The 144,179-nt window shown below is 38.6% G+C and overlaps 1 protein-coding gene across 1 annotated transcript; it reads right to left on the minus strand.

The window, feature by feature from the left end:
- Positions 1-4,576: 4,576 nt before the first annotated feature.
- On the minus strand, positions 4,577-100,495 carry ntsr1 (neurotensin receptor 1 (high affinity)). Its single transcript, XM_059333508.1, has 4 exons — positions 98,874-100,495; positions 47,102-47,303; positions 21,134-21,218; positions 4,577-6,264 (listed from the first exon to the last, which is right to left on the minus strand). The coding sequence occupies exons 1-4, from the start codon at positions 99,540-99,542 to the stop codon at positions 6,009-6,011; spliced, it is 1,212 nt and encodes a 403-aa protein (XP_059189491.1). The 5' UTR covers positions 99,543-100,495; the 3' UTR covers positions 4,577-6,008.
- Between the last annotated feature and the right edge of the window lie 43,684 nt (positions 100,496-144,179).

The raw sequence follows: 144,179 nt of genomic DNA on the forward strand, positions 1-144,179 counted from the left end.
TTTAACCTGTTTTTATTAACCTGGTAAATATTAGTTGATAATCATTTTGTTACCTGTCATCATTGGAATTTGTGTGTATAATCAAATTATCACCAGGAAAAAATATTATATTATATATAATATCAATGTTTTTTTTTAGGTCCATTGCTAATATTTTCAGAATTCTGAGGTCATGGCACGTAAACTGTGGTTGAGGTCTGGTTCTTTTTAAGGCTTTTTAACTCCACCTTCGACAAATAGTTGTAACTTTCTGGACAAACTGCCTTACACATATGCCCACTTCACACAGCACTGGGACAGGTGTGCAGAGGTTAGAACTTCTCTCTCAAGATAACTTTTTTTAAAATTCTTTACACATTTACTTGTCTGTGTCTGAGTAATTCTATGCCTTAACCCTTTATCGGGCGAAGAACTATATTTGGTAACTTCAGTGGATATCTAAATGGGGTCCCCATGTCTGTCTGTTTGGTCATAGAACCACATGGACTTGTACGAGGAGAACTTGACTATGACGGCATATTAAGGCCAAGTATGAATAAAAATAAAAATACAAACCGGAAACTGCAAATTTACTAGATTAAAGTGCCAAATCTACAAGAAAAAAATGTGCAGATTAAGGAAATTTAAAGTGGCAAATCTGCTCGAAAAAAGTTGCAGATTTACGAGACAAAAGTGGGGAAAAAAAGAACTTTTTTCTTGCAGATTCACCACTTTAAATCTCATAAATCATAAAAAAGGATGGGTTAAATGCAAAGGTTGAATTTCCCCATTGTGGGATTAATAAAGTAATCTTCATCTTCTTCTAAATCTGTAATTTTTTTCTTGTAGATTTCACACCTTAATCTCGTAAACTTTTTTTTCCTCAAAATATAACCCTCCTCCCCCGGGTCCGTATGTTTTTTTTACACATTCTGGGTGTATGTAATATCCTCCAATATTCTCTAGGGTTGGAATTTCGGAATTTGCAAGTATTTCAATGAGTGCCCTATTAAGGGTTAAAGGAAAGATGGCCCAGAGGTCTGCTACTCTCAGTTGAACAAGTATTGTGTCGGAAGTGTTCAGGTGACACAAAGTGCACAATACTGCAGACGTTAGCCAGGTGCTGGATAAAACCTTTTGGATGGGAAAAACAAACAAACAGTCCATTGGACTGGATGGCAATAACAAGGAGCATGACAGTTTGTTGCAATAGTTGTTGTTTTGCTCTGTTGTTTTTGTATTTGTATTCCTATTTATACTGTTATACATGCAGTTGAGCATGAAATAAGTTAAGTTACTGCATTGTTAACATATTTAAAATTGCAGTTTCATCATATCTGGTTATGTGTATGGTCCTATATGTGGCCCTGTGGTAGTGTCGATGAAAAATTGTGGCCCCTCCAGCATTTAAGTTGCCCATCCCTGCCATAGAGCTACCGCACAGGCCTGCCACATATTTATCTTTAACAATCCACAAGTGTTAAGATAACCTTTCAAAAGAGGAAAAACAAAGTTATATACATATGCTGTTTATACGAACTGCAAGTCTTAGGCACGTGTGATCCATACACAGTACCCACTGTGGTATTTCAATCACTAAAGTTGAAGTAGAGACAACTTTTCAACTAGCTAGTGTGCTAACTGTTTATCAACTCATAACAGAACTTGATCATAACAGAATATAATAACGTTCACCACTTTTCATTTTCAAAGGCCACGACAAGAAAATGTGTTTTGTTTATGTTAATGTGTGTCTCAACTGATTCCCAATAGGCCTTGTCAATAAAGCCATAAATTAAGCTCATAACGTTATATCATGTGGAAAATCCCTTATAATCCATCCCAATCCATCCCTAAAGCCTGATTTCCACCGGGCGCGGAACGGCTGCGCCGCGGTCACCGTTGCTGATCGATGCCACTCTAATCAATGAGAAATGATGCATCAGCAAAGCAAAGACTAATTAGCAACATAACTTTGGTTACTACGCTCAAGCTAGCCATAGCTAGCATCTCTATAGTCAAACAAGCCCCTGCTAAAGTTAGAGACAGACACAGGAAGAGCAAAAGAAAGTCTTCATGAGCAGAGCAGACAATTTCTGGAAATGCAATGAGCTGGTTTGACCATGGAAATGTGTTGTTTCTCTTCGGACAACAACTATCTGACATTATGGCTAACAGTGCGCTAAAAGCTGAGCTATCACTGGTGAACATTTGAAGGCAGCTTTGTTTTACACTCCGGTGGGCTGTGAGGTCACATAGAAACTACTGTATGAATTGTTAAGGTGAGGAAAGCTCATGGTAATGATAACTAAACCATGTTTAAGGCCGGTACACCCTTGCTTCCCGCCATGCAACATGAAGGGCACATAATTCAAACATTGGCAGTAAACGCTGTTGCTGGACATAAATGCTGAGGGGCAGAATCTCCCTATATGGATATAATTGCAAAGGATACTGGGCTATTACTAACCCTTCTGGATTTTTATTCATTTTATTCTGCAATGAGACTAAAACCAAAACTGGGACATTGTCTGAATCCTAAATGAAACAGAATGCAATAATTTGCTAATCCCTAATTGAAAACTTGCAAACACAATACAGTCATGGAAAAAATGATTAGATCACCCTTGTTTTCCCTAATCTCTTGTTCATTTTAATGCCTGGTACAATTAAAGGTACATTTGGTTGGACAAATATAATGATAACAACAAAATTTAAGAGCTGATATCCAGCCATTTTCCATGGTTTCCTTGATAATGTTTTTGGTTATTATCAAGAAAATCATGCAAAATGGCTAGATATCAGCTCTTAAATTAAACTCTTATCAGCTATTTTTGTTGTTTTCATTATATTTGCCCAAACAAATGTACCTTTAGTTGTACCAGGCATTAAAATGAACAAGAGATTGAAGAAAACAAGGGTCTAATATTTTTTCTATGACTATATATTTCATACTCTTGATAAACTTTGAATTCTGAATTTTATGCATTCTGTTTTTATTCACATATTACACAGCACCCCAAGTTTAAGACAATCAGGCTTGTATATAGATGCAATCAAAGCATCTTCTGCTACCCACCATTGGAGGAGAAACACAAAAACTTCAATTCTCTTGGCCTTTCAAAATGCAGTTGCTTAACCATTGATAAATAATGGCAATGTCATTTCTTTAATCCTTTGTGTGTGCCTTAACCAAAAGATTGTTCCTTCATGTAGCTCCTGAAGGAAACGTTGGAGTTCCAAGATCTCTCCGTTCCTCTGATTGCTCAAGCAGCAGCTGGTGGGGAGTCATTAGAGTTGAAATGATCCTTTTTCTGCACCCGCAGACTCCAGGTAAGCATTCTTGTGTCTCTGCATCATTTCATTTCCAACACGTGATATTTGCTCCACATCACTAATACACAAATACTTCAAATAATCAAATACATTAACAAACAATCATTACATTTCCTGTGTCTACAAACTTTTCAATGAATGCAGAAACTATTAAAAGAAACAATCATAATCTTTACAAATTCCATGGTCCTTCATATTTCAGAGTCATACTCTAGAGAGCACCAATGCCGATGTAGGGCTGGGCAATATGTCAATATGTATTGTCAAATTATCTAAAAATCTATGGGCAAAAAGGTCTAGCAAATAAATGTATTTGTATTAAATGTATTGTATGTTTGTCATTTGGACGGTGTTTTACGTTTTGATTCCTGCATGTAGGAGAGAAACTGGAGCAAACCTTACAGGTGCATCTCAATAAATTAGAATATCATAGAAAAGTTTATTTATGTCAGTAATTCAATTCAAAAAGTGGAAATAACACATTGTATAGATCTGTTACACACAGAATGAATCATGTCTTAATTTATTTGATTTCTTCTAATTATAATGATTATGGCTTACATTGAATGAGGACCAAAAATTCAGTGTCTCAAAAATATTAATATTACAAAAGACACATTTTAAAAAGTATGTTTAATATGGAAATGTTGGCCTCTGAAAAGTATGTCAATCCATATCAGGCTAAGACAAACTGAAGCTCCGGAGCCACATGTGTCTCCCTGTGGCTGTGACAACAAAATTATACGAAATGAATCATTTATTTCTTTACATTTTAATGTTCATTTATCATTGGTGTAGGCCCAAAGCAATTTGTATTCTTCAGTTGTAAAAATGTGTCACTTATATATGACATTGTAAAAATGTTTTAACATTTTAGTCAACTTAAATGCTTATGAAAGTCTACGGCCCAGTGCCGTAAACTCTAGATATTGCCAACTTCAAGTCTAGTTTTGAGTTGCTGCATTTTGACAAAATCATATCAAGAAATGTTCATCATGACCCATTAGTGATGCTGCTAGGCTAGACTTAGTAGGCTATTTTATCTTCATTGTAAGGCTGAAAATAAAGTTTGTGGCTCCATTATGACATTTTCTCTCTTTTTTTTTGGGCCAACAGTGGCTCTTTTGTTAGTAAAGGTTGCCGACCCCTGATCTATATGAATCAATACTTGGTTGGGGTTGTTTGACTTGAACTTCTAGAAATGGACTTTTACATCATATTCTAATGTATTGAGACACACCTGTACATGGAGTATGGAGTGTATAAAATGGGCTTTTCCATATGGGGTTATTTCACATAGACTGTTTTTTTTTTATTGATTTACCAGAAAAGAAATGCTGTGATACAGTGACCTATACCGACATAGGATATTTAGGAATATCGCCCAGCCCAACGACAAAGGATATCGTGCTGATGTGGCTCAAACAGCTGGATGAGGTATCATTGACAGTGGGGTCTATCTGATAAATGTGATTCTTTATTATTATGATTGACAGGTGCATCTCAATAAATTAGAATATGATGTAAAAGTCCATTTCCAGTAGTTGAAGTCAAACAGCTCCAACCAAGTATTGAGTCATATAGATGACATACTTTCCAAACATAAACATTCTTTTAAAATTTTGTCTTTTGTAATATCAAAACATATTTCAGACATTTAATTTAAGGTCTTCATTAAATGTAAGCCATACTCATTATAATTAGAAGTTAGGACATGAAATGTTTAATTCTTTAATTTATATAATGTGTTATTTCCACTTTTTGAATTTAATTACTGACATAAATAAACTTTTCTATGATATTCTAATTCATTGAGAAGCACCTGTGTTATTGTAATAATAAAGAAATTATATCTTACATCATTATTACCATATGTTATTTTAATATGTAAAAAAATTTGGGGGGGGAAAGCAGTCAAGCCTGATGTTGCCTGTCACTTCCACACAGTGAGGCATACAGCTTAAAATTAAAATAGATTTAAAAAGTCAGATTGATGTAACTCTACTCCGTTCAAAAAAAAAAATTGCCTTTGAGAAGGAAGTGGTAATGATGCAAGAGTTTCTTCCTTTGCAGCTGTCAATGCAACTTGGATCTAAGACAGAGAATATACCAATGATTTGCCTTCTTTCCCCATCAACATCAACATCAAAGCCAAGTTCACCCAAAATGGCACAAAGGAGGGTTTCATCAGGTGAAGTACTGCGAGAGGCCATTTTTATAGAGAAAGAACTTTCAAGAGGTTTAAAGGTTGATTCTTAAAAACAATGAAACAGTAGTCATGTACACTATACAGCACTGAGCAAGTGTGAATGAATGGTCCGATAAAAACACGTATAAAACATTTACATATCAGTTTCCTTTTTAAAATATGCCCCTTCACTCTGTGTCCTATGGCCATCCTTCTTTCCTCGTTTAATTCTTCCATTGTCATTTTTTTTAAATTTTACAATCTCTTGCTAAAGGAATAAAGACACAACACACAATACCATGTATTAAAATGTGCGTCTGAAATGAAATCACAGTGGTCTCAGAATGGGGACTTGACCCCCCCATGACAATGATGGCGAACCAAATACTGGATCATCTAGTGCCAACAGTCTCTAACCCAGTTCCATAATTCCCTTGATGGAGTTGGAGCAGTAATCACAAGGTGGCAGTGGATGGGTTTGTAGGATGAGAACGTGTAGTCCCAGTCAGTACGCCGTCTCTTTGATGATGTTGGTGGAGAGAGTGTGGTTGCTGGAGATGCTGATGGAGTGGCGGGTTAAGGCGTGGGGGTGTCTCCTGGGTGTTTGGCGGCACGGCATGCAGAAGTAGCGCAGTGTGGAGAAGAAGATCTGGCGGTAGGTGGCAGACACCAGGTTGTAGAGGATGGGATTGATGGCTGAGCTGACGTAAAACAGGACGTTGGTCAGCATGTAGAAATAGTGGTAGAAGTCATACAAGCCACTGTGAGAAAACACAAGACAGGAAGCCATTATGTTATGTGTGACATATTAAACACGTGCTCAATATAAATATGTGGCATGTTAAACATCAGTGGATTTCTTTCAAATTATATACACATACATATATTTGGAATGCACTGTGAAATCCTGGGCTGAACATTAATATAGCAGTAAAGGAGAATAGGTCACTTTCACATTGACGTCACATTGCTGAATCGTGAGAGTGCTTAATTCAGATGCATGGCAGGAAGTGAATTTGCTGGATCTGCCATCTGAGAAAATGCCTATGTTTTGTGCAGGATACGGATGCTCCAATTGTTCAAATAGACAGAAGGAAAAGCATTTTCTTTGGCTTACCAAATGTTGTAGACCATAAAGGTGAGAAATGTATAAGGCTAACTGGACAACGCCATAGAAAGTGGATTTTGCTGGCCGGGAAAACTGGTTCCACAGCGGCATCAACTCTCTGCTGGTCTTGAACCGCGAGCCACTTGGTCAGAGGCTGGGGGCGGGGCTATCTGACCAACAAGACCAACTCGGTGCCGATAGAGTGCTAACGTTAGCGGGCAAGTGAGACCAAGACCAACTCTGTGCCGTTGAGAGAGAACAACTAAAATGTGTATCACTCATTTGTTTAACTGCAAAATTATTGATACGGGCTACCTATCGTGCTGACATTAACGGGCTATTGTTAGCATACTGGTGCTAACATTAGCGGGCAATCGATCGCAAGCTAACGTTAGTGGGCTAGCGAGACCAAGACCAACTCGGTGCCGCTGAGAGACAAACTTAAACGTTTATCATTCATTTATTTGATTTGTTCAACAGCAATGTGATTGATACAGGCGAGCAGCATGCTAACGTTAGCGGGCTATCGTGTGGACTATGGTTTCCTCCATGTTTAGGCTACCGATGTTTACTTCCTGCCCTCCATTTGAAATCACCCCGCCTTCTTACGTCATCATAATCACGTGACTGAAACCCAGCTATTGGAGTAAAGAACACATGGTTAACATTGTAAAACGGTAGTAGTTTAGTTAGGTTTAGGCAACAAAACCACTAAGTTAGTGTTAGGAAACAAATCTATATGTCTAGACTTAATAAAAGATAGTTTAGCATAAAATAACTTCTGCCAGATGTGAGCTAGTTATGGTCAGGCCTGCCAACAGGGGGTAGCCTACATTTTCTGCTGGATTAAGTTGTCAAAATGGGACCGTTTGTCAAGAATGTAGAAATTTTAACATAAACCCTTCCTGTATTTATCTTCCTAATTTTCCCTGACATAGTGATGGAAAACCTTTAATTCACCCCCATGTAAGAAAATGGTTTTGCCCACAATAATAATACATAAGGTCAAACGTTTGATTAGCTCCTACTCCAGGAGTTCACTATTAAAATGGCCAGTCCAATGAAGTCAGGTGGGGAAAAAAGAAAAGAGAAAAGAAACAGAGAAAGCCAAAATAGACAGGGGAGGGTGTTAATATAGAACCAGGTAAGAGGCAATAAACAGAGTAAACCCGTCCACTTAGCATTAACTTTAAATAACTTTGAATAAACACCACACGTCCTCTCTGACATAAACAGTTCTATATCTCTACTGGAGAGGAAGAGAGACATGAAGGAGTGTCATCCTGCTGGAGCGGGAGCTGTTGATAGGAGAGGCTCAGGCTCAGACAGGAGACCTGACTGTGAGCAGCAAGCAGAGTGGGAGGGGCTCGCGGCTGCAGGCGCTGCTCAGATAGAAGGACAAGAACGTAGGAGGCAGATTGTGATTTTAGTGATCCAAGCTTTGCAAGCTAAAATGACAGATTCTGACAGGGTAAAGGTGGTGTGTGTTATGGCACAACAAGCTCCTCTTTCAGAAACAGCAAAGGAAATGCCAACAGCAGCCATTCCCATAATATTTCATGTAGGCTGAATTCAGGTATACTTTGACAGTGTTTATAGTTCTACCTTGTCATCACATCCTTGTTATCAGCTGAAAACATTTTGAAAACAATACTAAAGGTGCCTGCTTTTTGAAGAAATTAAATGTGAATGATATTTTAACAAAGCATGGCTAACCATTCGGTTGTCGTTGACACAAAACTGTTTTTCAGTAACATGTTTGGTAATTTGGGACATAGTGGAGGTACTTGCTTACAACCTTAATGGCATATTTCAAGGCATATTTTAAAATTATTATTGTTTTTCTTAACCTTAATTACATATCTAAGAGTACATACTATGTGTTGTGAATAGCATACTGGATTATGACCTCAAAGGACAGCAGGCTATCACCCTATAGACTGGGATATTGATTAATTAAGCTGTAAAAGTCATTGAAGAATCCAACTTGTTTAAAAAGAAAATTCACCTATTTAAAATATAATTTTGTTGAATAAAATCATGATTTTTTTTCAATTCATACCTCATATTAATCAACTCATTACATTTGTTTAAAAAAAGCATCATGTTGCTTGAAAATATTTTTTACACACTAAACCAACTGTTGGATTAAGCTTTATTGTTTAGCATTGTCAGACAAGTTATGTTTGGCAAAATTAGTCTATCCCATAAGGCCTACAATTACACAATTTGGGGGATTACAATCAATTTGGAGTTAATTCATTCATCATTAAAATGTCCAGCTCTATGTAAAGTTAGCTAACAGGATCTGTGAGGTCCCTCTTTTTATCAGTTTATATCAGTACACCAGTGTTAGACTTCATTTACATAGTTACATAGCTGAACACAAAGCTAAATCATGATGTAGAGCTCAATGTTTACGCATGGACGTTACAATAATTACAATAACCTAAAATAATGACGTTGACTTTTGGTGTCACTGGGGACAAATATGGATCATAATAAACTGCTGTACAAATAACATATCGAGGCAGAAATACTCTGTTGACTCCCGGGGGAATTTGCTTTGTTACAGTTTCTGCTGTATGAGACATCAATGACTTTAACGGCTTAATGAATCAATATTACAGTCTATAGGGCGTAAGCACTACACTAAATACACAACAATGTAAAATACAAATGCAACAAGTCTTGTACAAATAGAAATAAAATTAGAAATATGAAAATATAGAAATCCATTTGAAGTAAATAGAAATAAGAAAAAATTGATATAAAATAACAATATTGAAATATTGAAATAGAAATTGTTGTCCGGGGAGGACAGTCTTTCAAATAACCAACACAACATTTTGCCAGTGCAAAACTGATAGAGATAAGCCAATGAAACAGTGTATCCCTATACCTGTTTTTCCTTTAGGGGGAAGAGTGGCCGCTGGGAAAGTCTCAGGCCACGCCGTCTCAAATGGAGGCTCACTTAGCCTGTCTCCATTACAAAAAAAGGCCCCCAGAGGGATTTAAGAGACTTTTGACCATGACATCACATACGCGACAGATTAAACACGGGAGACACAACTGTGGCCACCGTCGCTAACTGTGCACAACGTCCACCACTGATCATAAACAAACCAGCATGGCTAATTATGCACAGCCTCTCCGTTGATCATAAACAAACGGGCATCGATAACTGTACACAAAGTGTCCGCCGCTGATCGTGAATTAACCAGCATCGCTAACTGTGCACAGGTGCTTGTTGTAAACAAACAGAGATCGCTAAGTGAACACCTCCTGCAGCAGCAGCACATACACACTGTACTGCTAAAGAGCTAACTGTTAGCCTATTAGCACTGTGCTACTGTGCACCTCGTTCCGCGTCACTGGACTGCACTATGAAATGGCAGAAAATCACGCCTTAATTGGATCACTATGAACGCCCTAAGGCGAAAAGCCAGCACATTTCTTTCCAGCAATATAGCGGGGATTTGTGGGACCACACTATGAAAGTACACTACTTTGCCGGGTTTTACAAATGGCATGTGTTGTTGTGGCATCGAGCACTACGTCAAATCCTGCTTAGCGTTCTATCCAATCAGCAACCAGGCTTTTTTCAGGGGAGAAAAACGGCCCTGCTCTTCAACAGGGACAAAAAAGTAAATGGTAAATGACCTGCACTTAGCGCTTTTCTGAACTGTTTGTTCATGTTCTGACTGAGCGCTTTTCTAGTCAATTTGCGACCACTCAAAGCACTTTACACTATAGACTGCGCTCATTCACCCTTTCACACACACATTCATACTGGTGAATGCAGAGGCTACCTGACACCATTGGGAATTAATTCACACACTGATGAACGCAGCATCAGGAGCAATTTGGGGGCAGTATCTTGCTTCGACATGTAGGCTGAGATGGTCAGGGATCGAACCACCAACCCTTCGGTTTGGGGGCAACCCACTCTACCAACTGAGCCACAGTCGCGAGTCCAGTCAAACGACCGCTTGGGACAGATCATATTCAAATTAGGGACGTTTAGGCAAGTGAAATCGCCTCATTCCGGGTATTCAGTTGTAATGGAAACAAGGCTTATGTAACCAAAATCATAGCTGGGGTTCCCAAAAGTCCTCTTGTTTGGCTGTAAAGAATTAAGTTTATAATCATAGTAGAAAAAACATCTTGCTTTATTTCACTGGGCAGATAATTACAGTGTTGAGAGTCGACAGGCTAAGGAGATTTGTTCTCCCAAACAAGAGACAGTGATTCCTGGTAATGGCTGGTGAGCATGTATTACACAAACCCACTAATCTACTCTTTAGATGTCACTGCTCATTTAGGCCTTGCTGGTCCACTACCAAGAAATGCTTTGAATGTCATCAGCTTTGAATGTCTGAGAAACTACGGTGGAAGTGTCTCCATGTTTTGCAATGTGCTTCCCATCAGCCTTTATTCATGCTGTCAAAGCTACACTAAACTAAACCTTCTCTGTGCTGGAATTAAATGGATGACTACTGAAGAATAAGATTGCCTTTTGAAGTGCATGTGCTAAATCCATTTTGAAATGGAACATATTCATGTTACTTTCAATCCAATAAGGAATTGGACTGACAGTGTGTCCTGTAACCTATAACAAATGTTATTCTTTTATATTTAAGGGGTTATTATTCAAGTTTATATATTTTCTCTGCAAAACACAAGTGACGTTTAAACCTATGTGATCTGACTCAATCTCTCTGATTGCTGTTGGAGAGAAGAAGGAAGAGGGAGATTAAGCTGCACAGCAGGGGGGAGAGGAACATTAAGGATATAAAGATTATATAAGATGGAGCAGGAGATGGGAGGGGTAGAGAGATGGAAAGGGAAGAAACGAATCAAGGATGAGGGAAGACTTGAAGCAACTACAACATACAACTTTATAGTCAAACGCGTCAGTTAAATGGAGGTAACTTTAGAGATAAACATAGCATGCTTAAAGTTTACGTCTTAGTGTCTTAGCTTCAGGGTGGGTGTTTCCCACCAAATTGTGAACGTTTGGATTTGAATAGTTAAGGAACAGTGCTGTGAAGCTACAGAATGGAAAAAAAAACACAAATCAACACGCTCTTTAAACCAGGCTGCAACCTCCTGGTCTGAGCAGGGAGGCAAACCAGGAGTTGTCTTAAGCTGCATTCTACCAAAAATTCCAGCAGGGGGCGCTGCCGGCGGCTGCAGAAGCACTTGGGTCCATTCATTTCAATACAAAATGAGAAAACTTCTCACTTGATTTATTACCTCAGAAATTATTTTTAGGACAACACTATGGTCTCAATCGCTAGTAAAACTTCTTCTTCAAGACAATTTCATGTTAATAGTTCAAATAATGGCCCCATTTAGAAGAAAATAGAAGATAAAGAAGCATATGATTTGGTAAATGGTAAATGGACCTGCACTTATATAGCGATTTTCTCGTCGATTTGCAACTACTCAAAGCTCTTTACACTACAGACTGCACTCATTCACCTGTTCACACACACATTCATACTGGTGGCAGAGGCTACCCTTTACGGTCCTACCTGCCACCATTGGGAATTCATTCACACTCAGCACCAGGAGCAATTTGGGGTTCAGTATCTTGCTCAAGGATACTTCAACATGACACAAGATGGCGACGAGTGTAACGCTGAACTCGATGCTTCCAATGGACCACAAACCAATGGGTGATGTCACGGTGACTAAGTCCATTATTTATATACAATCTATGCTTTAAACCGGTCTTGAAAATTAACCACGAGGCTGTGGTCACACATATAAATATTTAACATTAATTTCCTTTCTATGTGAGCAAATAGAAGAAAACATTTGTTACTGCTGGTGAAGCAAATTAATGACATTGTATCACATGGAGTTCTATGGTGGTGAACTATGACGGTAGCAGCATCAACCAATGAAGCAAAGAAGAAGTGTGGGTGTGGTTGACCCACTTGGCTGTAGCACACCAGAGCAAATGTTTCCCAGTGAATATACAGGTGCATCTCAAAAAATTAGAATTTAGCTTTCAGACACAGTGTCACGTGAACCTGTCATGAAAGTTTTAACTTACGAATAACACAAATTTGCATATTCTCATTATTCGTGTTGACCAGCCAAATACAAGTCAATTAAATAGTTTCAGGTCAAGAGATTGTAAGAAAAATACAAATAGACAATAACAGTTAAGAAAACATAACAAGTACATACAGGTACATTTAAAAAAAATTGAATATCTTGAAAAAGTTCAATATTTTTTGTCAATTATTTCATCATTACATGATATTCTAATTTTTTGAGATGTACTTGTAAATGCTATCTGTTCTCATCTTCATGGATAATTCACCCACCAAGATGTTTCTCCTGAGGTTGTTGAGTATTGTATTAATTCATGTGCACATGTAAAGCAAGAAGAATGGATACTAATATAGAACGGTATATAGCACAGAAACAAGAGATTAAGACAATTTAAAGGGAAAGCTAAAGGTTATAAGTCATAACACATAAATGTCCCCACACATAGTGTAGATAACCCCAAGTGTCATCTCAGTTACGGGAAACTGGTGTATTGATCTGTTCTGCTCTTAAAATGGACAAGGGTCACTGAAGTGTGCAGAAAGTCAATGATGTGCGTGTCTGTCTGCATACAGGGACACCATTAAAGATGAATGAGGGGAGAATTGAAAGGCACCACAGGATAGTTGACCTTTTCATTACATATACTCAGGTATATGTGTGTTCTGTTCATGTAATGGAGGATGGCGGGTGATGACCATCTTTGCTGAATTTTGATTGGATAGGAATCCCTCAAGCTGCTGACACTTTTCATTATAATTACAAATGGTGGACCACAGGTGCAGCAGTTTCAAATGTGGGGATTTTGTGCTTAAAGGATATGAGTCAGTTTCCTCTTGTGGCAGATTCACTCAGGACTGATCCTGCTGCCATGGTGTTATCAGAGAGGACTGCTAAAACCAGGAAAGAGAAGCAACATTTTACTAGTCGTGACAGCTACCAGTCCCCAACACTAACTGAAACCCATTACTTCCAATCCACATCCATCTGCACTGGGCGCCTCTTGGCACCAAATTAGCAGAATTCTGCCAACATGCCCTGAGGTGCCCACCAAATGTTTTCTGGTATTTGGACATTGCACTGTGTTTAGGAAAATGGATCCATGTCTCTGTCAGTGTCTCACATACAAACACTCTCACACTGAATCAGGTGCTTCTCAGCTCGAGGGCAGCACAGTTCCAAGGCAGAAAAAGCTGCAAATCCATCAGTGGACTGCAATTATTATTTCATATTTATTGTCAGGGGCTAGTCTATTCCTCATGGACCCACCTTAGACACATTCTGGGGAACAGGGGAAGTTTAGGAGGAGAAAATGATTAACAGTAGATGCATAGAACGAGAGCACCCTAACTGATTTTATCTCCTGGTGTGACTGTAACTTTTTCGATTTAAATGTATCCAAAACCAAAGAATTGATTATTGATGTTAGACGTAAGAAGGAAATTCCTACTGAGTGCATCATAAGTAACAAAAACGTTGAAATTGTTTCATCATACAAATACTTTTGACGACCATCTCAAATTTGATTTGAACACAGATTTTATAGTAAAACGAGGACAACAGACAATTAATCTTTGAAACTAAATTCTTTCTCTGTCAGGCCTGTTGTACTTTTTATTGTTTTTATCAAGCATTTATTGAGAGTCTTATGTGTTTTTCCTTTATCTGTTGGTTTCATTGTCTTTGAGTCAAAGACAGGAACAGCCTGACTAGTATTGTGAAGTTGAACCAACTTAATTGAATTTTTTCATTTGGTAACACCTAAATGAATTAAGTTCTTTCAAATTAATTTAAAATCAATTGTGTTAATCTAACTTATTAAATTAATTTGAGAGAACTTAATTCATTTAGGTGTTACCAAATGAAACAATTCAATTAAGTTGGTTCTTTTTTCAGTGTGTAAAACAAATCGCTTCTACAAATCATTCGTCCCCCTTGCACTAAGACTTTTAAATTCTTTTTTTTTAAAGATATTTTTGGGGCATTTTGTAGCTTTATTGACAGCAGAGATATTGAGAGTGAATTCGAACCCGGGCCGCCCGCTTACGAGGACTGGGCCTCTGTGCTGTGATCTACGCTCTACCAGGTGTGCCAGCAGGAACACCCCAAAACTTTTAAATTCTTCATAGGGTTTTTATTTTAATTTTTTTCCTGATTTCTTTCTTTGCTTATTCTTAAAGCAATGTAGTTTTTAAATAATCTGTATGTAGTAGGCTTTTATAATGTGTCCATTCTAAGCTCCATGTTGTCTGATGTGTGGTGTGTCGACTATTTATGTACTGACTATTTGTTGGTGGCCATGTGGGCTGTATGAACCACGACAACCTGCTGCTCAAAATGAATTGCCCCTTGTGGGATTATTAAAGTTGTTTGAATTGAAATGTAATTGAATAGAAGTGGTGTCCTTGGTCTGAAAGCTGAGGACCTGATGATAAATCTGGCATTGTGTCTGTAACAGACTAGAACACAACAGAAGTTGTTCTAGTCATAAATCCTTAATAAACATTGTATTTTGGCTAGGCGCCCTTTCCAATTTACAGTGCATAATGGCTTAGAACAACATGATGGAATATGAAAGCCATTCCCATGGTCTATTTGGTCTCATATATTGTTGCAGTAATATTGTGTTGGTACCATTTGTTATACAGATATGGTGCAAAATGTTAAAATTTTCAACCACTTGAGAACAAATACCACATTAAGACACCCAGACCTTGAGGAACACCATAGAAATGGATGCTGTGAGTTGTGTCAAAAACTTTTGACAAAAAAGCTACTCCTGTTGTAATACAGTATTTATATTTTACTTAAATAAACTGTTTTAATAAAATATAAAATAAAAATAAAATATATGATAATATATTTAGGACTAGTGTAAATCAGGGGTGTGTATGGATTCATCAGTTCTCTTTTTAAAAAGTGTAACAACCTCATCACCCATGTTTAGCAAGCTGTAGCAGCATGGCAATTTCTTAAAACAACAAATACTTGATTTAGGACATTTCTTGAAAGTTTTGTGTCCAGTGAAATTTTGTCTTTTTGTTTTTTTTTAACAAGTCCAGACTAACAGGCTGCTGCTTTATTCACACACCAGATCCACTCTGTCTGCTGTCTTCATAAGTCTCAAATTTAATTTATAGCGAAGGACGTCTCAACAGACAAGCAGACCAGAAAAAAGGAAAAAGTTCTGGATGTCCTTTCCAACTGACATCGACTGATTGATTCAGTGACCTTATGTTATGGTAGCCGTTTCCCAAGCAGAGCAAAAGTATTTCTGAAATGACACCCTTTTACATTTGAAATGGAGCAAAACTAAAGCAGGCTTTCCTTTCATGCTGCAGGGGGGTTGACTCATGCTGTTTTTATGACAGCTGGACTGATGCTGTACCCTGTGGTTTCTCTGGTGCCTGAATAATAACAGTGCTCGCCTCTCCATCATGGCTCCACTGCGGACATGATGCAGAAAGCACACACCAATACAGAATTACCATAATCAACTTGTTTTTTTTAAAGACAAATGGCAGCTGGTATGTTGACAAAGAGTGTTAGATGGCAACTAGTTGTGACGCGATGAAATAATTATACCAAATTCTTTCTGAATAAATAATGCAACTAATTTCAAGAAGGGGTAGGCAGTTTTTTTTTTTAATCATTGGGGGAAAAAATCCATGCTTTCAGCATCTGTGGATTCAAGTAGTCAGATACCTCTTTTTGACCAACGCAAACCTTGTTGTTTTTCTGGGCTGGTGGCAGTTGGTTAAACTTGTGAACCGTCTCAGAAAATGTTTACTTTTCCACAGGCACGTCTGTAATGCTCTCCACTCTACGCGACTATCAGTGTGTTTACATGCACAGTTTAATCGAGCTATGCTGTAGAACCTGATAATGTAATAAATTCACGATAATGTAATAACCCCGATAATGTAATAAAAATCTGCACTTGAGTCCATTGAAAATGTAATAAAACCTGATAATGTAATAACTTCCCGATAATGTAATAAAGTGCATTTCCCAATAATGTAATACACTTTTTACCAATAATGTAATAAAGTATAACATTAATGGGATCACCAACAGGTCAAAGTTGAATGTTTATTAACTTTTGACCCGTTCATCCATTTTTCACAAACGAGGTATCCATGACACACGAATGCATTCAACAGCTTCTTGAAATCTAAAGATGCCTGGTGTTATACTTTATTACATTATTGGTAAAAAGTGTATTACATTATTGGGAAGTTATAACATTATCAGGTTTTATTACATTTTCAATGGACTCAAGTGCAGATTTTTATTACATTATCGGGGTTATTACATTATCAGGAATTTATTACATTATCAGGTTGTACATATGCTTAAAAATCGATTTTGGCGTCTAATCGGACTTCTGTCCTTGTCCCAGTTTACATGCAACTGAGAAAATTGAATATCTGACAGGAACGTGTCCTCCTCATCAACACTGGGTGGCTATTTTTGCGTTTCAGCGGGTTAATATGGCCCCGTTGCCAGTTGACCTCAGCTAAATTGTGTCTTTACAAATGTGGTTCATGGCTTTGTGAGCCTTCATTGGTATCCAAACACAATGTTGTTCTGCGCATCTTGTATGCAGCGATTACGTTAGACTTTGTATGAAAATTAAAAAAAAAAACAGGGATCCAGGGGTAATACTTCGAGAAAAAAGTAGCTAAATTTGTGCGAAAAAAAGTTGCAGATTCACGAGATTAAAAGTGGCAAATTTGCGAGAAAAAAGTTGCCAATTTATGAAAAAAAAAGTGGCAAATCTATGAGAAAAAAAGTTGCAGATTTACCAGATTTAAAGTGTGAATCTGGTAAATGTAAAAAGGTAAAATGTGAGATGTAAATCTGCGAGAAAAAGAAGTAGCAGATTTATGAGAGAAAAAAGTCGGAAAAATAGTGTTTCGTCTTTGTCAAGAATGTCAAGAATACGTTGGTCACGATATTCGTCCCCAGCACCTGACATGTTGGTTCGTGCTTCAAGACCAGCAAAGAGTCGGTGCTGCTCTGGAACCAGTTTTCCTGGTTTTGGTTCTTTGATAATTGAAAAGTGAGGAATTAGTTCAAGATTAGCCACCAGCTCCGAACCAGCCCTGGAACTGCATTGGTCGAAAAGGGGTATGAGAGAAAACTAGACTTCTGCACCTCCTCTTGTCTCTGTTTCCAGGTTTTAGAAATGTGATGGGAGGCTTTGTCCTGTTACATGCCATTGCAAAGAGAAATATTGGTAGAAGGGCTGGAGCAGAGCTGCTGCTGTTTGCCTGTGTAAGCTGGAGTTGAGTGAGCTGCCCAGCTATATTGACAGCTGTCTAAGTATATTTGGCGACCAATTTTAGCTTTTTTTAGACTTTTATCTGTGGTCCAGCTGCACATTGTATTGATTTGTCCAGACCCACACATGGGACCATAAATTACAAAATGGATTGGATTGAAGACGACATGAACACAGAAACTGGTGCTGAAAACACATTATGAAAATGTTTACTGAGGATATATATATATCAAGTTATAACTCATATTCCTATTGACTTACATATAAACCCCCATTAGAAAGAATGCAGGTTTAATGCACTTCCGCATTGGCTTCACTTTTCAGGCACAGAGGTTGCTGCTTGTACAAACTCAACAAAAATATGTAACACAGGAAGTAATTTCTAGATATTTCAATGTGGAAATGTTACATATAATAATTAGGTAGTAGGGCTGGGCGATATATTGATAAAAAAGATATATTGATATATTTTTTTAATGTGATATGGAATTAGGCCATATCACATATGTCGATATAGTTCAATTTGTTTTTCTTTCTTTATATATAAATGCTGCCCTTACTAGGGTTTGTCATATTTAGTTTTTTTTGCAATGTTCATTATTCCTTTCTCATATATATTTCAGAAAAAAAATTTGGCCTATTTTATTGCATAGGCTATTTTTATTTAAGATTGTTTTTTCTAAATGTGCACTTAATGGAGCTTTGATTAAAAAATGGTTGTTATACAGTTTTTATGTTCAATTAAATAACAGGTTTGAATAAAACTACTTGTGACATGTCATAACTTTGACTGAACATTTGCTCTCGCACGATGAAAATATTGGGATATATATCTTATCGATATTCAGCCTAAATATATCAGGATATGACTTTTGGTCCATATCGCCCAGCCCTATTAGGTAATATTAAAGTTTTGTTGGCTCACAGGTAAATCAGAAGTTGAAGTTGTCTCTTCGTATAATTTAAAAAAAAAAAAAAAAAAGATTGCTTGCTCCTTCCTTGCAATCACAGAAAATTATACATATTAAGCTGCACACAATTACACAGAAGTGCATAAAAGTAATGTGTTTTTAACTTCTCTCAGAGAGGAAACAAGGAAACCCTAGAAACAAGATGCGGTTGTCCATCCTTCATATGGAGCAGCAATACAAGGCTTTCCCAGCACAAACACTTATTTACTGAAATGGGGTCTGTTGGATTTCATTAGTGAAACAATACATAGACTGGAAGGACTAATCGTTAAAGGGGAAGACAGAGAGAAAAGAGAGGGGGATAGCAAGTGAATCTGAGAGAGAGAGGATGAGAATGTTAAATGAAGGCAATCTAATCAGGAAGATGTATCTGTCCTGCTCCTCTCTGTCAGACGCTCTAACTGATGACCCTCTGAGTGATGGCTAAAGCCAACGTGTGTGTGTGTGTGTGTGTGTGCGTATCAGAGGTTAATGCATATGTTAATGTGTGTGCGATGGTCTGTGTGTGGGTGTGTGCACTGTGTTTGAGGAAGCATCAAGTCACTCACTATCTGTTGCTTAAACCGTGCAAACAGTGCAATGCTGCAACACGTCCTACGTAAATAATGATATTTTGAAAAATGAATTCAAAAATCTTCAAAATCAAAGATGCACACCTTCGTGCCATATGCAAGCCACATACAAAATCTGAGGTCAGTCTGACTAACGGACGGAGAGATATGAACTAGATACACACACACACACACACACACACACACACATAAATGAAAACACAGAGAAATTGAACAGGGATACATATGGCATGTTCCGGCACAACAACGTAAAAGTACTTCAGAAGCGATCAGCAGCACCGGCGACCCGTTGCTCTGTATAATATGTGGTCAGATAGCCTTCCCAAACGTCAGGCTCACCCGCCGCCTATTGCTGTAATTAAATGATATGACAATGTTCTGAGTGTGCTTTAGCCTATCTAATCAAAGGGAATCTTTTGATGTCCTACTTCATTTATATTGAAAAAAAAAAAAAAAGTTAAGTAAACAAACTCTTTCATAGCGATAGCTTCCATGGCATTAGTTATGATTATAATTAATAATCAATAAAAATTATGTATGACTAAACTGACTGACTAAAATAAATGTGAACCATGCCTGGGTGTAGAAAGAGAATAGCCTATACTAGTGCATGATGATAAGTGTTTTTTTCTTTTCTTTATTGTGCTTGATAATAAGTTAGCTCGCTACTTTTATTTTGACGGGACTTTTATTTTCCCGTCTGTCCGCCGTCATATTAATGAGTGAGGAACTAATTAAAAAGATTAAAAAGGGAGCGAACTTCTTCTTCAGGAGAACTGTATTGGGCACGGGTACTATCGGGAGGATTGTGGCCCATACAAGCACTTGACAATAAGTTGATAATGTCCTCATTGGTCAGTGTTGCTGCCACAAGGTTCCCAGACTGACTCATGCTCACTTATTGCGGCAGCAAAATACAAGATGGCAGTGCCTTGATGACGTCAGTCAAGTTTCATTATATATATTCAAGGTTCATTCCATATATTCGAGAATTCATTATATATATTCAAGGTTCATTCCATATATTCGAGAATTCATTATATATATTCAAGGTTCATTCCATATAATCGAGAATTCATTATATATATTCAAGGTTCATTCCATATATTCGAGAATTCATTATATATATTCAAGGTTCATTCCATATATTCAAGAGTTCATTCCATATATTCAAGAATTCATTCAATATATTCAAAGATTAATTTCCTGAACGGCATGCCATAACATATATATGTATATATATGTATATATATATATATATATATATGTATATATATATATACACACACACACACACACACACACATACACATATATATATATATATATATATATATATATATATATATTACACACACAGAGACACACACACACACACACAGCCACTTCTTGCTTTTATAGATAGATGATTTTATTTTGTCTTTTTTTTGAGACTGAAAATAAAAGTCTGAGTTATTTTTCAGCATAACTCCTGGCTATTGTGATGGTTTTTTTGTCCTCCCCAAGTCTCAGTGTGTTTCCCTGCTCTTCACATTGCAACAGTGCGTTCGGGTAGAGATCAAGTGAGCAAACAAACGACTGGAGGTTCCCTCGCATGAGAGCCAGAGAAGAATCGTTACTCACTCGGACCAGTCAGTGATGTAGCAAAACATGAGGCGGCGAGCGTGATAGGGCAGCCAGCAGACCACGAAGGCTATGACCACCGCTCCTAAAAAACAAGGGAGAGAGATAACATCAGAGGCCAAGAAGAAGAATATAGTAGACAGATAAGGAGCAATATACACACACACACATACATACAACATGCAAGAGATGAAAAAATAATGCAAATATTTGCAAATCGTACACTCCATCAGGCTCGAACAAATAGCAAACATGTAGATTTGTGGACCTAACAAAAGAAAGAATAATGACATCTTCAAGTGTTTGACAGAATATACAAAGAAGTCGTGTGCCACCATTCAATCATGCTCAACAACCCAGAGACAATATGCATAAATTGCCCTCGCACGTCAACAGAGACATGGTTTTGAATTGTATTTCAGTGTGTCTAACATTAAAAACGGAAGGTAAATATTTGTTTGTGTCACAACAATTACTGTAGTTGCATTTAAATGCAAAGTGGGTTCCCTACAGCATGTTTTTTTTTAGGTAAATTATTTTCTACAGACTTTTAGTATATGTACTGTATGTAGTTTCAACAGTTTCACAAGTAAATATATAATATGTATGGGACATTTCATGGACATTACTGTAAAAAAAAGTGTTTTTTCAGGCAGAACTTCATTCCTTAACCACAGTGTTATCGCAACATGAAACATCATTATTATATTTCTTAAAGCATATCTGTATTAGTAATTATGCACTGAAAAAAGAAAATAGTTGAACCAACTTAATTGAATTGTTTCATTTGGTAACACCTAAATGAATTAAGTTCTTTCAAATTAATTTAATAAGTTAGATTAACACAATTGATTTTAAATTAATTTGAAAGAACTTCATTCATTTAGGTGTTACCAAATGAAACAATTCAATTAAGTTGGTTCTTTTTTCAGTGTGCTTCACAACTTATTTTGTTTTATTTTTTTCAGCACAGCAGTCAGTCAGTCGCATGGCACAAGCATGGTAGAATATCATATGGCATTACTAACGACAATAATAAGTAATAATATAAAATTGAGAAACAACTATTCTGCCCTACAAAGCCTAACTGCAGTAACTACATTTTTGAATTTGAGTTATAACTAAAAATGAACTCCTTGATGTCTGTTTCATCTTGTGACAATGATTTAAATTTATATATTTATAAATATTTATATTTTATTTTTATATTTATAAAAATCCAACTCAAACCAAAGCACACCGCAGTAAGTTAATTTACAACAGTCCAATTTGGATAAATAAACAAGAATAATAGAAATGACACGGATTTCGCTACAATGCAAGTTAATGACAGTCATATCCCGTGGCTATTCCATGGATATTTTTTCCTATTGGTTTGTTCCAAGTCACGTGACTTTCAAGGTCCCGGCGGTCAGAACAAAAAACATGGCGGACAGTTCTCTAATTTTTTGTGAAAAAATCAATATTTTGACTTAGTTTCTGCATAAAAATGGATTTTGATCACATTTCTAGCGATAAATATATGTTTTATTTTCTAAATAATCACTCAGTGAGTGTACATAATCACTTTGTATGTTGGAATAGCCACGGGATATGACTGTCATTAACTTGCATTGTAGCGAAATCCGTGTCAGTTTCACGGAAATTTGAGTGATTCCGTATATATATACGGAATATATAATACGGAATCCGTGGCTATTCCACGGATTCCTGTGAGACCATGTTGCTTCAGGATATCATGTTTACTTCATCAGTGACCTCATTTATTTATTTATTTTGCTAATTTCTCAGTGTAATGTGAAAAACTACAACTGATTCAATGCTACGATCATCTACATAATGTTTTGCAGTGGAAAAACTGTGGGTTCACTTTAATTATGTGCTGTGTAAAGCTCCAGTGCAACCAATGTGAATCAGTTTGCCTGGAGGCCTGTAGAGTAGAGAGAGAAAGAGAGAGAGCAACACTGTGTCACCCCCGAAGCTTGTTCAAGTCACAGTGAGTTAGTGCAATGGTGAGTGGTCACAAGTGTGGTTACACTTTTCAAAACTTGATGCAAACAACACTTGCTGCAATAGGATATCACAATTTTTTCTCGAACACACACACAACATCGTTGTCACGCGATGCCCTGGAGACAGACCATCACATCAGCAGGTTAGTATAAAAGAATAAAATGTGACCACCAAGGTACAGAAAGAATTAGAATATCATGTAAAAGTTCAATATTTTTTGTCGATCATTTCAGAAAGTGAAACTCGTACATTATATAGATTCATTACACATAGAGTGAAATATTTCAAGCCTGTTTTTCTTGTAATTTTGATGATTCTGGCTTAGAGATAATGAAAACACAAAACACATATTGTGGAAAAAGTTCAATTTTGGAGTCCACAGTTGGTATTTTGTGTCTCTTTTTTGTAAATTTATGTCTCTTTTTGGGTCCTTTTTGCATCTATTTTTGCCATTTTATGTATTTTCTTTGTTATGTTATGTGTCTTTTGGTAATTTTATTTGTCATTTTTGTGGGGGTTTTTTGGATCATTTTTGCATCTATTTTTGGGTCATTTTTGTTTCCTTTTGGGTCATTTTGTGTCTCTTTTTTGTTATTTTTACATCTATTTTTGGAAATGTTTCTTTTTTACACAGGCACATCTAAAAAAAATTAGAATATCATGAAAAAGTTCAATATTTTTTGTCAATCATTTCAGAAAGTGAAACTCATACATTATATAGATTCATTACACATAGAGTGATATATTTCAAGTAATTTTGATGATTGTGTAGACCTACCTGTAGATGCAGGTTTCTAAACTAAGTGTGTGTGTGTGTGTGTGTGTGTGTGTGTGTGTGTGTGTGTGTGTGTGTGTGTGCAGGAGGGGATAGGTAACTGAGAAATGAGTGTACAAGACCAAGTGAAAAAACATTTCAATTTTGATGGAATATTTCAAAAGAGAAGAAAAATGAGCCTGTGTTTGTCACACAGATTGTGACAGGCTGGAGGTTAGGGACAGGTTTGAAAGGGGAGAGGACGGGGGTTTCTTTTGTTCAGTGTGTGAAATGTTCTAAATAAATAACATGTTCTAAATAAATAAACAGTGTTGAAATGGAGAAGTTTGGACATTTTTTCTTTGACTGAAATTACAGTCTTATTATAACAGAGAGAGGAAAGTACTGAAAAAGTTCCAGTAGCCAGTCATGAAAGAGAAATAAGTCGGGTTTCCTTTAGGGGTCTCAGGCCACGCCTTCTCAAATGTCCCCTCACTCTGGTGTCTCCATTACAAAAAGGCCCCAGAGGGATTAACGAGACTCCGAAGGTGACCTATGGTTTTCGATACATGTCAGATTAAACACGGGAGACGCAACTATGGCCGCCATCGCTAACTGTGCACAAAGTCAGCAGCTGATCACAAACAAAGCAGCATGGCTAATCATGCACAGCGTCTCAGCTGATCATAAATATCGTAATCGTGAATTAACCGGCATCGCTAACTATGCACAGAGTGTCCGGTGCTTGTTGTAAACAGAAAGAGATCACTAAGTGAACACCTCCTGCAGCTGCAACACATACACACTGTACTGCTACAGAGCTAACTGTTAGCCTATTAGCAATTTGCAGACTGGACGCTAAGGGGTTAACATCCCCTCCTGCTCTGTGACTGCAGCTGGGAGAGACTGCTGCAGGAGGACTGTGCCGCTTCGACTCGTTCTTACTCTTCTTAACTAGGCTCGTTAAGAAGAGTAAGAATGAGTCTCCAATAAAACCAGAAAAAGTAGCTGGATTTGTCGCCAGTCACTTTTTTGAAAAATATTCGCTGGAGGGGTATGAAAAGTCACTAAATATATCGACAAAGTCGCTAGGTTGGCAACACTGGCTTTTACAAATGGCGCGTGTTGTTGTGGCGTCGAGTACTACGTCACATCCTGCTTAGCGTTCTATCCAATCAGCAACAAGGCTTTTTTCAGGGGAGAAAAACGTCCCTGCTCTTTGACAAAAGTCCGGTCAATAGACCGCTCAGGACGGCTCATATTCAAATTAGGGGCATTGAGGCGAGTGAGACCCACCTCATTCCGGTAATGGAAATGGAAACACCCCTATAAACAATGACAGGGTTGTTTTGGGTCTGGTCTGCTGACGGGAGGCTGCTATGCAATATGTACTGCTGCTATATACGTTATTGCGCGAATACAGGGAATGAGTGCTTATATCAACTTTTCTCTTATCCCAAAGTGCGTAAATGAAAGAGAAAAAAACTGAAGAAAGGCTGTTATCCTTCAGATGGTCTCCAACAAGCTAATCAGCTAGCTGACAAGCTACTGAAACTGTTATATAACTTATAAATTGTTTATTTACATGATTTACAATCTACAAGAATTTTTAAGAGCACTGAAAAACACGACTAGAGGCTGTGCGTGATGACGTTTAATGTCCCTGAAAACCACTGTAGTCTCATTTAGCCACTTGTTAGCAACCGCCTTTTTGGACACATAAAAACTAAAAAAAACATTTTTAAAAAGTGGGGGAATTTACTAATGTGATTTATGTCGTACAACAAAACATGAACATCTCTTCAGCTTGTGTTAACCACAGACCTTATTTCAGGCATCTAACAAAAAACCCTTTCAAAATCCTCATTGAGTTTGAGAGGATAGACCCAAGGGCGCTAAAATGCTAACTTACTCCTAGGTTTAACAACTCATTCCTGTGGCGCCCTATTGGCTGTGAATTTCCAAGTGCAAGCGCTGCGGTCTGAGAACACAAGTTTTGAGAGTGCATGCAAATGGTTTGAATCCAAGGAGAAGAGTTCAAGTGAGACTGTAGAAAATGTGAGTAAGCATCAAATTTGGAGTGCACACACACACACACAGTTTTGAGCTCAAGGAGAGAAAATCTGAGTGTGGGCAGAGACATTATGAGTGCAAGAGAAGAGGTTTGAGAGAGAGCAGTAAAACAATCTAAACTCAATATCGAGCAATCTCTGTCTCACTCTCAAACTGAAAATCCTGCTCTTAAATGAGGACAGTAGATAAACTCCATACACTGCCTATATTATACCATTTAAAAAAGGGAAGGTTGTGCAATTGCAATCGATGAAAAAAACAAGATGGCTTTAAGGAATATTTTTTTTAAAAGTAAATTTACAAAAATCTGAAGTCCCTAACTTTAGCTCATCAGTTTCTGCCTGCTGGCCACGCCAGGATATGGGATCATGAGTAAAAATAGCAGAAGAAAAACATTAATCAAGCTTTTCCTGCACTGCGCAACAAATCTGATAAAAACAATGATGAAAGGGTATGGGGGAGAGACTCACTGAATGTCTGAATATTAGCTTAAAACTACACTTATCTACACCAGGCAGCAACCTCCTGGTCTGATCAGGGATTCAAACCAGGAAGTGCCTTAAGCTGCATTCTACCGAAAATTCCAGTAGGGGGCGCTGACAACGGCTGCAAAAACATTTCAATGCAAAATAAGGAAACTTCTCACTTGATTTATTACCTCAGAATTTTTTTCTTAGGACAACACAATGGTCTCAATGGCTAGTAAAAAATCTTCAAGACAATTTGATGCTAATAGTTCAAATAATGGCCCCATTTAGAAGAAACTAGAGGATAAAAAATCATGATTTGGGGCGTGGCTATCTTTGATTGACAGGTAGCTAACAATCGTCATCCGGAGAGAAGCAGAACAATGCGTATCCTCAGCAATGTGTCAATAAAGTTATATATAATGTTATATAGATATAAAAAAGGACATTCTTGACCCTTTCACTGTATTTTCACTTAATGACTGAATGTTTATTTGAACGTTTTGTTCAGTAAAAATGTCTTGTTCAGCGTTTGGTTGGACTAACAGACACTCCAAGGAGTCACTGTTCAGTTTTCTGAGGTCAGTAACGTAAATTTTTTTTTTTTTTTTTTTTTTGCTAGCCAAAAATTACATCCCAGTTAATGCTCCAGTTAATGCTAACATGAATTAGCAGCAGCTTCTCTCAGTCAGGTTGAGGTGTAGAGAGGCTGTAGTCAGTGATCAGATCCCTATCCTCCTCCACAGTCCAGATATGTGCTGTGTTCCAATACCCATACTTCCATGAGTACACTTAAATGCAGTACACTATCCGCACTCACAAAGTACACAGATTTCAGCAGCTGAGTGTTATTCCAAATCTAATACTCCGTGATGCACTTACCGGAAATGACGCTCGCGACGGCTGCCGCGGCTCGTCACCCGCGAAAAACTTCCGGCTTTAAACCGCGAAAAAATTATCCTTTGTGTTGTTTAATCTTTACTTCTACAATCCGGCAATATGGCTCCATTAACGCAGCAAATGTGGAAAATGCGCCGGCGTCGTCGGCCGCCATTACAAACATTGTTTTCGAGCTGAGCGGCTCTGCCTGGCTCCGCCTCTTCCGCTACGTAGACAAGATGGCGGCCGTTGAGTGCGTATAGTGTACATCGTTCCACACTCAGCGTTCTGACCGTTATGAGTGCAACATCCGGGTCTTTTAGGTGCACTTCTTTTCACCGCGATCGGAATCGGAACACCCTGTGTACTCAAACTAAGTATAGTGAGTACGGGAAGTATGGGGATTGGAACACAGCAATGGTCTGCTCCCCGTATCGGAAACAAGATGGCGACACAAGATGGCGACGAGTGTAACGCTGAACTTGATGCTTCCAACGGGCCACAAACCAATGGGTGACGTCACGTTCACTACGTACATTATTTTAATACAGTCTATGGTCAAAAGTCACAGGATTTTCTCCTTGGAGGCCACTGTTTGTGTCCCCTGTGAACGTCAACATTTTTAACCTGTTAAGTTAACCTGTAAATTAACTCTCTTTACAAAACTACTCCTACCTACTGTATGTAACTGTGTCAAGTACTTATGTACAGACGTTATTGTAACCAAACTCTGACCTTTTTCAAAACTCTGTGTCAAAACTATGTCTTTAAAACTACCAATGTTAGGTATTTCACAATATTAATAGACAGTTGATACAAACCATTTCATGAGGATAAATTATATCTGTTCCAAGCTGCAAACTACGGGCCAGAAAAGTACATTTAAAATCCTTAATCCTCCATTCTTTCTAATGGCCACCAGGAGGCGACTTCACAAAAAGAAGTCAGTTTTTATTAAAGTCAATTGGAAAATGGCCCGACTTCTCACCTGATTTATAACCTCAGTAAACCTTCTCACAGCGTAGTTGTTGAGATGCATGACCCAATTTACAAAAGGAATAAACACCACATCAAACAAAACATTAGAGGTGTAATCAATCTCTTCTTTTTTTCTCTTTTATGTACATTTTTATTCACTCATATCTATAATCTTGTGATTGGATGACAAGGCTTTATAACAGAGGCCGAGTTATGTAGTCTCTAAATTCTGCCTTTGCTGTCTTCCTCTGTGAAAACAATGACAAAGTGCTCTTTGGCAAAACACCCAACCTGTAACCTCTACAGGCTGTAAAAGTAAGTAATGCTGGCTGCAAAACAGCATGCATTCTTTGAGCAGGTGCATAGATATATGAATATGAATATGTATGAATTAAATCCCTCCTGTGTCGTGTGTTTTGGATTGTATCTTTGGCAGTATCTGTAACTTAATCAGTCCAGGTAACCTGCTGTGAAATAAAGCAAGAGGAAACAGTCTGAAACTTCGGAAAAACAGGTTTGAGTTGCAGAGTCAGCAGTCAGCCAAACTAGGACTATTTATCTGCAGAGCTGCAGGCTCAAGTTTAATGAAGACAGAGGCTTTAAATAAATCAACTGTTTCCTGGCCAGAGCCTTGAAAACACCTACCCAGCAACCACATATCCAAAGGCAATCTATAATTTCATTAAAACTATGGGATATGTTCGAGAACTTTAAATTGAGGATAAATAAGTAAAGTCTGGTCTGGATGGCACCAGCCCCAGAGGGCAGAGATGGACAGAGAAGTTACAGAGAGTTTAACAGACATCAACAATAACTATTTAGAAAAAGCCAGTATTGTTGCTGATGACCTTGTTTGCCTATATAGATCATATCGAGGCATACATATTAAATTGAGACTGTATCTTTACATACATTACCTAAATAAAGAGGACCAGTCTACACATAGTCGTTATTGGTGGTACTGGCGAACGGTCTATTCTGTCCTTTAGGTTGGAGATCTTGTTGCTACTCAACCTTAAGTCGCCAGATTGCTTTACTGATTTACTGTTGGTCTTTTAACGAGATATCTTGAAGTTTTGAGGTTTGACCATTCCATGAGTGATCAGAGACAGGGGTTACATATTATCTGTAAATATCGGTATAGTGCAATTTTTTTCTTTCTTTATATATAAATACTGCCCTTACTGGGGTTTGTCATATTCAGTTATTTTGTAATGTTCGTTATTCTTTTCTCATATAAGTATATTCATTTGCCTATTTTATTTCATAGGCTATTTTTATGTAAGATATTTTTTTATTGAAATGTGCATTTTATGGAGCTTTCAATAAAACTATAAAATAAAATATATAAATAAAACTTTTGGTCCATATCGCCCAGCCCTAATTACAAGGCATTTCACCAGGAGGAATTGCCGACATATCTGTCTGGTTTCCTAACCATGATTAGTGAACAAGACACCAGCTCGGGTGATCTGGGAAAAGATGCAGGACCGGGCATCTTTCCTATAAAAGAGTTCTTTCCTCCTACACAATTAAGTGATCCAAGTCATTCATAAGTTTTCAAAGAAAAAAAGAAAAGAATATGAAGGAGAGAATGGTCGAGAAGAAGCCGGTAGCAAGAACTGCCTGTTTTACTGAGCTGAAGGTATATAAATCATTTTGAAATGAAGACAGGTAGCTGCCAGCCCGGGTTGTGGCTTGACAAGGACATGTTTGTGCTGTTATTTCCTTCCTTCCCTGTATCATGTGTTCTCTAGGTTGTCACTGCTGTCAAAACTATTTTCACACTACAGGATTTTGACTCACAGACAGGTCCAGATATTTAACCTGCTAGATGTCTCCTGGGTGTCTTTGAATCATCACTGTAGCCTTCAGGTTGTGTCTTGGAAAATTCACACAAAGCAATCATCACTTGTGGAAGTGATCTCTGGTCTTTGTTCAGGGATCTCTAAAACTGTCGACGAGTGAAAAATCAAGAAAACTTTTCTGAGCCAACTACTTTTTATCCAATTATAAGTACACATCAGACAAAAACTGGCAACATGTATGCCTCTGTTGTCTAGAGCTGTCAATTGTCCATTATTATAGTCAAATTTAGTCTATTATTAGTATTTTACTATGTTCCTATACACTGTATTGCCACAATCAATGTGGTTCTTGGGGTGTTTCTAAAGACGGATTTCCCTGACACAGCGGAACTTTAAAACACTCAAAAAAAAGTCAAAATGGAGCACAAATTTGTCTATAGCAGACCTGGGCATTAGGCGGCCTGGGGGGCACATCCGGCCCGTTGGCTGTCCCTGTCTGGCCCCCGTGAGGTTACCTGGAAATTAAAAATCAATACAACCGCAGTGCTTTTATTTTGAAGGTGATTTACATATGTGCGTGCATGCATAAGCACCTAAACAGAAATTACTTCCACAAAAAACAAACACAACGAGTTACCATGTTAAAAGCACTTAAAGCTTGTTTCATAAAGTTAATAAATTGCAGGTTTACTGCATAACATGCATGCTCTATATTGTTTGGGGGAGAGGGACGTTTGAAATGCCCTGCTTAACCTGCTGCCCCCGCGACCCGGCCCCGGATAAGCGGAGGAAAATGAATGGATGGATGGATGGATGGATGGATGGATGGATGGAAAAGTGAGATAATGATTGTAGTTTTTACTATTTTTACAGCTATATTTGATTTACTCCACATTAACTTATCATAACATGTATTCTTACCAGTAGCAGCTCAAAACCATATAATTGACTGAATTTTGTAAAGTGATTAAATTAATATTGAGCAGAATTTAGTTTAGAGTATTGGTCCGTCCCTCTGCAGCCTTCGCAGTATCTCCTGTGGGAAAATGAATTACCCACCCCTGGTCTATAGGGTCAAACACATTTTGTCAAAGCTTAATCACATTTTTCTATAACCAAATTATATTTTAAATGCCACTGAAATCAATAAGTGTCCACTCTACTGGAGCACCCAGTTAGAAATGCTCCTTAAGAAACAGGTGTGTGGTGTAACTTAATAACATTATTTGATTAAACCAGCAGGGACCGTGGTCTAAGAAGAGTCATGGTTTGATTTTTCTTTAGCATTCAAAAAGTATAGATTTTCTTACTCAATTTATATTGGACTTCTGACACCACAGGGCTCTTCTAAGCAACTACTGTAAGAACAACATCTTAGCTCACTTGGATGTTTCTATTTTGGCTCCAGGTCCAATCTTAGACATTGCAGGAAACTCATCCGGTTCTTTCTGAAAGGGGCACTTATCACTGCATGATAAGCCAGCAACACAACAGAGATCTAACAGATATTAGAGTGCCAATTTATATGCCTGTCAGGAGAGATTACATCTGAGTCTTAACGTTCATTTCCTCTGTTTTTGTCTTGCAGCTGTGTGGTGACATTCTCTACAGATTCTTCAGGAGACACTTTGAGTGGAGCAAAGAAACGCTCTCAGCCCACAACATCACCAACACTGATTGTTTGCTGAAATGTCAATCTTAAAAGCTTCCTTTTGAACTGTTGTAAGTAAATCAACAGATAGACAGAAAGTAATGGAATGCTTAAATACACACACACACACACACACACACACACACACACACTAAGGGCCAGCATGGAGATCTCTGTCTGCCACTGACTTATTGATGGACTGAGTGGGGCGAAGACACACAGACACACACACACATAAAGTAAAGGAATGCTTAAATACACACACACCAGCACACTATACTAAAACGCGTGTACAGCGCCTATGCGATGACATCAAACGTCTAATGTGCGCGTGTAAATTCCATTCACTTTCAATGGACAGACGAGCGTCACGTAGGCGTCACGCAGACACTGCACACACGTTGTTGCGCATACGCCTATGTGACGGGTGAACTACGCCTCAAATACGTGACATGAAGACCCGCGTGACTGTTAAGTACAATTCTACATGAGCGTACAGACACACGCTGTGAAGTGTGTGTGGAAATCATATCGTGATGGGTCATTCGTGCCACGAGCAAACGTAGCGGACGCCTGTGTGCACGCTCGTCTCAATGTACAAATAATGATTTACTTTATGATGACACATTTTGAGTTTAACAGCCTCTTAGTTTCACAATTAAAGCAATCCATGTATCACCAAGACAGACCGATGAGACAATTTAGCTATTCCAAGTCTACACGTGTACACGTTATGGCGTCTGAAGCGTTGCCTTTAGAACAATAACACACACGTGACGCTCGTCTGTCCATTGAAAGTGAATGGAATTTACACGCACACGTTAGAGGTTTGATGTCATCTGTACACGCGTTTTAGTATAGTGTGCTGGCATAAAATACCCCTCATACAGCATGGACGTGTGTGTGTGTGTGTGTGTCTTCGCCCCACTCAATCCATCAATAAGTCAGTGGCAGATAGAGATCTCATTTGCTTGGACTCTCTTCCAGCATGGCAGCTCTGTCCTCAGCACTCTGCCATCACTATTTGTCATTGTCAGATGGGACCAATTGGTCATCACACACACTTATACTCGGACTCACACACAGCCATTTATCACAAAAAGTCATTCTGAAAGCCTGGCAAACCACCATCTGCTGTCACAGCTTCTCCATATAAGGCTTTCTACATGGACGTCTGATATCGACTGCAGTCTGACATCACTACAAGTTCAACAAGTTTGGAACCAAATGTTCCATAACACAAATTAAACAGTATGTCCTCACGAACAGTCCGTTATTAATCTTGTGATAGTGTTTGTGTCTCACGTTAGGATTAAAGCTAACCTTGCACCCAACTTTCGAGCCTCCTGTGTTAACCATTTATTTATTCAATCTCACAGGACAATCAGTTCCTTTACATGCACAGTTTAATGGAGCTATGCTTAAAAATTGATTTTGGCGTCCAATAAGTTGTCCTAGTTTTCATGCAACTGAGAAAATCGAATAACTGATGGGAACGTGTCCTCCTCCCCAACACTAGGTGGCAATATGCGTCATTTCAGCGGGTTAACATGGTCCCCTTTACGGTTGACTTATTACGTCATAATAAACAAGTGGAGAAAGGCGGGAAACCGGCATTTTCCAACAACAACAACAACAAGATGGATAACCGTTCAGCCCTCAATATTTCGTACGTAATGTGCGTTGCTCGTTGTGCAGATTAGGTGTACAATATCCCTTGTGGTCATGGTGATTTTGAGGGGCTACAACAGAAGCCTGTCTTCGGTTCAACACTTTGTGCCATCGCTGACCAAGATCTCATGTTCTTGCTGGATGCGGGTTCGGAGTTCAGACTGGTGGAAGAGGTTGACACTGAAGGAGTTTACAGATACAGAATGGAAACTCAATTTCCGTATGACGCACCGATCATTTGACAAACTTTGCGCACTGATGGAAAGTGTTTTGATTGGTCAGTTGTGCAGAGTACCATGTCGTTGCGAACCAGTTTGGAGTGCACAAATCAACATGAAATAATTTGTGTACTGCTTCTGCAAAGGAATGGTGTCCTTAGTTATATAGAAACTAATCAAAGTGCCAACCGTGGAAGAAGCCTGTGGCACTGCGCACCGGTTCCAGCAGAAGTTCGGCATGTTACAGATCATGTGCTGCAACACACATCCCTGCCTTACCACCAAGTGATGGCTACAAAGATTCTTTTAGTCTTCCTTTGTTCTTCAAGCCGTGGTGGATGATACTTACCGGCGAGTTAGCCAGAATACTAATGTGATCAGTAGCTAGCTAATGTTAGCCTGGTAACAACCCATTCGAAGGAATAAACCTTGGATATGTTGAAATTTAATTAGGTTTCAATGTTGAAACTTTTTACAGTTCCCAAACTCGACTTGGGACTAACTTGACTTAAATGGATACTTTGGATTTTTCTTTTTCCTTTAACTATCCATTTAATTTAGGACTCGAATTGACTTAAATTAATGAAGACCTGCTTGAGACTCGGACCTGAGACATTTGACTTGACTTGTCTGTGCAGGATTCAACAAACCGTGTGGAGTTTCTGACCACTTGCAGCGTTATGGTGCAATGTTTTTATAAGCAAATCCTTGTACAAGCATTCTGACGGCTTTACAATATACATTCCTACATTGACTACGTTCCACTGACAGATGATGGTAGTAATGTGTTACAGTTAGTAAACATCCATGTAAACAATGTACAGTATTTTATGTTTTTAAAATGTTTCTCTAATTTGTTTAATTAGGAAGAAAAAACATTTGATACATTTGTTAGACCTCAATTACACAAACAGGCCTGTCGTCACGACAGACTTAGTCAAATCCAAGTCCTAGTCCAGTTGAGTCCGAGTCTAGCCCAAGTCCAAAAGCAATCAATCAAGACCAAATCATGTCCTGTTCAAGATCATAATAGGCAATAGTTTCTTTTCAATAGTGATATTCTAACATCAAACCAATCTAATTATCATGTTATAATAATCAACAAATCCGGCAGCGCTCTGTACAATTGGGGACCGTTCCAAGTAGCGGTTATCTGAAAACCCTGCATTTGTTAACCCTGAAATTAGGGAAACTCTGGGTTTTCCGTTCCTGAAAGGGAGGTAACTTCAGCTCTGGCTGGGTTACACAATACAAATAACCCTAAAACAAAGTCTGAACTCTCAAACAAGCCTTTAAAGAAATGAGGACCGGCCGAAATGTCCTCACTTTGCAAAAATGTCCTCACTTTGTTGGTAAAAAAACGTGTTCCAGTCCTCACTATGTAGGAAGTACAAGAACACACACACACACACACACACACACAAACACACATAAAGAGCAGATCTAATTTGTTTAAAGAAGAACAGAGAAAGGAGAAAATGGTTTGAGGGGGAATGTCCCCCTGCCCCGTTGTGGTCAACGTCTCTGTCAGCTTTCATAATTGATGGAAACAGAATGTGAGGCACATTACAGTGAAGACTAGTCACATACAGTACATTACATCTGTGTGATAAAGAGGGCATCCCAGTCATAGTAGTATGAGAAATCATCTTCAAAATCCCTTTTTTCCATAATTAACATTGCATGGCATTATCAATCTCGTTATCCTGTCACTAAAGTGCACTATTCTTAACGCATTAGGACAGACTACAGCAAGGACAGCTGTAATTGGGAGTAAACGGGGCTCGTCTGGCCACTAGCTTACCTTTGACCCAATTAAGCTTTAAATTTAATTGGTGATATTATGACATAGGTCAATACATTGACAGGAGAACCATTAGAGGAAGATATAATTCACTTTATTACCAGTGCTTAATGAAATGCCAGAAATGTCAAGCAGAGCTCTGTGAGAGTCTGACACATGCTCTCGATTAAACAAGACACCCGTATAACGCCAGCGAATGTAATAAACCACAAATGTAATGAAAATCTGCAGCTTTTAATGCAATAATCCCACAAACGTGATACATTTTCCACAAACGTAATAGCCGCTGCCTAAACGTAACACGATATTTCCCACAAATGTAATAACTATTACATTTGCAGGGACTTATTACGTTTGTTGGGAAGTGAAAATCTTCAACTTTCAATATTGTAATAAGCTCCCACAAATGTAATAATGCAAAGAATAATAACACACGGGCTCAGTCTTAGGCCCTTTACTATTTAGTTTGTATGTTAACGACCTACCACTTGCATGTCCTGAAGTTGAAACCCAAATGTATGCGGATGACACGGTCATCCTGGCGCATGGAAGGGACAGATGTGAAGTGGCAGCCAAATTGACAGCAGCGATGGCCAAAATTGCCACCTGGCTCTCAGAGTCTTGCCTGACACTAAACGTCAGTAAAACTGCATGCATGTATTTTTATATAAGAAAAAATGGAAATCAGCCAGATATCCTTGTAAACGGGGAAAAAATCCAGACTGTGTCACATTTTAAATATCTTGGAGTCATTGTTGATTCACAGTTGTCTTTTAAGAAACACATAAAACAGGTCTGTAACACCGTCAAATTGAATTTAAGAAATTTCAGACACATTCGAAATCAACTACCACTAGATGCCGCCAAATTATATATGCACTCTATGATTTTTTCACATGTTGCATACTGCATCACAAGTTGGTCACAAACTGGAAAAACAACACTTGCTCCACTACAAACGCTCTATAAACAAACTCTTAAGGTATTAGACAAAAAGCCATCAAGTCATCATCACTGCAATATCATTCAAAAGCACAAACTCTTGACTTTTGAAAATTTTGTGTGTCTTGCCAATGTTAGCTTAGTGTATAGGGTGATTCATAATCTGGCTGCTCCTCCGTTAAAGGAGTTTATATCACTGCACCCAGACAACAGGAGAACAACTAGGACGACCAGTAGAGGTCACTGTGCAGTACAGCGCAGATGTACTGAATTTGGCAGATCAGCTTTTTCTATAAGAGCCACTAATTATTGGAACTCAGTACCAAATGAGATCAGAGACATCAGCACATTCGTTGGTTTTAAATCTAAAATAAAATCATGGCTTAAATCCACTCAATCATGCACCCACCAACTATAAACTCAAACATTAGTTCACTATTTTGCAATCTCTTAAGTGTTGTATTTTAACATTGTTTTGTGTTGTAGCTTAATTCTGTGATTTTACTCTTGTTGTTGTTCTGTGTTGTATTGTGTTTTAAGAGTGTGAAACTTTGTTGTTGCTGTTTGAAAGGCTTGTTTGTTTGTGTTAGATGTATGTTATTTGTTCCTGCCCAGGGACAACAGATGAAATTTAGCTTGTAGCTAATTCTGGTACGGCTGAGAGCCATGCACTGTCCCTGTTAAATAAACGAATAAATAAAATAAATAAACACACACACACACAGAGAGAGACATACACACAATAGAATCATTAAAGACTCAAGGTGTAGCCTATATAAATTCCTTTATTTGAAAAATAGGCTAATATGACTCGTATAGTTTTCACACCCAAGGAGTTAAATTATCATAAAATCATTAATTAATAAAATGAGAAGTTTTGTTTTGAAACAAAATTTTGAACTGAGCCATGTTGGTTTTGAAAAAGCTGACTCTTCAGAATGAAACAGATCAAATTAATTAATATGCAAATATATGGCATCACAGAAGTTTGAAACTCAAACATTCAAGTGTAGGAACAATACATTTTTGAGTGTTTGAGAGACAGAGGACAAACAACAACAACAAAAATACACAACAACCATTATTCATTGCGTTATTATATTTGTGGGGAACTTATTACAATATTGAAAGTTGAAGATTTTCACTTTCCCACAAACGGAATAAGTCCCTGCAAACGTAATATTATTAATTATTACATTTGTGGGAAATCTTATGTTACGTTTGTAGTTTCCACGTCTGTGGAAAATGTATTACGTTCGTGGGATTATTGCATTAAAAGCTGCAGATTTTTATTACGTTTGTGGTTTATTACATTGGCGGGATTTACACAGCCGACCTGAAGTACAGAGATGTATTTGCAGTGACTCTTAGAGTTGAAAAGATTCAAGGAGACAGGCATATTTGCATTTGCACTACATAAAATATTAGGAGTTACATTGGAGTTATTGAGTTTTTCTCCAATAAAAAGGCAGAGACCTTGTGGCAGCTCAAAGGTTTTACCTTCACTTTATCAGGAACAGGGCCAGGGCCTTAAGCAGAATCCACAGGTGCATCAAAAAGCCTGATGAACTGAAACATCTTATGCTACCTATACATCAGAAGACTTTGAAAAGATTTGGAAAAGACTCCCGGAAAACTGTCAGCTCACACCTGCTCACATCTAAAGACAAGTGTTTTTAGTCCCAGCCTTGAAATCAAACTTTCTTCCACGGAAAATAATTTCTACCTTTTCTCAACTGGACTGTGAGTAATGTAACTGGGCTTAGATAAGAAAATCAGCAAGGACTTTAAGTACAAAGGATTGGTTTATATGCGTTTTATAATTGTTGTGATGGGGCGGCTGTGGCTCAGTTGGTAGAGTCGGTTGGTGGGTTGGTGGTTCGATCCCTGACCGTTGCAGCCTACATGCCGAAGTATCCTTGAGCAAGATACTGAACCCCAAATGGCTCCCGATGCTGTGTTCATCGGTGTGTGAATGAATTCCCAATGGTGGCAGGTGGCACCGTTTAGGGTAGCCTCTGCCACCAGTATGAATGTGTGTGTGAACGGGTGAATGAGCGCAGTCTGTAGTGTAAAGCGCTTTGAGTGGTCGCAAAGCGACTAGAAAAGCACTATATAAGTGCAGGTCCATTTACCATTTACCATATTGGTATAGCTAAATCATTTGAAGTTGTATGTTAACCTTGCTTTACACAGAATTACAGTACAGGCCAAAAGTTTGGACACACCTTCTCATTCAATGCGTTTCCTTTATTTTCATGACTATTGACATTGTAGATTCATCAAAGCTATTAATGAACACATGTGGAATTATGTACTTAACCAAAAAGTGTGAAATAACTGAAAACATGTCTTATAATCTAGTAAGCAAAGGGACATGTTTTCAGTTATTTCACACTTTTTTGTTTAGTACATAATTCCATATGTGTTCATTCATAGTTTTGATGCCTTCAGTGAGAATCTACAATGTAAATAGTCATGAAAATAAAGAAAACGCATTGAATGAGAAGGTGTGTGTCCAAACTTTTGGCCTGTACTGTACATGCAAACTAATGCTACCTCTACATCAGAAGACTTTTTGAAAAATTAGGAAAAAGACTCCTGGAAGACTCTCAGCTCACCCCTGCTCACATCTAAAGACAAGTGTTTAGAGTTTTTAGTCTCACACTGAGATTTTACACACCACCTGACTCCCTCCTCCACATGCTCACCTGTTTCCACTTTCCATTCATCAGCCTGACAGAATAGAGACTGATAATGAGCAAGTCTGAGGAAGTGGGAAAATTGCCACAGGGAGCAATAAATATACAAAAATAAAATAATTGACCCAGTTAAATATTGGGACATCCTACTTGTTAAAATAATCTGCCATCAGCAGATCTCCTCTGAACAGTGGTCTGGCTCAGTCGGTAGAGCGGTCACCTGCTGAACGGAAGGTTGTGGTATCAAAATATCCTTCGGCAAGATACTAAAGCCCAAATTGCTCCAGATGCTTCAATGTCGGTTGTATGAATGATTTATTAAAGGTGGCACAGTGTTGGGTAACCTCCTGTATGATCTGTAGTGTAAAAAAGCTTTCAGTGCTCGCTATGACTAGAAAAGCGCACAAGTGCACTCCATTTAATTTCATTAAACGAGATCCTTCAGATCTGAAAACCACATGCTGTTAAGCGTCTCAGGGTCTAGGCTCAAGACAAAGGGAGATCACACCTTTACTGTTTTAGCTCCAACGCTGTGGAACAAGCTCCCCCTCAGTATCAGAGCTGAGTCTGTGTATCATTTTAAAAAGCTTTTAAAATCCCACATGTACAGACTGGCTTTTGTGCAATAATTCTAATGTTTTTCCTAGGGCCGGGACTTTAAAGCGTTAATTAAGATTAATTAATTACACAAAAATGAACATGTTAAAAAAATGTACGCATTTTAATCACACTTATTTTTGCACCGCGGAACGTTTCTCACTGGATGAGTTTCAGGAGGACCGATTATACTGGAGCACCAACTAGCGTTGATGAGTTGAAACAACAACAAACCACAGTGAACATGAAGGAAGAAGCTGATGAGACGCTTTGGTTGGCCCTGTGGATGATGGGACATTTAGTTACTAAAAACCAACGGATGGAAGCGTCGATAAGAGCATGGTTGTGTTGCTAGGCAACAAGGAATTCACATATCACTGCAGCACATCCAGCCTCAAGTATCACCTCAATGCTAAACATATAGCGGCTAGTGTGGTAGCTAGCGTGGATTGTGTTTTACTTAAAAAAACAAAGTATTCTAGTTTACAGAAGGTCTACCTACCTATAGGCTACCTGGATTTATGAAATGTACTATATTTATAAACAGGGCTGCCAAGTTTCAGAAAATGACAAGAGTGAGACTCTAGCACCATGATGACTTTGGCCTTTTAACGTCGATTTATTCCTTAAGACTGATGTCCTCACCTACATGCCAGCGACCAGGGGCGAGTCTAGGGTCAGAGCTTTAGGGCTGCTGAGCACCCATTGAGCCCCGCTGCCACCACACACCCTCAATCAACAGTCATTAGAATTGATTAGATTGAACTTTATTGTCACTGAACAAAGTAACAGCTACTTGGACAACAAAATGCAAAATATAGGCCATCTTTCTCTCTTTCCCTTGGCACTTTTTTTGGTCATTTTGTGTCTTTTTTAGTTATTTTGTGTCTTTTTTTGGTCATTTTGTGTCCTTTTCAGTTATTATGTGTCTTTTTTCTGTCATTATTGTCTTTTTTGTCATTTTGTGTCTTTTTTAAGTAATTTAGTTTTTTGTCATTTTGTGTCCTTTTTAGTTATTTTGTGTCTTTTTTCTGTCATTATTGTCTTTTTTGTCATTTTGTGTCTTTTTTAAGTAATTTAGTTTTTTGTCATTTTGTGTCCTTTTTAGTTATTTTGTGTCTTTTTTTGTTTTTTTTTGTGTCTTTTTTAGGTCATTTTGTGTCTTTTTAAAAGTAATTCAGGTTTTTTCTGTCATTTTCTTTCTTTTTTTAAAAGTAATTTAGGTTTTTTTCTGTCATTTTGTGTGATTTTTTTTAGTTATTTTGTGTCTTTTTTTTTTATCTCGGACGTCTGGTCACTTATAGCATATAAGAATATTCAATTACTGTTATGCCAACTATGAATAATAAAACATGCCAAAACATGTGTCCTTTATCATAGCTACACGTATGACAAAAAAACGCGTGAAAATCAGTAGTATTCAGTGAGGTAAGATTAATTAAATGCGCTGACAGTTATATGCTCCTGTCAAACTAATTACACTGAGTGGAGCGGATCACCACTCCAAGACGGCGGCCGAATTTCTCGCGTCACAGCAGCTGATGCTGCGTCTATTTGTCTATGGGCGTGTCTGCTCCGCCTTCCGCCATGTTTGCCAAAAGAGAGAGAGAGCGAGAGCGCGAAGGAGAGAGATTTAATATGAAATATATTTAATGTAAAATATTTAATATGTTTGTATTAATATGTAATGTATTGTATTAATTGTATTGTAATTGAATTGCATGTCTGTATGTATGTTCTGCTTTTGGCAACAAAGGTTGATACCATTCATGCCAATAAAGCTAATTTGGTTCCATTTGTACACTGTCAGAGTTAAGGATAGACCTTGAAATTTAGAATTTTGAGAAACACTGCTTTAGGGGGGTCTAAATTGATATTCACAAGTCTGTAACTCTGACATACACACACACACACACACACACACACACACACACACACACACACACACACATAGAGACTAACGTTAGAGTCTCTTTTTCAAGTGTGAACTGGTCAAGAGAAGAGGCAAATAGATGTTACACAGCTCTGCAACAAATACAGGACAGTGATAGACTTATAGCAGCCTTAAAACAGTACATATTAACTAGGAAACTCAAGGAGAAACAGTGAATAAACTGTCAACAAAATTGAGTAGTTAATTACCATCTGTCTTCAAGCAACGTCGAGTGGGTTTTAAATGTCGGCGCTGTTGTGTGTGAAAGAAAGTTAGAGACGCCAAGACCCGCCTTTCGTTGCATCTGATTGGTTTATATTGCGTGGTGCCTTCCGCGGTTGGTTAGATTTAGGCACAAAGGACTGATGGATTGGTCTGGGATTGGTTATCTCGGTCAGTCAATCAGAGTTACTCGAGATACGGCAAGCCGCGAGGACGAAAGTTTATTATCATGAAAAAAATAAATACAGAGTTTTGAATGGGGAAATATAAGCGTGAGAAATGTCAAGTGTGGCGTGTGGTGTGAGAATGGGTTAAATTGCGTGACTGTCACACTCAAAGCGTGACACTTGGCAGCTCTGTTTATAAATATGCTATTGCTACACTTAATGGCAAAAATTGCACTAGTCTGTTGGACTTGAACAAAAATAAACAATATTGTTGTTGCTTAAGCTTATGTATTCAGTCATTATTCAATGGTATAGTAAAAATCCATGTGAAAAAAATTACTTCTCACTGTTCTCAGGTCTATGCGATTAAAATGTCATTAATTTCAATTAATTAATTACAAAGCCTCTTATTAGATTATTTTTTTTAATCGAGTCCTGGCCCTAGTTTTTACACATTTTAATTTTGGTTTCTATTATTTTATCTAATGCTTGTTCACTGTTTTGATGATGTTCTCTTATTTTTGTTTTATCTGTTGTATTACCTCACTGATATTGTAGTTTTTAAGGCCCCTTGTAACCCTGGTTTTGAAAGGTGCTATAAAAATAAATATATGAATGAATAAATACATTTACCATTTAAAACCTACCAAAGTTGCGTGCATGGTGTTGAGAGCTTAGCTTGTGAGAAAGAGCAAACTTTCATTAGTTTACATCAGCATCCAATGTAGCCCTGTGGAATCATCATTCTATCTGATACACATGATAGCAACCTGGTCTCACAGGAATCCGTGAAATAGCCACGAATTTGCTTAACTCAAAATCAGTGGAATAGCCACGGAATCACTCAAATTTCCGTGAAACTGACACGGATTTCGCTACAATGCAAGTTAATGACAGTCATATCCCATGGCTATTCCAACATACAGTTATTATGTACATTCACAGAGTGAATATTTAGAAAATAAAACATATATTTCTCGCTAGAAATGTGATCAAAATTCATTTTTATGCAGAAACTAAGTCAAAATATTGATTTTTTCACAAAAAATGAGAGAACTGTCCGCCATGTTTTTTGTTCTGACCGCCGGGACCTTGAAAGTCACGTGACTTGGAACAAACCAATAGCCACGGGATATGACTGTCATTAACTTGCATTGTAGCGAAATCCGTGTCAGTTTCACGGAAATTTTAGTTATTATTATTATTATTGAGTTAAGCGAATCCTTGGCTATTTCACGGATTCCTGTGGGACCAGGTTCCCTGATAGACACTTCATTCATTGGCATTAATTGGCTGTTGCCTCCTGACATATCCATCTGCTCCTCCAGTGAAAAACGAGGACACAGTGAGTAAAAATGTGACAGCAGCAAAACGTCCTGATACTGCTGAGGTTTTTATAGAGTTTCCTTGTCCTCAGCCTTGTGTGTCTGCTGTCGGCTCTAGTCACCCAGCAGGGACTCAAACTTCAAGAGAGTGATGATACTACGACAACAAAGTCCTAGCAGTTCAAGGGAAAAGTCATATTCTCCCTTGAAATGCTAATTCCAAGAGATATAAGTCTAGATTTTTATATTCGTCCTAGAAAGGAGAGATCTATTTTTTTGTGATCAATAACTGATAATGGCCTGAAGTCACAGGTTTCAACAACAAGCATCTGATCCTATTATCAGACAAAATGAAACCAGTTACATGATCTATATATATATATATAATTTTCCCACTTCCTCAGACTTGCTCATTATCAGTCTCTATTCTCTATTAGTGAGCATGTGGAGGAGGGAGTCAGGTGGAAAAGTGTGAAATAGTGACATATCGTTGTTTCTAGGTGCATCTCAATCAATTATAATATGATGTAACACAGCAGTTCCCAAACTTTTTTAGCAGCTCACCCCCTTCCCAACCGGGTTGATGCACCCCCAATCCCCCACACCTTCAAAAAAAAAAAAAAAAAATGCAATAAGCTTTTTTATCACCATATTAAAAGCGGCATGTTTAATCATGCTCAAATGACCAGAACACACATATAATAAAATAATCACAATCACAACAATGCGCTCTCGCATTTGAATTAATCTGAAACACAGTTTCAATATAATGCAACAAAGCTTCTACTTTTAAGAGCACAGAGGATGATGAGAGGCTCAGGATCAGAGGCAGAAAACACATAAGTTGGGAAAATGTAATAATATTTTGAGCTGCGTTGAACAAAAATAACTTCTTCTACGCTTCATTTTGAGATGAAGTGCATTTTGAATAGCCTGCATTTATTTATTTATTAATATTACAGTTTTTGATTTTACATTTTACAAAGGAAATGTTTATTTACACGTCTTTATTGTGTGTGGGGGGGAAATGTAATTGTGTAATTATCAGACCGCCATTACATTTTCATATAGAGGCCAACATTCACATATTAAACATCATTTTTAAAATTGGTATTTTGTAATATTAACATTGTTTTAGGTCTTCATTAAATGTAAGCAATAATCATTATAATTACAAGAAATTAAATAAATTAAGACATGAAATGTTTCATTCTTTGTGTAATGGATCTATATAATGTGTTATTTCCAATTTTTTAATTGAATTACTCACATAAATAAACTTTTCTATGATATTCTATTCTATTGAGATGAACCTGTGTATATACAGTATAAAGTCAATATGAAGCAGCAGATGGGTACATCTGAGAACATGGTTTTCTCCAGACAGCTGAGACCATGGCTGCAGTCGAATAGTCAAATTTGCTTAGGAACCTTCCTAACTGAGTGAAATGAACCGGAAGTATTATCGTAGCCGCCATGATAAGAGCTGTTTGAATTCTCCAACTGTTAAGGAAAGGAGCTTCAATGCTTCCTTTAGTATCTCCTTTAGCATAGGATACACCGGACCATCCTTTACGAAAGGAAAGGAGGTAATGCCGTCCCACAATTCCTTGCGGTAGCAGCATATAAGGCCGACCGGTCACGAGAAGAAACGATGTCATCAACATTCGCCGTCGCGTGATGACGTAGACTAAGTGTAAGTGCAGTCGGATTCTCTAAACACCGCGATCGTCTTCTCCTAACTCCTCATGAATTCTCCTTCTCATCTTTCCTTGACCTCATGACGTTTTCCATTGAGGTTAAGGAAAAGTGGTTAGGAAAGGAGCTGATTTTTTTGACTATTCGACCGCAGCCCAAGGCTCAGTGGTTATGATGTAAAGGCAGCCAGAATAAACTGCTGTACATGAGGTCATCACTCTGCTCTCATCTCATTCAGACCGTCCAACAGACACATCAATCTGTCTCGGACTCTCTAGACCAGGGGTGTCAAACTCAAATACACAGTGGGCCAAAATTTTAAACTTGGGCCAACATTGATATTTATTGAAAAAATTGACCTAAACAAGTTCAAACGAAATGGAACAAGCAAAGCATGATATAACTAAAATCCAATATCAAATAAAACAAACAAACACATCAATGGCATTCATTTCCTAAATAAAATGTAAATAAAAATCGTATGTCCCTTTATTTTATATGCGGCCTTCTTTAAATTTAAATTTAGCAGTAATCTTTTTCCACAGGCTAAAAATAAATGTAAGAATAAAATAACAATAATAAACCAAATGACTAATAATAATATCCTTCAATGAATGTGCAACCATTCAAGCCTTGGACTAGCAAGAAAAAGTGCATAAAGACAACTTTAATTGTTGCCCAGTTTGCTACACACTGATCTACTGTGTTCAAGCCAAAACACCAGCAGAGCATTCTGGGATTTGTAGTATTATTTGCGCTGTATAATACCGGCGGGCCAGCTCTGGTTGTCATTTGGTATTTCCTCGCGGGACAAATAACTATACTGCGGGCCAAATTGGGCCCACGGGCCAGAGTTTGACTCCTCTGCTCTGGACCATTAGGTTAAGGGAAGTGGCTGCGTGCTGCTCTAACTGAAAACACTTCTGATCAGGCATAAATCTTATCATTGTGTTGCTTTTGTCCACATAAATGTTAACTTGACCAACCTGAATTTTCATCTGGAAAAAATCACACATTTTTTCTTGTTATATTATGACTTAATCCTTTAAAATCACAGAATCTGTCTTAGCCCTGATACTCGCCGTTGGTGTGGATGTGCTCACAAAGCTGAAATAAATTAATGCAAATCTTTGATGATGAATATCACATGCACATTAGCATACTGCAAAAAAGGTGCGTCTAAAAACAAGATAAAAACACTAAATCTGAGGGAAATGATCTTGCTGCATGGACAGATACTTTCACTCAACAAGATTTCTGAAATTAAGATTGTTAAATATAGAAATAAGCATGTTGAATGCTTAAAATAAGAAATTAACTCTTAAAACAAGATAAATTATCTAACACTTCTAAATCTAAAGTTTTTTTTATCTTGGTAAGAAACAAATAATTGTCAGGTCACTCTGCTCGGGCCAGTTCATCGCTGCTTGCAGCTTTAATTTATCTTGTTTTAAGAGTTAATTCATTATTTTAAGCGTTCAACATGCTTATTTCTAGATTTTATAATCTTTATTTCAGAAATCTTGTCAAGTGATATTATCTGTTCATGCAGCAAGATCATTTCCCTCAGATTTAGTGTTTTTATCTTGTTTTTAGACACACCTTTTTTGAAGTGCGCCACTGACAAACAGCTTTTTTGTTGTTTTAAGTCAGACTTCTGTTTGTCTCCCTCCCCACCCAGAGGGGGCAGTCCACCATTTTCCAGTAGAGAACCATGGCCTCAGACCTCAAGGTGCTGACACCCATCCCAACCGCTTCACATTTGACTGAAAAACCGCCTCAATAAGTGCTGCAGGTCCCGGCCTGATGAAGCCAAAAGAACCACATCATCTGCAAAAAGCAGAGATGCAATTCTGAGCTCACCAAACCGAAACCACCCCTCCCCCGGCTGTGCCTTGAGATCCCGTCCATGAATACCACGAACAGAATCAGAATCAAAGGACAGCCCTGACGGAGGACAACACCCACTGGGAACACATAGCAGGCAGCAAAATCAGGAACTAGTGTGCGACCTTCTCTCGATCTGTGTATATGTGTGTGTTTAAAGTGGGAGGATGTTCACTTACGGAGAACAATAACTCCATGGCGAAGCGACTGAGCGCGGTTAGGCTCCACGGTGACGTTCAGCATGGTGGGATTTCCCCCGATGATGCAGACACGGTTTTCCTGCTCCGCCTCACGGAACATTCTCAGCAGCTGATTGGCAATGACCCCGTTCAGTGCAGATATGGCCACCATGGGAACCACAAAGGACAGAAAGGCGTTTACCTGTTCAGGAAGGAAAGACACTGGTGAATATAAAATACATCACATCCTAAAACTTTCTTTAACAAATAAGCTTTTACATCAGTTATTCCCAAAAGGGCTGTTTTTGTCAGGCCGGGCTCAAGTCAGGACTCAGATGCAGAGCAGGTGAACTTAAAATCTCTTTATTCAAAAGGTTGCAAGGAAAACTTCACAGAGTGAAAGAAAAGGGCTATGAAACTCCAGACTATGAGTAGAAATCTAACAAAGTCGCTCCAAAGGAGGAAAACACTGAAAGCTATCTACACTAATAAACTAAATAAATAATCCTGATCTAAGATAAGGGGGAAACTCTCATTGGGAAAACAATAAAATAAAAATTCCTACAAACAAAAAGCGCTCCAAAAGGGAGGTAAAAAACCTGACAGGAAAAATAAAAGATTCTACAAAAACACTATGAAAAACTGGATAAGGACTAAAGGGGGAAAATAATAAAGAACAGAAAATCACTCCAAAAGGAGAAAAAACAAAACGGCTGACTGTGGCAAGAAGGAGATAAGTGGCTGGTATGGTGACAGGGTCAAACACACTGGACCAAGACAAGGGAAAACACAGACTATTGGAACACATGGAGGAAAGGGAGCACCAGGTGAACACAGACTATTGGAGCACATGGAGGGAAGGGAGCACCAGGTGAACACAGACTGTTGGGACTCATGGAGGGAAGGGAGCACCAGGTGAACACAGACTGTTGGGACTCATGGAGGGAAGGGAGCACCAGGTGAACACAGACTGTTGGGACTCATGGAGGGAAGGGAGCACCAGGTGAACACAGACTATTGGAACACATGGAGGGAAGGGAGCACCAGGTGAACACAGACTGTTGGGACACATGGAGGAAAGGGAGCACCAGGTGAACACAGACTGTTGGGACACATGGAGGGAAGGGAGCACCAGGTGAACACAGACTATTGGAACACATGGAGGGAAGGGAGCACCAGGTGAACACAGACTGTTGGGACTCATGGAGGGAAGGGAGCACCAGGTGAACACAGACTATTGGAACACATGGAGGGAAGGGAGCACCAGGTGAACACAGACTGTTGGGACTCATGGAGGGAAGGGAGCACCAGGTGAACACAGACTATTGGAACACATGGAGGGAAGGGAGCACCAGGTGAACACAATCGGTAATTAGGGGAGACAATCAGACAGATGACACACGGGGAAGGGCAAGTGACCTGAAACGAGAGGAGAGTTACTATTTCAAAATAAAACAACAAGACCAAAACACAAAATAAAACACCACTTTACCGTGGTGTGACATGTTTGGCCAATCAAAATAGTTGCAGTCACACAAATTGGCAATCACGTTCACATCTTTGTGTGTGTCATTCTACAATTTTTCCTTTGAATCTGTTAAAAAGTAATGTACCTTTTTGTAATAGGCCACTGCCACACCATCTTATCAATGATAGCAACAAATGTTTCTTGATAATGATTTTGGTTATCATCAAGTTAACCATGTTAAATGTCTAGATATCAGCTTGAAAATTAAACTCTTATCAGCTATTTCTGTTGTTAGCATTATTTTTGTCCAAACAATTGTACCTTTAGTTTTACCAGGCATTAAAATGAATAAGATATTGAAGAAAAAGGGTGGTCAAATATTTTTTTTCCATGACTGTATATAAACAGTCACTGAAATGTGCTTTTGAAAACACTTGAGTTGTAATTATATGTGATAGGTCTGCAATGATGACAGGACTTTGATGCCTCCTTTGTTACTGCTGCCAGAGGTTCAGCTGTGTACAATATATTACTCTTATCGAGTGTTGAGAACCCATTTTTCTAGTTCACCTCCCTGTCACCCGAGATTTACGACTCACAGATGGAATAACCTTTCAGAATGGAGGTAAACATAGTGAAACAGTCACAGAAATGTACTTTTGAAAACATTTGAGTTGACCAAAAGGCAATGCAGTAACACAAAGTTGATTCAACTTTGATCACAGCACTGTTTAATCTGAGTTTTGTGAGTTTCGCTGGGTGTCTGTCACCCAGGGGTGCAGGTGGGATTATTTTACTGCGGGGGACGGAGCTGTCAGTAAATGATTTCAACTCAAGGAGCAAGTTTCCCCTCCATGCCATAACGAAAAATTGTTTTATTTAACCATTTTTAAATGAACTGTAGCGTGAAAAACAACCAACATATTTACATAAATAAAAAGAAGGTTGTATATGAAATTCCCAGTGCAGCCAAACAAATTTACTGACTTGAAGCTGACTCAATGAAGGACCCAAAAACATCTCTCCTCCTTTTATCACCCTGAACATACTGCTGGGCATTTTCTCCTCTGGAGAACGTTTTTGCCCAAAAAGCCTAAATTTGGTGCCTCTCGCACTTTCTAATGCCACTATTCCATCTTAGTCATTGCATATATTTAACCCTTTATCAGGCAAAGAACTATATTTGGTAACTTCAGGTAATATTTTGAGAAAAAAGTTGCAAATTTACTAGATTAAAGCGGCAAATCTACAAGAAAAAAAGTTGCAGATTTAAGAGATTTAAAGTGGCAAATCTGTGCGAAAAAAGTTGCAGATTTACGATAAAAAAGTGGGGAAAAAACAACTTTTTTCTCCCAGATTCACCACTTTAACCCTTAATAGGGCACTCATTGAAACACTTGCAAATTCTAAATTTCAACCCTGGAGAATATTGAAGGATATTACATACTGCCAGAATGTGTAAAAAAAAAAATATGAATGATATGAAAATAATATTTTGAGAAAAAAGTTTACGAGATTAAAGTGGCAAATCTACGAGAAAAAATGCACAGATTTATGAGGTTTAAAGTGGTGAATCTGGGAGAAAAAAGTTACTTTTTTCCCACTTTTTTCTCGTAAATCTGCGACTTTTTCGCGCAGATTTGCCACTTTAAATCTCTTAAATTTGCAACTTTTTTCTCAAAATATTACCTGAAGTTACCAAATGTAGTTCTTTGCCTGATAAAGGGTTAATTAATTATTGTAAAGGAGAATAAGGGTTCTTCTATGTTTCATTTAAGGCGTCATATTTTGACAGTCTTCTTGCAAATTCTGTGGTGGACTCTGCTAACACATCCATGTGCTTTTATTTTGAACGCTACATGTGTTTGCTTTTATTTTGAAGGCGGGTCTGACACGTTCTTACCGTAACGCCTTATGGTTTGTTTAATTCACACTGAAAGTCGGAAGTTTGAGCTCAGAACATTGTCAAAAATTCTGACATTTGTGTCAGAATCTGTGTACCCCTAAACTAACCGAACATTAATCCTCTGTTTTACCGGTGATGTTTGTCGCTGAAAGGGGGGGCGGACAGGGATCACTGTGAATCTGAGGGACATACCCCCCCGTCCCTAGTGCCATCTGCCTCATGCTGTCACCCTATCATACTTGCCAGTGTCTGAAAAAAGAGTGGCGGGGGACATGAGAGGTGAAGGTGAACTAAGTGACAGTAGCACTCACATGCAAGAAAAAAAGTGTGTTGCAGCAAAGTGTATTGAGTTGGCTAGTTTTTATGCTTTCAAAACCTTTTTGTAAAGCACTCTGATGCAGACCTCCTTTGATTAAAGACATCAGAATATATCAATATTTCTTGCTTTGTTGTCCCTGGCACAGCACTGATGAAAACATATTGACTTCCCAATCATTTTTTTAAGCAATTTTAAAAATAGTACCGAGAAGCACTCGGAAACACTCAAACCAAATTACATTTTATGAGTGCCAACTTTGATCGGATTCGGAATGGAAAGTTTTGTACAAACCATTTTCTTCACACTGTGCTGCCTCTCTGCTGGTAGAACATAAATGAGGGGGAATAAAGTGAGCAGCGAAGATTAATGAGAGAAGAATGAAGCAAAGCTAGAAGGAAAAAAAGAAAGAGAGAAGAGGTGCTGCTAGAGATCCATTATGACAGCTGACTTCTTATAAGGGCTACTGTTTAACTGTGTGGAGCCGCTATGAGTTTGTTGGAGGAAAAACAAAAAACGTGAATAGATGTGAGCGGTAATTTATGTAGATATTTGCTTAATCAATGTTACAGCAGCTGATGCATCAGTTCTTCCCTGCAGCATTCCCTCTTCACCTACTACACACACACACACACACACACACACACACACACACACACACATTCTTGTAATTCTATCTTTGTGAGGACCCTGATTGTAACAGTGAATTCACTAGCAAGGTTATAATAGTTTTGGATTTTTATCAGTTTTAGTTTTAATTTCGTTGTCATTTTTTGTTTTCAAATTCAGTGAGTTTTAATGAGTTTTTAGAGTGAGTTTGCTAGTTTTCGTTCAGTATTTTTTTTTAAATGCTTTAGTTTTAGTTTAGTTTTTATTAGTTGTACTTTTTTGTAATGGGGTATTTGTTGGGTGGGAGATTAAAAGAGGTCACAGTAAATTTTGCCTTTATTTCCTTTGTCTTATCCATCTTCATTATGTATGAAAAAAGTTGACGAAGAGGAAAATGAAGGACATTTTCACTATAATTTTAGTTAGTTTTGTAACCACACAATACAGTTTCAGTTAATTAATATCATCATGTAACCTTTAACCCTTAAAACAAAGTCTGAAATCGCAAAAAAGTCTTTAAAGAAGTGAGGACCGGCCAAAATGTCCTCACTCTGTTGGTTAAAAACGTGTTCTGGTCCTCACTATGTAGGAAGTACATGAACACACACACACACACACATACGTGGTGCTGTTGTTTTTCCAAGCGATAATCACAGATGAAAAATGTTAATGGCTTTAATGAACAGGCTGGCTGACTTCTGAGGATCCCCTGCCTGCTAGACAGTGTTGACTGATTAAAGTTGAAAAGGAGAGCAGAAGAAAAGCAGAAAGGCAAACCCCCGCTTCAGAGTGAGACCAAACCTCTGCTAAAACAAAAAAAAATGAAAAGGAGCCAAAAACTGGCAAAACTAATGAAGATAATTGGGACTGAAGTGAAAGGAAACTGAGATATTAGGCGAGATTGATTGGAGGGGAAAGGGTGGAGGACACACAGTGAAAATTATAACTCAGAGTTCAAGGTTTTGACATTTTGATACATAGAGAAGGAAAATACAAAAGGTCTAAGGTTAGAAAATCTTAAAATTAATTTTTCACGGGTCTTTAAAGACTACAGGACTTTGATGCCTGCTTTGTTACTGCTGCCAGGGGTTCAGCTGTGTACAATATATTACTCTTATCGAGTGTTGAGGACCCATTTGTCTAATTCAGCTCCCTGTCACCAGAGATTTACGACTCACTGTTGTCGCACTTGTCTTTTATGTGGGATGTGACTGAAGGTGGGTGGTGTGTCTACTTTCTGATGACTTCCCACTCTGATAAGAACCCCAGTATAGCTTGAATTAAATTAAATGCTGTTTATTTACCCTTTGGAACTTGAAAGGTAAAAACCCACATCCCACCATATTTATAGACAAAGTTGGTTGAGTCGCAGGAGCTCCACATCGCCATCATTTACTGGCTGGGTACAAGTAAATGTGGGAGTGCATAAATGTTCCTGTATTTGTTCTTTGGTGACTGTCTAGATTGGTGGGGTTTAAGGATAAAACACAAAGAGACTCAATGCAGTCATAGCAAACTAAAAACAGATACAATGCACCAAAATCTTCTTAGATCAACCCAATACTACGGTGAAATATTTATTGAATAATTACTTTCAAAGAATTTTGCATGGATGCTACTTTTTAAATGTATATTTTAACCCTTTGATGCACAACATGGGTCAAAAATGACCCTCATTCATTCCCCATGTTATTTAATGCTTGCTGTGTGTTTCTGTGCTCTATCTTTTGATATCAACTTATTCTATTATTGAATATTCCAAGAAATCTTTAAATATCTTGTTTTTGATAACAACAGATCATTATTAATATTCTGCCTCTCATACTTTATGAAGAAAAAAGTTTTTGTATGATTGCATAGCTAACTACTAGGCTAAGTAGCTTGTTAAGCTAACTATTTAGCCAAGTTAGTTAGCTAAGTAGTTAGCTTAGCAAGCTACTTAGCTAAATACTTAGCCAAGAAGTTAACTAAATTGTTAGCTTAGCAAGCTACTTAGCTTAATACTTAGCCAAGAAGTTAGCTAAGTAGTTAGCTTAACAAGCTACTTAGCCAAAAAATGGATATGGGTAATTTCTGACCCATGTTGTGCATTGGAAGGGTAGTGACACAAAAAGGGATTTTATTAAAAAATTAATAAAGGGAAACATAAAAATGAGGATGTATGATGATCAAAAACAAACTAATTGAGGAAAACATGGAATACTGAATGATGATAATAATCTAGATATAGAACATAAAAACTCTGTCGGGTCACTTTAGACCCATGTTTTTGATCAACAGGCTAAAATCTCAAGTACCCCCTGGAGTGCCTTCATGTACCCCCATTTGAGAACCACTGACTTAGACCATCCGATTAAACCTCCTGACCCCCATCACCAGGACCAAGCACCACACCTTGGGGGACGGAGCCTTGGCCTCTGCTGCCCCAACCCTCTGAATCTCCCTCCCCCCAAACATCATTAAAACTCAGACTCACTCCACTTCAAAAGTCAAAACCAGTCAAAACCTTTTCAAGAAAGCCTACAGTAACTGTCTCCCACAGTGTCTTTAAACCAGGGGTTCTCAAACTTTTTGGGGCCAAGGACCCCTTAAAGGGAGAACATTTTCCAAGGACCCCTTATAATTCTCATGCCGATTAAACATGTTTACTGACATTTGTACTCCTAGATGTATAAACTTTTCAACCTAAATACTTAAGGCGAGTTTCATAGAAATGAACTTAAACAAATTACATTTGAATAAATAAATGTTAATACCATTTCTATACTTTTAAACACAGGGTCATTTTTATTCAGATTACATTTTGACCTCAAAGCATTTCTAATTTTCATGTAACAGATCTAGAGGGAGAGTAACAGAGGGAGCGGAAGTGAGAGGGAGAGGGAGAGGGAGGGGGAGAAGATTTTTCAGGAGTGATGATATTACTGCGCCGAGTCGAAGTGCTCCCAAGTGCTATTCCGCCATACATTATAGTTATCCTTTTTATCCGCTTAGAAAAGCGCCACGTTTTATTTTGTGTCGCCATACTTGGTCGTTTAACTACTCGTGTAGCTGTATTTAAACAGGGAAAACGTGGAGGAGTTTGGTCGCTTCTAACTGTCCATCTGTTTGGACCGTAATGAATGAACTGAGCTAAGCTAAGTGCTAGCCAAGTGGCGCCGCGCGCCAGGGCGATTGAGTGCACGCATTGAGACGCAAGAGGTCTGTATCAACTCGTCTTACTTGACCGAATAACATGTTTTAATATGAAAAAACGGTGGAGTGTTCCTTTAAAGCTTTCAGAAAATGAACAGTAACAAAACTGGCAAAGTCCTAATGAACACAGTTAATTTTTCAAGTTTCATGGCTTAACTCTATGGAGCCTTGGACTATTTTGTCCATTTTTGAATCCTTTTCATGTCTTTTTTGTGTCCTTTTTTGTGTCTTTTTTGGTCATTTTGCGTCTGTTGTATCTTTTTTTAAGTTTTTTTGTATTTTTTTTAGTTTTTTGTGTGTCTTTTTTTGTCATTTTTATGTCTGTTGTTGTGTCTTTTTTTTTAGTTATTTTGTCTTTTTTGTAATTTTGTGTCTTTTTTGGTCATTTTGTGTCTGTTGTGTCTTTTTTTAGTTATTTTGTGTCTTTTTGTAATTTTGTCTCTTTTTTTGTAATTTTGTGTCTTTTTTGGTCATTTTGTGTCTGTTGTGTCTTTTTTTTAGTTATTTTGTGTCTTTTTGTAATTTTGTCTCTTTTTTTGTCATTATGTGTCGTTTTTGGTCATTTTGTGTCTGTTGTGTCTTTTTTTAGTTATTTTGTGTCTTTTTTGTCATTTTGTCTCTTTTTTGTCATTTTGTGTCTTCTGTGTCTTTTATGGTCATTTTGTCTCTTTTTTTGACATCATGAAGAAGTTGTGCTCAGGCGCTTTTGTGGACTCCAGAGGGTTAAGGGCTTTGAGGGATTATATAAAACCAACCAAATTGAAAAATCATCACATTCTAGAGGAAAGGAACAGATATTTACATGGTAAGGCCATTCGAGCCTTATAAGGATGACATATTTCCAAATGACTATAAATACGGACATTACAAACCTTTACTACTGGTTGACATCAACCTGAAAAATCAACAGTTTATGTGGTAGCTTCTGTCCATCTATCAATTTTTAATGATGTGCCATAACTTTAATAATTTATTGCAAATTATTTCGCGGACCCCCAAGCTATGACTCGCGGACCCCCGGGGGTCCTGGGACCCCAGTTTGAGAACCGCTGCTTTAAACCAGTCATAAACTCTAAATTCTGATTTGTTTCCTGTATTTTGTATTTTATTTGCTCATCCATCTCATGTTCAGCGTCTGCAAGTATTTTTAAAAACGCAATATAAACCAGTTATTTTTATTTTTATTATGGCTTGGTAATTGACAAAATGCTGTTTTGAATGCTGGTGTGATCAAGCCTGAAAGCATAATGTATATTATAATGTGTGATCTACACAGCAGAAGCTATAATATGCTCTGCTGTGTGGGTGTAAACCCTGAGAGTCTGCGACAGGAAATGTGATTTGACTGCTGAACGGGGGTGTGAAGGAGCTGCAGCTCACAACAAAAAAGAGGGCTAATGATTTTTCTAACCCACATGTTGAGCCACGTCAGGCAAAAAAAAATCACCTGGCATATCCATTAAATCCAATAACTGGGAAAGCCCCAAGCCTCTGGATCAAAGCAATCAAAATATTCTCATGTCTCGTTTGTTTTCCATACAATCACGTTCACAACCCTGATCTGCACATACATACATACATACAGTGTTGATTCAGTCTGAATAATTAATGATGCACACAGTGGGGAAAAGCATGAGAGCCAATACGCCTCTTTTGATGAGATGTCACCTAACGATGCAGCACTAGACCAAACAGTTGAAGATGAAGGCAAGCAACCTCTGAATATTTGCAACCATTTCTTACATCAGCCTTCATGCCCTGCTGGTTTTTCAATCACTGTTAAAGTCTTTGTTGGGAAAAGTTTCAGTCTTGTTAGTTTGACTTTGTGTTTCTCTGTGTGTATATTTGGCTGACTGTCAGGGGTTAGCCCTACACACAAGTCTGTATGTGACTAGTTGATTGAGTGAGTGAGTGATAGCACTTTGTTCAGGGGGCACCCATTTTCCAACATGTTGTCATTGGCCTCATAAGGACGATGCTTTTACTTGACTCATTTCATTTCAAAGGTAATTATTAGGGCCTAAGCACCGAGTGGTGCCAAAGTGCTATTGTAAGTAAGTAAGTAAAGTTTATTTATCTAGCACTTTTCACAGAGTGCTTTACAAGATAAAAAGAAATAAATACGATAGGGGAACATAAGACAATTAAACAGTTAAAACACAATTAAAACACAATGAAACATAACAATTATAAAATAATATGTACAATGCATGGTGTTCATCCAAATGCCTGTCTAAAAAGATAGGTCTTAAGGTGATTTGAAGAGTCCACAGAAATAGCAGACCATAGGGGCTAGGGTTGGGCGAAATATCGATATAAAAAATATATAGATATATTTTAAATATGACATGGAATTAGACCATATCGCGTATATCAATATAGTTTAAATTTGCAGCAAAGCGCTGCAACTTAAGAAAACATATGCATATAAACAAAACACAAACAAATTGAGAAAACATCTTCATCTATTTGACAACACCAGCGCAGCATCTAGAAAACACACTGCAAAGACCACAACACAACAGAAGTGTTTCCAGAGGACACTTAAAAGTGATGCACGCTTCTGGACACGTTTGTGATATTATCACGTTATTTCAAGATAATTATAATCTCACATTATAACGTTATAACGATCATAGCGTGCTAATGTTAGCGGCTGATCAATAGCATGCTAACGTTAGACGGCAAGACCAACTCGGTGCCGTTAAGAGAGACCAACTAAAACGTGTATCATTCATTTATTTGATTTGTTCAACTGCAATGTGATTGATACGGGCTAGCGGGCTAATGCTATATGTCACATTATAACATGAAAATATCATTATCATGAAATATTGTTATCATTATCACTCGAAATAATGTGATAATATCACAAGCGTGTCCAGACGTGTGCATGACTTTTAAGTGTCCTCTGGAAACACTTCTGTTGTGTTGTGGTCTTTGCAGCAAGTTTTCTAAATCCTGTGCTTGTATTGTCAAATTGATGAAGATGTTTTCTCAATTTGCTTGTGTTTTGTGTATTTGCATGTGTTTTCTTAAGTTGCAGCGCTGCGAGCTCTCAGGGCCACCGTACAAATGTGCTACATAAAGGACAACAGAAACCAAAGCAGACATGACTGCACCATATACAACAGTACAAGGCCAAAGCTCCACCTGCCCCTCGTGTGGCGTGTTTTGATCACTGTGCTTCACACCTTTGATGCTGTCTCTGTTCAGTTCAGCTTTCACCTTCTATCTGTTTGACAGCTCTCACAGGACAGGCTGGATGTTCGGTTGGTGTTAACAGACTTGCTTCAATGCCTGCGAGCTGTCCGTATGCATGAGGCAGCTTTAATATTTATCTATCAGCTAGAATTTGTCTTGAATGGTCTGTGAGTATGTGTTAAGATATAAGGCCAAGGCTGGAGCTGACCTTTTCCAGCACAAGTGTGGAAAGCTATTGAACTCATACTCCCACAGATAGAAATCTACTGTGGTGAGTGGCTGTTTTCTCTGTTGACTAAAGTGCAAGAGGGAAAAAACATCCATTACCTAATGTAAAACACGCTGGGGTGTAATGTAACTAAGTACATTTACTCAAGTGCTGTACTTAATAAGTCCTGTACGTAATTTAATTTGTGCTAGATTATACCTCTCAAAGAGAAATATTGTACCTTTACTTCACTACAAGCAGGAGATTTAGTAATTAGTTGCTTTACAAAATAAGAGTTTTGCCTTTAAATCATACCAAGTCAAAGCCAATTAGCTGATTGACATAATTTAAATTATTACACCTTTTAGTTACTATGGATGCACTGATAGTCATAATTCAATTCATATATATATATATATATATATATATATATACATATGCATTTTGTGTATCATACTTTTGTATCTTCACTTCAGTCAAATTTCGAATGCAGGACAATTACTTTCTACAATTATTTCTACATCATTTCTATACTTTTTTACAATTATTTCTACAATAAAAAACATCCTTTTTCACATGAATTAAGCAAGCTAATTGCTTACAATAAGTAACTCTTATTTGGACATGTTTGCCTACTTACTACTTGCCTACTGGCCCGTCAGCAGCACATAGTGACCCCTCAGCAGCAAACAGTAGCACCCACTGCATCCTATAAACCTCTGATACAAGGCAAGACAACAATAATTGTCCACTTGGATGAAGGCACATCACCTCCAGCTGAACCTCTCAAAAACTGAACTGCTGGTCCTCCCTGCTAAACCCACAATACACCACAACATCAACATCAAGATTGACTCCCTGTGTCTTTCACCCACCAGGGTGGTGCGAAACTTAGGGGTGATGATTGATGACCAACTCACCTTTTCCAGTCATGTCGCCTCAGTTACCCGGTCATGCTGCTTTGCACTTTACAACATCAGAAAAATCAGACCTTACCTAACTCTACATGCCACTCAACTCCTGACACAGGCTGTTGTCATCTCAAAACTTGACTACTGTAATGCCCTCCTGACAGCCTGCTCAGTAAAACCGCTTCAGATGATCCAGAACGCGGCGGCGCGTCTGGTCTACAACCAGCCATAAAGGTCACATGTCACTCTGCTGCTCATTGAGCTCCACTGGCTACCTGTTGCAGCCCGCATCAAATTCAAATCTCTAATGCTGGCCTACAAAGTTGTCTCCGGTACCGCTCCTACCTACCTGAACGCCCTGATTCAGACATATGCTACCTCACGACCGTTGCGCTCTTCCAGTGAACGGCACCTGGCTCTGCCCCCCGTTGGTCCAAGGCAATCCAGACTCTTTGCACTTCTTGTTCCCCGCTGGTGGAACACACTACCAGTTCCTACCAGAGCAGGGGCGTCCCTCTCTACCTTTAAAAAACTCCTGAAGACCCAGCTCTTCAGAGAGCATCTTCTCTCCTAGACCACATAAGTCTACTCCTCAAAGTTTGATTGTCACTAGCACTAATAGCTCATATTGCACTATACCTTGATTGTTTGCTTTTACTCTTCCTGTAAGTCGCTTTGGATAAAAGCGTCTGCTAAATGACTAAATGTAAATGTAAATGTAAATACTGCAAACTGCAGTTAAATGGTAAATGGTGAATGGACCTGCACTTATATAGCCCTTTTCTAGACGGTTTTGCTACCACTCAAAGCACTTTACACTACAGACTTACTGGACCTGAGTGCAGCGTTTGATACAGTAGATCACACAATTCTTCTCAATAGACTCAAAAACATGGTTGGCATGGACGGGACTGCACTTAACTGGTTTTCATCCTACTTAACAGACAGGGTTTTCAGAGTCACTTTGGACAACTTTAGCTCTTCATCAGCTGTCATGCCATGTGGGGTCCCGCAGGGCTCAGTTCTTGGTCCTATAATGTTCAGTTTATATATGTTGGCCTAGGACATATCATCCATCATTTCTCCCCTGTGTCATATCACTGTTATGCCGACGATTCCCAGCTGTATGTCTCTCTTCGCCCGGACACCACTGATACAAGGCAAGACAAAAATAATTGTCCATACTGCAAACTACAGTTAAATGGTAAATGGTGAATGGACCTGCACTTATATAGCCCTTTACTAGACGGTTTTGCGACCACTCAAATCGCTTTACACTACAGACTGCACTTATTCACCCGTTCACACACACATTCATACTGGTGGCAGAGGCTACCCTAAACGGTGCCACCTGCCACCATTGGGAATTCATTCACACACTGATGAATGCAGTAGGAGCAATTTAGTGTTCAGTATCTTGCTCAAGGACTTCGACATGTAGGCTGCCATGGTCAGGGATCGAACCACCAACCCTCTGATCGGTGGGTGACCGCTCTACCAACTCACAGCCACCCCTTTTTTTTTCTTAGGGAATCATAACTTTTATTTAAAGTCAGTTTTGACACCTGAGTGAACAGATGGAAGCTGTGTGGCAAAGCACATTTTGTATTGTTTTGTATAAAGGTTTTGTATGAAAAATAATTTGTATAATGTAAGCAAGCATTTCTAAGGAATACACAGGATGTCCTTCAAACCAAATGACTGAAATGATATTACTGTGCAGTGCCACTGGCTTCAGAAACCTTTTGACAGACATTGCTTGGTCGTTTTTTTTTTTTTTTTAAAGAATCACAACTTTTATTCAAAGTCAGTTTTGACACCTGAGTGGACAGATGGAAGTTGTGTGGCAAAATGAGCGGACAACCAATTGAGTGTGAGCTGACCGACCAGTTGGCACTAGATGATCACTCTGGTACTTTTATATTACACAGGATTTTTTTTAAAAACACAACCACGAAAAGAAACCGTTTTAATAAATTTGCATCCAAAGATCAAATGATAGAACTTTGCTTCAACTTTTGCAGCAATGTCTGTTTGAAATAGTTAGAAAAATGCTTCAGAAACAGATTTTTTTCAGAGTAGAGCGGTACAGAGGCAGTCTCCCTTTTAACTATCATGTGTAACTACTTTAAGAAATAAGGACAACACACTTAGACATTTTTGAAACAGTGTCCAAGATCAGATATTTGGTCAAAAAGGTATATTGTTTGCTGTGATTTTTTATTCAATTGTCAGCTGTGTTATGTCATTCAGTAAAGTTGATGTATAAGAGAAGAGACTCTGATCTCTAAACTGGTATAACTTAATGTACAAAGCACATTCAGCTTATAAGTGTGTCTGAGGGAAATGCTGTAGTATAAGTAAAATGTTACACATAACACAGTGCAATAGCATTACAAATCAGGATAGATACAATTGTAAAGTTACAACATTCATCAAAATATACAATGAGCCATATTTCACAAGAATTCACTTCACAAAACAACTCACAAAAGACTTGAAAAGGCTGCAAATCAATTTGGCATGGTGAAAATGGGAATGACAACTGACTTTCTGAAGTCTGTAAAGCCATTATAAATATGTTTCTTTTGTTCACTTAATTAAACAAATGGCAGCTTTAGCCCTCTTTAACCTTCCTTACTTACTTATCCATAATGACATTTCAGATTTTTGACTGATGTCGATTTGTAATTACACTATCCCCCTTTGCTCGTGTAAATCCATAAATGTTCCTGCTGTGGTAACAATAAAGGATTATTTATCTCTCTCTGTGTCAAACGTCTGACTCAGCCCACATTAAGCCCTGCCGCAAATTGCACACCGCAGTGAGGGGTGATTGAATGTGTGCAGAAGACCATCTCTGACGTATAACATGTCCAACCATGAAGCAGATGGGCTACAGCAGCAGAATAATACACTATCTAGCTAATAAAATGGTCGGTGAGTGAGTGTTAATGTCTTATTGTAATTTGCTCCATGTTCTTAAATTCCACATCAAAATCTGAATTCTGTTTATACAGACATAAATCACAGCATGATGAAATTAAAATGGGGAGCACAACAGGTACTAGCTATCCCAGTTCAAGACCAATAGTGAAGGATGTTATCCTTTGTAAATAATGACAGCAGTGCACCCGGGCGGCAATCTCCGTGCCTGAGCATGGAGGCCAACCAGGAAGTGCATTAAGCCTACAATTCACCGAAAATTCCAGTAGGGGGTGCTAAGTTTGGCTGCAAAAAAAATCTGCCCATTCATTTCAGTGCAAAATTTGAAAACTTCTCACTTGATTAATTACCTCAGAAAAAATTTTCAGGACAACATTATGGTCTCAATCGCAAGTAAAAAATCATCTTCAAGACAATTTGATGTCAATAGTTCTAATAATGGCCCCATTTAGAAGAAAATAGAAGATAAAGAATCGTATGATTTGGGGCGTGGCTACAGGTCACTGACAAGGCGAGCCGTCACCAGGAGAGAATGCGTATCCACGGCAACGTGTCAATAAAGTTATATATAACGTTATATAGATAGAAAAGAGGACGTTTACCGATTTGGTCTCATAACTTTGACCCTTTCACTGTATTTTCACTTAATGTATTTGAACGTTTTGTTCAGAAAAAATGTCTTGTTCAGTGTTTGGTTGGACTAACAGACACTCCAAGGAGTCGCTGCTCAGTTTTCTGAGGTAAGAAAGATACATTTTGTTGTTGTTTTTTTGCTAGCCAAAACTAACATCCCAGTTAATGCTCCAATTAATGCTAACATGAATTAGCAGCGGCTTCTCTCAGTCGGGTTGAGGTGTAGAGAGGCTGTAGTCAGTGTCGTCAGATCCCTCGCGCTCCACCACAGTCCAATTATGGTCTGCTCCGCGTATCGAAAAGAAGATGGCGACGCAAGATGGCGACGAGTATAACGCTGAACTCGAGGCTTCCAACGCACATCCACAAACCAATGGGTGACGTCACAGTGACTACGTCCATTATTTATAAACAGTCTATGAGTGCACCAATAGACTGATCTTGTGATCTTGTCATGTATCAATAGCTCCTTTCATAGTGCCGTCCCTGCAGTAGAGTCTCAGAAAACTAACAAGACCCAGCATTGGTGATATGCAGCTCTTAAGGCTGTGCAGTTGGGCAATTAGTTGAAAGGGGTGTGTTCAAAAAAATAGCAGTGTCTGCCGTTGACTTTGCAAACTCAAAACTATTTTGTACAAACTTTTTTGTTTCTAGGATTTAGCAATCCTGTGAATCACTAAATAGCTGCATATCACAAATGCTGGGTCTTGTTGGTTTTCTGAGAAGCTACTGCACCTACTGGTACCTTGTTTACCATGTAGCAATAAAAAATATACTAAAAACCTGGATTAATCTGGTTAGTCACATTGGACTGCTATTATTTTGAACACTACTGTATGATCGTTTGTCAAAAGCAGCTTGCGGTACAGCCAAGCGTTCAGAAATTAGCACACACGTCATTCCAATATACGTATGGTTTACGGTTGTAAAGAAGGCTGCAGTTTCTGTGAATTTATGCTACTGAAACCACTGACCTAGGTTTAGGGCTAAAAAACGTCCTGGTAAGGCGTTATAAAAGACAGTTTCAACAGTAAATAAATAAGTACGGAAAGCGACGTAGCTACGAGGGTGACGTGACTACCGCAAGTTATGTAAAAACATAAGTTTCGGGAAAAAAAACTTGATTCACAAAACGCGAGCCATGGAAGTTACATAATTAGATGTAAGTTGCGTTAAAAATAATTTACTTTTGTTTTCACAAGGGGCACAAACCCCCTTCTCGTGGGTAAAAGTCCGCCATATTTGTTGTTTGGCATCAACATCACCAATGCAGTTTGATTTGGGTTCTCATGGCAATACAGCCACAGCACCTTGTGTAGGTGATGTGGTGTTAAACATGATCATTTATAGCTCATATAGCTTTGTTCTAAAAAATTCATAACTGTACTAATGTTCTTTTGGGAAACAATTAGAGAGAAACGCACTTGCAAATGTTTTCCAGGATCACGCTGGCTGTATTGATCGTGCCATGGGCAGAATCACTGCCCCGCGGAGAAAATGTGCAGATATTGTAATTATATTCAAGCACCTATGAGTCAGTTCCTCATTGTGTTCCTTATTATCGACAAAACTAATTTGTTGGCAGCACAGTGCTGTTCATCTTTGTTAGTACAACAGAGACAAAGTAACAAATATTTTTTTTTATTACTCACACTCCCTCATGCTCTGTCTCAGTGTGTCCCTGCCACAGAAAAACAGCACGGCAGAATATTCAGTCCAAAAGTGTAATACCTCTCCAATCATATTCAATTTAAGTATCTTGTGTTTACCAGAACATCATACTATCAGTCATTTCTTCTGTAACCAACCAAGCAATGTCTGTCAAAAGGTTTCTGAAGCCAGTGGCACTGCACAGTAATATAATTTCAGTCATTTGGTTTGATGGACATCCTGTGTATTCCTTAGAAATGCTTGCTTACATTATACGAATTATTTTTATACAAAACCTTTATACAAAACAATACAAAATGTGCTTTATCTCTATCTCATTTCGCCACACAGCTTCCATCTGTTCACTCAGGTGTCAAAACTGACTTTAAATAAAAGTTATGATTCTCTAAAAAAAAAAAAAAGGGGCGGCTGTGAGTTGGTAGAGCGGTCACCCACCAATCAGAGGGTTGGTGGTTCGATCCCTGACCGTGGCAGCCTACATGTCGAAGTATCCTTGAGCAAGATACTGAACACTAAATTGCTCCTACTGCATTCATCAGTGTGTGAATGAATTCCCAATGGTGGCAGGTGGCACCGTTTAGGGTAGCCTCTGCCACCAGTATGAATGTGTGTGTGAAAGGGTGAATGAGATCAGTCTGTAGTGTAAAGCGCTTTGAGAGGTCGTAAAGCGCCTAGAAAAGCGCTATATAAGTGAAGGTCCATTTACCATTTACCACATGAACCAACGGAACAAGTCCAGCTCAGTCTTCCCTCTCCAACACACGGCGCGCATTTGTTCGTGGAGCAGCGAAGTCAACCTATACTTCTCACATGTGAGTGTATGTCATGTGTATGGCAGCACAGCTGGAGTTGCCTGCCGGAACTAGCTTGCAGGTGTCTCTCCTAGGGTTGTCAAAAGTATCGATACTCAAAAAAGTATCGATACTTAAACGTTATATCCGGATACGATACTCATTTTCAAAATTATCGAGTTTCGTCAGGTTAGTGTCTTTCGTTTCAAACTAAATAAATAAATCAGGCACGTAGTATGCCCATATTATGTTAATTGACACAGTGTCAGTATATATAAGCATAGGGTTAATAAGTTTACATAAATGTTGGTGACTGTAAAGTGTTATTTTCTCTCTTGAAGTCCCAGAATGAAGCCGAGATAAGTCGACCAGCAACCAAACAGCAACACACACAGCCGACTCTACCGTCTGTGTTTGACCAACAACGATTGTTTTTTTTAAATAAATATATAACCTGTGGTTCTGTTAATTTTTACATGTTGCATTTTTCTTGTTGATAAAAATATTTCTGTTAAATTTTGGGGTCTTTGTTTTTATCCTGGTGGTATCGAAAATGGTATCGAGGATCGAATATTTTCCTGAGTATCGGTATCGGGTTGAAAATTTTAGTATCGTGACAACCCTAGTCTCTCCATTAACTGATTTACAGTGGTGAACAATATCTCAGTGGACAGTAATCAGCCTGGTAGAGAGGAAATAGAAAAACGGTCGACAGATCTGTTGTGACTGAGTAGGACTAGCCTGGCTGTTGCTGTTAGCTCACCAGTCATTACATCACCAAGATGTCAAATGTGTGTATCAAGGAGAAAAGGTGTACACAGGTTTTCCTTTTGCGATCTGTCATTTCTCCGTTTCCTTGTGTCATGGACACCATAGTCCCTTTCACACATGCACTGCCACCATGAGGAGCGGTATGTGATACTATATGATATAAGACATTTTTCTACTCGATTCTCAAGACAGAAATAAACATTGGCTACTTTTTCTGTTTGTCAGGAATTATGAATGGGCCATCTATTGCCACCGTCAAAGTTATCAAAGTTAAAAGTTACCACAGTTGGCATGAGCATTAAAAAGGCCACAGCATAGGAGTGAATGTCAAATATAGGAGTGAATGTCAAATATGAAATTTCTCCACTTGTGTGTTTTGTTTTTGGTAATAAAAGCTAGTGCACTGAGCAGAAAAGAAGAGACAGTGACTGCAGTACGTGGAGAGGAAGAGGAAGAGGAAGGGGAAGAGCCAGGGAACAGAAAGGGGGCTCTGTCACAAACCAAGCACCAAAAGGAAAACCTCACGTACAAACTTTTCCAGGTGTGTGTGTGTGTGTGGGCGTGTGTGTGTGTGTGTGATGTAAGATTGTAGTTGATGTTAACATTTTTGAAATATAACCAATCAACCCCGTATTCTCAGCAGAAATGTTTTGTGTGGCAGACACAGTTCTTATGAAACCTCCTTGACAACACACACATACACACACACACACACACACACACACAAAATGATTCCAATAACAAAAACAGACACAGAGACACACACACACTAGACCGAGACGCTCTTATCTACCACCTGCAGCTCCAGTCTGAACAGAGCCGTTGGTGTGCTGCAGTCTGCAGCGTTAAATCCTCCCACAGTCTGCAATCCACACAAAGGAAAGGACCAAGTGTGCATTTTCACAGGTTCTGGAAGTTGTGTTGATAATCACGCTAGCATGTTACCAAAAGGAGTTTCCTGTGGCTCAACTTTGATTTGAGTGAGTGGATAAGTTGAGTTATCTGGGGGTGAACTGACCATTTGATGTTTTAAGAACAATGAAAAACTATTATTCAATATTCTGTGAATTAATTTTATTGGGAAATATGATTTGTAGCGCTCCCCTTACAGTTCTTACAGTCTTTACAGGTGGAGTAACCTTCTTCAGATCAGGGCTAGCTAACTTACCAATACTTACAAGAATATTAAGCATTTGTCCAAGCTTTATTTTCTCTCATCTTTGACAAATAAAGATAACCTCTTATGTGTCCTTATATGTCCTCTTTAAATTGCAACTGAAATAATATTTTATGTTAAATAACAAAAACTACATTTAGATTTTTAAAACAAATCCCACATCAAAATAACTAAATGAATGACACAAATAAACAAAATATCTTACAATAAACAAACTAAGGCTTGTGTGTGTTCTTTTTCTGGACTTTTTTCTTTTAAGAAGATCAGCTTTTCATCATTCTCAGGCAGCAGCTGAAATCTCACATTCACAATGTCCCCTGTTGTCTGCTAGCAAGCTAATGCTAGCTATATTCATTCATTATCTGCCCTGCTAGCTATATGTTACCAAGCTAATGTTAGCTATATGAGCAAGCTAATGTTAGCTATATGTTAAGCTAGTATTAGCTATTTGTTAGCAAGCTAATGTTAGCTATGTTAACAAGCTAACGTTAGCTATATGTAAGCAAGCTATATGTTAGCAAGCTATATGTTAGCAGGCTAATGTTAGCTAATACCCACATTTGTCCTCTAAAATGTTCTGTTTTCAAAAGTAGAATACGCCTTCTGCTGTTGAAAAAGGGTATCATCATTCCTTTTATATCTCAACGGACTCAAATCATCACACATTTGTATCAATTTTTAACTGTCTTGCGATGCATCGTCACATCCCTACTGTTAACTGTAGTTCTGAACAACAAAAAGATTGCCTTTTTGTTATTTCCCCTATTAACTGTAATAACGGAAATTCAGAGAGAGCAGGAGATTCTATTTGTGAACAAGAAACACCTTTTGCATCATTCATTGTCATTTCCAGTCTATTGTGAGGCTGATCATTCTGGATCATTCCCTGAAATATTAAAGCTTATTAATCATTTTGAGTGTTCAATAGACATAACACTCATATTCTGTGTTATCAAATAATGAGTGCACAATCAATTATCAATAAATACAGGTGCAAATGATGAATGACAAATACAGATGCACTCTGCCAGGAGAAATTGTCCCTGTGCCTCCAAGTAGGACTCAGTGCAGGTTGTATGTTGAACAGGGAACAGGCTACAAAGAGAAAGCACTGCTGCTCTGCCACTGATAACTGTTCTGTCTTAATTAGTGTTAGTACAGTGCACATGTGTGTAGACACAAACTCTCTACAGGCTGTACAGCTGTTATAGCAAATACAGATGAAGCACCTGTGATCAGCTGCCCCCGTCAACAGAAATTGGCGTTGTAAGTCTCTATGGTTTCTCACATGGTTTCTCACACTGTAAACCATGTTTGTAGAAATTACAGTAAATCACTGTCAAATTGCATCAGAAATAGGTTGTAAAATAAAAATTGTACATCACGGTAGTAGATACTTTTAATTATTGTAAATCCAAGAATAGTGTACAACTTTAAATTATACTGCCATAAACTGTAGAAAGCACACAGTTTTGCTGTAAAAATATAACATTTTCATGTAAAGTTAATGGAGAAATACCATGATGACATACATCCATCTATCCATTCTTGTCGGCTTATTCGGGGCTGGGTCGCGGGGGCAGCAGGATAAAGTAATGGGATTATTCAGTATAAATTATAGTTTTTGCTGATATTTACATTTACATACACTCACTGTATTATTTTACGGTGAAGTTCTGGCAACCACAGCTGCCGGTAATTTTAAACAAAAACATTTTTTACAGTGCATGTCTCTCTATGCATTCTCAGTGGGAGGAACTAACACACAAGAAAAAGACATGGATGTGATTTAAGAGACTTGGGATACACCCTTTGTCATTCTCAAGAAATAAAAAAAAAGTTAATTCTTAAACGAAAATATCAAGTCTCCGATGAAAACAATTATTAAATGGAACAATTTGGCTTGTTAAAATATTTATTACTCCTAAATAACTACCGTTTAGAGAGTGTTTGCATGCTGTTTACAACCAGGAGAGAGCTGTTTATCTTTCCCTCCGGCACGCTGCTTTCATAATTGCCCTGACCTTGTTTGTCATATCTAAATAAACATCTATCCCACTTACAGCAGGGGATAATCCAAATATTTGCATCATGGTGACATTGTTTAGACAAAGGCAGAGGCACAGGCTGCATGCCACGTGGTGTCTGATGTAAATGCATCTGGCTCTTCTCTACTGTCATCTCTAACATCTGCAGAACCAAAACATGCTTTAACAATAGCCAGCAATGTGCACATATCTTCTCATGCACCTACAATAGAAATTGTGAATCATTTAAAATGTAATGAGTAGGGTTGTCAAAAGTATCGATACTAAAATGTTGTATCCGGATAAAATACTCATTTTCAAAAGTATCGATAATAAGTTTACATAAAGGTTGGTGACTGAAAAGTGTTATTTTCTCTCTTGAAGTCCCAGAATGAAGCAGACTTATCAAGCCTGCCTAATATTGTGCACAGCATAAAAAATATTGTTCTAATTGTTATTGTTTATTGTATTTATTCATTTATTGCACTACCTCAGACCTGAAGCTTGTTATCATAGTTGCAGTTTCTTTTTTGCACAACTGTTTTTTATTATAAATACTTAACCTGTGGTTCTGTTAATTTTTACATGTTGCATTTTCCTTGTTAATAAAAATATTTCTGTTAAATTTTAGGGTCTTTGTTTTTATCCTGGTGGTATCAAAAATGGTATTGAGTATGGAATATTTTCCTGAGTATCGGTATCAAGTTGAAAATTTTACTATCGTGACAACCCTAGTAATGAGCAATAATCTTATGCAATTCTGCTCTTCTACACAACAATTCAGATCTGAGAAGATGATAAGAAAACACAACATTTAGGACACAGTTATTGTCATCAATAGCTCACAGCAGCTGACATATAATGGATTTTTAAACATACAAAATGCTTGCACTTGAAGCTGCCTGTCAAGCGCACCTTGCAGCCCACGATTCCACAAGATGAAAGTTGCTGAGGCATCTGTGACATGTACACACTATTTAATCTGTGAAAGCTGCTACAGCTGACAGGTCAACCTCTCCAAGAGGCCTTAAGTGTCAGTAATGACTGAGAGCATTGGGCCCAAATTGATGGCCCAAGTACCAATTACGAAGACATGCAGGAGAAGAGCAAATAAGGCACACAAACACAAAGGGCAATTTATGATTTAGTAAACTCAGAGCTTTAAGTGTGACCCCCAGGGACAGCTAGAGGCAGAGACTGAGAAGCTGAAGAGGACAAGAAGCTTTTCGGTGAAGCCAAGGAAGAGGTGAAGAGAACTGGAGAAAGGAAGGAGGCTAGATTGTTTAAAGCTGGAGTTTCACATATTATTCATTCTTCCGTCCATTATCCTTAACCCATTATCTGAATTCGGGTCGCTGGTGGCTGGAGTCGATCCCAGCTTACATTGGGCGAGAGGTGGGGTATACCATCCCAGACTATCACAGGGCTGACACATAGAGACAGACAACCATTTTCCCTCTCATTCACTCCTACGGGCAATTTAGAGTCCTAAGCTGCATGTTTTTGGACTGCAGGAGGAAGCCGGAGGTCCCAGAGAGAACCCACACTGACACGGGAAGAACACAATGCTAATTCACCCGTTCACACACACATTCATACTGGTGGCAGAGGCTACCCTAAACTCTGGCACCTGCCACCATTGGGAATTCATTCACACGCTGATGAACGCAGTATCAGGAGCCATTTGGGGTTCAGTATCTTGCTCAAGGATACTTCGACATGTAGGCTGCCATGGTCAGGGATCGAACCACCAACCCTCCGATCGGTTGGCAACCCGCTCTACCAACTGAGCCACAGCCACCCAAATGTGGGCAAACTTCACAGACAGGGAGCTCAGTGGCAGAAAGTGACTGTAGTGCACATATTGCTGGTTGCCAACCACAGGTAAAACACAAAAAGAAGAAAAATAGAAAGTAAAAAAGACGAAGAAGTCTGGAGTGAGGGGCGGACTTGAGCAACTTTGTGTGCACACTACTTTGTGCGCACGCTACTTAGCGCGTACGGTTTGGAGAGAGAGAGACGAGACGGGAGTTGAGAAAAGAACAAAACTTTTCAGGAAGGGATTCAGTATGTTTCGTTCTGCCAAGTAATTTGTTTTTTATAACGAATCTTTCAAGAACGAGACATTACAGTACAGTGTGGCGGCTAGATGCCAAGCTGTAGAAGAAGAAACAAACAGAGGAGAGGGTTTTCCACGGCAGTCTATGGGCGGGACAAGTTAGCCCCCAGAGGGATTTAGAGACTCTGGAGGTGACGTTTGGTTTTCGCCGTCGCTAATTGTGCACAACATCAGCAGCTGATCATAAACAAAGCAGCTAATTATGTACAGAGTCTCCGCTGATCATAAACATAGTGATCTTGAATTCAGAGGTAGATAAGATTGCTAGATAAGATCGATTTGACGTAAAAGAATCGGCCAATCGCCGATCCCGCAAAATTAAGGAAATCGGTGCTGATCGATCGGTGCACCCCTAGATCAAACCAGCTACTTTTGCATTGTTCGTCAGTAGGATGTCTTTTGTGACAGGTGTCATAACATGCCTTCATTCCTTCATTCGTTTTTTGCTAAAAACAAAAGAATAAAGGAATCAAATATCTCATACAAGCAGCACATTACGTAAGTGAATGCTGGTAGAAATCTAGTCTGTGAGGCCGAAGCTCCATTTGTCACTGTGAGTTCAGCTACTGCTGCTGTGAGGATGTATATATAACAGAAGCTCTGTTCTGCCTGTGATCCACTGAGGGCTGGTCTGGTTTCTTTTGAAGAGGAAAACAAAACAGAGGGTGAACGGATATACTGAAGCCAGGAAGGATGTTTAAAAGAATGGTGCTGAGCATTGACTTTCAGCGTGAGTCCAAAGTTCTTGTTAAAAGTTTGCAATATGTTTATTTTCTCTCTAGGCGGTTACTAGAGTATTTGTGGGTCAGCAGCAGCATATGCTGTAGACTGATGAATACTCAGGGTGTTTTCACAACTGTCTTGTTCAGTTTGGTTGAATCGAACAAGCCGGCCAACCTCGTTAGCGGCAGTTAGCTACAGTTAGCTCTGTAGCAGTACAGTGTGTATGTGCTGCTGCTGCAGGAGGTGTTCACTTAGGCCGCGTTCAGACTGCCTGCCAAAATCCAATTTTTAGCCCATCCAGATTGGAACTGGATGGCTCTTTTGAAGTCTGAACAGTCACAAATCACATGAAATCCGATTTTTGCGAACCGGATCGAAACCACCTTCGGGAGGTAGTTTCAGATCGCATTTGGACAGATGCGTCTCAGTCTGAACCGCTCCAAACACTCAGATCGGTTTTGACTGTCCGTGACATCACTCTACGCCGCACGCGTAGCGCCGGCAGCGCCGAGACGCGGGGTCCACCGGCAGCCGCGCCCGACTCATGCGGCCCGACGGGGGTGTCCATCCGCCCGGTTTCTCCCCTGGTGCGTCTGAGATGTTCTGCACCTCTACTGGACAGTGATAAGGCCAATATACTGAGGTGACCTGCCTCCCTCATGTTTGTTGTTGTTGTCGCAATTATATGACGTCTGACGCAGTGACGACGTCTGGCGCAGTGACGACGTCAGACGCAGTGACGACGTCAGACGCTCTGACGCCGTTACTATGGCAACCTGTCAGATCAGTCAATAATGTGGCACAGTCTGAACAGAGCCATATCCGATTTGGACACTTGCTAAAAACAGTGTGGACAGTCAGCCCTAAAAATCGGATTTGAGTAGGAATCTGATTTGAATCAGATTCGCCTGCAGTCTGAATGCAGCCTTTGTGATCTCTGTTTGTTTACAACAAGCACCGGAGTGAGCGGTGTCAGTGGGGTGAAAAGACGAGTGAAAACCTCTAACCTGTTGACTTCAGGTCTGTCCCCGCCCATCATGACGTCTTCAAGTTGTGAAATACGATCCGCCATTAACCTGCGGTACTTTATTTTAAAAATATACCCGATCTTTTATTTTGTGTCTGTGCACGACTTCCTGTCCGGAACGATCTGCTCTGTGTCGAATTGATGCGCCGTGCTCCGTCGTCCGACAAAAATAGTCTGCAAATGAATCGTGCATGTGCAAAGTCGCCAGTCTGTTTTGGGTCAGTTTTGCTGGTTCCAAGGCCAGATAAAGTAGGAGGGATGCGTTGTGACAGATGACACATGTAGTTCTAAACATATTTAGGCTGTTTTTTTACTGTCTTTTTGACATTTTTGTTTGGTGGTATGCCGTGTGATTTTTCTAATGTAAAATATGTGCCGTGGCACAAAAGAGGTTGGGAAACACTGTACTAACCCGCCTGTACTGCCATCTGACAGTGGCGTTTCCTCCCCGATTGCCCTGCTCGCCCCGAGGTCTCGCTCAGATTGAAGCTTCCCCTCTCTGCCTGTCGTCAACTGTCTTTTCTGAGACTGTGCTTCAAAGGACTTTGCTTATTGTCAGCCTGCTGGAGCTTGCTGCATTTGGTTCCACACCAGACCCGTGACACAGTTAACATCATATTGTATTGGAGAAGACTTGAAACAAGCGATTGAGCCATAATGTTGCCACGAGAATTTATTCTGAGGTAATAAATCAAGTGAGAGGTCGTCTCATTTTGTATTGAGATAGATAGGACCGGAGTGCTTTTGCAACCACTGTTGGAGACCCCTGTGGCAACCCTAGACTTAAGGCAGGTTTGCTTCACTGCTCAGACTGAGAGGTTGCTGCCTGACTGTATCGCAAACAATGTAATACACAATGTCCAGGACCAAGATCGAGCCCCTGAGTCACCCCATCATCGTGAAATTGGAAAGATCTGCTCTTCTTTTACACTTTGTTTACGTCTGGGAGTTTTCCCGCATGTAAATTAGAGAACAGATTTGTACATTAGAGAACAGATTTGTACATCGCAAATTTTGGTCCACTTGTAAATGCTGAACACAAACCAGACTCCAGGAAGTATTCAACGTTGTCACAATATGGTCCCTGATTCACATCACAGGAAAACAAACTATAGGTGTGAAAACATCCTCAGGTGTTAAATCAGTGCACAAGGTCTCCTCAGAGCTGATCAACTTCCTGTTTCCTTGGAATTCAATCTAACACCTCCACTTAGTTTATGAAGTGTGAGATGTAGCACCAGCTTTCTGACTGTGTGTAATAAGTCCCTTCAATGATCGTTTCTTGAACAACAAGAGCTATGTAATTACTGTTAGCAACATCTTCTGCCTTCAGTCCATATTGTGCAGTATGCAATGTGTGACACCAGATTGACTTGTGTGGGCGATGTGCTGCATTACCTGATGACAGTGATTGGTTTTGGCACAAATCGAGAAGATTGTGCAACTATTCCAGTTCAATTAGCACTAAAGTTCCCACAATTTCTTGAAATGGCAGGTGAAATGCCTCATAAGTTAATGGGGAAAAAAACCCCCTCCAACATGGTCTTCTGAGGAAAGGAAGGGGAGACATGTTCAAGTGGCACTTACTGTTCATCATTATCTCCTCAGGTCAAAGTATAGAATTGTAGAAGTGTATTAACCACATTTTAAATAATGTGGTTACATTGCTAGTTAAGAGTTAATATAAAATAAAATTAAAATTAAAATTAACCTTAGCCAGAACAGTGGCAGCCTACCCTTCCAACTATATTTGATGCCTCTTTCATTTTTTTGTCATTTTCCCCCTGTGGTATGGAGGTGTTTCCTGGTTCTCTGTATCAAGTTTGAAATTCTAGTATCGTGACAACGTAAAGTCATCACAATAGCAGTGTTTCCACTACAGTCGAATACCAGGAATGAGGCGGGTCCCCCTCGCCAAAACGCCTCTAATTCGAATATGGCCTGGCCCTGTAGAAGAGCAGGGCTGTTTTTCTCCCCTGAAAAAAGCCTGGTTGCTGATTGGATAGAACGCTAAGCAGGATGTGACACAGTACTCAACGCCACAACAGCACGCGCCATTTGTAAAACCCGGTGAAGTAGCAAGTAGTCACAAGCAACAATAAACATAAGCCCCTATCATAGTGATCCCGCAAAAGCATGATTTTGTGCTCTTTCATAATGCAGTCCAGCATCGTGGAAGGAGGTGCACAGTAGCACAGTGCTAATAGGGTAACAGTTAGCGCTCACTTATCGATCTCTGTTTGTTTACAACAAGCACCGGACACTCTGTGCACAGTTAGCGATGCCGGTTAAGCGGCGGACACTTACAGTTAGCATGCCCGTTTGTTTATGACCAGCGGAGACGCTGTGCATAATTAGCCATGCTGGTTTGTTTATGATCAGCGGTGGGCATTGTGCACAGTTAGCAACGGTGGCCATAGTTGCGTCTTCCGTGTTTAATCCGTGGCGTATGTGACATCAGGGTCGAAACTGTTGCTAAGCGATTATGTGACGATCGAAAAACCATACATCACCTCTAGAGTCTCGTAATACCTCTGGGGCCTTTTTTTGTAATGGAGACACGCTGAGCGGACATTTGAGAGGGCGTGGCCTGAGACTTTCCCTGCAGCCACTCTTTCCTCTAATGGTAACACGGCTAATTTGAATCACAACTGCAGTCAGGAATCTCCCAACTAGATATTGTCGTCAGATCGTTCAGCCTTAACTGAAGTGACCCGATAAAACAAACCAACTGAGATATGGGTGAACAAGTACATTGACATGCATATCACCTTCTTGCAAACACAAGAGTTGTGCTCAAACTAGCCAGACATACACATCAATAAGAGGACACATCAGATGTCATTTCACCTGCAGAGCTGCTGGAGGTAGACTGGAGGATTTGAAGTTCCTGTCAGCAGAACATGTTTGTGTGCTGAGTCCTGGAGTCAGCCTGGTACACTGTAGGTATTTTAAATCTTGTTATTCTGAGTGCCTGAAAATACACTTGGCATGTGTCATATTAGTTGTGTATATGTGCAGATATAATGAAGTGGGCCAGCTTTATAATTACTGTATGTCTAGTGTGTGTGTGCATGTCTGTAGTTCTGTGTGTACATGACTCAGAGACCAGTGTGTACACCAGTGGTGGATTCATGGTGCAATCATAGCTGCAATAGGGCCCTGGGCTGATGGGTCCTGTCTATGGAATCTTTATGGTATTCAATTACATCTATTTAAAATAGATATTTCATTACTTTGTTTTTTCTTGCGAAGAAAAACGTATGATGTACGACAAAACAGTTTAAGTCCTTGTATTTGTGTATTTGAAATACGTGAATAAAATATTGCAATATTGTTCATTTACTGTCCATGATGTGCAATTACCGTCTAAGTGCAATAATATTTATAGTGCAGTAATATTTATGTTATAACATTACCTCTGTATGCTACCACTCCTCCTCATCCTCCTCCGTTTCCATGTACAAAGCTATTTATTCTATATTCCAACATTTTCATACCATTTCAATTGTTTATTCTTGTTTGTGATATTTTTATACCTTTCTTGTCCTTAAGTTGTTTTTGTATTGTTGTTCTTAATTGTTTTATGTGTCAATAGGAATTGCACTCTAATTTCGTTGTACTATATCATTAATACTCAAGAAACATGAGTGCCCTGAGTGCTTTTTGCAGTTTACCGCATCTTTTCTAAAAGTTGTTGCTAGGCAACCACCAAATCACCTTTATTTTGCAGTGACTCACAGATGTGAGAAAGCAGGGGCAGGGGCAGGACACTCTGACTGAGTTTAAGAGGCTGTTCCTAAATAGTACGTTGGACACAGGAAACAAAGATTTGTTCTGCATCTCAGAAAAAAAGGTTGCATCTCTTTCTGAAGTGTTTCAATTGAAGTTGTTCAGGGTGCTCCTGCAAAAATGCAAGGTGCATAAAGCGGAACAATGTGAGGGCGCTCAGGAAAACACTTCAGGGTTGCTCGTAAAGTTAGATAGATTTGAAATGGACTTTCTCCTCTGCACATTTCAATAAAGCAAGGCCCAGTCTTGTCTTCATGGATTCCTTCTTATTCTATGAGCTGTTAAGGAGTTGTGGCATTAGTTGGTCCATGAAAAGAGAATGTCTCTGCCTGCAGTCTGTAACAAGGACTATAGTGCATCATGCGCATGTAGCCTAAACAACCAAGATCTCCTACCTAATCGACACAATAGACCGTTTTTCAACACCACCCATAACACAAATATGAGCATTTGACAATATTAGTGTTTTGTGGCTTACGGTATCATGGGTCATTCTAAAAATAGCACCCACGTCATTATACATACACGTACGGGTTGTAAAACTAAGGCTAAAAAAAACACTGACAGGTCACTAACAAGGCGAGCTGTCATCAGGAGAGGAGCAGAACAATGCGTATCCATGGCAACGTGTCAATAAAGTTATATATAACGTTATATATAAATAAAAATGGACGTTTAGGGGTTTGATCTCATAACTTTGACCCTTTCACACTGTATTTTCACTTAATTTCACGTATTTTAACTAGTGTATTTGAACGTTTTGTTCATTAAAATGTCTTGTTCAGTGTTTGGTTGGACTAACAGACACTCCAAGGAGTCGCTGCTTAGTTTTCTGAGGTCAGTAACGTACATTTTGTTTCTGTTTTTTGCCAAAACTAACATCCCAGTTAATGCTCCAGTTAATGCTAACATGAATTAGCAGCAGCTTCTCTCAGTCAGGTTGAGGTGTAGAGAGGCTGTAGTCAGTGATCAGATCCCTCTCCTCCTCCACAGTCCAGATATGGTCTGCGCCCCGTATCGGAAACAAGATAGAGACGAGTGTAACGCTGAACTCGAGGCTTCCAACGGGCCACAAACCAATGGGTGATGTCACGGTGACTACGTCCATTATTTATACAGTCTATGTTCGACCCATCAGCTTCCCTTAACTCCCGCCCGAGTGTGACATCCCCCATTTAAACTCTGCATCGCCGTCAATCATTACTACTATGTCAGCAAGATGGGGGACAGTCTAACACATATATGTGAGTCGGATTTTGCTGCCTGTACAAACATCTTATATTGAAGTTTTTGAGAGGAGACCAGTCTCAAATAACAGTTTTAAAATGGCATCTAGCCGGAGTTAGAGAGAGAAATTTTAAACACAATGGAAGCAACATTTATATCAACCTTGAGGGAGGGGAGAAAAAAATAATTCTTTCAGTTCTTCTCTGGATGAATCAGTCGGTTTTGTAGTTCTAACTCATCCTGCTGCACAACCAACATGACCCTGTATCCCCCAGCAGAGACTCCTGAACAGCAGGAAACCACTCAGTGCAACCACAGCAAACAAGCTCACAGGTACACAGGCCAAGGTAAATGCACACATCAGCACCAGGCTAAACGCTCAGAATGTAAAACACAATGCACCAGAAATATCAGAGCTTAATGTCAAACTGCAGCAAGTTAACTTCACTTCTAGTTTGCTCACATCCTGCAGCCTTGAGGAAATGAAAAAACAATCCTCTTTTGTCCTTGAGCATCTTTCTCATTCACACTCTCTCTTCCAGTCTCATATCCTCCTGTGTCTCAGAAGCTCGTTTATACACATGCACATATTTATAATGTTCTGTCTCTAGTGGAAGACCAATGAAATTTTGTCGAAATTAGTGTGAAAACCTTGAAAATAAACCTCCCCCCTGCAGCAATCAGAAAATTCAGGAAGCCAGCCCAATTATATAAATGGTTTCCCCTAGGGTTGTGCCGTAACCTATATCGTACACAGCGTAGGGGTTTCTATTAATTACCTAGACCAGCTATTCTCAACCTTGGGGTCGGGACCCCAATTGGGGTCGCGAGATGATTTCTGGGGGTCGCCAAATCATTTTGGAAGTCAGCTCTGTCTCCACTGTGTTAAAGTGTTCATGTGTTTTAGTCTTTTTTGTCACTTAATGTCTTTTTTTTTTTGTCATTTTGTGTCTTTTTTGTGTCTTTTTTTGATCATTTTGTGGTCAATTTGTGTCTTTTTTAGTCATTTTGTGTCTTTTTTTGATCATTTTGTGGTCAATGTGTGTCTTTTTTGGTCATTTTGTTTCCTTTTTTTGTTAATTTTCTGTCTTTTTTAGTCATTTTCGGTCTTTTTGGTAATTTTGTTTCTTTTTTGGGTCATTTTGTGTCTTTTCGTCTTTTTGTGTCTTTTTTGTGTCTTTTTTTGATCATTTTGTGGTCAATTTGTGTCTTTTTTAGTCATTTTGTGTCTTTTTTTGATCATTTTGTGGTCAATGTGTGTCTTTTTTGGTAATTTTGTTTCCTTTTTTTGGTCATTTTCTGTCTTTTTTAGTCATTTTCGGTCTTTTTGGTCATTTTGTTTCTTTTTTGGGTAATTTTGTGTCTTTTTTTGGTCATTTTCTGTCTTTTTTTGTCATTTTGTGGTCAATTTGTGTCATAGAGGCCCAACAGAGTCTCATGTGCTGCACAAATGTCACATGTCAAGCTACTGAAAGTATATCTAAACTATTCATAATATAAAGTTATTTGGCGTTGTGTCTCTGATCCACCGTGCCCGTCACTCGTCAGTCAGTCAAAACCCCGACCCACCTCTCTGTCCTCCTCTGAGACATGTGCGCGCATTCAAACACTTACACACACACTGAATACACCGAGCTGCCGTGTCTACCTATCTGTATCAGTCCCGTCCCCACATCATCTCTCTGTGTGTGCGTGAGCCAAACTAAATCCTATCAACCTGTCCGGTCCAAACGGTCCAAACAAACTGTTGTATTATGCCGTTCATTAGCCGTGAGCTAACATTAGCTAACAATTAAAGTTGTGTTAATCACAAAAAGCTACTATTACTTCCTGTTGTAAATTTACAAGAATACTGTCAAAATAAGGTTCCTTAAATAAAACATACAAAAACTGTTATTCTCCTTTACAATATTTCATTCAAATATGCAATGATAAGATCAGTGTATATGATGGAATAGTGGCATTAGAATGTGTGAGAGGCACCAAATTTGAGCTTTTATGAAAAATAATTCTCCCCCTAGCCAGCTCCATGTCCTAGTGGGAAGCCCTGCTGACTGTGAAAAATGTGATGTGAGGTGTTTGCTCACATTTAGCTCTTAAAATGGACAAGATTGATGCATTATAGGCTACTTAAAATGTACAAAATCAACAGTCAATGAAGTAATTAGAACCCAAGTTGTCAAATAACTGTAGTGCAGTTAAAAATGAAATATTTCCTTCTCTATGTTCGCCTGTGATATTTCTGCTACCTTTAAGATGCAATTTAAGTACAAGGACCTCATACCAGGGTATGAAACCCATAAACAGACTGATGCCATAACTGATGATTATTCTCTCCATTAATTGTTCATCTTTAGAATAAAATGTTGTTCATGAAAAATGTAATTTCAGCTATTTACTGTTCACTCTCCTCCAGCTGTATCAGAGCTGTATAACTTGTCTGCTAATGCTAACCCAACCTTTCCTGCTGCTGCTGCTCCTTCACATTAAAAGCATCCACACAGGAAAATAAAGGGTGACTTTTATTGTGAAGCAGCTACACGAAACTTAATGCATTTAAGTTTAGCGCTGTTCATCGAAAATGCTAACCAAATCAATGGATTTTTTTTTTTTTAATTTACATTAACGGTGGATCAATTTTACACATCTGTTATAGAGTAAGAGGGTGATAACACTGAGACTGTTGCTTCAGGCACCGCCGCTTCAAAGACGCCGTGTCGGGCAAAACAGCCTGCTGCTTCTGTGGAGCGCGACTGCTCTCTCAGTGCAAGAGCTAATTAGCCAGCTAGCTTATTAGTTGGCACAGTAAGTGGCATTATACTCACCACAGCAACTCACCTGCTGTGTATGCAACTGCATGTATTCCTTCACCAATTAGCATTTAGATCAGGGGTCTTAAACTCAAACGAGCTGGGGGCCACATCTCAGTGGGGGGCCACTTCAGTGTTCAAGTATCAAAAAAAAAATCACAAATATTTCTGAAAACTGGGTTTATTCAAATATTGTATGATAATATTCCAAAACTATTAAATTCACAGTAAGTGCAAATGTTTTTCATTGTTAAATAACTTATCAAAGTCTTTCATGAACTAACTGACAGCACTTCTATTCATATTGTCTTCATATTAAATAACAACACAAAAAGAACTCTAGCTTTGTATGCACATTTTAACAGTTATTGCAATTTTTTTACCTTAAATAACTTATTTTAACATTTCAATCAACAGACAAATCACTTCTGAGTCCATTTGCGCTTTATTCTTGCCAGACACCTGGCAGCGCTTCTGCTCACAGCTGAGCCATATTTACTCTGATGGACGTTGCAGTTGAAACTCTGAGTACGGCTTCAAAATGAGCATCAGTACGCCTTGTCCTGTACTTGCTTTTAGAGAAGTTCATTGTAGAGAACAGTTTCTCACACACGTGTGCTTCCAAAAAGGCACATGTCTGTAGATTTTACGTTGAAAAACTGCTGAACCATGACAGTAAAAGACCGTAAAATGATAAATGGATTGATTCAGTTTCAGTAACAATGAAACACTAAATATATATATACCAGCCAAAACAGTATTTTTTACATTTAAAAAAAATAAATACATTACTCCACTGTAAAATACACTGGCACCGTGTTTGTAGCAAAAAAATATACTGAAATATATATATAGAAGACATCCCTGTAATTTTATCATTTATTTTTTGTAAAAATAACTTTTATCACTGTTAAATGTACTAAACACCATATCTCTTACAAAAATATACTGTAATATTTAATGGTAAAACCTTTAATTTATGCAGCATTTATAAAGTATTTTCTTGTCAATTATATGGCAAAACAGCGTTTCTTTTGACGGAAAAAGTTTTTATTTTTTATGGTAAAATATGGAATAAAATGGCAATCTTAAACGGGAAATCAACAGTGCTAACATCCTTTTACCGTAATTTTAAAAAAAGTTGCACCGTATTTATTACAGTAAAGTTCTGGCAACCACAGCTGCCAGTTTTTTACCATAAAAACAACAGGGTTTTTTTTTTTACAGTGCATGACTGAAAACTCTGGACAGCTCTGGGGATGAAGGAGGCAACTCTCTGATATAAATAAAAATAAACTTGTAGGGCAAAATTGCATTTAACGTTTTATGTCAAGATTGGGGACGGATGTAGCAGGGCCGGAAGTTTGAGACCCCTGATTTAGATAATGGGCCTTGAATAATAATAGTCTGCAATTATCTACTGGTACCAAAACAGGATGTTGGTACAGTATGGTGCACCTCTTGCTTGATTTGGCTGCTTGGTGTGACTGACAAGCGGTGTAACTATGTGCATTGTGCTCTAAAGGTGAGAATATTTTTACATTTATGAGTGTCTCAAAACTGCTATGCCACTAGGAGCGCATGCCTTGTTACACACCTTGTTATCTATAGACTATTGTAAAAGTGGACGTAGCGATTGTGAGGTTGGTTTGTGGACTCTAGTTTTGATCAAGGGAAAATCATCCTTCTTAATGAAATAGTGGCGGGCAGATCGATCTAAAATATCAATAGTATCGATACATACGTTGGTATTGGTACTGATTGATACTTGCGTGATGAGATTGATACTTTAGTTTCAGCTTCTCTTCTCTACGTTCAGTACACTGAACTCCTGTACAGCATAGTGGTTTCGCATGTACAAATTCAGTCCCTGGATTTAACGGATCAATACCAAATTTTGCAGTATCGCCCACCACTTAAATGAACAACCGAGTCCTTTGAGTGTCTTTCAGTCAAACTGAAAACTGTGTGAGATATTTGGAAGCAGCTTTAACGTTCCAGTTAACTTCTAATTTGAAAAACACACAATAATACAAAAAGCCCTGCCCTTAACTTTATTGGCCCTTCTAAATGAGATATTAAGCATCCTTGAGTGTCTTAAAAAGCGCTATATAAATGTAGTTCATTTTTAGTTATGATTTCGAAAATCTCAATTTCGACCAAAAATGTTGTTCCTGCAGTTATAGGCTTTGTAGGGCAGTACAGCCTCTGATAGAAAAAGAAAAAGAAAAAAATGCAATCTTTTTGCTTTTTTTGCGTTCTGCAATGTTCTGCATCATTTATATTTTTTATTTAGGGTAGACTTTTACTCACAGCACTGCAGGTGAATAAGAGCCTGTTGCACTGCAAAAAAGCCAACTTGTATTTTTTGGCCTAAAACAGTGATTTAAGTTGGTAAAACTTGGAAATATAAATTACTGACATTTAGGGCAATAATGTAAGTTAGCACTTCAGAGTTAGAAATTCAGAGTTGAGCAAACTCAAAAACAAAACTTAAAATATTTAGTTTAATTGTCCAACTTAAAATTTTATTGAAGTTTGTTGCCTTGAAATTTTGAGTTCACCAAACTTTTCTTTTTTTGCAGTGTGGCTAGCTGCAGGGGGACTCTACTCCTCACCCAGCCACTACATGCTCCTCCTATTAATCTACACAGGAGCAGCCCCCCTTCTCCTCCCCACTTGCTCTCTGACCTCAATTTTCCCTTTCACTTTTCAGTTCTCTCTCTCTCTCTCACTTACACACACACACACACACACACACACACACACCTTCTCTCCCGTTTGTCACTCACTGTTGTCTAAACAGGCAGAGTGTTTGGGGAGCCTCCATAGCAGCAGGATGCCTCCACAGCATCTAACATATAGACATGTACTACACCATATATCCACAAACAAGCACGCACTTTATAAAAAATACCATAGCATTTTTAAAATGTTATGGGAGCAACTAAATCGCTTTCTCCTTGTCAGTGAACGTCACATAACGTCCCCAGACTCGACTGTCCCAACTTATTTATTGTTCTGCTCTTTACGGCAAGTGGAAAAAACAACACAAAGTCTTATGTGATTTGTATAGGTTAAGACCTTGTGTGGGAAAATATTTCTTCTCTGACACAGAATATTTGCTGGAGCCAGACTCAAGAATGCCAATAGCTTCAATGAAACAATTGTTGTTGGCCTTGGCACTGATTCACATAGTCACTGTCGTGCAGGAGTAATGAATAGAAGAGGCAAAAAACCAAAGAGACAAAGACGAGACATGGAAGGACGCACAAAAGACAAACAGATGGGAGAATAAGAGTTGGGTTTAGGAAAGCAGAAGAGAGTAAAAGCAGAGATGGCAGACACTCCAGCAGCGATGATGGTGATTGTAATGATTATAGAAAAGCTGAAGACAGATATTAGATACGCACCAGCTCATGTCGCATTTCCATTTGCTTTTGTCTCGTGCAAAGTGTCTGTGAATCTGCACCGCACTGACAGAGAATCCACAAATCACCTCACCTAATCATTGCCAATTCTCTCACAGCCCGTATCACAACACTTGTGCCTCTGAGTCATGGCCAAGTATGTGCATTGTAAACAAAGCCGGGCACATTGGCCTCATCATTTATATGACCTAAGACCTGAGACCATTTGTCTTCAGGAGCAGTGGGGACAGATATGACAAATGCCTTTTTTCTAAAAGGGGGCTGCTGTGCGCACAGTATGTAAGAAGTGTGTGTTGTTTCTCACTCACTCACTTACTCATGCCTCCTCTTTACATTAAGCCACATGCCTCTTCAATGTGCACACTTGGAGGCAATTAGCGGTTATTTCCTTAGCAAAGGAGGTTATGTTTTTACAGCCTGAACTCATTCCCAACAGATAATGTCAGTGTGTGTATGAGATGGACCAGGATTTCCATTAACTCTAATGTAAACCCATTCATGCAAAAAAAAAAAAAAAGATTCATATAATGTGTTATTAACCCTCTATGGTACACATTATGATGCCAGTTAGGGGGAAAATGTTAGGAGTGGTTTTTTTGTCTTAAAATAGACTAAATAAACATAATTTGAAGAAATTTTATAATTTTTTTTTTTTTTTTTTTGTGGAAGTTTTTGGGGTTTGTTGCCTGTAGGCAACATTGTACCATAACGGTGCACAAGTGAAAAAGAACGTTTTTTAAATTAATTTTAACATAATTTATTCAATAAACATGTGTAAAAGATTCAGTAGCTTCAACAGGGAATAATACATTTTAAATTTAAAAACATAATAAAAGGAACTTTTTTAACCCTCTGGAGTGTCCAAAAGCTCCAAATCCAGACTTGTTGACTCCATCCAGACTAGAAAACAAAGCAGCGTGGAGCCCTACTGTAAATTTACCTCTAAAGTTCTGGCTGTAAACTCCATGAGGCCAGTTTCAGTTTGATGATGATATACCAAGTAAAACTGGAGACAAGCTCAAATATATTTAGTATAAAATGATAGAACTGGATGTAACCCTCTTATATGTTATATTTGCAACCCTTGCTCACATTTGCAACATTTCAAATTCTTTGTTGAGCATGATAGTGTTTTGAAAGAAAAAAAAAACTGATTCAAAATCACATTTTATGTTGGACTAAAGGACAAAAAAAAAAGACAAAATTACCAAAAAAGACACAAAATGACAAAAAAGACACAGAATGACCAAAAAAGACAGAATGACAATGACAGAATGAAAAGACAGACTGACCAAAAAACCCCACATGACACAAAATGACCAAAAAAGACACAAAATGACTTACAAAGAAACGAAATGACCAAGACCAAGACTCCAAAGTTAGAATTAACTGGTTTCTTGTCTGAATGTTGCCTGTAGGAAACATTGAACCATTGAACCAACGACCCGTTGAAATGAATGTCTTAAACAGTTTAGGCTTATGAAACTATCAGAAATGAAGGTTTGTTCACCTATCAGTAGGAATATATTATTTTCCAGATAGAAAAGGGCCAGAAAATTCCGTTTTGAGTGATTTTCTTTGTGGCGCAAAATGGCAAAGCTGTTTACTTTGAAAAAGTCTGCAAAATAGGGTTTCAATATGGCAAATAAAAGCATTGCTAGTGGTTCCCTATACTCTTCCCTCTTTTTTAACGTATCGCATCACTCAAAAAGATGCATTGTAGAAATTTGACAGGCCAAAAACGGGAATGTTGCCTGAGGGAAACACTGTACCATGGAGGGTTTAACACCCAGCCAAATTTGAATCAGAAAAAAAAGAAATGAGCGGTAGTGTCTGCTCTGAAACACTGAAACCACACCATATCCAAGTTCTCTGCTGACTTTCTGCTGCTCCGTCTCTCTTGTGGCTGCTTTGCCAAAATTGATGACAGCAGTTGAAATGACTTGTCTAATACGTCACACGGACTGACACTTTTATAAGGCAATTACAGCGGAAGAGTAGCTTTAGTTTGAAGGATTGAAACAAACACATGCCTGCATACATTTACATCAACTCAAACTGTTCATGCCCTACAATCTATGGAGAATAAATCTTGTGTGTTTGTGTTTCATGTGTTCTGCAGTGCAGAGATCTGAAAATCTGTACGCCCAAAAAATTCTGAACACATATGGAGAAAACGGTTTCATGGTCTAACTCCAAAATTTAGTCTTATTTAGTTTTAGGTCCTTTTTTTATGTTTTCAGCTACCAAGAAAATGATTCATATAATGTGTTATTAACCCTCGATGGTACACATTATGATGCCAGTTAGGGGAAAAAATGTTAGGAGTGTTTATGTTTGTCTTAAAATAGACTAAATAAACATAATCTGAAGAAATTTTATAATTTTTTTTTTTTTTTTTTTTTGTGGACGTTTTTGGGGTTTGTTGCCTGTAGGCAACATTGTACCATAACGGTGCACAAGTAAAAAAGAAAGTTTTTGAAATTAATTTTAACATAATTTATTCAATAAACATGTGTAAAAGATTCAGTAGCTTCAACAGGGTACAATACATTTTAAATTTAAAAACTTTATAAAAGGAACTTTTTCAACCCTCTGGAGTCTCCAAAAGCACCAAATCATGACTTCTTTATCACATCCAGACTAGAAAACAAAGCAGCGTGGAGCCCTACTCAGCTACTTTTTGTACCTTGGAAAAAAAATATGTTTTCATACAAATCTCATAATAAGAGTAATAGACATAATACAAAAAGTTCAAAGGAGACAGTCACTGTTTTTAAGCCCAGCCACATTCTTTTCCCCTAACCTTAGTCAAGAGGGGTTTTTTGTGTAAATTTGACACACAGGTTTGTTATTATTATTACTGTTGTTGTTGTTGTCATTTAAGATTTTTATATCATTCTGTAGCTTCACAGTAGTGTTCCTTTGAATAAAATGGAGAGCCTCGTCATTCTCAAAGCACCATCAAAGGGTAAATTGCTCCTCTAACTGTGCTGCTAAGAAAATTGCATTTCGGTGCTCTGGTTCTATTTGCACATTTTTAAATAAGGTAATATCCATACATATGGTGCAAAATCTGCCTCTTTCTATAGGCGTGTTTCCACTGAGTACTTTCTGAGTACTTTTTGGAAAGCGGCTGAGTGTTTTGGCTCCGCCCACTAGTTAGTTCCCCTCGGCCAACAGACCGACACGGCAAACAGTGTTGCCAACTTAGCAACTTTGTCGATATATTTAGCGACTATTCTTTTTCTGGTGCTATTGGAGACTTTTGGAGACTCGTTCCTACTCTTCTTAATGAGTAGCGTCGTCCCAAAGCACTCACAAGCGGCCCAGTCACCCCGCAGCAGTCTGTCACAGCTGCGGCAGATTCCAGTTTGCACCAGTCTGCAAATGATTCACACATGCACGAAATTGCAGCTCAGAAAAGTACCTGCCTCGGTAGGTATTTTTCTCTCCCAAGTCACACCTGTAGCGGCTCACTAGAGGGAAAAGTACATAATAGAAACGCGCCTTATGCAAATGAGCCTCACTGCAAAAAAGGTCCAATTCCCAAACACCAGCACTAACCACCACACACAGTTAGAGTGAAATTATTAGCGTCTTCAGAGAGCTGGTGGTAAATGAAGCGCATTGATGAGGATGAATATAAGGTCGACTCAAACTACATACATGAGAAATGAATAAGGTTAATAAACAAATATATTTCTGGCTCAGTGCGACTCTTGTGATGTCCACAGCTTACATATGTTCACTGTGTGAAAGTGGATTGTGTGTGTGTGTGTGTGTGTGTGTGTGTGTGTGTGTGTGTAGACGAACACAGAACATTAACTAATATTAGGTCCTGATCGACAGGTCTGACTCTGGAGATTTCAATAATCAATGGACACCTGCTGTTCTGCCTTGTGTGTCAATACACACCACGTCTCTCTTATCTCTGAAGACACACTTACTGTATCTTTGCCATTAAATGAGCCGAGTCCAATCTATAAGGAAAAAAACCAGCACAAGTCCAACCCAAGTCCACGTCAGATTGGGAGTTATTCAGAGCTTCATCCCTCACAACCCACACTTAACCTCTACTGCATTTATACTCTGCTGCTTGGATAATTGCAATCATGTGTGAAAAAGGAAGCAAATTGTGCTCAGCTTTAAAACTTTATCGGCCTGTTTGGGTCATTATGTATTTAGTGAATAAGACCTTATGACGGGGAAGATAGCAGTTAGCAAGTCATGGTGCTACCAGCAGCTTCAGCCCATTCTCTGTGAATTTGCCCCTCTTTGGGTGTGTGTGTGTGTGTGTGTGTGTGTGTGTGTGTGTGTGTGTGTGTGTGTGTGTGTGTGTGTGTGTGATAGAGGGAGGGACAAAGAGAGATTGAATGAATTATTCTGTTTCTTTACACAATACACTGAGCTTTCTGTGAAATATTGGTGCATCTCAATACATTAGAATATGATGGAAAAGTCCATTTACATATTAAACATACTTTTTAAAATTGGTCTTGTCATATAATAATATTGTTGTAGTTTTTTTTTGAGACACTGAATTTTAGGTCTTCATTAAATGTAAGCCATCATCATTATAATTAGAATAAAATAAAATAAATTAAGACATGAAATGTTTCGTTCTGTGTGTAATGGATCTATATAATGTGTTATTTCCACTTTTTTTAATTGAATCACTGACATAAATAAACTTTCTATGATATTCTAATTCATTAAGATGCACCTGTACATACATAAGATATAATGCATATTCATATTAATGTTTGGCGATGATTAATAGTAAATACTAACATCTTGATGCTTAATAAAGCCAATTGAAATAAACTAAACTGAGAAAGAGACTTGTATATATGCAGTGTGTGTTACATATTTCTTGTATTTTTTTTTAGACTTGTTGCGTCTAAAAGGACTGAACATTATTATGCACAGAGGAATAGAGTATTGCTTACTAATTCAGCATGAATAAATAAACAATTGGGCTCAATAACTTCCTTTAAATGGGATTAACAGTGTGAAGGCTTTAATGTGGTCTATAAACAAACATATTTTGCACGTGGTTCAGTTGGTAGATTGTTTGCCTACTGATCGGAGGGTTGGTGGTTCAATCCCTGACCATGGCAGCCTACGTGTCGAAGTGTCCTTGAGCAAGAATTGCTCTAAATCCCTTATGGTGGCAGGTGGCACCGTTTAGCCTCTGCCACCAGTATGAATGTGTGTGTGAACGGGTGAATGAGAGCAGTCTGTACACTGTAACAGATTGCTGTAAGAAAACAGGCAAATTGTGACAGTAACATACTATTTTCCATTAAAAAGGTATTATACTGTAGAAAACAATGCATTCTGGGCAATATTTGTAGGTAGCTTGCCGTTTCCCATAAAAAATATATATATACATCCACATTTTTAATGGCTGTTTTTTATTTAACCCATTAAAGCTGGGAAAGCGGATATGTCATTTTGTAGTATTTGTAGTTTTTTCCCACCTATTTCCAGTCTCTTGGCCAATGAAATGCATCAGAATACATGCGGGAGTGTCACAATGCAACATGGGACTTTTCCAGAACTTTGAAATCATCACCAAAAAAAAGAAACAAAATGACCAAAAAGGACACAGAATTACCAAAAAAAGACACAGAATTATTTTTAAAAAGACACAGAACTACCCCCAAAAGACACAAAATTATTAAAAAAGACACAGAATTACCAAAAAAGACACAGAATTACCAAAAAAAGACACAAAATTATCAAAAAAAGACACAGAATTACCAAAAAAGACACAAAATTACCAAAAAAGACACATAATTACCGAAAAAGAAACAAAATTACCAAAAAAGACACAGAATTACCAAAAAAAGAGGCATTTTTTCCAGGCATTTTAAGCCTAAATGGGTTAACTAACTCATTCTGTATATCATATATTAAAATTACTGAGGTTACAGTGAAGACAGCGCTTAATTCGTAGTAATTGGCTTTCAAACAGTAATATGCTGTATTCACAAAAAATGACTGCATTGTATACTGCAACAATATTGCAACTAGCTTCAGCACTATACTGTGTTTAAGTCAACGGTAAATTTTGATTTTACTGTTGAATGAATGATTATTTCGGTTACAAAAAAAACAAAACAAAAAAATAAATGAAATAAAATCCTGTTTTTACAAAAGAATCCATCAGACAGCAACCGTAAAAGGACTAGGCTGAAGCCCCAAGGCTTATTTTTGCCTCTCCTGTACCATCTACATGTATACATTATATACATTAAATTAACTGAATAATGCTGTAATTCAGTATGTGGTTTTATCACAGTACCATACTGTAAAGTAGATCAGTAGTTCTCAACCTTTTTGAGTCGAGACCCCCAATTTAATATGCATGTTGTCCGCAACCCCACTCACTGAACACAATCTCACACGCACAGTTCAGATCACCCAAAAAATGACCAAAAAAGACACAAATGAACAGAAAAGACACAAAATGACCAAAAAAGACACACATTGACAAAAAAGATATAAAATGACCAAAAAAAGGACACAAAATGACCAAAAAAGACACAAAATGACCAAAAATAGACATAAATTGACCAAAAAAGACTCAAAATGACTAAAAAAAAGACACAAAATGACTAACAAAATGACCAAAAAAGACACAAATTGACCAAAAAAGACACAAAATGACCAAAAAAAGGTAACAAAATGACCAAAAAAACGACACAAAATGACCAAAAATTACACAAAATTACAAAAAAAAGACATTAAATTACCAAAAAGACTAAAACACATGAACACTTTAACACAGTGGAGACAGAGCTGACTTCCAAAATGGTTTGGCGACCCCCAGAAATCATCTCGCGACCCCAATTGGGGTCCGGACCCCAAGGTTGGGAATAGCTGAAGTAGATAACAGTAGGGAACTGTAAAATGAACAGTAGAATGCTGGCAACCCTGCTGCCAGTATTTTACTGTTAATTTACAAGACAATCGTTTACAGTGTAGTGTAAAGTACTTTGAGTGGTCGCAAAGCGATATAAGTGCAGGCCCATTTACCATTACCATTTAATTTTTACCGTCTGTTTGGCAGCTGAAATATAAAAGAAAAGCCAGGAGAAAATCACTGTTACGGTAAAATCTGCAAATTTCCAGCACTGACTGTTTGTCTCACCTCAGGGTGAAATCTTAACACTGCCCCTGGCACAATATATAAAAATGCACACCTATCCTCTTCAGAGCACATCACACCTGTAGCGCTCTGTATGCTGCTTTAATTATTGCTTTGCTGCTCTACAATCATTTTTTTCCCCAGATATCAAGAACTGAGGATGCGATCACTTCCCGGACTTTTTAGGATCATGTTTATTCATAATTTAGCCGAAATGAGCATGTGTTGTTTTTGTTGGTGGGGGTGAGAATCTGCCTTGTTGATTTCCTGGCAGTAACTGACCTGCAGGGCAAGTGGAGTTACTGACAACTATGTTGCAAAACTATTTTTTGATATGCTGACTCAGCCTAAATTGCTTAATACATCCTGTTCTCTGTGAGGGCTGTGATAGAGTTCATTTTTATATTCCCAGTGAAAGTCAACAGATACTATGACACAAACTGGGATTTTGGAGACACTTCGTGAAGCCGTACAGATTCCAGGTTCCTACACCTTTTCCAAAGCCAAGTTCAATTACTATTCAAGCATTTTAAGCACCTTACAGCTGGATAAATTACATTATGTACAGTCTTTAGTATACGCAGGGCTTTTTAAGAGTAAACTTCAAGCACTTTCAAGGTACCTAAAGCAAGAATTTCCAGACTCTCAAAGCATTCACATCACATCTAAAGCAGGCGGCAACCTCCAGGTCTGAGCAGGGAGGCAAACCAGGAAGTGCCTTAAGCTGCATGCTACCGAAAATTCCAGCAGGGGGCGCTAAGATTGGCTGAAAAAACATTTCTTTCCTTTGATTTCAATGCAAAATGAGAAAACTTCTCATTTATACATTCATTAATTACCTCAGAATTTTTTTTAGAGCATTATATTCTCAATCGCTGGTAAAAAATCTTCAAGACAATTTGGTAATATTTATATGTTAATAGTGTAAATAATGGCCCCATTTAGAAGAAAATAGAAGATTAAGAATCATATGATTTGGGGCGGGGCTACCTTTGATTGACAGGTCACTAACAAGACGAGCCGTCATCAGGAGAGAAGCAGACCAATGCGTATCCACGGCAACGTGTCAATTAAGTTATATACAACGTTATGCAGATATAAAAAAGGATGTTTAGCGGTTTGGTCTCATAACTTTGACCCTTTCACTGTATTTTCACTTAATGAAAAAATGTTTTGTTCAGCGTTTGGTTGGACTAACAGACACTCCAACACACTTCAAACGGGTCACAAACCAACGGGTGACGTCACGGTGACTACGTCTATTATTTATACAGTCTATGATCTAAAGTATTCCTACAAATGCCACTGATAACTATTCACTGTTTGTTTTGTGTCCATGGTAACTCATTCAATTCCTTTACTTTCTCACTAAGGGTTAGGGTCAGTCTGGGGTAAATAAATATGACAACAGGATTGTTCCATTTCAAAATTTAAAAGATTTGTGGTGGGAAAAAATGTTGAAAATCAAGCATTCTCAAGGACTATATTCAAATCCAGCATATTCCTGTCCAGAACACGAAGTGTGCCGTTCCTCACGTACACACACTTCCACAGTTGACCCTCATGTGCACCGGCATAAATCACAAATTGTCGGTACTCCTTTTTGTGCTCCATGCGTCAGGCTCTCTGGGCGATTTATAATGGCCCTTAATAAACTGCAGTGATTCAACTTTACATATTTAGATATTTTGGAGCAGTGTACCACTGCTGCTTCATATATTTATAAAATGTCGTTAAGTTTCATAACTTGGCGGAGCTGCTCCACTGAACACAATCAAACAAATGAGCTTCTCAACATTGAGGATGAGCAGCTGGTGTAGTGACAGGACGTCATGAACACCAAATAAAAAGCAGAGCCCGCACAGCAGTTTTTTTCACAGGCAGAGGTAGAGAATGGTCACGGTGTATGGCAGGTGCTGACAGACTTCATGGTGCATTCAGGTGCACCTCGAAAAAACAGGATACATGCTAAAAACCAATACAGAAAGCCCAAGTGCCTTACTGCATTATATTCCATTATATTGTTTTTAGGGCCGGGACTCGATTAAAAAAATTAATCTAATTAATTAGAGGCTTTGTAATTAATTAATCGAAATTAATCGCATTTTAATCGTGTATAAATATTTGACCTGAGAACAGTGAGAAGTAATTTTTTTCACATGGATTTTTAGTATACCATTGAATAATGACTGAATACATAAGCTTAAGCAACAAAAATATTGTTTATTTTTGTTCAAGTCCAACAGACCAGTGCAATTTTTGCCATTAAGTGTAGCAATAGCATATTTATAAATATAGTACATTTCATAAATTCAGGTAGCCTATAGGTAGGTAGACCTTCTGTAAACTAGAATACTTTGTTTTTTTAAGTAAAACACAATCCACGCTAGCTACCACACTAGCTGCTAGCTGCTATATGTTTAGCATTGAGGTGATACTTGAGGCTTGATGTGCTGCGGTGATATGTGAATTCCTTGTTGCATAGCAACACAACCATGCTCTTATGGACGCTTCCATCCGTTGTTTTTTAGTAACTAAATGTCCCATCATCCACGGGGCCAACCAAAGGTCTCATCAGCTTCTTCCTTCATGTTCACTGTGGTTTGTTGTTGTCTGAACTCATCAACGCTAGTTGGTGCTCCAGGATAATCGGTCCGCCTGAAACTCATCCAGTGAGAAACGTTCCGCGGTGCAAAAATAAGTGTGATTAAAGTGCGTCGATTTTTTTAACACGTTAATTTTTGTGTAATTAATTCATCTTAATTAATGCGTTTAAGTCCCGGCCCTAATTTTTATACCTTGAATGTTGTGTTTTCCTTATATCATGGGTCTAAACTCACTGCCCGCAGGCCAATTGCGGCCCTCGTGATGATATTTTGTGGCCCCCACCTTGATATGAAAGTTTAATGTGAGTTTTATATGAATGGCACTTTACCGTGTTGTGTGTGGAAGGTCCCTTTATTGCGCAAGCTGGAGCTTTGTTTCACTTCTGCTGTGTTGTTGTTACCAGAAAATGTGGAAATGTTATGTTATGCAGAACTGGCAGGATGAAAAACAGCTTCTATCCTTGGGTTGTCGGAACTCTCAACACTTACACAGGATAAATTAATTAAAATGTGCAATAAAACGGACATGTGCAACACATACTCTACCTCATCTATAAATTTGTAGCATTTTCAGCAGTCACTTATTTATCTTTATACTTATTTATTACATCACATGTCCTTGTTCTTGTTTAGCTCGGTATTTTTAAATGTATTACATGTTGTTTTGTGTTATGATTGTCTTAACTATGCACCTCATGCAGTGGCACTTTCTATTCCGTTGTATAGTTGCCTATATAATGACAGTAAAGGCTATTTGATTTGATTTAACTCAGAACAAATAAAGACACATCCACCCCCGACCCCAGGAGGAGAACACTAACACTTGTGTTTGTCCACTTCAGGCACTGTTCGTCACCATGACAACACCATGACAACATAACCGAAACGAAGTAGACTTTATCAAACGATCTGACTTTGTCTGTATGCAAATGAGCGCATATTTGATGAGATATGACCTCATTTGCATATGTAAACATTAAAATACAAAAAACATGCAATACATTTTTTTCTCATCTTAACATAAGTAATCAACTGAGAAAGTTTCATGATGATATCTATTATTTAGTTTAGCTTATTATGCTAATTATGCTAATTGCCCAAAGTGCAACTTTTAGCAACCAAGTTAAATTCCATCCATTAGGCCTATAGATGACATTTCTGCGATAAAAATTTAGGGTACTCAACATTTCTGGGTTTACTATTGGGCCTATGGGGTTTAGGACTAGACTTAAGCCACTCCTCCTGTATTTATCGGAAATAACCATTTTTAACATAGGAATAATTAACTGTAGGATACTGTAATCTTAGTTATGAGTGAAGTGATGAGTAGTGAAAACTGAAATGGTTAATTAATGTTATTTTGACACATGTGTACACATACTTCATGCCACCCTTCAATAAGTCTTTGCCCCACAGTAAAAACATCTAGACACGCCCCTGTACAGTTTGCCAAGTGCTTTATACACAGTTACCTATAACAGCTATTCTCAACCTTGGGGTCGGGACCCCAATTGGGGTCGCAAGATGATTTCTGGGGGGTCGCCAAATCATTTTGGAAGTCAGCTCTGTCTCCACTTTGTTAAAGTGTTCATGTGTTAATGTGTTTTAGTCTTTTTGGTAATTTCATGTCTCTTTTTGGTAATTTTGTGTTTTTTTTGATCATTTTGTGGTCAATTTGTGTCTTTTTTGATCATTTTGTGGTCAATTTATGTCTTTTTTTGGTCATTTTGTTTCCTTTTTTGGTCATTTTGTGTCTTTTCTTGGTCATTTTGTGTCTTTTTTTAGTCATTTTGTCTTTTTTGGGTCATTTTGTTTCTTTTCTGCGTCATTTTGTGTGTTTTTTGGTCATTTTGTGTATTTTTTGGTCATTTTGTGTCTTTTTTGGTCATTTTGTTTCCTTTTTTTGGTCATTTTGTGTCTTTTTAGTCATTTTGTTTGTTTTTTGGGTGATCTGAACTGTGCGTGTGAGACTGTGTTCAGTGAGCGGGGGTCGCGGACAACATGCATGTTAAATTGGGGGTCGTGACTCAAAAAGGTTGAGAACTACTGACCTATAAAGTTGGAATCATTTTATTTTCAGACACAATCATCTGTTAATGGTGGTTTCATCTCCATTGTGATATGTTTGGAAGAGATTGATTAATAAAGTTTTGAGAAGATAAACACTTTATCTGTCAAGAACAAACCACATTGTCACAATCATTTCATGGAAAGAGTTAAAAAATATTTTATTCCAACTTCAAGGGTGACCGTGTGTATACACTGTGAACAACCTGTGGCCAGCGTAACTAAGTACATTTACCCAAGTACCTTTTTCAGGTACTTGTACTTTACTTGAGTTTTTCCATTTATGTAGCTTTATACTTCGACTTCACCACATTTTAAAAGCAAATATTGCACTTTTTACTCCACTAGATTTAGCTGCCAGCTTTAGTTACTTTTAAGTCAAGATTTAACACAAGAAATATGATCAGTTTTAAATATTTAGGCACTATTATTAATTAAACCACATAACAGTGTATTACATAGTTCAAATTAGCCCTACCTTGACAACATTAAAATACTGCTTAAATGCATCAATAGTAATTATCCAATCATTTACATGCAATATATCACCTATAGCTTATACATACAAATCTGAGTGGGGACAATCTGCATAATGAGTAATCTTACTGATGATACTTTTTGATTCTGGTACTTGTACTTAACCCTTAGATGCACAACATGGTCTAAAGTGACCCGACTTAGTTTTTATATTCTTTATCTTTGCAATAAATTAATTTCATCATTCAGTATTCCAGGTTTTCCTCAAATAACTTGTTTCTTATCATCATACATCCTAATTTTTTGTTTTCACTTCTTACTTTTTGAATAAAAAAAAAAAAACATTTTTGTACCACTACACTTCTAATGCACAAGGTCATTTTTGACCCATGTGTGTAAACTTGATGTAATAATACAAAAACCGTGTTTCTTCATAAAGTATGAAAGGGAAAATGGCTAAAATGATCTGCTGTAATAAAAAAAAAAGATATTCAAACACACAGCCAGCATGAAATAACATGGGAAATGAATGGGGGTCATTTCTGACCCATGTTGTGCATTAGAAGGTGTTTATATGTTGTATCAAAGAGTTAAGTAAGGTTTTGAATGCAAGACTTTTATTTGAATTGAGTACTTTGACAGTGTGGTATTCATAATTTTTCAGGCTTTTTCAGACTAGAACTGTATTTTTATTTTTATTTTTTTTATTTGTATAAATCATTATGTCATTATTATTGCCTTGGTCATTATGATTATTTTCACCTTTTTTTTTTTGCCTAACTTTGTATAGCAGATAAAAATCATGAGAACCTTAATAATAAGGTGTCACTGTTTTTTTCTTCAAAATACTGCTAAAACATACTGCCAAGCAGGTCATGACAACGTTTTCTACACCACCAGCCTTCATTTTATTCATTTTTTAAATCAACTTCCATGTTTTATGAATATCCTGTATATTGTATGCCTAGTAACAGACATTAACCTCACATTTCATGTAAGTAAGGTTTTGAATGCAGGACTTTTATTCAAATTGAGTACTTTGACAGTGTGGTATTAGTACTTTTTCAGGCTGAATGTGTGTTTTTTAAGAACCAAGTTCATAATCTTGATTTAAAGACCCATTGGACATGTATTACACACCTCAAACACAATAGGGGACTTTTAAATAAATTATCTGATTACTCTTTACACCACTGTGTGCAGCTGGATACTCCAGAGTAATATTAATATATTGTGTACACTGTAATAAATTATTCTGTAATCATTTTATCTTACTTAATATATTTGATACAATGTATAAAATATAAATGTGTCCTTGATTTTGAGGCAGTTGTTTAAGTAACTTTAATATAAAAATGTTTGAGATAGAATCTACTTATTCTGATCACATTAAATATAATCTTTATGTGTATGTAATTCTAAATCAAGAGACTTTTGAATGAATCCAACACAATAGAATTAGTCTGTTTTTAATTGACAGGCACTTCCTGCTAAGTTGTTATTAACTCTTGTAGCGTAGTTTTTTGTATTATTACATCAAGTTCACACACATGGGTCAAAAATGACTTTGTGCATTAAAAGTGTAGTGATACAAAAAAGGGTTTTTATTCAAAAAGTAAGAAATGAAAAGAAAAATGTAGGATGTATGATGATAAGAAACAAGTTATTTGAGGGACAACCTGGAATACTGAATGATGAAATTAATTTATTGCAAAGATAAAGAATATAAAAACTTATTCGGGTCACTTTAGACCCATGTTGTGCATCAAAGGGTTAAGTACAAGTACCAGTATCAAAAAGTATCATCAGTAAGATTACTCATTATGCAGATTGTCCCCACTCAGATTTTTATGTATAGGTTATAGGTGATATATTGCATGTAAATGATTGGATCATTACTATTGATACATTTATGTAAGCAGTATTTTAATGTTGTCAAGGTAGGGCTAATTTGAACTATGTAATACACTCTTACGTGGTTTATTTAAATCATAGTGCCAAAAAATAAAAAACTGATCATATTTCTTGTGTTAAATCTGGACTTAAAAGTAACTAAAGCTGTCAGCTAAAACTAATGGAGTAAAAAGTGCAATATTTGCTTTTAAAATGTGGTGAAGTCGAAGCATAAAGCTACATAAATGAAGTACCTGAAAAAAGTACTTGGGTAAATGTACTTAGTTACACTGGCCACAGGTTGTTCACAGTGTATACACACGGTCGCCCTTGAAGTTGGAATAAAATATTTTTTATCTCTTTCCATGAAATGATTGTGACAATGTGGTTTATTCTTGACTGATAAAGTGTTTATCTTCTCAAAACTTTATCAAAAAGTATCATAAGTAAGATTACTCATTCTCCAGATTGTCCCCACTCAGATTTTCATGTATAGGCTATAGGTGACATATTGCATGTAAATGACTGGATCATCACTATTGATGCAGAGCTCCTGTGGATGCATCTGTGCGCAAAGCCAGCGCGCACAGCTGCGGTAAGACACCCACCTGCAGCACGGTCTTAATGGTGACAGGAGACACGATAGAGGTGCAGATCTTCTCTCCGTTACGCACCTCCTGGCCCATGACGAAGAGCATCGGCGTCGCGAGCGCAAAGGACGCGATCCACATGGCGCTGATGAGCTTCTTGGTGCGGCTGCGGGACATGATGCTCTTGGCTTTGAACGGGTGGCAGATGGCCATGTAGCGCTCCACGCTCAGGCTGGCGATGTTGAGCGCGGTGGCGTACGAGCAGCTGTCCCGGAGGAAGTAGTAACCCCTGCACACCGCGTCCCCGAACACCCACGGGTGGTGGAACCAGATGAAGTTGTAGAGCTCGATGGGCATGGAGAGCACCAGGATGAACAGGTCGGAGACGGCGAGGCTGGCCAGGTGGTAATGCACGGTGCTCTGCAGGTTCTGCAGGGTCTTCTTGGTCAGCAGGGTGTACAGGGTGATGGAGTTGCCCAGAGAGCCCACAGCGAACAGAGCCGCGTAGATGACAGTGACGATCACCCTGGAGTAAACGTCCGTGTTCACCTCCAAGTCCTCCTCCTCCTCCTCCTCCGTCTTTGAAGCGGCGGTGTTGTTTTCTAATGGAAACAGTGAGTTATTCCCAAAAAGTATCTGCGCCAGCGCGCCCAGGTCGCGCCCTGGTAGCGTCAGGTTTAAATCCATTCTGCCTCTATGTGTGTAAGCATGGACACATAAAGTATGACTGTTTAAACTGAGTGGACATTTGTTGACTTTCACTTAGTCATCAGCCGGAGTAAAACAGCTCCAGTCCCTGGGAGTCGGAGGAGAGCAGCTTTTATATTCGCCACGACAGGAGGCGTGATTATTACTGGATGCGCTGCGATGACGCACAGTCATTCAATGAGAGGACCTCCTGCCTTTCTGTCCATTCATGTTTCACCTTGGAAACCAAAAATAACACGAAGGACAAACAGATGGAAAAGCATGGGCATTTAATTCCAGGCACACTTTATGAGAAACTTGTTTTTGTATATGAGAGACTGGAGAGGTGGAGGCTCCAAATACCTCAACTCTCTTCTGCTCACTGAACCTGACAGTAGATGAGTTAACCTGTTGGGTTAAAGCTCCTGTCATAAGTCAGATCTTTAAGTTATTTTATTTGTCAACCTCATTCATTCATCCGAGTCAACTACACTGTAAGAAAAGATTCAGGCGGTTAGTGAGTATGACGCTTTTCCAGCATAAAAAATACAATTTGTTACATGTCCATTGTTTTATTAAGTTGACTTTCAAAGAAGTTGATCAAAATTAAAAATGAAGAAAGATGTCTGAATGAAACTTAATATTGTATTACAATATGTCTGTCTGACTGAAGTGAAATAAGTTACTTATACTCAATAAAATTTAGGTAAAAATTTGCATGAACTTTGTTGAGTAGAAAGAAAGTAAAATAAAGGAGTTATAGCAACTTAAATAGAGTAATTTGACCACTTATTAACACTAAAACGTTGATATAAAAATTGAGTTCAACATAATGAAGCTTGTAGAGGAAAAAACAAATCATGTTGGTTGTACTAGACTAATTGAGCTAATTGAGTTAGTCCAGCTATAAAAGTCTCATGGGAAATAGTCAATAATGTCTTAGTTGGAATTACTTTAAAAGATTTTTGTGATTTTTGTGATTTTTGAGTGTAGGCTCAAGTCACTGCCATGCTATGACTTGTCGAAACATGGATCTTTTAAGGTTTAACCAATTAAATAATAATCTACTTTACTTGAGACAATCAGTTTCCAAAACTTTAAGCACAGTCAACCTTTTACAATTTACAGTGTACACCTAACATATGAAATCCCTGTCATCATTATGGTTATTATTTAATTATCATTAATGTAATGTATGTGTGAATATGATTTGAAAAGATATTAAAATAAATTCCCTGGCTGGCAACCATACGCCTAATAAGGTGAAGGTGATGAGGAGAAGGCTGCATATGACTCCTGTTATATACATGTATAGGTATTCACAATGTAATATACATTGTTTATAGTATATGTATATATATAATTATTTATAATATTTGTATGTGACTATATTGATTATTCATATATGTATGTATATACTGACCCGTTAAGGGGTAGGACTAGATACGTTTTTTTTACTTCTTCCTACCCCCTTTCGAGCTTGTTTTTTTTTTCAATTTTTTTGCTTTTTTGTTTTGTTTTTTATTTTTTCATCTATTAATATTTAAACTTGTTTTTTTTATTGCTTGCGTGTTCGAAATAAAGACAATCAATCAATCAATTTTAAACTGAACACTCCATATCTCCTCTGTGTAACAAGTGAAACTTATTAAGGGGGACGTATCCATTACTTTTTCCAGATTTTGATCCAAAGACCCTGCACTGTAAAAAAAATTCTGTTGCTTTTACAGAAAAAAAACCTGGCAGCTGTGGTTACCAGAATAATTCTGCAAAAAATACAGTACAAATGTAAACAACTTTACAGAACAACTTGTAAATTTCACTGGTATTCAGTGTACAATAAATAACTGAATGTTAATTCACTGGTATTAAATGCACAATAAGCAAAATCTGCATGTAAATTTTGCATAAATAATTAGTATAAAAGCAGCATTATCCTGTTAAATTAGCAGTAAAGGACGCCATAATCTACAACCTAATTTTTTTTTATTTTTAATTACTACAGTTTTAGGATGTAAAATTTACAAGTTGTTCTGTAAAGATGTTGACATATGTACTGTATTTTTTACGGAAATATTCTGGTAACCACAGCTGCCAGTTTTTTTCTGTAAAAGCAACGGGACGTTTTTACAGTGTCAGGTTTCCCTCCAGGGACTAAACTCTCACTGCATCACATCAGAAGCTCCTTGACAAACTCCTTCTAGTTGCTCCAAAGTGTTTATTGAAAAACTGGATCAAAACTTTTCCACCTAGTGACACCAGGGGGATCTTTGATATCCTCATGAAAGATTACAAGCTGCTGTAAAGGGAGAGGACGAGTTGTTCTTCATAGTTTGGACACCATTCCTAGATTATAAACCTGCAGATCTGAAAAATCTGCTGTTGACGGGCAGACAGTTCTCTGACTGGAACTCATGAATACATACTGCCGACTGGAGACAAACTAGAGCTGTATTTTTTTTTAAATTATTAATCATTATGTCATTATTATTGTCATGGTCATTATGATTATTTTCACCTTTTTTTTGCCTAACTTTGTATAGCATGGGGGGGGGGGTGTCAGTTTCTGTGTTTTGTATTGTTAATGTGTTTGAAAACAATAAAGTGTGTTTAAAAAATAAAAATAAAAAAAATCCTGAGAACCTTACTAATAAGGTGTCACTTTTTTTTTTCAAAATACTGCCAAGCAGTATATTTAATATCCAAAATCATTATCAAGAAAACCATGAAAATGTCTAGATATCAGCTCTTAAATTAAACTCTTATCAGCTATTTTTGTTGTAGTTGTTTAAACAAATGTACCTTTAGTTGTAGCAGGCATTAAAATGAACAAGAACTTGAAGAAAACAAGGGGTTAATCATTTTTTCCATGACTGTACATGGTTTTGTAAAAGTTGATGAACTCCAGTTATTGTATTCTGTCTGAGAGAAATTAATGCAGGAGGACTTTGTGTTTTTGTTTGTTTTCTATTTACAGAATGAATGACCTGTGCTGTGATTTGTGCATTATAAAATTATTGTGTTCTTCAGATAAACACAACATTGTTTTAGAATAATAAACATAATCAACTCAAGGTTTGGTGGAATTCATTGCTACACAGTGATGTAGTGGTTAGCACTAGAGGGTCACAGGTTCGACTCCTCTGTGTGTTCACATGTTCTCCCCGTGTCACTGTGGGTTCTCTGGCTTCCTCCCACAGTGCAAAAACATGCTGCTTAGGTTAATTAGTGGCACTAAATATCCCGTAGGAGTGAATGAGAGCGTGAATGGTTGTCTGTCAGCTGGGATCGGCTCCAGACCCCCGACACTTGAGTTTGGATAAGCGGTGAAGGATATTGAATAAATTAGATTTAAAAAGTAGATCAAAACTTTTGCAGCTAAAGTTTGTTTTGTACGGTGGCCCTGAAGTGCAAAACACAACAACAGTGTTTTTTGATTTGTTGTTGTGTTTTCTGTTTTGTTGTTGTGTTCTTTGATTTTGTTGTGTTTTTTGATTTGTTGTTGTAATTTCTGTTTTGTTGTGTTTTTTTGTTTTGTTGTTGTGTCTTTTGATTTGTTGTTGTGTTTTTTGATTTGTTGTTGTGTCTTTTGATTTGTTTTGTTTTTTCATTTGTTGTTTTCTGTTTTGTTGTTGTGTTTTCTGTTTTGTTTGTGTGTTCTTTGATTTGTTTGTTGTGTTTTCTGTTTTGTTGTTGTGTTTTTTGATTTGTCGTTGTAATTTCTGTTTTTTGATTTGTTGTTGTTTTTTGATTTGTTGTTGTGTTTTTTGATTTGTTGTTGTAATTTCTGTTTTGTTGTTGTGTTTTTTGTTTTGTTGTTTTGCTTCTTGATTTGTCGTTGTGTTTTCTGTTTTGTTGTTGTGTTTTTTGATTTGTTGTTGTTGTGTTTTTTGATTTGTTGTTGTGTTTTTTGATTTGTTGTTGTGTTTTCTGGGGCCATTATTTGAACTATTAACATCAAATTGTCTTGAAGATTTTTTACTAGTGATTGAGACCATAGTGTTGTCCTAAAAAATTCTGAGGTAATAAATCAAGTGAGAAGTTTTCTCATTTTGCATTGAAATTAATGGACAGAAATTTTTTGCAGTCACACTTAGCTCCCCCTGCTGGAATTTTTCGGTAAAATGCAGCGTAAGGCACTTCCTGGTTTAGATCAGTAAAGTGGAAGACCAGAAAACCCTGACCAATCACAGCAGACTGGGCTTTTTCGCTAGGGGTCTTAAAGAGACAGGCACTAAAACAGAGCATTTCAGACAGACAGTGTGCTTGTATTTTGAAGTTTCTACTAGAACATGTTCACATGCTATTTATTTTTCCTCAGACTATGTCCCCTTTAAAACTCAATGAAAAGAAAACCTTCAAGTTAAGAGACCAAGTACTGACGTGAATGGGAATCGATTGGAGCAGGGTTTTTCAATAGACAATTACAGAACACTGCCAGCACCACTGCTGGTTCTGTATGTTACTCATCTCTGTGCAAAAATCCATACAGAGATTTTGGATGGAGAATAATAAAACCTTCCAACAGTGCCCAAAACTTGACAGTGAAAAATAAAAAGATGCCTGATACACACTGGGAGAACACCGCTCTGACAAACTGTAAGTCTTGAATTGAGCTGAAAAATAAATCGAATGTGTGAATAGGATTTTGTCTTCTCATTTCTACCCGAACCGCCCAGCACTGCTTTGACCCCTGAGGGAAGTGAATGAGATAAGGAAAAACCATTAGTACAAAAAGACATCCTGTCCCACAGTAAACATCATATTTAAGGTACTGCAAATACACAATTTATACTATACATCCACTTATTCTTAACTGCAACTGGAAACGGGCCAAACTGTCACCAGCTGACAGTCATTATAAGTAATGCTATATGTTTTATTCCTCTGTGACAGCCTGTCAGCAAAACACATTGCACTGTGTAAGAGACAGTGCCCCGGGGCCGGAAACACAAAGAGATTTCCTATTCAAGAGGGACATTTCCTCAGCCTGAAGAATATCACCAGCAAAATAATGTTATTATACTGCACATAAACATACCCACGCGTTAATGTTTTTAAGTATGTGTGTGCCTAAATTGCATGCAACACACAGTATTAATAATCCGCGACAATGTGGGGACGCGTCCATGAAAAGAGTTGGAATTATATGTATAAAAGAACATTAACTTCTTGTGATGTTACACTGTGTGTGTGTGTGTGTGTGTGTGTGTGTGTGTTCTTGTACTTCCTACATAGTGAGGACCGGAACATGTTTTAAACCAACAGAGTGAGGGCTTTTTTGCGAAGTGAGGACATTTTGGCTGGTCCTCACTTCTTTAAAGGCTTGTTTGAGAGTTCAGACTTTGTTTTAGGGTTAAAGGTTACATTAGGTTTATGTTAGGGTTAGGCATTTAGTTGTGATGGTGAAGGTTAGGTTAAGGGTTAGGGTAAGGGGCTAGGGAATTCACTATTCCAATGAGGGTCCTCACAAAGATAGAAGTACAAGAATGTGTGTGTGTGTGTGTGGGAGGAAAGGAGGACCTGCTTTGCTACATTGGTCCCAGCAGTGGCAGCTGTGAAGTAACCATTAGAGTAACGTTTCCTCTCTGCCTGTCCAGTGATAATATTTCTCCACACAGACTGGATCATCATTAGCACTGAAGACACATCTTAACTGCAGCCTCCAACACAATCTGATACACTGTAGTGAGGTCCCATCTGTTGCCCAGCATAATTTCTTTACCCTTCTGGGTGAGAGAGGAGAAAACAGAGAAGAAGTCTGATGCACACAAACAAACACAAACACACAAAGAGTTCAGAGTGTCAAGGGGGAGGGGAGACTGTTGGAACACTGGCTGACTTGTAATCATAGACTGTATAAATGATGGACTTAGTCACCGTGACGTCACCCATTGGTTTGTGGTTCGTTGGAAGCATTGGGTTCAGCGTTACACTCGTCTCCATCTTGTTTCCGATACGGGGAGCAGACCATCTTTGGACTGTGGAGGAGGAGAGGGATCTGATCACTGACTACAGCCTCTCTACACCTCAACCTGACTGAGAGAAGCTGCTGCTAATTCATGTTAGCATTAATTGGGATGTTAGTTGTGGCAAAAAACAAAATGTTCGTTACTGACCTCAGAAAACTGATCAGCGACTCCTTGGAGTGTCTGTTAGTCCAACCAAACGCTGAACAAGACATTTTAATGAACAAAACATTAAGTGAAAATACAGTGAAAGGGTCAAAGTTATGAGACCAAACCGCTAAACGTCCTTTTTTCTATCTATATAACGTTATATATAACTGACACGTTGCCGTGGATACGCATTGTTCTGCTTCTCTCCTGATGACGGCTGACCTTGTTTGTGACCTGTCAATCAAAGGTAGCCCCACCCCAAATCATACAATTCTTCATCTTCTATATGGGGCCATTATTTGAACTATTAAATCAACATCAAATTGTCTTGAAGATTTTTTACTAGCAGTTGAGACCATAGTGTTGTCCTAAAAACAAATTCTGAGGTAAAAAATCAAGTAAGAAGTTTTCTCATTTTGCATTGAAATGGATGGACAAATGTTTTTGCAGCCAAACTTAGCGCTCCCTGGTGAAATTTTCGGTAGAATGCAGCTTAAGGCACTTCCTGGTTTGCCTCCCTGACCTACCCGGAGGTTGCCACCTGCTTGTAACACTTTGTTTGACCAGTTCAGAAAAGAGCTGCAGTTATGTCATCAATATTCTACACTCTGGGGTGAATTCATAAAGAATGAGCTGAGGCCGCTGGTAGCACCATGAATCACTTGCAACCGCTATCTGCCCCATCATAAGGTCCTATTCACTAAAGATATTGTGCTAATTATATCACAGTGCTGGTCTGGTCTCTTTTTAAAGATTGAGAGGGAAAGTTGCTGTTTTGTAGGCAAGAGACAGGGTTTTTTTTTTTGAGTAATATTTTTATTGCATTTTCCAACATAGACAAAAACAACACACTGAGGCCACAAATAACAAATATTGAACTACTTATTATGTAATACAGATAATACAATAAAAATGCTCTGTACCATTACGATTGACAGTGATGTAGCAAATACATATCTGGAAAGAAAGAATAGTAAAAAAAAAAAAAAAAAAAAAACCCCACCCCAAATCCAAAACAATTTTACAATAATCTCAATTTCCATTTTGAGACAAAATGCTGTTTTTTTTAAAGGAAAATTAAAAATAATAAGTATAAGTAAATTAATGTCCTGCCTTATAACCCAAAAACATCAGTTAGCCAGTTTCCCTCATTGCCATTCGTCATCCCTTTTATTACAATAGTTGTGAGTCTTTTACCTGCATATTTAAAGAAGGGTGCCCAGATCTTTAAAAAAAATCATCCATCTTACACTTAAATCTGTGTGTTAGATATGCCATTGGTAATAAGTCAAATATTACTCTGTGCCAGTCCCCAATTGTTGGAGCTGTATTATCAATTCATCTGAGCAATATTTTCTTTCGAGCAGCAAATGTGAGAATACTGAGCCTTCCCCAATGAGTCCCTTTAATATGAGGACTGGGTAAACCCAGAAGCAGGACCTGTGGATCAGCACCAAGCTGGACATTAAAAATCAAATTAAGTTTGCTAACAATTTTTCCCCCATTTTTTTACTCCTCAATATGGATTCATGACCAGATACAGTGCCTATAGCTTCCCACCTCTACTTGACAGAAGTGTGGGTTGTGAGGGGTGAAAGCCCTGAATAACTACCAATGTGACACATACTTGGGCTGGGCTTGTGCTGCTGTTTTTTTTTTTTTTAAGTAGATTGGACTCGGGCCATTTCACCAAAAAGATAAGTGTGTCTTCAGAGATAAGAGAGATGCAGTGTGTGAGTTTCTGCACAAGGCACAACAGCAATTCTCCATTTAAATCTCCAGTCAGACCAGTTGATTGGTCAGAACCTAACAACAATTAATGTTCTACACACACACACACACACACACACACGCACGCACACTGTAAAAAAATAATCTGTTTAATTTACGGTAAAATACCGGCAGCAGTGGTTGCCAGAACTTCACCGTAAAAATTACAGTGAGTGGATTTTCTATTCTAAATTTAAATGTAAATATCAGCAAAAAAAAATAATTTAGTCTGAATAATACTGTTATTTTTTAGGGTAATTGTGTCATTCATTCACACATCATGGTATTTCTCCATACATTTTGCATGAAAATGTTATATTTTACATAAAACCTCTGTGTTTCTTCCAGTTTATGACAGAAAAAAGTAAAAGTTTTGCGCTATTATTTGATTTACGGTAATTAAAAGTGTCTAATACAGTGATATACGATTTTTCATTTTATGCTCTATTTCTGATGTATTTGACAGTGTTTTACTGTTATTTCTACAAACCTTTTTTTACAGTGCACGCACGCTGATAGCCAATGTTTTGGCAGGACATTTATATACAACTCACAACATTAAAATGTATGCTGTGAACATTTACTCTTGATATGGTTCATATACACATACGTAAATGTGTAAAAGTATTTGGCAATATTTTGTAAAAAGGAAAAGAAAGAACTTAAATTTTTTTTTTAAATAATGCTTGTATTTTGTTAAATTCAGGTTGTTCTAGTCCTTACAGACGTATTATCTTCCTCAGTCCTCAATTAATGGAAATTTAAAAATGAATACCACCTTTTGACATTACAATATAGTTATGTTGGTTTTTTTTAATAATTGATAGAGCGGTACCACAAATGCAACAAAAAGTGTTACAAGTTTGATTCTGTGTTTAGCACATTTTTACACTGTGGTATTTGCGGATGGCAAGACACATTTTTGAACATCATAATTCCACAAACTGTCATACACATTTGCAGATCTTTTTTTAATTTGTGGATCAAGAAACAGATTTCTCCCTTCAGACTTCAGGCAAGGGGCCACATGACCAATAGCTCAAAGGATGCGGGGGCCGGACCAAAACTCTGAACTAAATTGTGCTCAATGTTAATGTAATCCCTTTATAAAAAACAGTAAATTATCTGGTTTTGAGCTGCTACTGATAAGAATACATGTTATGATAAGACTGTTAATGTGGAGTAAATCAAATATAGCAGTAAAAAGTAGTAAATACTCCAATCACTATATCACTTTTCCATTTATTTTAAACTGTAAATGACCTTTAGCAAGGTTCCTATTGGTGTTTTTGTATAGCTTGTTATTCATGTTTGGAAATTTTCTAGGTGTTTTACAATGTTGTCATGCTTTTATTTTGAAAAGGTGCCATCCAGTGTGAAACGGGTGCTTTAATTTTGAAAGGTAGTGACAGGAAATAACAGGTGGAACAGTAAAATGAAAAACGAACAGTAAATAATAATGAGTGTGTCGTAATTAATATAAAGTTGATATAAAGTATCAAAAAGGCTTCTATAGTGGCTGACAGGACACAAGGTTTGTTAAAGTTTATTTTCTTCTGTCATATAATATTAGTGGCTATATTGTTGTCTTAACTATAGTAAAAGTGCTTGTTAGCTCAAGTGCTAATGCTAATGTTTGTTATTGTTTTCCCTCCTCGTAGCTCTTACGGTGGATTCACAAGGTGACCGAGGAATGTCTGATTTTTTTTTTCATGGAGCGAAGATTTTAAATAAATCTTTGAACTATCAGTTAAAGAGTCGACCATCATTCAGCCAGGAATGCTACTAAACAGATTCAAATCACAAAAACAATATAGAGCATGTATGTTATGCAGTAAAACCAGTAATTTATTAACTTTATGCAAAAAGCAATACGTGTTTTTGACAAGGTATCGAGGTAACTCAGTGTATTTAGTGGAAGGCGTTTCTTTGCATGTGGGTATGCATGCAGGCAGATATACGTAAACCGCCTTCAAAATAAAAGCACTGCGGTTGTATTGATTTCTAATTTCTGGGTAAGCTCACGCAGGAGCGTGTCTATGTTCCCCAGTCTGTTACTTTTTCCACCATTACTGCCAAATTCCATGGCAAACAGGCCTATGTAGGCCTACAGGCTGCTGACGCACATATGCAAATAAGCCTAAACGAGGAAAGATTAGGTCAGGGGTGGCAAACCTGCAGGTCTCGAGCTGCATGCGGCTCTTGGGCTGCTCTGTTAATTATGTCACTTCATCTTGGACCAAGGGATCCTTTCAATGAATGTTAGTTCAATCAGTAATAATTAGGGCCGGGACTCGATTAAAAAAATTAATCTAATTTATTAGAGGCCTTGTAATAATCAAAATTAATTGCGTTTTAATTGCATATAAATGTTTGACCTGAGGACAGTGAGAAGTAATTTTTTTCACATGGATTTTTAGTATACCATTGAATAATGACTGAATACATAAGCTTAAGCAACAAAAATATTGTTTATTTTTGTTCAAGTCCAACAGACCAGTGCCATTTTTGCCATTAAGTGTAGCAATAGCATATTTAGAAATATAGAACATTGCAGACCTTCGGTCTCATCAGCTTCTTCCTTCATGTTCACTGTGGTTTGTTGTTGTCTGAACTCATGAACGTTAGTTGGTGCTCCAGTATAATCGGTCCGCCTGAAACTCATCCAGTGAGAAACGTTCCGCGGTGCAAAAATAAGTGCGATTAAAATGCGTCAATTTTTTAACGCGTTAATTTTTGTGTAATTAATTAATCTTAATTAACGCGTTAAAGTCCCGGCCCTAATAATAACAAAACATTATTTAATTTATAGCACACCCAGAGAGAGCAGGCTCCACCATGTTTAATTTCGCTTTCAACGTGCAATAGTTGAGGTACGTCGCGACACTCAACAAATAAAGGTTTAAGACAGGCATTTAGCATACGCATTTTTCCAAACAAAAAAGACTTGCAGCAGGGGGATTGAACCCGGGTCTCCCAAATGTCAGTTAGGGACATTAACCTCTGCTCCAACTCACCCAAATAAATGCTGAGCATGTTGAGAGTCTACCGTAAAGATTGATAGATTGCGGGGAACATAGGACCTGGGGAACATAGGATCCGGGGAACATAGGGCCCAGGGAAACATAGGGCCCAGGGAAACATAGGGCCCAGGGGAACATAGGACCCAGGGGAACATAGGACCCAGGGGAACATAGGGCCCGGGGAACATCTGCTTTAAACTTGGACACTATATATTAACATTATCTCTTTTGCATAAGCTTCTAGGTTGACATCAGCATCCTACTGAATTCACTGGACACAGCCAGGCCAAGTGTTCACCTCTTCTGTGTGTCTGCCTTAAGTGCCAAAATGTAAGTTTCTGCATATTTGGTGAATATACAAGCTACATTTCAGTGGTGATACATAATACATCACCCAGAGCATGCATGTCCTTGAAGATTGTGTATTTTCCACTGGCTGTGCTCTTGTTTTCTCAGAGTTAATACCAGAATTACGTGAATGTGGCTGAGTGAAAAATGGAGAGGCCAGACAGTCCATACATAAGTACAGAACATACAGTACAGTCCATATATAACTGGATTGTGTGTAAAACAATGAACATTCCTTGACTTGGTTTTCACCTGACAACAGCAAGATATATGGTTCTGTAGTGAAATGACTGAAGATCTGCTATCTAATCTAAATTCCTCATTTGCAGTCATTTCCTTTGCAGCTTAAAACAAACATGCCCTGCCTAGTACAGTTAATGTACACATCTGCAGGGAACACCCTGAACAAAAGGCAAAGTAAATGAGCCAAAAGCCAAATTACTAACGAAGATGAAACAAAATCAGCATGTTTCTGTTATGAGCAAAACACTTTCCTGCTCTACTGCTTGTTCTGCAAAACAGGGTTGAAAGATATAATTACTTTGTTTGTTTTGAGATTACATCACATTGAGTAACAGAACAATCCTACATTTCCCATATTTCAAAGTGATAGCATCTATCAAGCCACTTTCACTTCTGTCACACCCTTTGACCTGTCATGTCAGACATTTGAGCTGTATGGATGAGATAACATACATTTTTATCTTCCCCAGAGGATGACTCCTTTGTTCACCCCGACTTTTTCTCTAACCCCACCATGAGGTCAACATCTCTGGTTTTCAACAAAAAGCCTCAACAACTACTGGATGGATTGCCATCAAACACAATCTTGTCCCCTCAGAGCTCCTGACTAACTTTTTTTTCTTTTTACAAATGCGCCCTACTGAAAATTGTAGGAGAAATTTAGGAGCACCACTTTATCATAGACTGTATGTAAATAATGGATGTAGTCACCGTGACGTCACCCATTGGTTTGTGGCCCGTTTGAGGCATCGAGTTCAGCGTTACACTCGTCGCCATCTTGTGTCGCCATCTTGTTTCTGATACGGGGAGCAGACCATATCTGGACTGTGGAGGAGGAGAGGGATCTGATCACTGACTACAGCCTCTCTACACCTCAACCTGACTGAGAGAAGCTGCTGCTAATTCATGTTAGCATTAACTGGAGCATTAACTGGGATGTTAGTTTTAGCTAGCAAAAAAACAAAATGTTTGTTACTTACCTCATAAAACTGATCAGCGACTCCTTGGAGTGTCTGTTAGTCCAACCAAACACTGAACAAGACATTTTTACTGAACAAAACTTTCAAATAAATCATTAAGTGAAAATACAGTGAAAGGGCCTGTGGCAGATCACCCTGCCTATAACACAAAGTACCATCATTAACCATAAGTGTGCAGTTAAGGCAAGGCAAGTTTATTTGTATAGCACAATTCAACACAAGGTAACTCAAAGTGCTTTACATAAACATTAAAAACAGCAAGACACAAGTGAAAACAGTAAAAACAGTCAATTAAAACAGGGAAACAGAAATAAAAATACAAATACGATAATATAAGTTAAGAGTAGCCTGGTATCTGCTAACTATAGCCTGGTGGATGCACACGCTAGAGTTAAAGTTAGAAATAGTGGCTTATTAACATAATTTATGTACATTTGTTGTTTGTTATGCATTATTGTCTTACCGCCCGCAGTACTTCCTGGTTGGTGAAAGGACCCGAGGACAGTGAATGCTGCCCTTTTATTTGCCTGTGTGGAATGTGGGACATAATTAGGCCAAACCAATGTTTCTGTTATTCCTCTTTGTTTCAGGGCTTCTGGGTTGAAGTAATATTGTAGAATATGTATCACCATGTTGATATAAGCCTGAAATATTTGGGTGATGATGTCCAAGGTACTTATGTAAACATTTAAACATGACTTTATTATTTAATGGCCTGGAATGGTCTGTTCCAGAGGGAGGAGCTTAGACTTTATATTGGGAGTTTTTTGCTCATTTATGGTAGTTAGTGATGGCTGATCGAGGCTTTGTTGAAGCTTCGACACTTTATACAAAACATGGTTCATTACTCGAAGCTTCAATGACACACAGTGCTCCAGTAGGACATCTAGTTGTCAATAAAATGAAGTGCAATCGAGACGTGTCATTGATTGGTTCATGGATTTGTTTTCAACTAAACTAGTTGACTGTATGTTTCGAGTGGATCCAACAACAATATTGCTAGTAACAGGGCGTCCCGGTGGCTCACACTGGTAGAGCGCGCACCATTAAGGCTGAGTCCTTGCTGCGGCGGACCCGGGTTTGAATCCAGCCTGAGGTCCTTTTGCCGCATGTCCTCCCCTCTGTCTCCCCCTTTCTATCTATTACTGCATGAAAAATGCCAAAAAATAAGCTTAAAAAAAATCAAATAAATAATAATATTGATAGTAATAATAAAGAAATTAACTATTGAAGACAATGTTTCTTATTTGACATGTCTGTTACCCTATATAGACTTCACTTTTGTGTTATGAAACATTTAAATGGTGCTGCTACATTCATACATTTTCACACGGGGCTGGTGCAAATACAGATTATATTATGGATTTTGGCAAAGAATGTTTTGGGGTTCATTGGTAAAGAGGTTCATGGGTGGCTGGGGAAAGAGATCAGCGAAGTAGCGGTTCACTTCCACAATAGTGTTGGTGATTTGGTGACATTCGAAGCACTTTGCTGCTTCGAACTGCTTCACGAGTCACGTGACCAAACCATGCCTCGCCACAGTGCTTCGGGACGTTTGCTTCATGAGCTACCGCGCATGTGTCGGAGCTTCAAGTGTCAGCGGACCATCACTAGTTGACCATAATAAATGAGAGTTTTGCACCTTTACTTTTTGACTGCGGCTTGTCATTTTCTTTCTTTGTAAGGCTTCTTCTTTTTTTTTTTTGCTTTCCCCTACAAATTGGTTTTTGGGGGAATTTTTCCAGTCTGCCAAAGAGCAACCTACCCTTACTCTGAGTGTGACAGGGTCAAAGTTATGGGACCAAACTGCTAAACGTAGTTTTTTATATCAATATAACGTTATATATAACTTTATTGACACGTTGCCGTGGATATGCATTGTTCTGCTTCTCTCCTAATGACAGCTTGCCTTGTCAGTGACCTGTCAATCAAAGGTAGCCCCGCCACCAAATCATATGACTCTTTATCTTCTATTTTCTTCTAAATGGGGCCATTATTTACTAACTATTAACATCAAATTGTCTTGAAGAAGATTTTTTACGAGTGATTGAGACTATAGAATTATCCTAAAAAAATTCTGAGGTAATAAATCAAGTGAAAAGTTTTCAAATTTTGCATTGAACTGAATGGACAGATTTTTTTTTTCAGCCAAACTTAGCGCCCCCTGCTGGAATTTTTGGTAGAATGCAGCTTAAGGCACTTCCTGGTTTGCCTCCCTGCTCAGACCAGGAGGTTGCCGCCTGCACTTTATCCAGCAGGCAATGCAACACATTCATATTCATTCTAACTATTTTTCTATCTTAACTGAACTACTGAAAATGCTTTGGTGATAGACACTTTACAAAAGTAACATTGTGCTGTTCTATGGTACGCATTATGTTTGGAGTGTTTTTTTTTTCTTCTTAAAATAGATTAAATAAACATAATCTGAAGAAATTTGATAATTCTTTTTTTTTTTTATCGAATAAACATGTGTAAAAGATTAATTAGTTCCAACAGGGTACAACACATAACATTTAAATTTAAACATTATAAAAGGAACTTTTTTAACTGGTTTCTTGTCTGAATGTTGCCTGTAGGAAACATTGCACCATTGAACCAACGACCCATTGAAATTAATGTCTTCAACAAGTAAGTGTATGAAAGTATCATCAATTAAGGTTTACTCACCTATCAGTAGGAATATATCATTTTCCAGATGGAAAAGGGCCACAAAATGACGTTTTGAGTGATTATTTCTGTAGCGCAAAATGACAAAAGTCTGCAAAATAGGGTTTCAACATGGCCTCCTGGAGGTCATGTGACAAATTTAAGGATTTCTATTGGTTCCCTATACTCTTCCCTCTTTTTTAAAGTATGGCATCACTCAAAAAATGGGTATGTTGCCTGAGGGCAGCACCGTACCATAGAGGGTTAAAAGGAATAAAGCTTTTTTTTTTTTTTTAAAGTGAAACAGATTACTGATACAGAAATAACCACTGGCCTTTCTGAGTGATCACACTGTGCCATATAAAATTATAATTATGAAATAATAGTAATAAGTGGCTAAACAAGGTTTATTGTGAAGCATTTTTAAATGTGATTTGCTCATCTAAAGTCAGGCTGGAGCTGAGTGATTATTTCAATTGCCTATTCACACTAATAGTATCTCACTAGAGACAAATCTAAAATGTCAGTAAATTCAATTATATTCGTAAAATTACAGTACTGAGTCAAGTTTAGAACACATCAGTCTGTATCAGTCCTCCTCCTCCATCTGCTGATGCAGACTGTTTTCATCGTCAGGACATTAAATCATCATATTTACAAGTCCCAATGGTGCTCCCATTTAAAAAATCTAAATGTAACCATCTAAATGGGTGCAGTCTTGAGCCCTGCCTCAGGCAAAACTGATTATCCCACGGTATTTCACCCATACTATTCTTTTTTTATTCTACGAGGAAAGAACAGCAGAATTAATGATATTTTCATTTAACATGCTAATAGACTTAATATTTTACCTACAAAATATCAGCATTTTACCATCATCATTTTGAGCCATAGGGCCCCATTTAGACGTCCTGGATCACATGAGAAACGTGTGGAATAAAACTACAACAACTTTTTGCTTTCCTGTCAGTAAAGAGTCTGACATCCAGGAAAGGTTTCCCAGCATCCTGACCAAACACCCACTGGCTCAGGATGTTGTAGTGCACGTCGGTTCCCAAACTTTTTTAGCCGCGCACCCCCTTCTATGTCCCAACTGGATTGATGACCCCCAATCCCCCACACCTTCATAAAAAACAAAATGCAATAAGCTTTTTTATAACCAAATTAAAGGCGGCATGTTTAATCATGGTCAAATGACCAGAACACACAAATATAATTAAATAATCACGATCACAACAATGAGCTCTCGTATTTGAATTCATCTGAAACACAGTTTCAATACTAGGACTGCGCGCAGTACTGAACGGGCCCTCGCAGTACACGCGTGTCGGGGCATGCTGCCGTCTGGGTTTGTGCGTTACAGGGGCCAGTCTACACCACCCCTATGAATTTCATTGCCTTAAGTGTTATGGTCTGGGCACAGTGGCACTTTTTAAATTAAACTGCCGCCAGAGCGCCACCTAGGGGCCGATCAATAAAACCTTCAAGGGTTATCCTCAGGAGGGCATTGACAATAAGTATACCAAGTTTGGTGTTAATCCGACCAACCAATGTGGAGATATAAAATACTTCAATTTAAAGAGCGCCACCTAGTGGTCATCGCCCAAAATTTTGCAGAGAGCCTCAGGGGCTCATGGGGAAGTAGTAACCTGAGTTTCATGTCATTCAGACACACCAATGTGGAGATATGCAACACTTTGTGTTTTGTGTTGAAAATAGCGCCACCTGCAGAAAGTTGTTATTTAATAACTTGAGTATTCTTTGGGTAATCAAAATTCTTTTAATAACTTTTTGTCATGAGGGTCCATAGATGCTCTGTACAAAGTTTGGTTATTAGCCAAAACGCTCTTTCCTTTATTATAGCGCCACCTAGTGGTGGAAATTCAGGATGACAACAGACTATAAAATTTTTAACCAGGTGTGATTTATATTTAAAGTTTCATGAGTTTTGGAGTATGTTCAGGCAGTGAAAAATGCGATCATTTGGGAAGAAGAATAAAAAATTAAATAATAAATAATCATTCGAAATACAATAGGGACCTCGCAGGTCGTTGCCTGCTCGGGCCCTAAAAAGAATAATCATTCGAAATACAATAGGGACCTCGCAGATCGTTGCCTGCTCGGGCCCTAAAAAGAATAATCATTCGAAATACAATAGGGACCTCGCAGGTCGTTGCCTGCTCGGGCCCTAATAATGCAACAAAGTTATGCACAAGCTTCCACTTTTAGGAGCAAAGAGGATGATGACAGGCTCAGGATCAGAGGCAGAAAGCGCATAAGTTGGGAAAATGTTATAATATTTTGAGCTGCGTTAAACAAAAATTGCAGCAAGTTTAAATCCAGTGGAGCTAAAACAACTCGTCACCATAACACAGGCTGGAAAAATGGAAGAAGATAACTTATTCTACGCTTCATTTTACGATGAAGTGCATTTTGAATAGCCTGCATTTATTAATTAATTAGGGCCTTGGGGCAATCGCACCGAGCACTACTGTTATACTGTGGATTTCTTCTTCCTCTTCCGGAAGCAATTTCGTCCCGCTACTAGTCCTACAACTTGAAGAGTTGCAGGACAAATTATATATCAAAACATGTGGTTTGATCGGGATCGGTGTGCTATTACTTTCTCTACAGTATACACATTTTTCGCAACGTAAGTCGCGAAAAACTGCTCGAAATTTTGCATTGAAATGAATGGGACGGCCGACAAAAAATGAGCGAAAAAGAACAATCATTGGAGATTTTTAAACGTCTACATCACCTAGAGACTCCATTTAAACTTTAAACAGTAGACACAAGTCTTGTGTACACACACCGGCAGTATGTAAATTTTCTAGTTTATATTATTGTTATTATTATTATTTAAATGAACTAATTTTATTGACTTTATTTAATCTATTTATTTGAAATCTGATTAAATGATTTTTAAAAACAAAGTGAAACCCAAAATATCTAACAAAAAGTTAGGTTATTACAGTATCTAAATATTTTTTGTCAATATCTGACAAAAAATATTTTAAAAAATTGTAAACATTTTTACAGTTAAACCCAAAATGAATGAACCTGTTTCTCTTCAAACACTGAATATTGCTCTTATATTAATAATCAGAGCAAAGCAAGACATGCAGACTGGAATGCAAAGTGCTAATATTATTAATTTAAATGATTATTATTCAAATGAAATACTTTTATTTTAAATCTGATTCAATGATTTTTAAAAACAAAGAGAAACCCAATATATTGTCAAAAACAACAACAACTAAACAAGTAGATTTTTTCAAATAATTTTGTTATGCTTTATTTTTTATTAATAGATTTATATTGTGTTTTCAGGAGTCTCAGTTGTAGTGATGGACCTTGACTCCTCCAGCTTCTCCTCCTTCCTCCTCTTCCTCAGCTTTTCCGTGCTGTGTTCAACACCCTGCAGTATCTTGTAAAGGAGGGGGAGAATCTCCTCGTCCTCGTTATCTTCATCCTCCTCAGAATCCTCCTCCTCTTCCTCCTCCTCCTCAGAGTCCTCCTGCTGCTCCTCCCGAGACAGGAGCAGAGTCAGCACCAGAGTCAGCAGCACCTGGATCTGTCCCCTCAGTTTTACATTCATGCTCTGCAGCTTCTTCTCTCTCTCAGCAGCGTTCTCCTCCTCCTTCTGTCCAACCTCTGACTCCGTCCTGGTCTGCTCCTTTTCCAACAAATCCATCAGCTGCTCCTCCTCCTCCTCCTGCAGGTCGCTGCTTTCCTGATTTTCCAAGTTCTCAGTCTGAGATCCAGTCTGAATCTTCTCCAGTTCGGCCATCAGCTCCACCTCCTCCTCCTCCTCCTCCAGACGGCTGATGAGGGCTTCATCAGTTTGCAGCCCAGCCTTCCTCTCCTCCAGCCGCTCCTGCAGAGCCTCCTTTTCCTGCTCGAAATCTTTCAGCATTCTCAGGTCGCTGCTTTCCTGATTTTCCAAGTTCTCAGTCTGAGATCCAGTCTGAATCTTCTCCAGTTCGGCCATCAGCTCCACCTCCTCCTCCTCCTCCTCCAGACGGCTGATGAGGGCTTCATCAGTTTGCAGCCCAGCCTTCCTCTCCTCCAGCCGCTCCTGCAGAGCCTCCTTTTCCTGCTCGAGGTCTTTCAGCATTCTTGTCAACCTGCTGCTCTCCATGTTTAGCTGGTAGATGCTAGTCTGAACGTCTTTCTGTCTGTGTCGATGCTTCTCTTTCTGTGTTGTGATGATCTGCTGTCGTCAAAACAAAGCTGTTGTCCTGACCTCCAGAGTTCCACAGTTTTAAATGTTCACACTCGTTTCACACATCAATCTACAACTTGTTGGTGAGAGTTTTCCAGTGTTTGTGGTGCTCAAAACACACACAAAAAAGGACTTTTGCTGCATCTCCACACAGCACAGTCAGCAGTTGAGTTCAGGGTTAATCCAGGTGTTTTTATCATCTCTACACTTACTGGTGGTTTGTGTTCAACTATATTCACATTTTCTTGATAAGCAGCTCGATGTTAAGATGCTGTTAAGGCCATATTATTTTCCTCCTGATGCAAATTCAAACTAGGACTGCGCGCAGTACTGAACGGGCCCTCGCAGGACACGCGTGTCGGGCATGCTGCCGTCGGGGTTTATGCGTTACAGGGACCAGTCTATACCACCCCTATCAATTTCATTGCCTTAAGTCCTATGGTCTGGGCACAGTAGCACTTATTAAATCAAACTGCCGCCAGAGCGCCACCTAGGGGCCGATCAATAAAACCTTCAAGGGTTATCCTCAGGAGGTCATTGACAATAAGTATACCAAGTTTTGTGTTAATCTGACCAACCGATTTGGAGATATAAATTACTTCAATTTAAAGAGCACCACCTAGTGGTCATCGGCCAAAATTTTGCAGCGAGCCTCAGGGGCTCATGGGGAAGTAGCAACCTGAGTTTCATGTCATTCAGACACACCAATGTGGAGATATGCAACACTTTGTGTTTTGTGTTAAAAATAGCGCCACCTGCAGGAAGTTGTTATTTAATAACTTGAGTATTTTTTGGGTAATCAAAATTCTTTTAATAACTTTTTGTCATGAGGGTCCATAGATGCTGTGTGCAAAGTTTGGTGCAGAACGATGAAATTACCTAGGAGGAGTTTGAAAAAGTAGGTTTGCGACATTTCGCGAATTTGCGAAAAAAAACGGTAGGCGAAAATGGGAGTGGCCTATATCACGAGATTCAGCACAACCCAGTGAACGCGTGGATATAAGTTTTTTGAATGTGCGATAAAGTATGTGGGAGTTATTAGCCTAAACGCGCTTTCCTTTATTATAGCGCCACCTAGTGGTGGAAATTCAGGATGACAATAGATTATAAAATTTTTCACCATGTGTGACTTATATTTAAAGTTTCATGAGTTTTGGGGTACGTTCAGGCAGTGAAATATGCGATCATTTGGGAAGAAGAATAATAATAATAATAAAAAAAATAATAATAATAAATAATCATTCGAAATACAATAGGGACCTCGCAGGTCGTTGCCTGCTCGGGCCCTAAAAATGCACAACCGGAATGCCCTGTTTTGATTATTATGTACCTCTGGTGTTAGACCATGACAGTGAAGGAACCTAGAACCTTTTGCTCCTGCAGCTGATGACTGTTGACTCTCTGCAGAAAGGCATTATTTGAATTTTTCTCATCAATCAATCTATTTTAATCACAGTGAGGTTATCCACCTGCTTAAAAAAATATTTAAAAAGTAGCTCCTAACAAACACAGCTATGCAAGTGGTAATTGAGGGGAGGGGCTACAGGTTGAAAACCAGTTTAAACCAGTTTAGGAGGAGCTGCAGGGACAAAAGACATTTTTTCTCTTAACTGTCGTGTCGTTTATTAATTTACATAGATTTATAGGGCTGCAGATATCAGCTATAGAGATGTTCAGCTTTTCTTAAATATAATGGAACTATATAACAGTATGGTGCCAAATTTACCTTTAAAAGCTTGACAATAATGACTCAAATATTGAAGATAATCCACAGACTTCTTGTTCACAACAAAAGTTATTTTGGGTTTAACTGTAAAATCTCAAGAATTTTACAGTTTGACCTAAAATAAATCAACCTGTTCCTCTTCAAACACTGAATGTTTGCTCTTATATTAATAATCAGAGCAAAGCAAGACATGCAGACTAGAATGCAAAGTGATAATATTATTAATTTCAATTATTATTATTATTAGGGCCACGGGGCAATTTAACACCGGCAGTAGCCCCCGTGGCCCTTTCAGAATTTCCCCAGAGGAAATTTTGTAGTTCATATTACAGTTTTTGATTTTACATTTTATAAAGGAAATGTTTATTTACATGTCTTTATTGTGTGGGGGGGAAAAAATGTAATTGTGTAATTATCAGACCGCCATTACATTTTTCATCTTGCGCACCCCCTAACAGCAGCTCACACACCCCCTCACCCAGGGCTGGCTCTAGCCCATTTGGTGCCCTAGGCGAGATCCATTCGTGTTGAACAGCTCCGCTTGCTGTTTCACGGAGGGTGGAACAAAAAATGTGCTTAACTGTGTTAAGCTAGCGTTGCTTTATTTCAACCTAGCTAGCAAGCCAATGCAAATGGAAAGTTTTCACACAAAACGGCATTTAAAAAATGGTCGGGACTTCTTCTCCTCCTCCTCTTTTTCTTCTCTGTCGATAATGCGCACCGGAGAGCTTTGACGGCCGTTTCATCTTGCAGGATATATCAAAACATAACCTGTCTGTCACTTGACGTGACCTGACCTCTGTAACAGCGATCTGACCGTCTAAAGGGGGGCAAGGCAATGACCACACGTCACGTGACTCAGCACCACAAGTGACAAAATGTCATTGTTTATCTGTTTCTTTATTTTGTTAATATTTATTATTTTCAAGACAAAACACGAAGGGAGGGTGACAATGGGCATCGAAAATTATTATTGTTTTTTTTTTTCTCCCTCGAGGGTGACTGGCGGCGCCCCTCCAGCAGATGGCGCTCTAGGCGACCGCCTATGTCGCCCATGCCTAGAGCCGGCCCTGCCTGCACCACACTTTGGGTATCCCTGTTGTAGTGCATGTCGGTTGCAATGACATTTTCCAACCAGTCCTCTGAACTTCTGAAACAGGATTTTAATTCACTTCATGATTCCCCTTCAGTCTACGACAGACGTGTTGTCATTGTAACACGGACAGTCAAAACCGATCTGAGTGTTTGGAGCGGTTCAGACTGGGACACATCTGTCCAAATGTGATCTGAAACTACCTCCAGAAGGTGGTTTCAATCTGGTCTGCAAAAATCGGATTTCATGTGATTTGTGACTGTTCAGACTTCAAAAGAACCATCCAGTTCCAATCTGGATGATGGGCTAAAAAAAGGATTTTGGCTGGCAGTCTGAAAGTGGCCTAAGTTTAAGTCGTCTAGTCTCGTCATGCACTTCCTGTTTTATTTTGTACTTACCTTCTCCCTCTTGTTTCAGACCCTGACTTCCTCCCTTTGTGTGATTTCCCGCCACTGTGATTGTCTACTCCGCCTCTGATTGGTTTCACCTGTCTTCCCCTACCTCATGTATAACAGTGCGTTCAGACCGGACGCGTAGCGAATATTCGCGTCGCGTTGAGAATTGAATTTAATTTGCGTCACTCGCGCGAGTAACGCAACGCGAATTTTCGCCCAAGAGACTATTTAGCGCCAAATAATTGCCTCCATTTCATTCTGTCATCAACCATGGCTGACATTACAAGGATAGCGTGCCTGTACCTGCTCTGGAAGTCCGAGATACGTCGGAAAACACGCCGTCGTGTCTGGGTGAGTGACATCATCCGGAGGCGTACTCAGCACGGAGAGTTTCACCGGCTTCTCCAGGAGCTGCGCCTGGATGACGGCCGCTTCCAGCGGTATTTCAGGCTGACCAGGACCCAATTTGATGACCTGCTCGGTAGGGTCGGTGCCACGATCTCTCGGCAAGACACCAACTACAGGCGCTCCATTTCAGCTGCGGAGCGCCTGTCCATCTGTCTCCGGTGAGTGGAAGTTTTGAAGTGTGAAAATCTATTTAAAAAATCACTGTATCTAAATCTAAATCTGAATTAATGTAGCCTGTAGTTTACTGCAATGGCTTTTTTACTTTTACTATTTTTTAAATCATATTTTACTGATTAACTGGGCTACACAAAATAAATAAATAATTTACCATTGAGTAGCTAGTGAATTTGACTAGAGGTTCTGAACAGTTAATTTCACACCCAATTAGCATTTAAGGCAGTCATATCAATAAAACCTCTGCTATAGATTTTAATACCTTAGCTAAATTAATTATCTGTGCTGCAGATACCTAGCTACTGGGGACTCCTTCCGGACCATCGCCTACAGCTTCAGGGTCGGTGTCTCCACTGTCTCCTCTATTGTGAGTGATGTGGTCACTGCCATTTGGGACTGCCTTGTGGAGGAGTACATGGCTGTGCCCACCACGGAGGAGTGGAGGGCCATCGCAGGGGGTTTTGAAGAGCGGTGGAATTTCCCTCTGTGCTGTGGAGCGCTGGACGGGAAACATGTGGTCCTCAAAGCCCCTGCAAACACCGGCTCACAATTCTTCAACTACAAGGGAACCTTCTCTCTGGTTCTCTTGGCAGTTGTAGATGCCCAATATTGTTTTCGGGTGGTTGATGTCGGGGGTTATGGCAGGACCAGCGATGGAGGGATTCTGGCTAACTCAGCTTTTGGTCAGGCACTTCAGTCTGGCACCCTCCAACTGCCTGCTGACTTGCCACTGCCAGGAGCTGAGCACCGAGGACCACAGCCACATGTGTTCGTCGGCGATGAGGCCTTTCCACTCAGGAAAAACCTCATGAGGCCATTCCCTGGTCGCTCACTCCCAAAAGAGCGACGGACATTCAACTACCGTCTGTCCCGAGCTCGGCTGGTTGTGGAGTGTGCCTTTGGGATCCTCTCCTCACAGTGGAGGATGTACCGGCGTGCCATCGAGGTCCAACCTGATGTTGCGGAGAAGTGTGTAAAGGCGACCTGCGTTCTCCACAACTTCCTGAGGAGTTCAACCCCGACAGCTGCAGTGAGGAACATCCCAGCTGGTGAGGTGGAGCCACTGCCAGGTCTGGGAAGACTTGCTGCAAACAACTCGGGAAGAGAGGCCATCAGGGTGAGGGAGACCTTCACATGCTTCTTCTCTGCAGAGGGAGCTGTCCCATGGCAAGAAAACATCTAGTGCACGAGCACCCCCAAAACGGCTCTTTTAAGAGCCACCCACACATTACTGTAGAGCAAATATTTCTTTAATATTAGCACCAAAATAAATATATACCTGTGTCTGTGTCATCAATCCATATTCATACCATAGAGAACATTTGTCTGTTTTTATTTTTATTCATGATACAGTATTATTGTGTTGTAACAGCTTTAATTTGGCATGTCTACACTGCATTACAACACAATAACATTACAACAAAAGCAAACATCACTGTGATATGCTGACTTTATCAAGCTAACTTCATCACACAAAATATGAAAAAAAAGACCAACAGTCCTTTTAAATTCAATATTTTTTTTTTATTACCAAGTGTGTGTGTGTGTGTGTGTGTGTACATGTATGAGAGAGAGAAAGAAAAAAAAAAGAGAGAGAGCCTGGTTCATTCTCTGCAGAGATTATCACCCCAGCAGCCTACTCTACGGGTTCCAAATTTAAAAAGACCGAGCTTGATTCAAAAATTAATTTGTGGATATGAAATGTAACATATTCTTTCTGCTGAGGCGACAATCTCTGCAGAGAAGGAACCAGGCTCTTTAAAAATAATTCGTCCTCTGAGGGAGGTGGTGTCGTCTCTGCTGGCCTCCTCAAGGCCTCCAGCAGAAGGGCCTCAATGTTCCCCTGCCTGTCCTGTTGGCCTCTCCTCCTGACCCTCCTTGCTGCTGTATGAAAATGGAAATATAGGATGATTCAATTAGATCACCCTGCTTTTTTAAATGGCTTCACATTATTTCTCACTTAAAATAATGAAGAGACATAAAGTTACAGATCAAACATGAAAGGGCAACATACAAAGTAGTTGTCATAGTGAAAACATACATGCATAACTTTCTTTATACTCTTACCATTTAAAAAAAATGTAATCTAGCTTTTGTCATGTGCTTACCTGTCACTCTAGGAGCAGTTGATGGAGCAGCAGTCGATGGAGCAGCAGCAGCAGCAGCAGCAGCAGACTGTGCTTCACCTGCATCATCATCAGAGGACTGATCAGGGATGTCTGTTAATAACAATAATTGAGGATTTCAATCTCAGCACACAAACCATTTTAGAAATGCATCCATATTAACACATCATAAAGTTAGCCATTATAGTATCTAGACTTTGATTTTCCCCTTACCACAACCTTAATGTAGTGACATTTAAAAAGAAAACAAGGGTTCATCCATAGGACAATATTTTCCACATGTTTCCCTTGCTGTATATGTCTTCACTGAAAACCAACCTCTCATGTCACTCCCTGCTGCTGCTGCTGCTGCTCCTGACGCCAGGTCCTCACCTGCGGCTCCCTCAACTGCTGCTAACTCATCCTCCTCGTACTCTGCGGCCCTCTCTTCCTCGTCCCCCCGCACCATGTTCCCACTTGTCTCCCTCGGGGTGACGAAGGGCTCGAGGAAAGAGAGGACCGCAGAGTACTTCCACCTTTTTCCATTCCCTCCTGCCGACCCACTCCTCCTTCCTGCCTCTTTTCTCCTCTCTCTCATGAACGTATCACGGAGCCTCTTCCACTTCCTGCGGCATACCTCCTCTGAGAAACAAACAGATAAATATGCCGGCCGGCGAAGGCTGCTAATGCTAACGCTAACTTTGTAGAGAAGTAGCTACAACAGATAGCTGAAATCACATTGTCACAACTTACCAGGCAGACCGGTGACCTCACTCACCCTCCTCCAGGCAAGATCTTTAACATTCCGGTTGCGGTAGGAGGGTGACGACGTGTCGAAAAGCTCGGGAAGCCCACAGACCGCAACAATCAGCTTCTCCTCCATTTTCCGGAATAGGCGGGGATGGCCCGGGATGCATGACGTCACTGTCGTCCAGAATCTCAACGCTGATAGGCTGTCCCGACACAGCGTCACGCGAATATTTCGCCAAAGTTGAATTTATTGAACTCACGCGAATTTGCGTTGTTTCATTCGCGCCGCGAAATTCGCGTCAATCGCGGCATTCGTGTCGCGCGAAACCCGCGATTCGCGCCGCCGGCAAAAATTCGCGTCTATTCGCGTGTTTGCATTGACTTTGTATGTAATCTTGTCGCGCGAAATATTTGCTACGCGTCCGGTCTGAACGCACCGTAAGGCCTCGTTTGAACAGTCGCAAATCACATGAAATCCGATTTTTGCAGACCGGATCCAAACCACCTTCTGGAGGTAGTTTCAGATCGCATTTGGACAGATGCGTCTCAGTCTGAACCGCTCCAAACACTCAGATCGTCTCAGTCTGAACCGCTCCAAACACTCAGATCGGTTTTGACTGTCTGTGACGTCACTCTACGCAGCACGCATAGCGCGGGGAGCGTGGAGACGAGGTGTCCACCGGCAGCCGCGCCCGACTCATGCGGGTCCATCCACCCGGTTTCTCCCCTGGTGCGTCTGAGATGTTCTGCACCTCTACTGGACAGTGATAAGGCCAATATACTGAGGTGACCTGCCTCCATCATGTTTGTTGTTCTTGTCGCTGTCGCAATGATATGACGTCAGACGCTCTGATGCCGTTACTATAGCAACCTGTCAGATCAGTCAATAATGTGGCCCAGTCTGAACAGAGCCATATCTGATTTGGACACTTGCTAAAAACAGTATGGACAGTCAGCCCTAATCGGATTTGAGTAGGAATCTGATTTGATTCAGATTCGCCTGCAGTCTGAACGCGGCCTAAATAGTCCTTGTCTCCGTTTGTTTTGTTGCCAGTATGTTTTGTCTCGTCAACGCCCCAGCCAGGTTATTTCCTGTTATCAGGTTTGATTTAAGTTTTGTGTTAGATAATTGATCCTCCAAGTGAGTGAATTTTTGTTTGTTTGCATTCTCATCAAGTAAAGACTTTTGTTATACCTTTTACTGTCTGTGAATCATGCATTTGAGTCCACTAGTTCTTTGTCAAGGTCCTTACACCCACATTCAGCACACATCTGGAAAAGTGTTGTGAACACCTCACTGAGTCGATCAGCACAGTGAGCACAGAGTGCGTTCACAGATGGGAGTCAGGGCCAGCAGCTTTACTCTCTTGAATAGAATCGTGACACTTTGAGTTATCACTAAATCACTCGCAACAAGGAGATATTATTCACAAAATCAGACCTTTAAAAATGAATTGAAAACATTTGCCAAATCTGCATCCTTCACACCATTTACACTGATTGCATGCTTGTCTATCAGATAGACTGTTTCATTGATGCCATGGCTTTTATTCCTGTCTTGCAGCTCTGAGGTCGACACAGCTAAATTGCATTTCAATTTTGTTTCTGTACTTCATTTTGGCTTTACTTATTTCATCTCTGACTTCCTTTGGAGACAGCTTTTATTTTAGACAATTTTTTTATATTGATAGATTTAATCTCCTTGGTTACCTGATCTTAAATAAGAAATGACAGGTACACTGTGTGTACACTGCAAAAAAAGGGGGATCCAAAAACAAGATAAAAACACAGATCTGAGGGAAATTATCTTGCTGCATGGACAGATAATTTCACTTGACAAGATTTCTTGAATTGAGATTGTTAAATCTAGAAATAAGCATGTTGAACGCTTAAAATAAGAAATTAACTCTTAAAACATGATAAATTATCTAACACTTTTAAATCTAAGTTTTTTTTTATCTTGGTAAGAACCAAATAATTTGCAGTGTATGCTGTGTGATTATTTTCACCAGGTGGTAAGATAGGGAACGACAGACTGTATCTAAAGATGGACATGACAGCTCCCGACGTAGAGCAAACAAAATACCAGATTTTGTCCACCAACCCAGAAGTAGCATCACTATGGGCTCTATTGAGAATTAGGCTATAGGATTGTTGCTTTGGATTTTAGATCATTGCAGAAAATAAGCTACGTGGCAAACACACGTTTCTGATTCTTACGTGTTTTGTTCAGCAGGATAATCTTCACAAATGAGCACCACTGTTATTATGCTTAAAGCGTTAATGCAGCCGACAGAACTAAACCGCTAATGTTATGCTATAGCGAACTACACCAGGGTCACAGCCGTTATGCTTTAGATGCTCTCCGACAAGCTAACTAGCTGTGTGACAAGCTAAGTAGCTGTGTGACAAGCTAAGTAGCCGTGTGACAAGCTAACTAGCCGTGTGACAAGCTAACTAGCTGTGTGACAAGCTAAGTAGCCATGTGACAAGCTAACTAGCTGTGTGACAAGCTAGCAAAGTAGCTTAATAAATTGTTAATCAACCTAATCTACAATCTATCAAACAAGAGTTTGTAAGAGCACTGAAAAACACGACTACAGGCTGTGAGGTGACTAGTGAGAGAGTTCCTGTCCGTGTCCGTTTTGATGACATTTATTGCCCCCGACAACCACTGTAGTGTCTTTTACTCACTTGTTAGCAGGCGAGACACAATGGCGAGAATAAAGTCTAAATGCAATGTTGAGGAAAAAAGTCGACATAACGAGAATAAAATCAACTTTTTGAGTTTGGTAAAGTAGACTGCGAATTACAACTTGATTTTCCTCAATACATCTAATATTTCTAAAAGAAAATCACATAAATTAGATAAAAGCAGATTTTCCTAAGAGAATAGCTGTAGTAACCTACTACCAAGGATAGCCCATTTATGTGTAGGGGATTTAAGTTCTACTACACCCTTAAATATTGTGCTTATTGCTGATTTTATGACATTGATTTATATCAGGTTGTAGCTTGCAGTAACTGTTAGGATAGAAAAGCAATGTTCCTCTGATGACTTATTGACACGGGAACAACCAATCTGTGAATATCTTTACAACTTTACCAAACTCAAAAGTTGACTTTAATCTTGTCATTCCGACTTTTTTTCTTGAAGTGCATAATACATGTTTTTTTTCTCCTACCTGGCCCCAATCCTCTTCCATATTACCCCCTATCATTACAGGGGGGAAAACTGCAGGAAAAGGCTGTTACAAAAATGTCAGTTCTCCCCTACAGAACTTTCTGGAAAGAAACTTAAAGGTCAAGATTTAAAAATAATAATAATAATAAAAATAAAAACAGGTCACAGATTTGGCTACCTGAAGTAACTAACAACAGAATTGCTACGTGAATCTGACAAGGTTACTAAAGGATCTATGTATTAATTCCTTACAGAATAGCTCACCAACACTGCCCTACAAAGTCTAACTGTAGTAATTACATTTTTGGTCGAAATTGAGTTATAACTAAAAATTAACTCCTTTATGTCTGTTTTATCTTGTGACAAAGTTTTATATATAAATTTTGCTTTATTTCAGAGAAATAATGTCAGAATTGCAGTAACCACAAAATCCAACTCAAAACTAAAGCTTAACTTTGTGTAGCCTAGTATTTCATCATTGTGTTGAATAGTGAAGACAAGAATAATAGAAATTCTAAGTTTATTTTGATTAGGAAATGATTATCTAGATAGTGATTAAGTAAAAAGATGAGATAGAATATATGAAGACTAAAATATAACATTACTTTATAATAAGTTTAAAACACAAATATTTGCAGAAACTACATTTTTGGTCAAAATTGAGTTCTAACTAAAAATGAACTCCTTTATGTCTGTTTTATCTTGTGACAAAGTTTTAGATTTTAATTTTGCTTTATTTCAGAAAATTATTGTAAAAAAATAAATGCAGTAACTGCAAAATTCAACTCAAAACTGAATCTAGACTTTGACTGTGATACAGTGCAGCCTTGTATTTCTTCATTGTGTTGAGTAGTGAAGACACAAATAATATACATTTTAAGTTTATTTGATAGGGAAATTATTATCAGGATAGTGATGAAGTAAAAAAGTGAGATAACATCTGGGAATGTGAGAGGATGCAAAGGTTTTGGAAGGAAGTAATACATATAATTTCCCAAATAATTTCCAAACCCATTCCTATCTCCCCTAAATTGTGTATTTTAGGCCTCTATCCTGAAAATCTCTCCTTGAAATCGCATGAAATCAAATTGATTAATCTCTGCCTTGTCCATTCAAAACGTCTCATTGCTCTGTACTGGAAAAATATTATATGTCCCCCTATTAATCACTGGCTGAAGGAATTATCATCATGTCTGGCTTTGGAAAAGTTAACTTATAGTATTAAACATAGACTTGGTGAATTCTATAAAATCGGGGGCCTTTTTTTACATTTTCTTGAAAGTGCAGATCTGCACTGTGCCCTTGACCCTTGAATCTTATTGCCCTGTAATTGTCTGTACTGCTGCTCTGATGTCTGCATCTGTTTTTGTTTTTTTTGTTTTGTAGCTGCTATTGTTATCTTAATGGCATTGCATTGTATGTGTGATTATATGGCTCTATGTATCCTAATTTTTATTATTTTCCACTTGCTCATTTAGTCTTCCTGTTTTAGTTTTAGTTTTTTTTTTTTTTTTTTTTTTTTTCTTTCTTTTTTGGACCTTGATGGATGAGATCTTTGGTGGGTGGGGTTCGTATTGTTTGTTCATGTCTTACTCAAAATGTCAATAAACATATGTTTAAAAAAAAAAAAAAAAAAGTGAGATAAAATATTAAGACTAAAATATAACATTACTTTAGTATATAAAGTCTAAAACACACAAATCTTTGAATAGAGTTGTTAAACACTTTTAAAACAACATTGTAGTTACTGCACTGTGTTTGTGCATTACTATTAGAACCTTTTACAGCAAAACCAGAGTGCGGTAACTACATTTTTGGGGTCAAAGGTCAAATAAACCATCATGATTTTTTAGCATAAAAATGACATCATCAATACATGTAGAAATAAGTGTCATATATGACCTACCTATAACTTGTTTGGCTGGCCAGTTAAAAATCTTTAAAGCAGTTTTTCTGTTTGACTCCTTGTGTACACTGTAAAAAATGTTGATAGAAATTACAGTAAAAAACTGTCAAATGACATCAGAAATAGGGCGTAAAATTAAAAATTGTATCTCATCGTAGTAGACACTTTTAATTACCGTAAATCTAAGAATAGCACAAAACTTTAACTTTTACTGTCATAAATTAGGAAACACACAGTTTCATGTAAAATGAATGGAGAAATACCAAAATGTCAAAATGACAAGATTATTCAGTCTAGTATATTATTACTATTATTATTATTATTATTATTAGTAGTAGTAGTAGTAGTAGTAGTCTAAATTACATAAAATAAAAAAATTTACCAGTAGAAAACCCACTCACTGTATTTTTTACGGGGATATTCTGGCAACCACAGCTGCCGGTATTTTACCGTAAATTAAACAGATTAATTTTTACAGTGTAGTTACTGCAGTTAGACTTTGAAGGGCAGAATATAGGCAACACGCACACATGGCAGATGAGGATTGAGAACCACTATTAACTATACTATTAAAAATAAGCATTTAGGACAAAAAGTACATGTATAGTATTGTTAATGTATAACTACAAAAAGCAAAACAAACAAACCATACGCTTCTTGACTTTTTTACTATCTGTGTGCCTTGGCAACACTCTCATAAACATCTCTGGTGAGGAGATGAGTGACCTGTGTGAGACTTTTATTCATGTCACTGGAGAAAACATATTTTTCTTGAGACAAGCAGTAACAGAAGAATCCCCCCTGTGACCACCAGCACATTGCCATGAGAAAGATTCAGCTGCTCAGAATGTACCTTGTTTAATACTTGTTTGCTGTTCAGATGATTATTTTTCTAAATCAGAGTCCAACCTGCAGACTCTCTCCCAGCAGTCTATTAGTTAGAGGTAATGGGGGGCAGATGAATGTGCTTGAGGAAAAATATCTGGTGTTGAATGAAATGTTCTCTCTGCCTCATTTCTATGACAAGATAATCTTCATTTGATAATGTGCACGTATTAAATCAGAACAAGTAAAAGATTAACATCTAATGGCCTCATATTAGCATTTTTTTTCTCCAATATTATGGTGTTTATTAACTAGATCCCTGTTAGCTTCCAGGGGTCTACAAAAAAGACAGGACATAAAGCATACAGTAAAATAGTCAATGTACAGTCATAGAAAAAATATTAGACCATTGTTTTCTTCAATTTAGAAAAAATAGCTCATAAGAGCTGATATCTAGACATTTTCCATGGTTTTCTTGTTAATGAGTTTGGTTATTATCAACCAAAACCAATCAATCAAATCAAACCATGGAAAACATCTTACATTAAACTCTTATGATCTATTTTTGTTGTAATCATTATATTTTTTCAAAACAAATGTACCTTTAGTTGTACCAGGCATTAAAATTAACAAGACATTGAAGAAAACAAGGGTGGTAAGACTGCATTGTCATGAAGGGGTTTGTTGGATTTACTGTGAAAACTTTTGCACAGTGATTTGTATCCTACCACATGTGACCAGCTGTTTAACATGCTGCTTACACTTGGCTGCAACACACTGATGACATGTATTGACTGCTGTTGTATAGTATGTCAGCTGTTAATGCTGTAAAATGGTTTAGGGACCAAAACCATTATCCTATAAGGTGAGGAAAAAAGAACAGGGTTTGACATTTTAAAAAAAACAAACTCTTCCACAACTTCCAAAAATATGGGGTTAACCCATCAACCTACCCTCCTACTTCAATCTGAAAAGCACTTGTGTCTTTTCTGGACCATTTTCTGGACTCTTCATCAGGTCAGCTCCATGTCTTTCAAGTTTTTAGCTGATGAAAATACTTTCTGATCTTTGTAGTTGTACTGAGTTGGAACAAATATAATTTCAACTTGTTTTAAAAGCCACTAGTAGCTAATGAAGTTGTGTTTTTATGAAGCACAATGAAGTTTTAGTGTCAATAATAACATTAACAATGGATTTGTTGGAGCCAAGAGTACCGCTAAGCCGTGACAGTGAGTCAGCTTGAACAATACCAGCAGCCTGAAAGTGAAGCAGCTAAATGGAATATTAAACAGTCATAATTAATTTAAGTTACATGACAAAAATATCCTTTGTGAAAAAATGAGTCTCATTGTCTTTTATGTCACAGGACTAGTGGAGCAAGCTATTACCTGCATCACAGTAGAAATTAGATACGTCTGTCCAATAGATGGGTTTCCTATTTAAGCCTCAATTATGCTCCCTTTACTTACAAAAAGAGATACATCCATTTGAAACATTGTAACCTTCACTCAACCACAGTAACCGGCCTATCAGGGATCGTAATGTTGATGATGGCATATAATATAGGACACTGTTTGCCAAACAGTCAGTATGTTAACATGACACTTGAAAAAAACTAATTATTGCCTTTATCTGACTATAACTGGACAACTGAAGTCCATGTAAACGTGTTAGTCCAAGTAATACACCCAGATAATGTGATTGGAATAGGATTTTTTGCTGGCATGCATGACAAGACAACTTTGTGCACATGCTCTGAATGCTCCACCCCCCCGCGCTGGCGTATGACCCTGGAACAAAAACACTCAAGAAAGCCGGTCGCATTAGTCGGTTTCATTAGCCGGTTGCATTAGCCGGTGTCTTTAGCCGGTCACAGTAGCCGGTGTAGCCACATTACTGGGGATTTCCACCGGGCGCGGAACGGCAAAATAGAATTGATTAGCGTGGGGTCCATCGGAAAGGGCGCCATATTAACCAGCTGAAACAACACACATCGCCACCTAGCATTGAGGAGGAGGAGGACACACTCATGTCAGTTATTCGATTTCCTCAGTTGCATATAAACTGGGACAAGGACAGAAGTCTGATTAGACGCCAAAATCAATTTTTAAGCATAGCTCGATTAAACTGTGCATGTAAACTCACTGAGTAATGGCGGCTCCTGGAATAACCTGAATGAGTAAAATTCCTTTTTGCAGGTGAGTCTGTATACAGTCCTTACTTACTTACTTTCTATATGCTTCATGTTGACATAAGAGAATGTCCTCCTGAGATGAATTACAGCCTCAGTTGTTCAGCCATCTGTTTCTGACCATGTGACAAAGCAATCGAGAGGGCATAAGTAAATATGACAGGAGCCAAGGAGGCAGCCAGGTGATGTCATCACTGACCTACAACATCTGTGAAGTAAGGAGGTCAGAGTTCTTATCTTGAGTGACTGCTGTTCAATTTCCTTTTCCAGTTGGCGTCAACTTCATTTTTTTCCCAAAGCATAACATATAGTCTTGATAGTGCGGACCACTTTGTTGCCTCTCCAGGTGGTTCCACCTGCTTGCTACAGTCTGGAGTACAGGGTGCTGTGGGACACCCACCTGCTCCTAAAAGACAGCCCGGTTGCTGTGAAACAACTGAGTGGACAATGTGTGTGGCTATTGTTTTTATTTGGGCCAGTATGTCAACCCCCACACTGAGGCCATCATTAATGCTCAGTTGAAATGTATAACCACTGCGGCTAAGGTCAGGCTGTGTGTAGATGGCCAATACCTCAAGCATGGTTTAGAGCAGCCATTCTCAACCTTGGGGTCCCGACCCCAATTGGGGTCGCGAGATGATTTCTGGGGGTCGTCAAATCATTTTGGAAAAAATATAAATGCACAAAATGTATATTAACTTACATAATTTCAGACAGAGAGATGTTTTAGTTGTTGTCTGCTTCATTATTTGTCCAAAATTTGTCATATCAACTGAGTTTGTATGATCTGAACTGTGCGCGTGACATTCTGTTCAGTGAGCACAGTGGAAAATGGCTAATTTGAATATTCAAATGAGCCATGTGTTGATTCGCCACAACACATGCTCATGCCAGTTGCTACCACCAAGCTGTCAATCAAGCTCTCAGCAGCTGAAAGTCTGCAAATGTCAAAGCGACAGACCTCCTTTAACCCGGAATGGGCCAGAGAACACGGGTTTGTTACAAGAAGTAAGAGGGATGAGTTTCATTTTTTCTGTACATTATGTCGAAGCGATGTAGATGTGAGCAGCAAAGCAGCTATCGAGACACATGCTAGCACTGACAAGCATCGAGCTAATCGGAGTACAACTCTGCTTAAAACCGGATCATACCAAACAAATATGTGCTTGCTTGTCCTATGTATGCAAAGTGTCCTCCTTTTTGATGTGAAAGAAATGGCCACCCTACAAGGGAGGGGGGGTCAAGGTCGTGGACAACATGCATGTTAAAATGGGGGGTCGCGACTCAAAAAGGTTGAGAACCACTGGTTTAGAGGATCTGAAGCCTAATGTATTTTACTGTGTGGGACACAACATGGCCTTTATATTCAACACAACGTGGACACAATTCCAGTCCTGTACAGAGTCCACAGTCCACAGGATCGATACAGCATAGTATCGCAATGTTTTTAAAAAAATCAAAATTACTTTATTTATCCCCGAGGGGAAATTCAGTTAGTCTGGTAACTCTGAAGAATGAGACAGCCTGATGGGAAAATGGTAGAACAACATAAACATACATAACATAAAACACACTTTTTTCACCTATTTTTCCACGAAAGACTTTTAAACTAATGGTTGATTACTTCAAAGGAGTACTAATGACACATGATTTGGATATTTTCATGTCTGGGAAAATTTTGGGATTAAATGGGTTAATGGCTCATATGGGCTCATCCATTTTATACACAGAATGCCTTTGAGTAGACCTGAGTCTTTTCTGTGGCAGTACACCATTCACAATGGTACTCCATCTTTTAGAGTACTCTGTGCAGCTCAAAGCCTACTGTGCTTTAACTCAGCAGATGCCTTTGCCTTCATAAAAGGCCAGTGTTCACTTGGTGAGGGCTTTCAAACCAGATCACTGTAGAAATTTTGAAACGGCAGGACCCAATCTCCTCAGCCAGCATCTGGGCGTACGTGGCTATCTACCTGTACTTTTCTCTCTGATCTGTATACCAGACTCACATATCTGGGCTTTGCTGTCTCACAGACACCACACTGTTTAACCAACTACCTCATCTGGTCTCACTCCACGGCATGTTTTCATAGTTGTTGCTTCAGAACCGTAGTGCAGGTTTATTTGAAGTTTTAGCAAAAATATATTGGAATAAAAATGCATTAGATACAGTTGACTTAGCATTAAAGAAGTTTAATGAATTGAGGAGCAGTTCTCCCAATAAAACTATTGTTCACAATTTTGCTGTAAAAGCTGTCAGATTGAAAGACATTTTATTAAATCATAAATAAATTCCTTAAGACTTGACTTGGACGTTTAAATATGAAAAACAAAACATCAAAAATGTTCAACATTGTTATTGTAAACAAGACAAGTGCTATCCAGTACTACTAAATATAACTTTGTTTGTCATTTGAAGACTAATTCGGATAATGTTTGATAGTGTTGGCGGACGACATCACATCACCCAGATTTCAGCATCTTTGTTCTGGCTTCCTGTTTGTTTAAGGATCGATTTTAAGATTTTACTGATCACTTTTAAAGCTTGTTTAATTTGATTGATTGATTGATTTTATTTGACCATTCTTGATATAAAAATATGAAACAGCAACCTGTGCCATAAGTTATATAAATAAATAAAAATAGTCAGGGATGACACAACAAAGCCCTAAGGCTTATTTCCATTGTGGTCCCTATAGGGCAGGAGACAGGGGCAAGAAGCAGCATATCATACATACATCAAACATCTATCATTCATACATACATACATACATACATACATATATATATATATACAAACATCAATCATTTATAAGATACATAAAAACATAAATTAGTTTCAAATATACATGTGGCTCGGAGCCCTTTCTCGCATGCCTTCCCCTCTGTCTCCCCCTTCACTCTCAATATCTCTTCTGTCAATAAAAGCTACAAAATGCCCAAAAAAATATCTTAAAAACATAAAACAAATACAAATTGCAAACAGTCTAAGATTGGTGTCTAAACCATTTTTTTTCAAGTTTTGTTTAAAACTGCTTATGCTTCTGAATGATTTGAGTGGGCCAGGTAACCTGTTCCAAAGAACAGTTCCAACATAAAGAAAGGACTCTTTACCCATGTTCGTCTTAACTCTAGGTGGTACAAAATTTGTTACGCTTACCCTAGTGGAATAGGGGTGAACTTCATTTACTCCATTTAAATGTATCTTTTTTTTTATAATTGGGTACCTCCCCATAAACACTCCTATGTACCATACATAACTGCATCTGAGATAAACGATCCTCCACCTTCAACCATCCCAACTTATCAAAGTGGGATGATTCAAGGTGGATTCTCATGGGGAGGTCCAAAACAAGTCTGATTAACTTGTTTTGTGAGGTCTGTAACCTATGCTTCAAATTCATTGTGACACCATTATACCATGAGCCACATGCATAATCAAAATACGGCTGAATTAAGGCTCCCGCCAAAATTACCAGTTTTTCTATCCAGAATTTTGAAATTCTAGCCAAAAAAACAGACTCTATGGTTTATTTTGGTGATTGCCTTCTGTGTCTGACCTATGCCACTTAAATTGCAGTCTAACACACAGCCAAGGTAATCTCCAACTAGGACTTTAAAACTGGAGGCTTTTTTCAATCTAATCTTTGATCCAAAAAGAATGCATTCTGTTTTTCCTACATGAAGTGATAACCTGTTGTCAGTCATCCACCTGCAAACGAAGTTCTGCGCTAAGTGCTTGTTCAATTATGATTTTATCCTCATGAGGAACTAACAGCGCAGAATCGCCTGCATATAAAAAAGATTAGATGAACAGACAGCCTTTAAATCATTAATATTTAACAGAAAGAGAAGTGGCCCCAAAACACTCCCTTGAGGAACGCCACAGTCAATGCCTAGAGGTTGCGACATTGTACCCCCAATGTCCACCACTTGCATTCTATTCCCCAAATAGGTGCCCACCCATTTCAGTCACTAAAACCCATAGTTTTCAATTTATACAGTAAAACACAGTGGTCAACTGTGTCAAATGCCTTCTGTAGGTCCAACATCACCATACCACAGAACGTTCCATTATCTACCTCTTTTCTAATGAAATCTGTTAAAAAGATTAAGCATGTATCAGTAGAGTGAGATAAAGTTTAGAGTTTAGCTATTTATCAGAATTATTAATTCCTTACGAGCCGACCCGCGTCCTTAGATCCTTTGTGTCCTTCTGACTGTTTCTGATCGTCAGGGCGCCCAGACTTTGGAATGAGCTGCCCAAGGAGATAAGGCACACAGAGTCAGTAACTTCTTTTAAATCACTTCCTAAAACCCACTTTTATAGACTTGTTTTTATGTAATGTTTTCCATCTAACTAGTCTTTTTATTTTATTCTCTATATAGTATTCCTTTTACCTTCTTATACATTCTGTTCTCATTATTTAATCAGCATACTTTTCCTCAGTATCTGAGAATGGCTTGTGTTTGATCCTACACTATCTTTTACTGGTTTTGTTTCATTCTCCTTTGTGATTAACTGCTGTCTGTCAAAGCATTTTGTAAGCTGTTGTTTTTAAAGGGTGCTATATGAATAAAGTTATTATTATTAGCATCTGAGCTGCTAGATAAAAGTGTGATTAGTTTTAGTGACTTCAACTAATCACTTAAAATGTGGAAGAAATATCCTATCTTTATTCAAGAGCGTAGATTTTCAGCTTGAGAGCATGATTTTATTCCTTTTTCAGTGAAACAGCTCCTTCTCCTGCTCATATTTTGTTGAGAACTTGACTCAGGGACAGGGACTCAAGCAAACCTCAGAATCCGGCAGGGTTAACAAAACGTTTTACTTGAAAAGATCAAACAAAAGGCGCTCTCATGGAGGATACAAAAATATAACAAAAGGCGCTCTCATGGAGGACACAAAAATATAACAAAAGGCGCTCACTTAGGAGGTTATAAAATACAACTAAATACAGTCAGTATAAGCACACAAAACCTGGTTATTCCTGGAGGTTGGCAAAAAACACGGGACACGAGACAAAGGGAGACAAGTGCTGTGTTCCAATACCCATACTTCCATGAGTACACTTACTAAGTACGCAGATTTCAGCACGTGAGTGTTGTTCCAAATCTAATACTCTGTGGTGCACTTACCGGAAATGACGCTCGCGACAGCCGCCGCAGCTCGTCACCCACGAAAAACTTCCCGATTTGAACGGCAAAAGAATTATCTTTTGTGTTGTTCAATCTTTACTTCTACAATCTGGCAATATGGCTCCATTAACGCAGCAAATGTGGAGAATGCGCCGGCGGCGTCAGCAACGTTACCTACTCCTCCTGATGTTGACGGACAATGCTCCGCTGTTGTTTCGGCCGCCATTACAAACATTTTTTTCGAGCTCAGCGGCTCTGCCTGGCTCCGCCTCTTCCGCTACGTAGACAAGATGGCGGCCGTTGAGTGCGTATAGTGTACATCGTTCCACACTTAGCGTTTTGACCGTTATGAGGGCAACATCCGGGTCCTTTAGGTACACTTCTTTTCGCCGCGATCGGAATCGGAACACCCTGCGTACTCAAACTAAGTATAGTAAGTACGGGAAGTATGGGGATTAGAACACAGCAAAGGACTTTTTAGACATGAGGGGAACACAGGTGAGACGAATCAGGGACCCAGTGGAGGGAAAATCACACAATGGAAGGAAGTCAAGAGCCTGAAACGAGAGGGGAAAGGTGAGTAAAAAATAAAACAGGAAAACAGGAAGTGAGAGACAAGACTAGACATGAGTCTTTAACTTGACATGAAAGTGCTCAACAGAATTAACAAACTTTCGTGACATGACAGTACCCTCCCTTCTAAGGACGGCTCCTGACGGCCCAGGCACCTGAGGATGGTGTCTGTAAAAGTCCTCTATTAAGGTCCGATCCACCATGAAACTGGATGGGATCCAAGACCTCTCCTCTGGGTCATAACCCTCCCAATCTACCAGGAACTGCCTCCCTCGTCCTCTCTTACAGACTGCCAAAAGTTTTTTGACAGTGTATGTTGGACCACCATCCGCAATCCGGGGGGGTGGTGGGGGCTTGGAGGCGGGAACCAAGGTGCTCTCGGTGAAGGGTTTGCTGACGTGGAATGTGGGATGTACTTTCAGAGATCTGGGGAGTTTTAATCTCACAGACACAGGATTAACCACTTTGGACACTGGAAATGGACCAATAAACTTGGGAGCTAGTTTACGTGACATGACATGGAGAGGTAAGTCCTTGGTGGCCAGCCAGACTTTCTGACCTGGCCTGTAGCATGGAGCAGGACGATGTTGCCGAACTGCTCGCTGCTTCCTTTCAAAATGTTTTCTTGAACTCAAAAATCACATGCTTGTGCTCACATTTCTTCTTCTTGGACACAAACCGTTTCTTCTTCTTGGACACAAACATTTTGCTCGCACTCATATGTCCTGTGCGCGCTCAGATCTAAAGTCTGCACTCTCAAAACTTTTGTGCTCCACTCAGAACCAGCTCGTCCTCTCAGGTTGAGGTAACTGCTCAGACTGGAGATGTGCCTCCCTGAGCTTATAATAGTGTGTTTCACCGGCCAATAGGGACACAGCTAGTGTGGTGTGGACCAATCAAATGATGGATGCCATGTCTTGTGTACGTTCCTTCACCCATTTTGAGCTCCGTAGGGGCGGGTAGTATATCTTCTGCTTGTAAAACAGCTTCTCCCCCTAAAATACACCAATTCACCATATTAGCCAGCTATTTGAATCGTCACCTATTTACAGTTTTTCTCAATTGCTAAAACACTAAACCCTATTGTCTGAACCAAATGCTCAGTTGCCTGAACCCACTGATTGAATCAATCACTCTTTTGGCAAAACCATAAGCACTTTTCACCTGTTTAGACACAACTTGTCAACACATTTTCATTGTGATGCGTGCTGCATAATGGTGAGCACAGGTGGCAAAAGTCAAACACAATTAAAGCACAAGTGTCACCACTTGAACACAACAACTCAAAATTGATCACACTTGTGGCTGATGATGTGAGGGATCATATAAGCCAGTTCAGAGAGCACTGGTTGGTGAGGCCCTACAATGGATAGAAATCTGAGAGGAAGAGTTCGTGTGAGAGGAGGTCAAGGAGGTCAGTGAAGACAAAGAACAGTAATATCTGATGAAATCAGAGCTTCTGTGATTGACCATGTTCTTGTCCATGGTATGAGCATGAGGGAGGCGGGACAAAGGTACAACCAAACATCAGTAGATTCACTGTGTCCACCATAATCCAAAGATTTAGAGAAGAGAACAGGTAATTACCTTTTTTGACATTATAGTACAGTATGTAAATGTTGGCAGCAATTACTGTATGACATACTATATACTGTATCACAGTATACTGTCAGTAAATATATGTGTCAGTACACCACTGTACCAATGTACTGTAGTATTGTAATGGAGGGTTGGTCTGTTTGTAGGGCCCAGTATTCCATGTATATTTTTTGCAACATGCATTTAGCCTACAGTGAACAATGAACATGTATTTCTCCAGCTTCATGTCCTGAGCATTGTGTTTTCTATTTTTCTATATAGCGTTTAGTGACTGCTCAGTAGTGTTTTTAATTTTGATTGACTCGGGCCACAATTTGACAACATAGTTCAGTTTTGAGCACAGATTGAACTGTTTTGAGGTGAAAGTTTGGTTTTGCAAGAAGAGTCTGAGGTTTTGTGAATGTAGCTTGAAAATTGGGTTTTGTGTTAACAGTTTAGAGAAAAGGAGAGCAGCTTTCAAGAAATGTGTCTTAGCGATAGAGAAAAACTGTAAGACGCCAGCATAATTATGTATAAATAATCTAAAGTAATCCTAAAAAGAGTTATCTTAAATGTATTCTAATTAAATCCAACTAGATATTGCAAGCTCAGAGAGGTAGTTGGCCAAGGTTTCGTATTGCTAACTGGATGCTATTTTTAGTAAATACTGTCCCAACTTCTATTTGACTATTTAACATTAGTCTGAATTGCTTCAAAGCTCATTTGGGCACCTTAGTTAGCCAGCATGCGGCTGTTTGTTATCTTTAGTAAATGCTGTCCCACCTTCAGTTGGAGTATATAACGTTAGTCTGTCCAAGCTTTTACATTAATGTTCAGTTAGCTCTCTACAAAAAGACATGGTGGAGACATGCACTGTCAGACTCGACTAACGTAACAGAGTCTTTACAGGTCGATCAGACAGCTGCAGCTCATTCAGAATTCTGCTGCTCGAGTCCTCACTAAGACCAAAAAAGTAGATCATATTACTCCAGTTCTTAGGTCTTTACACTGGCTTACTATTGTTGGTCGAGGGCTGAAATACATTTGTAGTCTTCTGCTCAGCTACGAACCATCCAGACCTCTCAGGTCATCAGGGACTGGTCTGCTCCGTGTTCCCAGTCACAACTAAACATGGAGGGGCAGCGTTCAGTTTTTATGCTCCACATATCTGGAACAAACTCCCACAAAACTGCAGATCTGCTGCAACTCCCAACTCTTTAAAATCAAGACTAAAGACTTTTATGTTTGCCACCGCCTTTACTGCACTAGAACTTTTATCAGCTCGCTTTCAATTTTAAAATTTTATATTTGAATACTTAAATATTTTTTCCTAAATATTTTATCTGCTTGTTTTTAGTCTTAAATTTTTAAATTTGAATATCATTCTACATATTTTAAATGCCCTCTTGTTGAAAGGTGCTGTACAAATAAACCTGCCTTGCCTTGCCCTATATTACAGTTGTCTGCAAACAGCCTCTACTATTGCTAAAAGAGACACATGTCAGCTGTACTGTTCAAGGCCTAAGGATGCACGTGTTTTTTGGCTCAGCATTTCTGCAAAAAACTGCACGTTGCACCTGCCCCAATGGGCTCTGCACTAGTCATACAAATGTGGTTAGAGTAGTGATATGTTGTCACAGAAAATGAAACCCAGCAGAAGAAGCTATCGACAGCACCATGATAGGGCTTTATCTGCCAGAAAACAACATTATATTAACACACACCCTCTGGATTTGTAATGAAGTGCAATAAACTGCAGCTTTTCTGCTATGATTAGGAATAAGTTAACTCAGTTGAGAGAAAGTAGCAATGTATGCAATATATTAAATGTCACCAAGAGGGAGAGGCTCCGGTTGCACAAATAATGACATCAGTGAATTTTATGAATAAAGTTTAAATCCCCTCATTAGCTGTTAAGACGAAGATGGGGCCTTAGTCTAGACCAATATTTGGTGCACAGAAAGCCACAAACCATTCAGCGGGAAAGTTCCTCAAATCTTTATCATTCAGTTTGCACCTTTTTGCATTCAAAGGGTAAGCTGTTTTAATCATTGGTGATGGTATCTGACTCTTAGTCATTATGTATGCAACAGTTTCACTAAAGCAGGTGAGCGAGAGCTGGGAAAGTCGAAATATTGAGTCTCCTGTCTGAGAGGCCGTTGACCTCCAGTCCTTGTATAAATGCCAGGAAAACAAGTCCAATAATAACCCATTCATCCCAGTGCTACCGTGCATGAGGAGGCCATGACGCTGAATCAGTGCAGCCTGCCCTGGTCTGCTATGGGTGATCAGGGCAGACAGCACCATGCACAGAACATCAGAACTATAACACTAGACCTGTAACGAAACACTAAATAAAAACAGATCCATACTAGGTTTTCCAGTTTTGTGGGGGCATCAATAATGGAAAGTAGCTGTGTGTTTTTACGGTTTACACACACCTAAGGGGCGCTGCCAGAACAGTTTATTTACTACAGCCCAACTGATATGGGATTTTTAGTACTGATGCCGACACGGATTGCAGAGGAGGAAAATTCATAAATAAGTAATATTGTAATTTTTTTAGCTGGAATGTAAATAGACCTTTTTTATGTGGATTGTGCACTGATTTTTCACCACTCTGCAAAAGTAGCAAGAGAGCTAACTCCTCAAACATAAACTTTATTAAATAATTATGTAATATTGTTATACATTAGTATACATTGTATAACATTGTCAGCCAATTCAACAAATGACATCAGGGATTAAAAATAATAATAATTAGGAATAAAATAAATTGTTAAATAAACATCATGACTGGGGATTTCCACCGGGCGCGGAATGGCTCCGCTGCGGTTTTGCTTCGTCCTCTGCCCGTCGTCAATTCCCACCGGGCGTGTAACGGGCGCATAACGGCAGCGTTAGCTAGCCAGTCGCATACTCGCAAGATAACGAGGACACGCTATAATCCTGAACATACGGGAGACCACGATCTGGTGACAAACTGTGTGCATGAAGTAAACAACAACAATAAACAGCTTACTTTGCTTCTCTGACGTGGAAGATCTGTTGATCTGACCATCTGTCCTTATAGAAAGAATGTGTTATGTCATAGACTGATTGTTTAAGTGGAACAGCATACAATCATTTGTTGTTCGCCGAGCCTCTGAGACCCTTTGATTGATTGGTTGGTTGATTGCTTATCTGGTGCCCCGGTCAAGACGTAATGTTGATGTGAAGTAGTTTTAGGCTGC

The sequence above is a fragment of the Centropristis striata genome, chromosome 5, assembly GCF_030273125.1.
Source record: "Centropristis striata isolate RG_2023a ecotype Rhode Island chromosome 5, C.striata_1.0, whole genome shotgun sequence".
Lineage (NCBI taxonomy): Eukaryota > Metazoa > Chordata > Actinopteri > Perciformes > Serranidae > Centropristis > Centropristis striata.

What these genes read in the sequence shown, in the direction of transcription:
- ntsr1 (XM_059333508.1), bottom strand. Translation starts at nt 99,542, where the DNA reads ATGGATTTAAACCTGACGCTACCAGGGCGCGACCTGGGCGCGCTGGCG. An exon ending in CCATGGAGTTATTGTTCTCC is followed by an intron (nt 21,219 to 47,101) that starts GTAAGTGAACAT and finishes CTTGTTTTTTAG; the next exon opens with GAGCGGTGGTCATAGCCTTC. An exon ending in TACATCACTGACTGGTCCGA is followed by an intron (nt 6,265 to 21,133) that starts GTGAGTAACGAT and finishes GTTTTCTCACAG; the next exon opens with TGGCTTGTATGACTTCTACC.